The sequence below is a fragment of the Balearica regulorum genome, chromosome Z (assembly GCF_011004875.1).
Source record: "Balearica regulorum gibbericeps isolate bBalReg1 chromosome Z, bBalReg1.pri, whole genome shotgun sequence".
Lineage (NCBI taxonomy): Eukaryota > Metazoa > Chordata > Aves > Gruiformes > Gruidae > Balearica > Balearica regulorum.
This window is the reverse complement of record NC_046220.1, coordinates 80,951,825-81,096,003: the sequence shown is the minus strand read 5'-3', so window position 1 is coordinate 81,096,003 and position 144,179 is coordinate 80,951,825. Positions and strand designations below refer to the sequence as shown.

The following is a 144,179-nucleotide window of genomic DNA, read 5'->3' as shown; positions in this document are numbered from 1 at the left end:
AACATGCTGTGACTTATGAGACAGGGGAGAGCCTCACAGGTAACTTTTGTTGTCCTTCATGTAGTGAAATCTCGGCTCACTTAGGATACTTGATTTATTTTAGAGCTGTTTTGAGCTGCAGTTGCAGGCTGAGAATGCTTCAGAAGATGACGAGGTTGCTAATGCTCAAAACCTGAGCGTGGCATGTGGGAGACACATGCCTTTATACATACAAAGATGCAACGAGTTATGATATGGACTTGTCAAGGGATCAAAGCGCCCATCAAGTCAAGAGTATGAAGTTTCTACAAAATCCCCATAGACCTACTTGCTACTTAACCGGCTAAAAGCCCTTAACCTTTTGTCTCACACTCTCCTAGAGTTTCCTTCACATTTGAAGGTCTACAACTACTGCTCTTACTCCAAGGAGGTTTTTCAGTGAAATCTTCTCTCACTCTCTTAGCTTAATTCCACCTTCCTCTTGTGAAAACTCCTGGACATACTAGTGGTAGTAGACCACCTCCTGCCTACTGGGCAACCACCTACATTCTCCTGGTGATTGTAGCAGCAAATCTCTGGCAATAGCCATTCCTCCTGAATTTATCAAGCCTACAAAAAAATGATGTAGCGTGCATCCCATTAAACCTGTAAGACTTCAGCCACTGACACTTGAGAAATCATTAGCTCCTGTTCTACAGAGAAAGTCAAAGGATGCTGGATGGTTAATCAGCTATCTCTTTAAACACGTTGAAGATATTTAAACAGCAGTTACTGGAGAGCCAGCTCTCCTGACAGTCAGATGGTGAGCTTAATATCACTGGCGTGTCTGAAATGTGTTTTACTTTGTCAGTGAAAGAATAGTATTATATTGACTTTTTAAACATTGAAAATCATTACTCCCGTTAATACCAGTTTCCATGCTGACTTTTAACAGGGGAATGTAACCTTAGTGATTTCAAATCTATCACAATATTCTCATATTCTGATATACAGAATGCAGAAAAATAACAATTATCAAAATCATCATTTTCTTGACAAAATCTGTTTTACTGTTGAGACTTGTTAACATAAATCTTTATATTCCTTACATTAAAATTTTCCATCGGTAGCTGGCGTGTTCAATATTGTAATAACATGAATGTGTGTTTTTGCCATTCTTTCATTACTCTAAAAGAAATACTGTCTTTAACACCTATCAGTTAAAATCATGAGCTATTGTGTAAGTTTGTAGAATAAAAAGTTATTATGGTTGAGCTTTTTTAGATTCCTTTCTTAAGAATATCTTTGGTATACTTGCCTATACCATTTTCCTTCCAGGTCAGCTGTATCCCAATTCAATCATAGTGTTTTATTATTCATTATTTACTTTCTCAGATCTTCACAGACACATTGTTACCCCAGAGTACATTAACTCTCAAATCATTCAGTATGAACAACACTTAGTCCTTGTATATCAAGCATTTTCCCTCTTCTTTTTTATTATTGAATTTGTAGCAAATGTATTCCTTCTTTCTCTGCAAATACTCACATGCACGCTTGAAAGCCCATTACTGGAATCAGCAGTACTATCAGTGCAAACTGCTTCTTTTCATATTTAAATCCCTTAGAGGTTCAGCCTGCAAAATAAACCAGAGACCCACCATGGCATTAACTTATTTTATTTTTGATTCGTAAAGTTTGACTCTTGTGAGAAAAATATCTGCATGATCCATCACTGCTCTGGGGTTTTTTCCTAACGACTTGCAGATGCATTGAACTTGAATTCATGTAAAATAAACTGATAATTGTGAGACAAAGGAAATAATACACAGAATAAAATCTCTCCCAGAGAGCTGAAAATCATATTGACATCAGAACACATAGGTAAGGTTTATGATTACAGTACTTTTATAAGTAATTTCTCTCTAAATAATTGAAAGACTCAGGCTAAATTGTTAACAAGTATCAATGATAATCTGCACTTCCTTGTACATTCTAGCACAGAAATGCACAATTAACCTTCATAATATCTTGAAAAGAGAAGTGTTTGGATTAATGACAAAAATTACTATCTCCTCAAAGAGTAAACAACTTCTGGTTTTAATTTTGAAGAGTGAGATATCATCCTTAATTTAAGATGGATTCTTTCCTACCTGCTGTCTTGAGCTTATGCCTACTTCAATTCTCTGCTAGAAGTCCTAAACCAGAGAAATTTTTACTTGGGCTTCTTACAGCAATGTTATTTTATTATTCTTTTTAAAGGACAAGCTTGGAACTAGAATTAGAAAATTCTTCAAGGAAAGTATTGGAAACACACAGACCCTTTGCTTATCAATTCCCCTAAATTAAGGAGAATTTTATTACTGATTGCAATGAAAACACCCTGTCATTAGAGACCTATTTTGAAGTTATTGAATTTAAGAAAAGTATTTCACAACTATGGTATGCAGTAAATCAGAAAAGGCACACCCTGGAGCTGAATATCAATAAAAATTCTAAGCAATTAACAAAATAAATATTATAAATCTTTTCAGCTCTGATTTCTCTTTTTAAAAAAATGAACAAAAACTGATTAAGGACAAGTAACATGACTGGTGTTTATCACATTTAGAGTATGTTGCCTTAGGTTACCTTCCAGTCAAGCTGGCAGCTTGCAGTTTCCCAAATTGTTAGTGCAATTCTTAGGCAAGTTGCTCTGGGGGCTTCTGAAAAAGCTGCCTAACTCTTTGGGAGCTTGACACTCCAGTACCCCTGGACCCGGTGCTGGGCACTTTTCCCAGCGGCGGGGCTGTCCCTCAGTGTAGCAGATACAGCTTCCTAGTCTGATGGAGCGGTCGATGCCCCGGCGTTAGCCTGGCAACGAGCCGCCGTTCCTTCTGACATCCCCAGGAGATCAACCACCACGACATGGCAGTGCCACTCTGGAAAGCCCTAAGAACTGTGATCCAGTTCACTCTCATTTGAGGATTAATGAGCTGTTACTACAGCTTGCTGTTGTAATTCCTCTGTCCTAATTAATTTTTGTAACTGTTTTGGAAAACTACTGGAGTCATCCAGGGAACTTGCAGGGGAGAGATGAGTGTCCATCTTTTATGGGTTGGTTTGCTTGGGTTCTTTTGGTTTTGACTCTTATCAGATCTTTCTATCTACCTGAGCCCCTCAGGTTTTGCAGTGGGTAAAAAAAGCAAAATAAATAATGTAATTAATAATTAAGAATTATACTATGTTTTGATTAATATTTCTTGAGGGTTTGTTTTGGTTTTTTTGGTCATGTTTCTTTTTCTTTTAACTGAATAAATTTTCATTTTACAGCATATGCCTTGCAAAATAACTGATGTTTCCTTGCAAATGATTATTAATATTCATATTTGTGAACACAGTACTTAGCTCCATCTTCAGACATGTTGATTATTGCTCTAACTATTGCTTCATTTTTCTGCTCTCTTCATAGCTAATAGCCTTTTAGATGAAGATAAGTTTCACTAAGGAAACTTCCTCCTAAAGGACTCACAAGTGCGTTAATCTGCAAGCAACGCTGCATCTGCAATGTGGTGCAGTATACACATATATTCACACAAAAGATACTGAGAATCACTGATGCACCGGAAGGTGCGAGCCCAAATCCCTGACCAGCTTGGGAGGGAGGAGGAAGCCAGGCAGCAATGAGAACAACGCGGGGCTCAGGAGAGTCTTTGCTATCCCTTGGTAAATCCAGGCCTGCAAAAGTCTGTGGCAGTGAGAACAGCAGGTCAGGAAGTAGTTTTACGATTCGTGTTCAGTCAGGTCAGGCTGACAACGGGAGCTGCTCTGTCATCAAAGTGGGATGTGGCGAGAGAGTGCGTGTGAGTATCAGCAGTTTTTGGTCAACAGCTGCATTTTCTGAACTGGTTGTAATAGGCATTCAGTAAGAAAATGAAAATGAACATTTTTAAAGCCTTGACTTTTTACCATTAAGAATAAGGTTTCAGAGAAGGTTACCCCATTGTCCTGTCCTCCATGTGTGTACAGCTTAAGGCTTAGCACCCTGTGCTACAGGAGTACGGGTAGACTGTGTGTGGCTCAAGCAACTCATATCCAGCTAGCTGAAATACATCTAGGCTACACTGGAAACAATATGATTTTTTTTGCCTAGCTCTTGTCCACCTTAAAGCACAAAGTGTTGAAGGTGGTCACTACTTGTGAGGTATTTCGATGTTATATTATAGAGTATATACATACTCTAATCAAGGTTTTGTGTGATGAAATGAGAGGAAATGAACTAGAGGAAAATGAACTGAGGAAAATTAAAAGTGCTTCCAAGATTTTTAAACAAAGCCAACCCATCAAATTCAGTAACTGCAAAATGGGGCATGATTGACTTCTTTCACAGGACTGTGCCACATAAGATTACTTTGGCAGAAGTAATAAACTGTCATCTTTTTAGATATACCCACATGAAAAGGACATTTTTTTTCTGACAGCAGATGACAAGACTCAGGAATTTGATTTCACCTTCAAGGCTCTGGAAATCAGCATCGTCTGGAGGACACTCCTGATTCTGGTTGGGTTTTTTTGCCAAGCTGATGTTTCCTCTAGCCATCTTTTTCCCTGACACTCCTCTCAGGCAGCTGATCTGAGATAACTAATCTGAGATGCACCAAGATAGCAGTGCATCAGTTTTCATCCCATCTCTGTACCTTCATACAATTTATTCCAGTTCCCCTCAGCTGCACTCTCAACAGACATGTCTCCCATCAAATTTCTCATCCACATCTCCTACTTCCCATTCTCCAAATGCAAGTGACCCAGTAAAGGAACAAACCTTGCAACATTTCAGTCCAACATTGTGCTGTTAAGCTGCCCTGTGCTCAGTTTGGAGCAGATGTGAGTCCAGATTTTTGTATCTACAAGCACAGACACAAAGCTGAAAGCACTAACTTAATTAACTATTTCACCAGGCTGTGGCTGAGAAGTGGAGAATAAACTCTTCTTTCACCAAGAAAAATTATATGAGGTGGCATGGAGAAAGGGAGGGATAAAGAGCTGTGATGGAGAGGGAAGCTGTGCCCAGTCTTCCAGAAAGACAGTTGACCACATAGATGTTAAATTACTGAAGGATGCTCAGTTTCCAGGATGCTTAGCCTTGTTCCTGCCACTCTTGACTGAATTTAATAAATAACTCCCTCTCCATATTTCTTAAAGAACAAAACAAGATCTGAATAGCGGAGTCCATTAGCACTCCATATGGTGAAGCAAGCAAGATGGACGGGATCCAAAACACAGAGCAGCCACTTTGCTTTGTTCTTCTTCCACCAGCTGCAACAAAGAAAGTGTGAGGGGAAAAAAAAACCAACAAAACAAACCCTGTGCAGAAGAGAAAGACTGTTTCTCAGGAGACAGACAAAAGAGTTGTTAGCAAAGCCTATATTATGACCTGAATTTTTGATACTGAAGGCCTGGTTTTATTGTGTCCTAGCTTTTGTCTGGGATAGAGTTCAGACAAAAATCCGGGAAGGGCCACAGCCAGGACAGCTGACCCAAACTAGCCAAAGGGATATGCTATACCATATAACATCGTGCTCAGGGGGAGCGCTGGCTGGGGAGGAGGAGTCGCTGCTCAGGGACCAGCTGGGCATCGGTTTTCAGGCAGTGAGCAAATTGCATTGTGTATCACCCACTTTGTATATTCTTTTTATTAGTACTGTTGTTATTTTCTTCTCCATTTGCTGTCGTAGTAAACTGTCCTTACCCCAATCCAAGAGTTTTACTTTTTCTTCTGATTCTCCTCCCCATGCCATTGTGGGAGAGGGTGGGGAAGGGGTGAGTGAGCGGCCACGTGGTGCTCAGCTGCTGGCTGGGGGTAAACCATGACATACTGCAACTTTCACTTCACAACTACACTACCCTAGCTCTGCTGCTTGGCCAAAGCAAGTCATGGCAATAGGACAATTTCTGTCTGTCCTGCTACGATGAGTCTTTTGATGGCAACTGGACTGTCATGTCTGCCAACATGCAAGTTCAGAGATTCTTAATGCTTCTTGCATAAAGATTTTCCCCGACATCCATCACCCTCAAGTTTTATTTCTCAGGAGTAATGGGTTTGCATAATGAGTTTTCCAAAGAAAACCTTATAAAGCTCTAAACAGTGGAAGACATTTCAACTCCTAGACAAGATCAAAAAGAAGATATCATTCTAGAGAAGCAGTCTGTCCCACTGGACAAAGAATTTTCTTTGGAACTGTTTGTTTTTCCTCTTTTAACCAATAAGTAGAAGTTGATGTTTTCTATTGCACTGATATATGAAAAAAAAAAAAAATCCTTATTGAAGAATGGGAAATTGCACAAGCAGCCAGAAGCCAACAAGATGTTGCATGGAAAGTTAGAACAGCATTTTCTGTCTGTCAGGTGGAGTACTGCACTCCAGGGCAGAGAAGACAGAGGGCTGCACGTGCCACCAGAAGTGACTGATAGGCTCAGAGACACTGAAGAAGTCATTTTTTTCCAGATGTACAATTCATGGAACAGAAATATTACCCAACATGTTCTTCAATGTCACTGGAAATGCATATTGACCCTGTATCAACCCTCTTCCAGTGTTGTTTTGTTGTTGGTTTGGTTTTTTGGTTGTTGGTTTGGGGTTTTTTTAAATTAAAATACTAGGGGAAAAAAAGTAAAATGAGGTGAATGGGAAGGTTTTACAAATTTGACTCCTACAAACAATAAAATCTCTGCTTCTTGGACCAGATTGCCATACAGTTGAAGCAACAGACAACAAGGCCATGATGACAGTTTTGTCCTCTTATTTCAATGTGTGAAGAAAGGAGCAGTTTTCTACCATCATTCTAGTTAATTAACTTTTTCTAAGGCGATATCCAAACATTTTATAAGTCTTTATATGCTCTATTATTCTCATGCCACAGATGCATGGAGAGACAGGTCACATGTGTCTCTCAAGTCATGTCATAGATTCTATAGAAACACATCCAACACAGCCCAGCATCATAGACTCATAGAATCATAGAAGTGTAGAATCATAGAATATCTCAGCATGAGTGTACAGATTTAATTGCATGATTGGATCTAAATTAATCTCTCTAATCTCCTTACTAAGCTCCCCCAGCATCCTCTGCTGTACGCACCATGGAGTCCAGACTCATCCAGACCTGTAATGCAGCATGCTGCCATTGACCGAAGCTTTCACGTACTCACCGAGTCTTACCTGTTGAACCTCGGTTTAAAGAGGGGTAAAGAAAAAGTAAATAAGCCATGAATAACATTCCCAGTGCTGCGGGAAATGCTTCCCCTTTAATGATCCAGCAGCTGGAACAAATGATTGCTCACTCATAACATACACATTGCAGTTGTCATAGAAACGCACTTAGCAACAAAGAATCCTTGACCTTTTCCCCATCTGTTTTGAATCTTCACAAAGGCACATTAATTTCTATTTATTGATTTTTCCTCCCCCCGCCCCCAAGAGAGAAATGCCACATTTTACGTGGTTCCCGGACACCAGCAGACATCTTCTGTACCTTCGGGGGGGTACTGCAGAGACACTGCCTGTCCTTATCCCTGCTCAGAGTGGGGCATCAGCTAGTTCCTGATAATTGCAAAATAGGCTGTGCCACTGAGAACTCCCCCTGAACCTGTAAACTTGAAAAACAATCTGTTTCAGTTTGGGAGGGAAGCTCAGAGCTCTGTGGTTTTGGACATAATCATGCAGGGTATGTACCATCACAGTCTGTAATTAAATCAGAATGTTCACTTCAAATGGACGCAGACCATCCAGGAAACAAGTCTGTATTATCAAAGGCCAATATGTATATAACAACACCACTGAGATGAAAACAGCCTTGCTACAAAGGGCATTGCTAAATTCCCAGAAGAATCAGAAATGGATGAAATTAATCCAGACTCTGAGTAACGGTGAAATCACTGCATGTTCTGAAAGGCACAGAGTTTTTAGATAAAGCTTTGCCGACCTAATCGGATTAGCCTTCAGATTGGATCCCTGGGGTCTGGGTATTTTTCGACAGGTATGACACCATGTTTACCATTTTGGATAAATAGAACAAACTTAATCACAAATTACCTTAAACTAAAGATAATAAAAAGGAAAATAAACATTTTAGAAACTATTTTGAAAGATTCTGGCTTTTGTTGTACATTTTATTTTACACCTTCTCTCAAATCAATGGTGTTTACAGTAGGATATTTTCTTTCTTTTTCTCTCCCAAAAAATTACATAACGAGGAAAAGAAAAAAATAATTCATTCATACATAAACACTCATACACACAACCTGAATATCTGCAAAGAAAAAAATTTACAACTTTGAAACACCTAGTGCTTCTTGTGGAAAATTATTAAATACATCATTTTCACATGAAATGGGGAAATGCTTTTCAGAATAATTTCAAATAATACTTGTCACCCATCTGAAATGTTTTCTGAATTATACAACAGAGAAGGCATTGTGTAACAGCACATGGGATGCAACAAGGTACTGGCAGCTTTACCAAAGCTCCCAAATTGGTAGATCACTGTTAAAGGCTCAGAATTTTTCCTGCAACATCACACTTTCTTAATATCAGAATTTTTAACTGGAAAACATATACAAGCAATAGTATGTCTTATGATTTTGAAGATCAATTAGAAACCACTTCCTGGCTCATTTGTTGTCTGCACACCACAGCTTAGGTACCACTAGTGGAGGAAAATTTTGCCTTGTTGGAGAGACAACATGGTTACAAGTCATGTTCCGTTCCGCTCTGACTATACTAAAAAGGAAGTAAAGGAGGCACACAGCTGTGAAGGCTTGGAATGTGATCAAGGAACAAAAACTTGCATTTTGAGAACTGAGTAGTCCTGAATTACAAGTTTTTTCGTCTGCAGTTCAGCTAAAAACAGATGATGATGTGTGTCTGAGTCTAATGATCCTCAATACTTGTTATTTAATTGTCAATAGGAAAAATTAGTAAAGAGGACAGCCAAAGATGGCAAGACAAAGTGCAAGATGACGAGAAGCTAGACAAGCAGACATGAAACACAAACTCAACCATGGCTGCATTCAATAGTAACAACAACACGATGCTTGGGTTTTCTCAGCAAGATATAGCCATGTAGATGCAAGTCTGTACTTTGTCAGTCACCCCAAAACAACAAATACTTTTTTTCCAGCATTCCCACTGACATCAGAAATTTGATAGGTGTAGGGAGGAGCATGAGGGGCTGGCCATGTTAGGTCAACATCTTGCTTATGTGCAAACAAGAAACACGCCTTATATATTAAGCCAAGAGTTTGTTGTTAGTATAACTGAAGTCATAAAGGTCTAACCTTAGAATCATTATTAGTCCAGATCTAACTATTACAGAGAGAAATAATATTCTGCACAGAAAAAGTGTTTTAAATAATAGTAATAGTAATAATAATAAATACTACTAATAAAATAGTTATATGTACGCTTCTTTGTTTTTTACCCTTTTTCCTGCTGTTACTTTCTCCTGCTGCTTTGAGTCCCAAGGCTCGTGGTTTCTCTCTGGTGTTGGTGGAAGTGGTGAGTGTTATGGTGAGTCATCAGGGTCTGGAGTCCTTTGCTGGCAGAAATATAATGTTCATGTAGATGTTTTCTTCTTCCTCACTCTAGGGTCCACTTGCGGTCATTTTATGTTTCCTAGCACGCTTTTACAACCTTTTCTTTCTTCATTGCTTTGCAGCTCCACATTACATCTGATTTTACTATATATGCTACCTTTTGCATATGTTAAATATTATTTCTTTGTTAGCCCTGAAATGATCTGCAGATCTGCATCTCTTTAACCACTGGTGAGTTAGGCGTGGGATCTCCAGTGCCAGCCCATCCAATGCCACACCCTGTGTCTCCATCTCTATTTCCTAACACGTTAGAGTCATGGTGACACCATGGTGACACCATGGTGACACCACATAAAGATAAACAAAAGTAAAACAACATGTTATGATGTTTAGCCATAAACACCAGATAGAAACATTGCAGTTACAGCTAAATCAAATCATATGAAGCTGCAGGCAGGTCAAGAAAAGCTCAGACAGAGCAAGCTGCACAAGCCTCCATCCTGGGACAGTGCAAACTCAACACAAAGCCCACAACCTGTCCCTAGAAATGGCAGTACTGTATTACAAAGCTGCAGGGTTATGGGCACTCGTGATGTTCAGAACTTTCTGCTGACTGTTTGGTGTCTCTTCTTCACGCTGAACCAGGCATCAGACTTGCAGCAGAAAAATTCACTGTGATAAAACTGGTAGAAACTCCTTCCTTCCATCGTTCCCTCTTTCCTTCCTTCCTAGCTGGCGATATGACCCACTCCCTATTTCCAGCTCAGGTTCTAAACTGGCAAACTCCATATGTTGTTCCAAAACTGGGGATTCGTTTACCCGGTGTGCGATATGCCAATATACACACAGAGCAGAGGTATTTTATTGCATATTTGAGCAGATATAGGTGTCTGTCCCAAGACAGCACACAAGAGCTCCAAATCAGTGCTTATTTATATATGAAACATTAACATATTCATCTTTCTAATACATATGCATTGTTATTCTATTAAAGGATTGGTTTAGATTTCTTCACCTACGATGCAAACTAGAACGCATGCTCAGTTCTTTTCTCCACCTTTATCCTCTGAGTAGGTGGTATAATTGGGGTGGGTGGTCCGTGAGTCGGTGGTCGCATTCCCCCCCTGCCAGAATTACCCTTCCCCTAGTTTCCCGGTACTTTTGGGAGGTCCAAATGGTTCTTCGTGGTTTACTGACTGAACTAGTAATATATCAGTTAAACTTCAGCTTTTAACAATCACAACCTACTTATCGAAGTTACATTACTTAAATATTTCTTGTCTGGCGTTAGACGAGCAAGGGCAGGGCTACACAATGGACTTTCGCAGGACGAAACTCGATTCATATCATATTTTACATTTGGTTTTAGTTTAACACATAGTGTTACAGGCTCCTGACATACCCACTTCTCCTTCCATCTTATCTAATATCTGGAATAAAATTTTTGAGATTATTTTACAAATCCCAGCTGTGCTGGAGCACGCTGTACATTACGTGTATGCATGTGAGTGAGGTATGTGAGACAGCGTGGTCAGTCGACTATTCTGGACTATGTTTCTATTGCATAATTGCTTGAAATGTCCTGTTCCCTTTATGTGCTACTATAGTTTATATTTGTAGGCTTTCATGAGGTACATATGTGACGCTGTCCTAATAAAAGCAATTTACTTTTCCTGTCTGAAAAATAAGCAGAGCGGGGGAAAGAATAGCATGGCAGTGTAGAGAGAAAAGTGATGGATTTTCAGCTTATTGCTGATTTTTATACGAGCTGGTTTGTGTTCAGCATCTTTCAAATGTTTGGGTTTGTGTCTAAATGGGGACGTCAAAATCATGACTTTTAGGTTACCATTTACAATTAATCATAGCTATGTATCTACAAATCAGTACTTAGGTGTTGACTTTGGGCAGCTCTTTCTGAAGAACTCTGAATGCACAATCAGAACTTCAAAAAAAACATCAAAACTGCTTGTTTTTGTAGAGCTGCTTCAGATCTAGTACCCTTTGTTAATACAGGTCAGAATCCTCTAAAATAGTTAATTTCCCAAAGACTGCCAAAAGAGACTATAAACAAGGTATTTTGTAAATGTGCATCCTTGCTAGAGAGTTATGAGTCATTTTTTAGAAATATTAATAAAAAACCCCAGAACAAACAAAAAATCCTTTTCATCTAGGGGTCCCATAGACATTCCTGAATTTCAGAAAAAAATGTCATTATGGAAACATTTCATCCAAACCCTGAAATACTCATTTTGGGAAATCAAATTTTTCTGTAACACCACAATGCCCACTGTCAGGTTAGGTCATGTCAATGAGTTCAAGCCCATTCTCCAAATGCTATTTATGAGCCTAGGATAATACCTGGTATCCTGAGATATACAGGAAAGGATGAAAACAACAAACGTCGCAGGCTGTGCTGGTGGAGGAACACCACCGGTGACTCCCAACACAGCTCAGACACCATGTCACTCACTCCTGAACAGGGCCAGAAGAAAAACCTTCAGGCATTGGGGAACTGGCAAAAGCTTAGTTCCCATGCAGATAAGGCTTCTCCAAAGTTAAGTGTCTGCTATTCATGACAGTCCAGTGTTAAAAGTTTTCTGTGCAACTAGCATGTATGAACTCGTCCAACTTTATATCAATTTTCCAAGTACTTTTGTGGAACTTGGACCAGCTCTCTGCCCAGACAACTAAATGAGCCGACATGCATTTTTTTTTCACTTCTTCAGTTCTACAGCGTCTTAATCTTGCTGGTATTTAAGCTGATGACATGAAAGACAGCTACAGCTATTGCAGATACTTCTGTTTATAGGGATTTAATAGAAACCCTCAGCATAAAATTCACTAAGCAGCATCTTGCTGTTGGAACAGTTATATTTTAAACACCATTAAACTTGACAGAAATCACAGCACACATCCTCACATAAACCTTTCAGTAAACTTCAAATATGAAGGCAAATTCCTCTCCAGGATGGGTGGGACATAGCGGCATGGTTTCAGAGAGGCTGTCTCACAGTTAATAAAGCCATTCAGCCTGAAAGACATCATTTTTCCAGAAGTGTCTCTCCTCTGTAATTTTTCTTCCTTAAGAAAGCAGGGAGGGAACTACTACCGAGAAATTAAGAGTCTTATTTGCTGAGACGTTGCTGACTTGGTGGGCTATGGGACACAGGGGAGCTTCTGCCACCCCAGCCCCAGAGAGATGGGCTGCTGCAGTCCCCCATCCCCAGCCAACTGCTGACACTTGGACCCTCAAGCCCCTGAAACTTGTAATCCTGCACCAGGGTCTGTATCCAGACCTCTTACTCTGCTGCTGGCTAGTCCAGCTTGAAGTTGGCTAGTGTCACACATGCATCCTCTGAGAGCACGCCCATACAAAACACAGTCAGAAATAGCATTTGATAAAGACAGGACAAGCACAGAGCAAGAGTGCTGGTCAGTGATCTGTCTGCACTTGGCTGGCCCCTTCTACCCTCTTTTCATAGAATCACAGAATGGTTTGGGTTGGAAGGGACCTCAAAGCCCATCTAGTTCCAACCCCCCTGCCATGGGCAGGGACACCCTCCACTAGACCACGTTGCCCAAAGCCCCATCCAACCTGGCCTTGAACACTGCCAGGCATGGGGCATCCACAGCTTCTCTGGGAAACCTGTGCCAGTGTCTCACCACCCTCACAGGGAAGAATTTCTTCCTAATATCTAATCTAAATCTCCCCTCCTTCAGCTTAAACTCATTCCCCTTGTCCTGTCACTCCACGCCCTTGTAAACAGTCCTTCTCCAGCTTTTCTGTAGCCCCTTTAGGTACTGGAAGGTGCTATAAGGTCTCCCCAGAGCCTTCTCTTCTCCAGGCTGAACAAGCCCAACTCTCAGCCTGTCTTCTCAGGAGAGGTTCTCCAGCCCTTTGATCATCTTCATGGCCTCCTCTGGACTTGTTCCAACATGTTTTCTTCCTTCCAGTTTCACTTGAACCTGTTTCTCCTCCTTTGGCCCTTCCCCTACACATCCCATTAGTAAATCATGCCTATAATTCCCTTAAAACGTGTCACCATAAATTTTACTCAGTCCTCAAATTCTCTTTGCACACTCTATAATAGGTCCTACACGCTTGCAGGCAATACAAAGCAACACAGGGTCCTGTACCTTTCAGCCTGAAAGGTTTTTGGGGATAATTTATTTGGTGGAGTTAACAGGATGGACAATGAGCTAATCCTCCTTTGATGGTCCAGGAGTAACCTATTCGGTGTGCTTCATTTTTGACAATTATGGGGACTTCTTAGGTTCCTTCACCTGACCCTCTGCAGATCTCTGTTTACTATTACACCTTTTATCAAGAAACCTACAAATTTCCTTCCCACTGCAAATAATACATGGGAAGTCTGTCATGGAAAGAGAACGTTTGCAGCATGGGCAGTGAGTTCACTCTGTGCAAATACAAGAGGCCAGTCTAGTCCTCAGATGGGAGTGAGTCACATCTACTGCCTCCTGCCCCCAGGCACTATTGGACTGTTCAATCTCACAGCCCCAGAGCCCAGCGCTCCCGATGGGGTCCACAGAGCCACCTTGGAACAAAGGTCTTTGTTCCCTTCATCAAGATTTGGTCTGGACTTGAATAGGGAAAGGTAATTTATTCATTTGAAATCGCAGTATCAAATAATTGCATTTAAAATGCTTGCCATAATCCTCAGGGCATGAAACATGGGCCTTGGAGGAACGGTCCTAGAGCTCTTGTGTGTTTCTAAGGGCTAGTGAGGGATTAGGGAAAAGTAATATCTGCTACAGATGGAGAAATAGTCAAGCTGTCTGACACACAAGCTCTTCTTTTGGTCTGAAAGAGAAGCAGCAACTGTCAGTGTTAAATTCAGGTTGAAAACAATTGCTTTGAGTTGAACTTGATATGGTAATTAGTTAAATCATCCGAGAGAAAATGTTGCTGGTATCTGTAAAGTGAAAATAAGTGTTCATAGGGAAAAAGGTGATGAGGTGATTATCTCCTATGGGGAGAGCAGAGCTGGGTGTTTTATCACCTTTGGGAAAGGTAGGAGTTGGCAAGGGGAGGGAGTAGGAAACTGAAACACACCTTAAGCCAGCATCTCTCCTGAGTCCAGGATTTTTAGTATCCAGTGCAGTTTTGAATTCCAGTTCACAGATTCATTTTTTGAAGGATTTTGGGTGGGGTTTTTTTGAGGAAGTGGGGTGCAGAATAGCTTCCCCTTGAGATTCAGGACTGAGAGGCCAGAGCTAGAATAGTTATTCATTGAGAAATCCACTCTCCCTGATAACCTGATGTTTCTGTCCCTTATTGATTATTCTTAGAAGCCTGTGCTGGTGCATAATGGTTGTCTATTTCTGCACACACAGTTTCCAGGAGAACACATTTTGCATGGGAGGATGTACATTACATTCAAGTATTATCCAAGTGTCATACAAGTAAAACTTACAAGTTTCAAAGGCTGTATTATAAATTTAATTTATCATGACGGCTGTGAAAATATGTTTTCAAACTTTACTTCCACTCTTCAGGAACAGCCTGGCTTCATCCAGAGTGTGTGATGACTGATGAGGAATTGGCTTTGGGTGAAGAGCTTTGAGAAGTTGGTGAGTGCTTTGTAAAGGCTACAGAAATCTAGGAAAATACACGGAAAATCATTGTGAAAATCCAGTTATCACACTAAGCACAATGAAGCAGAGAATAGACTGTTGTTGATCCTAAGAAATTATTTCTACTATGTATGTATATTATAAACACATGCAAACACATATGTGTGTAATGCAATTTTGTTACACTAATGACTGCCATCAAGTGGCTCGGAGAGGCAAAACAATCAAGCCAAAAAAACCTGCAAGCACTTTTCTTGCCCAAACAGGTGAGGTAATCAAGCATCTTTATAAACTACATACAGATAGCGGTGCAACTGCCTGGGGCAAAGAAACCCAGAGCTGGAGTCCCCCTGCCTGCTTGGAAAGATGGAGGGAAGATCATTAGTTTCCAAATACGTATTCATGACCCCCTCCATCATTCAGACTATGCTTCTTCCTATTTACACTTCCAGAAATTATTGGAGTGATGCCCCTCTCGTGCTAGAATACGCTCCTCCTGACCAAATACAGCAACATATGATAAACTAATGATGTAAGACATTGTAGTCCATCTTAGGCGTGCCCAGTCTAACTCGTGCAAGATGGAAACAGCCTTGCTAGGTCCGTCCCACTCTCCTGATTACAGCTGCACCCTGACCTATGTTACAGGTGATGAAAACCGAAACAAAACCATAAAAGAAGATCAACGTGAGTGGTTTCCTGTCCTGTAATACTTTGAAGAGTGAAAGTTCAGTATAAAAACTGATTTACTAGATGTGGAAAAGGGAGGGAAGCTTTTTTAAAATTGAAACTTTAAACCAACAGGTTTTTATGAAAGAGCTAGAAAACCACAGGGTTTGAATTTCCCCAGAGTTTTTCTAGGCTCTCTTTTTCAGTCCTCATGCAAGAAAATAAAAAATACATTGGTCATAATTCTGATTTCACCTTATCAGCTCCAATGACTGTTAGAATTACTCCCATTGACACTAGTACAAAGAGATATCCTGACAGATCCAAGCAAACTCAGACTTATTAAAAACAATAAATAAGTGTTATGATCCCAGAGAAGCAACATCTACTACTCTATTTGTTTTGACTATGACTTCAGAGATTAGGGGACCCTGCTACTTAATTGCTCAGAGGGACACTAATCTTGTAAAGCTCTTTTCCTAGCAGAAGCTATCAAATAGAAGTAGGACTCCTTAATAAAATTACAGTTGTTAAATTCTCCATTTTGCTGGGAAGTTACCAGGTCCAGAAGCAATCACCAAAAACACTCTTAGAAGAATAATCAGGCTGCAATATCAAGATCTGAAAAATTTAGATAAACCTGAACTGAGGGTATAATTCAAGTCTTTTCTGTATGTTTATGTTATCCGGTTATATATGCTTTTTCTTTCCCACAAACTAAATTTTCATATTAAACAATACTCATGGCAGGGAAAATTACTACTCAGCCTTTGCCATCCTGGGAAGCAGCAGGCACCTTCCCTCTGAAGGACAGCCCCAAAGGGAGAGCCAGCCATGGGGCATGGTCTAACCAGATAGGGGGGTTCAGAATGTGGTTACCAAAAATCTCTTTTGCACATGTCATAGTTTTCAGACCCAACATGTACAATTTCTGATACCACAGTTACTTGCCCTCCAGCACTTCTGCCTCTCCTGGAGAAAAGCTGAGTAACTATGAATTTTCAGTAAAACAGTGGTAAGAACGTTTTTTGTCTGTGTAAAAAGGAAATATTTAAAAAATAGTTCTCCCTGAGTTTGTTCTGAGACACAGCTGTCGACATCTGGCCTGGAAAATGTGATGTTGAATAAACTTTGTGGAAGTCATAGGTAGCTTGAAACATGGTGTTATAATATGTACAGGAGTTCATATCACACTCTCGACTCCAGGACTGTCCATTTGCAGACGACTATAGGCAAATAACGGGACATCATTGATGATACACACCCCATATGGTCTTGGTTTGCCTTCAGTTAAATGGCAGTAAAGGCACCTTTAACTGCTGGGGAGCCCATTTGTGCTGCTAAATGAAGGAAGGTAGCTCCGTGATTGGGCTGTGGGTTGTGTTTTGTAGGGAATTTCCTTTCAACCTATTTGTGTAGTACCCAGAACTGGTGCTCTTGGTGCTACCACATTGTATGGGACATAGTTGCTACAGACACCTGCCCAGGCTCCGCTCAGTCCAATGCAGCTCATACCACATTTGATTCATCTTCCAAACCTAGACCAAAATGAACCGTATGACTGCTCAATCAAATGGGATTTGCCATGGAAAATGGGGCTCCTGGAGGCTCCTCATTATTAATAATTATAGCATAATAAAAAGCACACAGATAATTGCTGATCCTCTGCTATAACCTGTTAGATTAATAGAAACAGTTCTTTCTTCTCAGGAGAGTAGGCTCACTTTCACACCACAAAAATAATTAAAATGTAATCAAGTGCTGAGAAGTCACCCAGGAGGTCTGTGTATAATAGCCCATGCATATGTTTTGCCTTTTGTGCCAAAGCTGCTCACAAAGGACCAAATCTGTTCTGCCATCGAGCCCCGATTCCTCCCTTGCATACGAAGAAGCAGCAGACCGACCATGATAGGACAGCTCTACACATTCAGAAGGGGTCTAGCCCTCCTGCTGGTCCTCCAGCTGTGGCACAGTCCCTGATTAGACCTAATACTTAAGCAGAAAAATCTTCCCGTGTTAACCTATATCCTGTAACTGCACATCACTACATTTTGCTTTCAGATTTGAAGCACAAGAAGGGGTTGCAATAGGATGGTGTTGGTCTATCTGTCTTTCTGATGCTAAATACTGCTATTCTTACCCTTACTGAGGAAGCCCAGGCATGGAAGGGACAGAGAGGACACGTCCCTCCTTCATTAAGGGAACGCTAGGGATGCTGTTTGGGTCCTGCAAAGGAAAACTCGCCCCACTGAGCCCAGAGACATGGTGCTGGGAAGGCAATCACAGGAGCTCACACGTTCCCTTGCACGTTTCTCCCTCTCCTGGGTTACTTCAGCGCTACCTTCTGTTTATAGTGCAGTTGCTAAAGATGCCTGCCCAGCATCTGAAATAAACCAAAAGATCGCCGCAGCTCCAACGAAAGCAGCACAAACCTGAAGCTCTGCACTCACTGACCAATAAATCTTCCTGTGCTTTTTTTTTTTTTTTTCCTAATTACTCTTTTAATCTCAGAAGTAATTTGCAGAGGGAAGATCAGAGGAAAATTTCTACTCACACACGCTTACTTCTCTCTCTACAATCAATTTGCAGCTTCCTTTCACTCTGGGGTGAAAATGTACTGCAGTTCTCATCGTTTCTCTTCTCTGCGCTTGTGCATGGCGTCTAAACTCCTCTGCAATCACCACAACGTATTCACAGAGTTTCAGACTGGAGATCTTAATTATCTAAAGCATGAGGCATCAAACACTTCTTCACGTATAGGTCTTCTTCAAGAAAAAGGAAAAAAAAAAAAAAAGAAAAAAAAACAAAACAGAATTCATATCTAAAAGTTAATTATGGTCAATACAATCAGAAAGAGAAAAGAATTTTCATATCCCTCATTTTGGATGTTCCATTCTGATTTTGGGACAAAGAGGAAAATATTATAAAAATATTAACTCATCAAAATCCAAAGTACAAAGGTTGAATTTCACAGAATTTAAAGGGGGAAAAAAAAGACCCATTACTTTATCCTATCTGACTTTTCATATTCTACATGTGTCTTCCGCATGTTATCCTGATCTCACACCTCAGTTAGAGGTCAAAAATCTGAACTCCTATCTCAGTGATTCCCAGAAACAAAGCCTACGGAAAACCGCTTTCCAGAGCTGAATCCAGCAGGGGTTTCGTTCTGGGTGTGTGGACAATGAACAACCCAAGAATCTGAAGAAAGAGGATTCACATTTCCATTCTTCAGTACTAACCCAGCTTGAAAAATGCCTTTGGTCTCCTGCTATGCTAAGGTGGTCTTCACACTCGAATCATCTTCTGTATTTGGTGTTGAGACTTGCAATTTTACCTGGCTGCTTTGCTTTTGTGTCTTTACAAATCCTTTATCTTAGGCATTTTTAAAATGTATTAATGCTATGCACTCAGTATCTTACTTCCCAAGTTAGAAAATTGGCTTCACTATATCAGGCATCTTGTCCCTACTATAACTTGCCCCAAGGATGTATTTTCGGTGAGCATGAACACACCTGCTGGGTCAGGCAAAAGGAGCTAAAAAGTGGCCCCATGTATGAGAATCCCATTTTGATGCCATCAGGAATTTCTTATCAGGCAGAGCTCTGAGGAGGCCATTGATTCTGGCTTGGGTCAACACTCAAATAATTTCTTCCATTCCTATGAATGGGAACTAATGCACCCAGGGAAGTTCCCTCAGAAGTCTCCACATGAAGAATGCAATTCCCACGTTTCTGAGATTATCAGTGGGGTCTAAAGGGGTGGGCATAGAGGACAGAAGAGGCAGCGGTGCACTCGAATACTTTTCAAAAATTCGTGCCTACTTGACTTCAGTTTCACAAATATTATATATAATTTTGACCTCTTACATCTGGAGTAGAACAGTATTGCCACATAGCTGTAAAACTAATAGAATAAGAATTGTGGACAATGTGGGATTTTTCTGTAATCTTTTTTGACGTGCATAACATGCTGACTTTCACATCTATTTTTTTTGTAATTACTGTCTGGTTGGTGATTATTTACACGAGATAAAGAATGTTTGAAGGCTTCTACAGTAATTAAGTTTCATCTTTTTAGACTGTTCTTTACATGTAAAGGTAATTGCTTTTAGTTGTTATAAATCTTGTGTAAAATTCCTCAAGCAATAAACAGAAGCTGTATCTCAGTAATTGTCTATTGACTACACTTTCCAGTATGAATTAATTTTCAATTACAAACTTCCTTTCTTACTGTATCAGGTTGAAAGTCTGCATTTTGAACACGTAGGTATTCTCATCTTGTGTAGATTTGTCTCACATTATACTGGAAAAAAGAGAGAGAGATTCATTGAGCAACCATCAGTCTGAATATCAATGCAGCATGACAATAACAGTGTATGTCAGATTTCCTTTGCAAATTCTCAGACAGCAGCAAAGCAACAAAGACCCATTTCCAGCCCTAATTATTTTTATTGCTGTTACATTGTACTCTATTGCTTCTTTAAAAGTTAATGGCTTGATTAAGAAGGGGACCTAAACTCAATGAAACTTTTACAGCAACCACAAATGAAATCTAACCCTACTAACTTAATTAGGAGTATTTTAGGGGGTGAGTACCCAAGTTACCTCAGAGGGGTAAGTAGGTTGTCCTGCTCTGAGCTATCACATCTCTCTCTGAGCAAGAAGTTGGAGACTATAGCAAGATTTTCACAAGTGTTCATCTGAAGTTAGGTGCCCAGTTTGCTGTTGCCTTCAGAAATGCCCCAAGGTACCTACTTGCATTTTTAAGTGTGGGATGCTTTTCTCTTAATAGCAGCTAAATCCCATCTTCAAAAGCTGCCTGGCTCATCCAGCACCACAAAGTTAGGTGCATAGCTCTGCAGGGGGTATACGCCATGCTGAGGGAGGTGCCAAATATCGTCCCACATCAAATCTGGGGTAGAGCTGATGGCTTGGGGCCTGACAACAGCCAGCTGGCCTCGTGGAGAGAGTGTCAAAGATCTCCAAGGGGAGGTCTGATTCAAATGCAGTAAAATGCTGTAATGGACTTCTGCTGCCAGAAGAGGAGATCTCCACCCTTCTTCCTTGTCCCTCTCTCACAGCCATGAGATCCCACCCTCCCTTGAGCTGATTCTGGACCCTGTGCTGAACCAATTTAATTAATAAATTGCAGAAAACTACCCACTCTTCCCCAAGACATCTTCTGCCATTTTAGTGAGGTAAATTAGCCTGTGCAAAGGTCCTGAGAATGCCAAAGCCAGCACCAAAAAAGTGACAGAAGTCACCCAGGAAGAGAAGGTGGAAGGAGCTCCTCGCCCAGTGTCACATGTAGACAGTGATCTGAGCAGCCTTTGCATTTGTTCCATAGGGGGCTGAGGTGTCCTGAATTTACAAAGGTTTTGTAAATTCTTAGAGAGAATTACTTAGAGAGAGAGAGAATCCCATGTGGTTTCCCACCCAGTGCCCATACACTCTCAACGGGACGTGGGTGCCTCAGATTTCTTCTTGCTTATCTGCAGCAGAGCAGAGGTACCTTGGATAATCTATGGCATCTAAAATGGCCCCGGACATAGAGGTTTAGGCATCTGAATCTCTCCACCAGTGACTCCAAGTCATGCCACTAAATATTCGGTAATCTCAATTACTTTAAAGGGGTGTATTTAGTCCAAGAAAAGGCGATACATTAACTCTTCATTAATGCATAAAATGCGAAAGAGCAAGGGTGTTTTTACAAGCAGTTCCAAGTAGGAGCATACTGAGTGCTTTTTAAGGTGTAAAATAAGAACTAATAAATAAAAGATTTCCTCCGTACATGTATATGTTCAGCACATCTGCATTTCAAATGTCTGAATTCCTGTTTAGGATTGTTAATAAGTTTACAAGGCTCAGCGTTACCGAATTTGTGACACTAAGGAAAAAAGTAGACATGCACACACACACGTGTATCTGTAGATGGCCACATACTTGGGCATTTATTTAAGAAAGGACATTTTCCTATTCTCCGGTATTTGCTGTAACCGAAAAAAAAGAAAAGGATAAAAAATCAGATACTCCCACCTGTGGAAATCCTGAGAATGTGACTGAAGAGAATGTGATGGTACAGGCACATAAAATGACACTTGACCATGTCACTTGATCACCGCAACATGAATAGCTCCATTAGTAAGAATTTTCCTTTTTCTTCTCTTTTTCTTCTGTAAGATTTGTCCTTCTCTTTGTGAAAGAAAGACTTCAGCTAACAGTGCCACCAGATGGGCCCTTGGTGGTACTGTATTCCCTGAGTGATATCCTAGCGGAAAAGAGAGGAAAAAGAAAAAAACAAACTTCAGCATTTCTGTTCATTTCATCCTATCTTTTCATCTCTGCTCTGGAATTCTCTCTCCAGCAAGAAATTGAAGGCTTTATGGTGTCTTACATAATAAGGTGAAAAGACCTTGGTTTTACTTTTCAACGCAATAACTTAGTGGCTTGCAAATTTCCCACTTGAGGTTAATTGTATCCTCAGAACGTGTGACCCACATTGCAGGCAGACAGAATAAAACAATTCTGTATACTTTTAATGGATTTATTTAAAAGGATGAGCAAGCAAATGTTCACTTAAGAGTGTCTATTAGTGAGCTAATATACTACATTTTTACTAGGATAATTAAAGGCCGAACAATGCGATGGTCAAATTGAGGTCACAATTAAAATTAAATCAGTAAATCAATAGACCCAGAATGATCAAATCACTGCATTAATACAATACATAATGAAATCGAATTATGAGGTTGATAGCAGATTAAATTACTAGATGATAGCTTTGGTTCAATTTAACAGAGGCAGCTTCCCTCCCGTTAAGACCCAACTGGTGCTGTACCATCATGATGTTGACCCAACAAGTAAAGGAAGCAAACATCAATATATGTGGCTCTGCTAGTCTCTTGTTAGTTTTTCCTGGGAGAAATCTAACAGATAACAATGGAGTCTAGCCTCAGACTTAAAAAAGCTCCTTGTGTGTGACTTTAACAGTCCCTCCTCAACTCTCACCACTATCAGCCCTGGGCTGTGGTTGTTATTAATTACCACCCTCTGCTTTTGCAACGTAACATAGAATCTCCCTAAGGACTCAGACCAGAAGAACTGATTTAGACATATATAACTGTGGCTTTGGGGTAGCAGTCTTTCTCCAATGAAGGAGAATTCACTCACTAAATCACTAAAAGTTTTGTGTTTATTTTAGGGAATTATTGAGGTGTTATCAATGCTACTCTCATAATACTATTATTCCTTCCTTAAATGAGGGAAAAATAAGGAATCCAGTTTCAGTCATTGGCAATATGAAACTATATGAAAACCATGCTTCTTATGTAAAATACTAGATTTCACAAGTGTTATTTTTGTTTGCTCTGCTGTTGGAGTCAACAGGTACATGAACTCAAGTACTCTGAATATTCAACATGGTCCAGTACTTCAGTCAATACATGTTAATTTTTACGGTTTTGTGTCATGAAAGAAAACTCAAGGATCAATTTATCCATTTCTGTTTGCCACACCAGCTGCAGTAGAGATAATGCTCCAGAAGAAATGAAAGGTCTTTGGTAGAAAGGTATGGTGCCAATATTTCAGCCAATAAAACAGACATGAGATCCTGAAAATTAAGTAAATAAATATACATCAAGGAGACCAATACATTATTTCCAACTCAGCTTTCTTTTCATGGCTGTTCTCTCAGAGGTTTTTAGCTATTCCTATTTTTTTCTGGATTTTTTTTTTTAGATAAAAATTCAGTAGCAAAAATTAATCACTAATTCTAATGACTTTTGATCTCAAAACACGTCTAAAAGCTTTTATATTTTTATCAGCATATGCTCTATATGATTCCAGCATCTGAGGTGTTTTCACTTGTTCCCCAGTTCAACTTAGACTCTCTACAATGTTACCAAAAAAGAGACAGGGAGTTCCAAAAGCAGCATTAGTGACCCCACTCTTCCTTTGAAGGCATCTGTCTCCACTGACTACAGGAGGATGACTACAGCCTGACTTGGCTGTCTCCATTAGGTAAGCCTAAATTATCTACCCAAAAGGACACAGTCAATCTGAATCAAAGGTAAGAAACTCGATTCTTGAAATACTATCTTTGTTCTCTTAAAACCTATATGTCCTTTGTTCCATCTTTCATCATTTCAGAGCTGGTCCTAACTACCACAGCTCCTTGACCAGTAGTCTTCTCTCTTTAACCAGTGACAAAGCACTCACAAAGAATTAGATAGTGCCAAACTGCCATTCCATCAACTGACTGAAGAGATTTACCCTATTTTAAGAGAACTTATGGGAATATTTTGATAAAAACACTTATAAGTATTTTAAATGTTATTTTTCCCAGTCACTGATCCCATTAATAACACACTTTATCTGTTCTAATAAGCATTTACTATTAAATACTTTCAGAAAAAAAGATAAATGTAATTTACCTTTATAATAATAAAATAATAGGTATAAACAATATAAATATAAAAATAAAATAATAAAACTGATTTGTTTCTTAGTACCATAGGATTAATGCTCAGATATTATTTAAATTGTTAAGCAACAGGTTTGGGAAGCCATTTGCTAAAGAGAGGAAACACAAATACTTCTTTGCATCATGGTATTGTTGGATGGAGCAAATGGTAGATTATGGTCTTGAAATGGGAGCACTGACAATCACACATTACAGAGCCCTGATTTGGTTTTTGTTCTGGGCCAGTCTGTGGTAGCAACATGGACTTTTGCTATATTCCTGCAAGAAAAGAAAGCAAGATTATAAAATTTTGTTTGACAGTGGCTGCAGTGATTTGTTTTGGAGCTGTAGCACAATTTTGAGACAAATCCCCAGATGCTCTCCATTTACTGTTTGCTAGTTCAGTTATCAGAGTATTTTAAAATCCCACTGATTTCTGTGGGTCAGGGAAGGAGATGGTGACCTTCTTGGTCATGAACTGGCAAGGATCTTCAGGTTTCTCCAACAAGACATGCATTTGCTGTGTGAATTTGGGTAGATCTGCAAGTTGCAATTCATCTCACCTAGCTTTGGTGCGTGAGTATTTGGTCCAAGCCAGTCAAATGGGCTCCTTGTGCTCTGACATCTGTCTCAAGACCACATGCTTGTTTCTCCAGTGAATGACTAACTTTTTGACTAAATTCCTGTCTTTCAAGGCTATTAACATGCACCTCAGTTTCCTGACTATTGCCCTAAAAATCTGCCCTGTCTTTCCGCGGAAAGTTATACTCCAAACTTGTTTTTGTTTCAGAGAGATCACAGCCTAACAAACGTGCAGAAGAGAGAACTATTCCCAGATCAAAACGTGCGTTGCATGACAGAATTGCTATGGTCTTCTGTGTCTCACAGGTTCTGTGCAAAGCTGTCAAAGATATTCTCCTTTATCTCTGGGAGGAGGTAAGAAGGCAGTAACCTGCGCTTAAGCAGCAGGACAAGCTCAGTTTAATACCAACAGCCACAAGCACTTCAGATGGCCACCGTGGCTGCGGACTGACAACCAGCAATTCCTAAGCTCTACGTGGCTTGAGCAGGTGTGGGGAGGGAGATAATAACTCATGAACTCCCTGAACAAACATCAAAACAGGTTTGAATGCAAGAAGGTTTTGTATTATTATATTAAATAAAATCCATGATAGATAGCTAAGTCATGGGAGGCCAGTAGCAAGCCTTTGCTGCTGTCAAGTGATTAATTTCAGTAAGAACATCAAAGAGAGGAAACAAGGAAAATGGATGAGACGCGTGCTGCTTAGGAAGAGACAGCAGTGGGGGATTTTACCCACATTAGAACCGCAGCCCTATGCCCAGACCTGCCATAATACATTGCAATTTCCATTGCATTGGATTCACATAATCACGACAAGTAGTAAAAATCACTTTTCTCCAAAGCAGCAGTAAGCAGCAGGAGGTATAGACATTTGAGAGAGGCAGGTTAACAATACTGGTCTGCCCTTCCCCACCCAAAAATTGTGAGATCAAGTTTAAGAATCACAATATTCAAAAAGAAAACAAAATCCTTGTGTGGTGATTTGCAGCCTTCAGCTTCCTCTCAGATGGAGATCGTAAACTCTTTTCCTGCATCTGAGACAGAGATATTTTCACCTTTAAAAATAAATCAAAGATTCTTACATGAATAAGCTGAATCCAGCTGCCAGGCCTTTATATACAAAGGGGCAGAAGGGCATGGGAGCCCATAACACTTCTGTCACATTTCTGTGGGCAATACACTGTCTAGAAGACCCTCTGATGTTACTAACCGTCATAGGAAGCTATCAGCATGGTCTTGAGAGAGAGAAAGAAGAATGTACTCACTGGGTTAGTACTTCTTTCTATGGACCAGTGAAACCTGGGGACAATTGTAGCAGACCAGCTTAGCAGATGGAAGAATTTTTGAACCCTGATTCTTCAGGGGTGGCTTTAGGAAAAGCATAGACTTCAGTGAAGACTGAAGATAGTGGAGATGTTGATTTTATAATACAGGAGATCATGGATGGATTGTTTATTTTGTTTTGTTTGTTGGGGTTTTGTTTGGCTTTTTTCTCTGTGGCCAAGATCTTCATCAGAAAGGATGGATGTTATCTGATGCTTGAAAGCCCGGTGCTTCAGACAAACTCCACCAACCGAGACAGGTGGAGTTTGAACTTCCATTCCTAAATGAGTAATGTGGCGCAGAGTATCAGCCAAAAGGGTGGTAACTGCCAGTTTTTGGGGACAAATAGAAAAAAAAGTGCCTGCTCTCTAGTAAGGATTCCAGAGTTGGAGTTTCCATGGACATACATGCCCACTGCTGTCAGACGCATCTCACCTACTGTGAGTTCTTCTCCACTCCACTTAGAGGAGTTGGACCCATCTTTTTCAGTCATTGGATTCTCCCAGATGGGAATCTAGGCTCCCAAATACTGAGGCTGTAGAGACCATTTGGGTGATGGGAGACAAAAGCCTACATTTGAAAGAGTCCGTGTCCAATTTCCACTGCCTTCTTGGAAACAAGATTTAACCCACAAATACCATAATAGAAATTCTAGGGCTCTAGCAGCTTGGGAGAGCCTAGATGACACTGCAGTTTGTTAGTGTTTGTATTGAGGCATATGTGTTCAAAGACTAGAAAACTTTTGAGAGATTAATACAACTGCAACCAATTTCACCTATGGGAGGTCTGGGACTTCCCTTCACATATTCAGTAAAACACATAGCAAATGGCAACCTTAAAACACCTACCAGCAGAGATTCATAGATCTCGAAAGAGAATTGATCATAGCCCTCTGCAAGTATGACCTTCTGTTTAACACAGGCCACAGGATTTCACCCACCGTAGCGGAGGGAATTATTCTTTCTTTCTTCCTAACTGAACACTATCAAGCCCAATAACTTGCTGGTGGCTGAACTATAGCTTATCATTAAGTAAGACATCCAGTCTCAGAGTAAAAGCTCCACTGTGAATTTACCACCTTCTTTGGTAAGCTTACAATGTGCTTAAACACCTTGACAGAATTCATTCTTTTCCATTTGAATTTATTTGACCTAAACTTCCTGCTATCCAATTCTATTATGCTTTAGTGCACTGGATTGAATATCCCTTAATATAATTTCTGTGGTTAAGATCGTTACACAAACCACCACATGCCAGACACCAGGGACTGAAATGGGCACTTTCAGTGCTAAAATCTTCCATGTCAAGAGTCTGAGAGAGGTCAAAGGTGCTGCTCCATGGCAGGATAACCTAAACTGGGGCTGCCACAAACAGACACCCTGCCCCACTTTCACCAGCTCTTGTGCTCCTGAGCTCGCTGAGTAATCAGTTCAGCGAGTTCAGCTCTAAGAAATCCAACACGATAGAAGAGATGGATCATGTTTTTGTTGGCTTGCTCCCCAAACTGGGTAGTCACACAATTTACCCAGCGCTGGGATGGGGAAAGACAGCTCTGACAGACTGTTAGGCTGTGATGAACTCGCACTTTGGGAGAACCACAGTAGATTTCCACCATCTGTGGAGCACGGTCACACAACACACAGTGATCGGTAGGTTACAGCTGATGTCAAGGAGATCTGAAGATGCAATCCTGAACTTAACACAAGGCTTCAAAAAAACCAACCCAATCCAACCCTCATTGTTCCGACTGATGATTTCTAAATTAATCTCCAGTACATTCACCACCATGTGCAGGGCTTCTGGTGCCATAAGAGTATGGAAGGAGTGACACTTTATAGAAGGAGTTTGAAAACCAAGATGGAAAACCAAACCCAGAATCCATCTCGCAGACAGTATATCCTGAAGAACCAACAAAAAGGGCTCCTGTGTCCAAAGTGAACTAATGCAAGACAGATTGATGGACTGGCCTGAATAAAGGCGACCCATTTTTCATAATCTTTTAAAATATTATCTTTTTCCCCTTCCTAAATAAAAGGCTGGAATGTTAAATCAGCTAAGTGCATCACTTTGATAAAAACTATGCAAATCTTTATATATAAAGGCACCATCTATAACACTGACAGTTCAGATAAAGGCTTTAGTTTTAGTTTAAAATATAAGTTCCCAGTATGGAATGTAAATGCAAACATTTGCTTTATTTTATTTTTTTAAAGTACTTTGTATTTTGTACCCTGGCAGTTACAAATTGCATGGATAATTTATTGAACGTTTCCCTCCCCACAAACTCAGTCCTCCCTTCTCGAAAAGACCCCCTAATATTATAGGAGCCTGCCTAGAAATACATAACATGAGGGGCAGTGGGAAGGAAGATGAAAAACACAGAGAAATGACACAGATTAAAGTAAAATAAATAGCAGGCAGCCTTTCAAATTACAAAGTGCTGGGGGTATTAAAAAGGAATCCATCATGTGTGCCAGGAAAATTCATGCACTATACCACATTCCTGTGCTGATCCTTCCTTTCTAACTTGGGGTCACAGTCCATTTTTTGTCCCTTTCAAAGGGAACTGGCTATTACTGATGTGATCAGCTCAAACCCTTGTCTATCAAGAAAGCAAAGAGCACAGAAAGCAAGTATGAAACTACACACATTTCTTCAGTTTCATTCTGTAAAAACTTTCACATTCCCCCTTCCCTTCCCTTCCCTTCCCTTCCCTTCCCTTCCCTTCCCTTCCCTTCCCTTCCCTTCCCTTCCCTTCCCTTCCCTTCCCTTCCCTTCCCTTCCCTTCCCTTCCCTTCCCTTCCCTTCCCTTCCCTTCCCTTCCCTTCCCGACTTCCCTTTCCCACTTCTGCTTACCTTTCCCTTCCCCTTTCCCCTCCCCCTCTCCTTCCCCTCTTCCCCTTCCTCCCTTCCCATTCCTCTTTTCCCCCTCCCCTTTCCCCCTCTCCCTTTCTCTTTCTCTTTCCCTTTCCCTTTCCCTTTCCCTTTCCCTTTCCCTTTCCCTTTCCCTTTCCCTTCCCAGCCGTTCAATCCTGCCTGCACTCCTCCCCGCACCTCTGCTGTACCATCACAATAGAGTCTTACGGTGCTGCTGGGCAAGGCAAAAATGTACAAAAAATGGTAAAACACATTAGCGAATGAAATTGCATTGCTTGTTTTAACCCAGATAATTTCAGAGACCTGGTTTAAACTGCAATGCCACACACAGTTGTACCAACACAGCTGAAGGGACGGCAGGGAACTTTGCGTGCTGCAGAAAAATGTAGCATGTAACTACTCCCGGCCGAGCCATTCAGTCAAATGGTTTGCCGTGCCCATTCTGCCTGGGGAGCACAAACTTTAGGACAGATTCACTTTGATGTGATTGCATGGCAGTTAAGACCTTGCTCAATGCCAAAGTGTTGTGTGGTGGGTTTTTTTGTTCCCTGAGTTAATGTACATAAATGATGTTCTAAAACTGGAGTCTCTAACAGAATTTTGACTTTACAGAATCTAAATGAGGATAAGAGGAAATTATATGAGAGAAATGGAAATCCAAGGACTCATCTGAAGACTTAAGACACTGTGTCATGAAAATTGCTGGGAATTAGATAAATGCTCAATTTATTACACACGGGAAACAACAGAAACAATTTTGTGTCTCCCTGAACAACAAAGTAGAAGGTAGGTTAGAAATCCTACCCTCTAAAAACCACTTGTGTATAAAACAGCACAAAACTCACCTTTGCCAGGGTCCTCTGTAAACTAAAAATACCGAGCCCAGAGCACTTCACAGGCCTGCAGTCAGTCATTCCAGCACCATCAATGAATGAGAAGCCCAATGTATCTCTTGGTATTTAGGTGTCAGAAATCACTTAAAGATTCAATTCAAAAAGAAGGTCCCACCATACCCTCTACAGACCTGGTGTTTTTAAAACAAACCACCGTCCAGAGAAATAAAGCACTCCTCCCCTTGCCTTTTTAAAAAAAAAAATAAAAAAAATCCTCTTCTTTGCAGAAGATAGCCATACAAGAATCAGCACATAGCGGTTTAAAACACTTCATTAACTTTCGCTAGGACATCACAGAATAGTTTTTACTTGATTACTTTAGGGCTTACTCTCTGCCTCTAAGATGTAACTAGGATTCAACACATGTGTTTTCATCAGTTTGCCTGGAAAAAGCTAAACACCAGAGAGGTGGCTTGACAAAACTATCAGTCTTTATCTCACAGTTTACAGTTTTCGAAGTCAGTAATACAGACAGATGGTGGCAAAACAAGCCAAATTCCACAGGAAACTCAGAGCCGACACCATTTTCATGTCATTGTTATGTTACATCAGTAAGAACAAGCAGTAAAATAGCTTAATATGCACAAAGCGAACACTCAGCCTGCAAACAGCTGAAAATTATGGTGGGTAACCCCATGGACTGCAAACAAATTCTCCAGACAGATGTTACACCATCCTACAGCAGTGGTACCCTGATGCAGTGAAGCTTTCAGGTTGCTAAACTTATCTGATTAGAAACAAGTACTACTCCTGCGTCAGGAGGCATCTCACCTTAAGCTGGCAAGTCTAAAATTGAGACATCTTACCCACGTTACGGGTTCTGGTCCCCCTTTGCCATCAAGGGAGAAAGAGAGGCGCAGACTGCTGCTCCACGTGTCTCAGGTTGGCACTGGAGATGGGAAGAGCCCAGCCCTTGGTGTGCCCAGCTCTCCACTTTCCCCATGGACAAAGGTCTGTACTCCAGCAGCACCGCAGAGCAGCCTTCAGACTAGTTTTTACGCAGAGGAGAGTAACCTCAAATCGGGGGCGTAAGGAATGTTTTAGAAACCTGTCTCTGTCAGAAAGGCTATTACTGTCTTCTCATGAAAGATTTCAGCTGGGGTGATGGGGACTGTAGAGCACCCATCGCTGGGCCTCCCTGGTGCTTCCCTCGCTCTCCTCCCAGACTGCATTCCCAGGCTCTGCTGGAAGGAACTTGCTGGCAAAATCTGCCACTGAGCCCCTGTGGTAGCAGGACCACTGGCATCGGGGACCCTCAGCGTGGAACAGCCTTCCCGGCACTCATTTCGTCAAAGTCTACCAATTGCCCCAAAGCCCTGCACTGAGCCACACGCTGTGAATCTTTTTTCAGCACTATTCCCCCTCCTTGCTGTACCAAACTCCTTAATTTAATTATTCCTTTCTTTTGCTTTTTCTCCCTCCCAAGCCTCCTGCCTCCCCTGTCAAAGCCTCGTCTCGCCTTCGCTCCCTGATCTAATTTGTTCCCACAGAACACCTGGGTTCTGCGTGCCGGACTGACATCTTTTGCGATGCACCAATCTTTTGCTCGATTGCCTCAATTAGCTTCCATTGTACACCTGGGTACGGCATTAATGTGACATCTGTACAGTTCAGGGAACGTCTGCTCCATTATGGAGCTTTTCCATCACTTCTCGGAAGAAAGAGATTATTGTGCCCTTAACAGTATCCCTGCCTTAGCTGGAGGGATCATTCTCTGCCTCCTTGTCTCACATACAGCCACTCCGCCTCCTGCAGATGTTGAAGCTTGGAAAAAATGGGTCCTCTGCGAGAGATGTGAAATCACAAACCATCAAGGCTTTGGAAATAGTAACTTATTGGAACGCTTAGAGCCAGAATTGCAAAGCTAGGTAGAGCTGTTACAACTGTTACACCTTGATTGAACTCTGCGTAATTCCAGCAAAGTGTAGCTCTTTTCCCTGTTTGGGCTGGCTGTAAGGTCGAGGGGCTCCTCGAGCTGCATGGTAGGACTTTAAAACCTTCACTAGGCTCAGACTGCTCAAGTTGTTTGCAATAAATTGCAGACCAGGATGTTCAGGGGACAGGTCCAGACTTTATCACACATATTTTATGTTTGCATCCATGGAACTGCTGGCCAAATTTGCCCCATGCTCTTCAATAGGATACTGAAAGGCAGTGGAAAGGGCATCCTCAGGAGGCAAAACTGCAGCCAGTGTTTATTATTTTAACATTTACAGTAATAAAAGGTGTAACAAAATAGTTTGTTCAGTGCAGGTGAGGAGAAGTGAGGTCTAATGCTTCCTAGCAAAGATAGCAGCTTTCTCCCTGGATCCAAAATGATAAAATAGCACTTTCAAGTCATCGTGTTGGGTTCATTAAATTGTTATGAAATCCAAGCACCTAATAGGCCTTATTTTGGGGATTAGTAGGGAAGAAATTAGCTAGTATAATTCTATTTGACAGACATCAAAGCTAAGAACAACATTTTTAGTGATGTTATGCTGAAGCTGGCAGGTTTCTGTCATCACTTTTCATCCATCGATCCACTCTTTGCAGTATAACTGCTGAAGCTGTTGGCCAGTTTCAACTATATCTGGCAGACCAGGGAGGTCTCAAAGATATTATATGAATGCATGTTTCATGGAAATGAATCTTTAATCAAGAAGGGACACCTTATTAATTTCTCTGCTGATTAAAACAGCTGTAGTGTGAGAGCAAGAATCATTAAACAGAGAAGCTGCACGAAAAATTTTTATGAACTCCCCAGATTTAGGAAAAAAAAAAACCCTACAACAAAATCAAAATGAATAACACTGTCACTATTTGCACTTTAGCAAGCACAAGAAAATTCAGCTGAGCCACTACTCCATAACAGACCAGTGTCTTCAGTTCTTCAACCCTTCCACTGGTCAAAGAACACATTGTTCCAGTGCACTATTTGCCCCCTAGGATTGCACTTAGAAGAAAGCAAAGTTAATGCTGTAAGGAACCAAAGGAGTGATGGGTGATCACTGTGTTGCATTAAACACATCTGTCCCAGTCTGTCCATCTACCCAGTCTACCATGTGACATCATAGAAACTGCCATGAATTATGTATCTCAGGACCTCAGCAATAGATTCACCAAGAATCAGCATTATACACCCTGTAACCTCATTCTAAAAGGTGACCCCTTTTAGATGTGGCCAAACTTTGAGGTCATGGGAAGTGTCCTATGCATATTTTCTACTATTCTTAGGTGAAAAAAGATAATGATGCTAGAGTAAGACTTCAGGTTTACTGTTGTTGAATAATTTTTGTTGTTGTTGCCATTTTCTTCTACCATGGCTTTTTCTTGCCTCAAATTCACAAAAAAATATATCAACACCATTCCCCACAGAATTCTCCTGGAGAAACTGGCTGCTCACAGCTCGGACCGGTGTACTCTTCGCTGGGTAAAAACCAGGCTAGATGTCTGGGCCCAAAGAGTGGCGGTGAATGGAGTTAAATCCAGTTGGTGGCTGGTCACATGTGGGCTCAGTGCTGGGGTGTCGTGGTTTAACCCCAGCCAACAACTAAGCACCACGTGCCTGCTCGTTCACTCCTCAGCCCTCCTTCCCCCCCAGCGGGATGGGGAAGACAATCAGGGAAAAAAAAGGTAAAACATCTAGGTTGAGATAAATACAGTTTAATAGAATAGCAAAGGAAGAGAAAATAAAAATAACGATAATGATAAAAGAATATACAAAATAAGCGATGCACAATGCAATTACTCACCACCCACTGACCAATGCCCAGCCCATCCCTGAACAGTGATTGCCGCCATCCTCCTCCCCATCCCCGCCAGCCAACTTCCCCTCCTTTATATGCTGAATATGATGTCATATGATATGGACTATCCCTTTGGACAATCTGGTCAGCTCTCCTGGCTGTGCCCCCTCCCAGCTTCTTGTGCAACTCCAGCCTTCTTGCTGGCAGGTCATGAGAAGCTGGAAGTCCTTGACTGTAAGCACTACTTAGCAACAATTAAAACATCAACGGTTATCAACATTACTCTCATACTAAACCTAAAACACAGCACTATACTGGCTACTAGGAAGCAAATTAACTCTATCTATCTCAGCTGAAACCAGGACATGGCGTCAGTTCTCCTTAATATCTTTATCAATGATCTGGATGAGGGGATCGAGTGCACCCTCAGTAAGTTTCCAGATGACATCAAGTTGGGTGGGAGTGTTGACTTTCTTGAGGGTAGGAAGGCTCTGCAGAGGGATCTGGACAGGCTGGATCGATGGGCCAAGACCAACTGTATGAGGTTCAACAAAGCCAAGTGCTGGGTCTTGCACTTGGGTCACCACAACCCCAGGCAAAGCTACAGGCTTGGTGGACAGTAGCTGGAAAGCTGCCCAGTGGAAAAGGACCTGGGGTGTTGGTGAACAGCCAGCTGAATATGAGCCAGCAGTGTGCCCAGGTGGCCAAGAAGGACAACAGCATCTTGGCTGGTATCAGACATAGTGTGGCCAGCAGGACCAGGGCAGTGATCGTCCCCCTGTACTCGACACTGGTGAGGCCGCACGTCAAGTGCTGGGTTCAGTTTTGGGCCCCTCACTACCAGAAGGCCATTGAGGTGCTGGAGTGTGTCCAGAGAAGGGCAAAGGAGTGGTGAAGGGTCTGGAGCACAAGTCTGATGAGGAGCGTCTGAGGGAACTGGGGTTGTTTAGCCTGGAGAAGAGGAGGCTGAGGGGAGACCTGATCGTTCTCTTCAACTACCTGAAAGAGGTTGTAGCCAGGTGGGGGTTGGTCTCTTCTCCCAAGCAACAAGTGACAGGACAAGAGGAAACAGCCTCTAGTTGCAGCAGGGGAGGTTTAGATTGGATATTAGGAAAAATTTTTTCACCGAAAGGGTTGTCAGGCACTGGAACAGGGTGCCCAGGGAAGTGGTGGAGTCACCATCCCTGGAGGTATTTGAAAGATGTGTAGATGTGGTGCTTAGGGACATGGGTTACTGGTGGGCTTGGTGATCTTAAGGGTCTTTTCCCACCTAAATCATTCTATGATTTTTAAATCTGCTCTTCCACAAAACAGAAACTGAGCAGTAGCATGGCTGCTTCTGAAGAACAGGCCTCTTGAGGCCAGAATTCAACCCAAGAAGTCTCTTTGGGTTCTTTGGGTTGCTCTTTTTCTGTGGTTTTTTTCTCCTTTTGTAACGTATTCTGTGGTATTTTGTTTACCTTTCCTCACATGAACGTGTCCCCTAGAAAACAGCTTTAGTTCACCCAATTTGAACTCCAGAGCACTCTCCTATAACTTTGCTGGCATGCCTGAGGCACATAAAGAAACCTAATAGCTTTTAACGGCTATTAAACCCTGTGTTTCTGAGAAGTTTAATCCATCTTATCAAAGGACTCTATGCCTTTGAGTTGCCCCACTGGATTATTTGATTATTAAAATTAAATGTCTAAGCATGAGGCTGAATGGGTACCAATCTTCTAAACCACTTTCAGCCCACGACAAAATTTCTGCAAAGCACTTCAGCGACTGCCAGAAAGCCCTTAAAAGGCAGCAGGATAATGGAGAAAGAACTGGACTTGTTTGGAAAGGGAGAGCTCAGCTGCCTGTAGAGGAGGGAAACACCACAGTGCAGCACTCAACTACGTTTGCACTAGCAGGGAGAGCTCCAGCAATGGTGCTCTTCAGGGACTGGGCAAAACGGATGGCAAATGCTTGCAGGCTGCTCTGTAGCAAGAGCAGGCGCCTCCTTATTTTTGTTAAGAAGCAGTATGTGACCAGGAATAGCTACACAGTTCCAAAGCGGAGAGACATTCCCAAGGGCTGAGGAAGGAGGAGCTCTGGGCTCCTCCTTTCCTCTCATAGCACTGTTCAGTGGGTACCTGCATTCCTTGTCATGTGGGGAGCCTTTTCCACTTGTAACAGAGCTTTTTTGGGGCTTCAAGGAATGCACAGGAATTGACTTATGTGCGTTTAAATGCTAACAAGGCATATCTTCCTTCTCACTATAAGTACTGTAACTATGTTCCTCTGAGTTAAATTCTTCTCTCATCCCATTTCTTCCACTCAGAAGAGTCTTGGATTTTTTTGCTGTGTTTTGTGTTAATTCAGATGATTACATCACACACAATCTTACAGTATCACACAGAGGAAAGAATGAGCCCGTGGGACAATGAAAAGAAAAAGCTATCCTAAGCTGGTTTTGCTGCTAGAGGAAATCTCATGTGGAAAGTCACTACGAGTAAGATCTGAAATAGATATTCTGAGCCACAGCACACGTGTCCTCTCCTCATCCTTTAGGAAGAAACAAAATTAAATAAGCCTTTTTTTGTTGGTCCCTGTTCTGAGCCAGTAAATCATTCCCCCTGGAAGTAGCACATCATTTTTCATGTCTCTCAGATCATGTGGTCTGCAGACAGTAATTTCCTTTTTTTTACCAGGGGTCTCTTCTACATACTGAGAGACCACAGCACACAGTTATAGTGGAATCACAGAATGAGCTCTAGTGCCTTCAGGGGGAAACTATTCCTTCCAGGGCAGCCTCTCATATACTACTGTGTCACTCCAAGTTTTTTTCCTGTAGCATATATTATTTCCATATACTATAGTTAATCTGCTGAACAGGACAGCTCCACCAGTTGAAAACACTGTTCTGAAAACAAACCTGAATGAAATATACATGTTTTGACTTCTTTCAGGAAAGGGAGTGTTGGGAAACCCCAACACTCCCAATTCCATTTGTCGGCATGGCCAGGGTTTGCCTTCCTAAATCCCTGCACGGAAGAATGATTAAAAAGAACAAAATCACTATATGCTGAGTCTTAGGAAAGTCTGTCCAAACTGTGTAAGAGGTGATTGACTCCCTGGAGTGTGGGCTTGACTTGACTGTTATGGACTAAAAGTAGTTTTTCAAAGCTCTTTGTGTTCATAAACACAATCTGTAAAATCTTTCATGGTGCCTTTTCTGCAATGTACAGTAATGTGAGTTCATGCATAAACAGTGAATAATTAGCAGCCAATGGGCTAAGAATAACAGATATGGAAACAGTTTGCAAGAAGGGATTTTTCCTCTTTTTCTTCTTGACTTTTCATGTGAGTATTTGAATAGTCAGAGACAGGAGGGATTATAACCCAAAGGTAACCGATACCAATCAGTCATCAAAACTAGCTGTTTCCTCTAATTACCGAGGAGTCCAACAGCTTGGTGGATCGCACCATACAGGGGAGTTCTGGCCATCTCTGTGCTCTAGGCTCTGGAGTAACACTGGACTTTCACATAGTCATCCAGCAGAGACTTCTCCAAGGGAAAATGACAGCACCATCTACAGAAACAAGCAGTGCTCAGGCAAAGGACTTCAGCCCCTGGTTTGCAGCCTGGAACCCAGAAAGGGCACAGACTTTGGCCCTCCTTCTTCTGGAGAAGTTTTATCAGTAGCAGACAACCACTGAGACGTGGCAGGTGTGAATCTGCATGATGTCCAAGTTTCCTGAATGGCACTTTTTTGTATTTCCACGGAGAAAACCCATCAGATTGAGCCTGTCACAAACTGAGCAGGCCACCTGCTCTCAGAGTCCTGATCTAAGTTTCAGTGGTGTTTCAACCTAGCAAAACAGGCATAATATTGTGCTTATCCTGAGGCACAAACTTTAAGGTCAAAGAAAGCAATTGAGAGATTTGTCAAAGTCCTGCCTGACTCAGTGGGTGGTCTCAGCACCACAGGTACTCAAATTCTGCTTAAAAGCTACTTTAAGCACTCAGGTTCCTCCTCTTTCTTTCCCTAAGATTTCACTGGTTAAATTAAAGCATTCTTCCCCCCCCTGCATCCAGCACTGCTCCTTCATGTTTCTTTTGTGCCTGATGCTTTAAATGTTCTTTAATTGTCATCACACATGACACCAGCATATTATCAAAGCAATCAAACTACAGACAAAGGGACTTAGAACATTTACAGCTGCGTTCAGCCCTCCAGATGAAGCTCATGACAGCCTCAAGGCACAGCAAACACCAGGCTCAGCTGCTGGCCACAGCAGGTCAGCACTCAGGGCAGATGTGGGGGGGAAAAAAATGTTAAAAAAAATAAAATAAATAAATTTGAACTACCCTAAATGAACTTGGAGGAAGAAATAGATGTAATATTCCACAGGGCTTTTCCTACCCAAACAAAACTAATAGCGTTTCCAGGTTAGTAACCTGAAGTTCCTCCTTTTCACCATCTCATTCCAAAGGCTTGCAAAGTATGCAACAGCAGGAAAAAAAGCAGTCTTAAAACAATACCAACATATAATTGATCTGGGTTCCTAATCACTGCTCCACAGGGACTGGCAACGCTTTAAAAACAAGATGTATTTAATCACAGTGTCCCACTGACATCAGTTCAAAGGCAGCTTCAGCTGCTCTCATCTTCAAGAGAGAACTTTCTTGCCCAGACTTCAATTAGTCCCCATGCTGTCTAATTTTTCAACATTTTCAACCTTGTACAGATTCTTTGCACAAAATCCTGTCGCTTCCACTTGTTCTTTCTTCTCAGTTTGAATATACAGGTCTTCAGCCAAAAAGGAAATAAGAAAACTCTCTTATCCAGACTTTTCTTTCCCTGCACTGTAAGTCAAAACTGTGGTTGCTTTTTGATTTGCTTGATTTGTCATAATCAAAACAGAAAATAACCCCCAGGGCACAGTCTCCTCAGTTTAGTCCTTTACCGAGATTGTCAGTTTTCTGTCTTGTGCAAATCAAGTTCTTCACTATTTTCCCTAAGAATTAATTATGATGAACCACTTCTTCAGCATATGCTCCAGATTTTCCTGAAACTGTACTATTTGCTTTTTAAAATGGGAAACTCTTCAGTCACCCAATATACAGCTATACTCCTGTGTTTTGCAAAAAGGAACAGATTTCCTAATTCCTATTTGACTCTAAGTCATTTAAGTAATTTTATTTATACTTACATTCCTCAGAATCACACCAAGCCTCTGAAAAGCACATTAAATTCTCACTTGTGCTTGAATAGTTTTCAGTATGGATTTTCCTTGATTGATTAAGTATCAATTAGGAAAAAAAGTCTCAAAATACAGCATTCATCAAAAGCAGACATGAGAATGGAACTTTCTTGCTCAACAAATCTGCCCTCTGCAAATAATTTCTTTGTTGAAGGCTTATTTTCTTTTTCTAAGATAGTTACCCATTTATCTATGAACTTTTCACAGAGCATTTGCAATGAAATGGATTACAAAGTGCACATGTATTATAATTCTAAACATATGACCAACTATGCCAGGTCAGCTGTATTGTGTCATGTCTTCAACTGCGACCAATAACAAAAGTCAAAAGAAGAATGAGGAGAAGGGTAAGAATATATTAATGTCTCTGTTGTATGTATATTCTCAGTTTCCAATGATTTACAGTTTCAGGAAATTCAAGAATTGTGGGTAATACTGTGTTTAACTGATCTTGATGAATGTTTCTTCCATGCATTTATCGAATTGCTATTTAGCATCCACAAAACACTATGATAAGGAGCTCCATAGTTCAATTACGCACTGTATAAAAACCACTTCCTTTTATTTGTTTCAAACCTTTCTCTTGCTAATTTCCTTTTGATACCATCTGATCATTAAGAAAGAGAAAAAACAATCCTTTCTTGCTCACCTTTTTCCATATTAGTCAGGATTTTCCACAGAATACCTTAGGATAGAAGGGCCTCTTGAGACTACCTAGTCCAACCCTCCTGCTCAAGCAGGGTCACCTAGAGCAGGTGTTCTCCAGGACTGTGCCCAGCTGGGTTTTCTGCATCTGCACTTAGGAAGACTTCAAAGCTTCTCTAACCAACCTGTCCTCAAGTTTGACCACCCCCCCCCCCCCAAAAAAAAAAAAAAAAAAAGTTTTATTGTGCTCAGATTGAATTTCCTGTGTTTTAATTTGTGTCCATTGCCTCCTGTCATGTCACTGGGCACTACTGAGAAGAGTCTGACACCCTCTTCTTCATTCCCCGCCCCCAGGTATTTATACATATTGATAAGATTTCCCCCCCGAGCCTTCTCTTTTCCAGGCTGAACAGTCCCAGCTCTCCCAGTCTCTCCTTGTAGGAAAGATGTCCCAATTCATTCATGGTCTTTGTGGCCCCTTCCTGGACTTGCTTCAGTAATTCTGTATCTTTCTTGCACTGGGGAACCCAGAACTGGACACAGTACTGCAGATGTTAAACACCTCTGTCACATCCTTCTTCAGCCATCTCTTTTCTGGACTGAAGCTTCCTGGTGCAGCTATTGATCCTGCGTTGGGAGTAATTTTCTTCCTTTGCTTATCCTTTTTACTGATCTTCATATTCTCTAGATTGAATATACCCATTTTGGGATGGGATAAACATAGCTTAGCTTACATTCAGCGTGTGGATGCATGTGCACACACACAGTGGCATAAGAATATTTTCTGGACATTCTCTATTCCTTTTCTAACAAATCCTAATGTTCAATTGCCCTGACTGCTACTGAGCATGACAAGATATTTTCCTAAACCTGTGTACTAGAACTCTGAGATCTCTTTCCTGAAAAAGACTTTTAACAGATACGGTTGTATAATGCCAGTTTTTCCTTATGATGATATTATTATTATTATTATTATAACTTTCACATGCTTCCCCCTAATCTTCCTTCAGTTTTTGCTTTGCTTTCAGAAACAAAAACTGAAAAAGGAATTTATTTTGTATTAGCATTTTTGTGCCCTTTCAATTATTTTCCTATGGCAAAGCAGAAAGTGAAAGAAGGAGGGAAGGGAAGGATGAAAATGCTAGACATGTATGGGCAAAGATGGAACATTGAAGTAATGTATTGATCCAACAGGATTTTCTTTTTGCTTTGGTTACAGCATAGCTTACAGGAATGCCTTCTATACTCCCATGCTGGTGTATGCAATGACAGAGAAATTCAGACACCTCTATCAACACTGTGGGCACAATTTTAAATAAAGTAAGCAGTCCAAGGGCTGAAAACTTCTGGCTTGTGAAACTGAGAAGGAAGCAGAACAGCCATGCTTTCACTACTACTTCTGCTATGTAACTTGATTTTGAAAGCCAGATTGTCTACCATGACCTAAGACAACATGATTGGAGGGGTCCGAAGTAGCTGGATCTTCTTATACAAGACTGATATGCATAGAGACTGCTTTATTGTAAATCTTTTGTTTTCTTTTCACATTTCCAATAAAGTTACTGTTTAACTTCTGACATGCAGATTAAGGAATGCAAAATCCCATGGGATTTGATCAGAAATGGCTGCCTGTTAAGAAGTAGAAGAGGTGTGTCACCCTGTGAATGAGGTAAAATTTGGAGTATTTTAGGATTTTTCTCATCCAAAAGGATGAAAAGGTCTTAAAACACACTCAGGGCCAAAGGCACAACTATTTTGTGATCAGGGGGCTGGAGCACCTCTTCTATGAATATAGGCTGAGAGAGTTGGGCTTGTTCAGCCTGGAGAAGAGAAGGCTCTGGGGAGACCTTAGAGCACCTTCCAGTACCTGAAGGGGCTACAGGAAAGCTGGAGAGGGACTGTTTATCAGGGAGTGTAGTGACAGGACAAGGGGTAATGGGTTCAAGCTGAAGGAGGGGAGATTTAAGTCAGATATAAGGAAAAATTCTTCCCTGTGAGGGTGGTGAGACACTGGAACACGGTGCCCAGAGAAGCTGTGGATGCCCCCTCCCTGGAAATGTTCAAGGCCAGGTTGGATGGGGCTTTGGGCAACGTGGTCTAGCGGAGGGTGTCCTTGCCAATGGCAGTGTGGTTGGAACTAGATGGGCTTTGAGGTCCCTTCCAACCCAAACCGTTCTATCATTCTATGATCTGCTTTTGCAATCCAGTACATGGCTTCATGGTGTGGAGTCAGAAATTCACAGGGTTGCATTACTGTCACCTTAACAATAACATTTTTCTGTCTGAAGTTTTAGATAAGACATTTCTTTCCAGCTCTGTCCTACATAATAGTCAGCCATCTGAATATATTAACTGTTTTATCCTCCACGAGAAGTTATTTGGTGCAGTCCTAGCAGACTGACTTGAAGGATTTTGCTGGATGCTTATACAATTTGGTTTAACAATAGTTGACAGTTCTTCTCACTTCGATTTAGAAAACAAAGCCCTCGTTTTTTTTTCAGATATTTGCAGGTTGACCAAAGTGAAAATGTGTGAGTTGAATTATCTCTAGCAGAAGGTATACATTTTCTTCAGAGGGCCTCACCTGTCTTCTAGGCAGCTATCTAGTGTTCCTTCTCATTATACAGTTAATTAAACTATAATGATCTGGCTATATTACTTACATGTGACTTTTCATTTGCACTTTGATGGCTGGTTTCTTCCATAATTATTTGTATTATAGGAATGCTCAGAGATTCTAGTCCAATGGTGAGACTCACTATGCAAACATAATGATATGATCCTTGCTCAGAAGAAGCTTACAAATGCAAAAGGTCAAGAGAAGACAACACAGATGAATGCAACAGATGAAATAAGAACCACTTGGATCCCTGATGCCAGATATATAGGATTTGAAGGAGACTGGATAAATTGTTCACACATAGGAAATGGCAAACATCTAGCATGGTATCTATGGTGCACAAGTCCTTTATTATGCCAGCAGAAATTCACTGTAATGATTTCAAATTCAAGTAAAGCTCCTTTCTTATTTAGATTGAAAAATTAAAAAAAAAAAAAGGAAAATACAAGTAGCCTCCTTCCCACGCTCAATCACGCTGAGTTTTATGGAACTACACAAAATAGGAGGAGAATAATCAATAAAATCCTCAAGAGACATTTGAAAACTGCAGTATCAGTACAAATTCATGTTTAACTTCAGGTAATTCATGCAAATCTCTACCTTACAAAAGTTAGTAATTTATGCCTCATCTGGCATCTTTCCACTACCAGGACCTGAACACATTTGTTATTTTAAGCTTCACAAAACACCAGAAAGCAGGTAAAGAACAGAGATCAGAGCAAGCACATCTGAAGCCTAGATACCATGGCAATTGTATGCTACATGAAGATTTAAAGCCCAAAGCTGGGCATAACAGAACAGCTAGTTGATTTCCTAGGGCAATGTAATTATCTACTCTGTGATTTAAGCTTGGTTAATGTGCCTACTTGTGTGAAATACATTTGACTCTGCTCCAGTTTCTGAGAAGACAGCATTTCCAGAAAGCTGGTACTCTCTGCTGCAACATCATCCACTGATAAATTTAGGTAAAAGCAGGCTGTCTTCTTGGGACACCACTACCTCCTGTGCTTCTGGGGGGGCAGAGCTCTCATTCACATCATTCTAGTTATGTTCATGGGCATGCGAATGTGGGAAGAGTATCTCATTGCTCAGTGATGGGGCTGTACTTCTAATACTTTACTATATATGAAGCTCTGAACTTCTGCAGAAGTCAGGCTCATGGGAACAATGATCTTTTCCAGGTAACCAGCTGGATGAAAACATAATGGGATTAGCCCTTTCTTTGAACATTCTTGTACCTATGACTCCTCTCAGAAAACAAGTGTGTGACCATACAGTCAAACCAATTAAAGCCTAAATGTGATTTGGATGCACACTTAATCCACATCTCACAATGAATTCCACCACTCAGAGTGAAACATAATGTCTACTGATGACTGTGACCTCCTCTTAGAGAAGGAGATGGCCTAGTGCCTTGAACTTCTCCTCCGCCAACTAGTATGACCTCAGACAACCTTAAAATTATCCAAGCCTCCCATGACTGGGAGATGCAGTTAGCAATGCCCTCTATTTGGTCCTTGCAAGGAACATGCCAGTACTGGAAAACAGAACTGCCATGTGTGGGTTTTTCAGCTTTATAAATAACTGCATTTAAGTTGCCAGCATGGTAACTTATCTACTCAGTCCCATCAGTGAAATCGAGCAATTTCAGAGTCAGGTCATCCTGAAGTAGGCACATAAGCCTTGATTCAATTTAGCTAAAAGTAAGCACACAGTAGCATTTGAAATGGCTTGGGTAGCCAAGACCTCCATGGCAGGCTAGGAAGTATAACATGGAAAATATGGATAACCCATGCTTTTCTGGAGCAATAGCTACAGTTCAGGAGGGATACTGGTTAGATCTGGGACCTACCTTAAACAAACTTCCTTTAGAAATCCTAATCTGTGATCCAAGTATCACAATATAAAAGGCTGATGATGCTCACCTGCTTGCCTGGCAAGGCAAATGGGAAGGAAGAGATTAACCAAGTTACCTAAGAGCAGCAAAGAACTGAAGAGGATCCTGTAGATACTGTTAATCTACAGGATTAGAACATGCATACACCTGGCAGCTTTAATCTAGTAGGATTAATTGCCCCAAATCTGTGTCTGTATAGCATCAACGGCAATGGTCCCAGATTCCCTTTTTATGCTCCTGTATTACAGTACGGTACATTGTGTAAACTGTAGTCCAGTATTTGAGCAGTGGCTACATCTTCAGAGATATTCTAGTCCAAGGCCAACACTCTGCAGTTACAAAAGAGTAGGATAGCTGGTAACCCTACCACCACACCTGTGCCTGCCTTTGCACTAGTACCAACACCATGGTTGAAAAGTTGTAAGCTGTGATAGTAACACACTAGAACTCAATATGCAAAACCTGAGTAACAAAGAGAACAATCTTTGTGATTGCACAGAAGGCTCAACACTAAAACTGCCATGGAGAAGCATTAATAGGTACAACCAGGGATATTAACATGGGCAATGAAGTAATGAAATAGTGGAAAAGCATATGCTAAGTAAGCCTTTTGTATACATACATAATGACAATGGAAGACTGAACTGCGGGTGTCCTGATTTATGCTGATTTACAAGTCTTAAATGAGTTGGTCTTCTTGCTTATTATATAACTCTAACTGTAAATGAAAAAATAATCCTTGGAACTTGTAATTCGCAGTTGTTCTGGTACATACTCATTTACAATCCATATGGTGTTAAACTAGAAAAAATGTACAGCTATCCTACTGGCTATATCTCTTTAATGAATAGAATTTATCAGTTGCAGCACATCAAATCAGGATCAGGTAACTATTAAGCTGGATGATGCGGATGCAGAAAACCTGGACTCTGATTGAAAGGCCTGACCACATGTCTTGTGTCTATTGCTTGTTTAAGCTGAAAATCTGATCATCTTATTTTGCTGCATTCCAGTTAAGCTTTCTTTTCGCATGTACTGAACTTTAGGATTAGTTAATGAAAGCAAAGAAACATTTTCATTCTATTTTTACTACAGCTTTCTAAGACAGAAGGATGGAGAGAACTGGCAGAACACTGTTTGACAGGAACAGGAGTTCCAGCAAGTACATTTCTTCAGGCATCTTTCAACTCTAATGTATGGAACAAATACAAGCCAACAAACCAAGGCTGAATGCAAAATGCAATCAAGATGCATTGCTATTTGGCAGATTATAATGGCACTTCTCAGATCCATCTGAAATTAAAGCCCCAAGCTACGGCACTTCTTGTGTGAGACAAGTTAAAAATGGGTGCTGCACCAGTGAGTTTACAGAGCTGGGAGCGAAATGGAAGTTCAAAAAGTGAAAAATCTTCAAGGCCAACAGACAACAAAAGAGGACTGTAAAGCCTGGCTGTAAAGCCAGGACTGTACCATGGCGTCTCTCAGCTATTATTTCAAAGGTAGTGTCTGTCAAGTTAGAAGCAGAATGGGAGCTAAGACCTGTCATCTCCTTGTTTGCAGAATAAGATGCCACTTGGCACCTTGTTATTTGCATGTTGTTTGCAACTTGGAAAAGATAAATGCAATATGGCCCAATATCCTTGAAAAGATACCACCTACAGGTTTTAGTAAACTGTGTGAACAAAACACCTTCAAACTACATGACCACATTTTTTTTCCCATTCAGGATTTCAACAAGTACAGCTCTTGCGGTAGCCTGCTCTCTACCATGTATTTCATTTTTAAAATGACCTCATTTCTTATCCCAAGTTCTGTCGCTGTGCTTTCCCTTGGAAAAAGAAACTGAATTAACTTCCAGTGTAATGCTGCCTTGGCAGAATCTGGTCAGAAATCTCAGCTGAATCACTCCTTAAAAAGCTTGCTGCCATGCATGCTGCTGTCCCCATCCTTGAGGTTGGTGAATGAATCAGATAATCATTACAGCATCAACCACCTCCCCTTCACCTCTGCTGGGTCAGAAAACTTAGTATCCGAGTCAGTCACTGCATGATTAGACCCAAGTGTCAGAAGTGAAGCAGTTATCCACACAAGAATGGCTCCCAGCAGGGACAGCTGAATGGGAAAAAAAGCCAAAGTTTAAGCTGAAATGGAAGCTGCCTACCTCAGGGAATAAATAGTGCTACTGGACCAGCTGTGCTTGCGTCAGAAATCTCTCCCTGGTATGTCTGTTGACAATGATACAGCATTAGAAAGGTAACTGACAGTTGACTGAACTGAATGAGTACAGTTGACATCACCAGATACAGTGAAAAAAACAATCCAGTATTTACTAGAAGAGAAAAAAAAGTTCTGTCCCTGTCTGGGGACACAGTGCCCTTGTCACAGGCTGCTACACAGCTAGACAAGATAAGCAGGCACCTCTCTATACCTCTACGCAGACACAGCTTGTTATTCCATCCAAAGTTCAAAGAGAAGTAGTTTGTGAGCGGTTTGTTGAAAGCAGAGATTTTCCCTAATTAATTCCCATCTTCTCAGCTAGAAAGCTGTTTATATATGACTGCCAGAAAAGAAACCTATTTAAAAAAAAAAAGCCATTTTCCTTTCGCAATATGGGTTCTTCAGTCTCTAATCAGCAAGAGATGTTATATTAAACAGACATGGGAGAGAAAAGCCTTTGGTTACAATTAACTTCACAATCTGATTCCCAGTGAAAAAAGACACACTGAAGAAAGGACTGTGCAAAACGTCTTCCTATTTTATAGATCAAGGACAGACGAAGCCATTTCACACTGCAGAATGTACATCTGCACAATTTATCCATTACATATTCCAATTAATGTCTAAACAACCGGCGAGATGGGGAAAGTGCCATTATCCGACTGTCACTGTGAGGACTAAAGGCTGGAGCAAACTGCATGGCTCGCCCACGCAAGAACTGATCCCTGAGCTCCCCAGAGTCCCCACACTGGCTCAGCCCTCCCTTCACATCACTTTACTTTCCATGCACTGTAGTTTATGAATTGAACATCCTCCCCCAGAGAAAGTCTGCAAAATCGCCATCTTCTGATCCCTCACCACTGATGAGGGGGATGGGGAAAAAATCAGGACAAACACATTTCTGTCAAGGGAAGGAATTCAAAGTAGCTCTTTTAAATTCTGCAAAACATCTAATTGTGGAGAGGTTTTATTTGGAATTTAAGTATCTCCCTGTGGTATAGCTTAATCCACTTTAGAAAGGCCCACCCCACACACAGCTTAACTGATTAATGTCTGTGTGTACATGAGATATTAATTCCTCACCAAGCAACATTCCTACTGTTTCAGGTTTGAACCCATGCAGAGGAACCACGTCACTGCTTGATACACTAAAAGTAACGGGGGTTAGGTATCTTCCCCTCTAAAGTGCAATTTTTTCCCCTCCCTGGCAAAGTCCCTACTAAATCATGGATGCCTGGAAGGACATGAGGACACCAATATTGCATTTCAAGTAGCTTCACTATTACAAAGAATCATCACATCAGCTGAAGAGGTTACAAAAATCTATTTTAACACAATCCACCTGCAATTGGTTTTCAATGACTCCCTCAAGACCCCTTAAATGTGCGCACTTCAGATACTTCATAACAACCATGGTACTTTACCATCCACTGATGATACTGGCCTGTGAGTAAAACCTCTGCTGACTACAAAAGGCAGCAACAGTACCTCTCTTTGCTGCTACCCCCGCTCTGCAAGGAGGTGTTAAGATTTCCTTTTCCAAAACCATTATTCTCCCAAAGCCTTGCAGAAGTGCTTTTTATTTTAGATTGCACAAAGGAAGAACAAAGCTAGGTAACTGTCTGTAAGAACAGGGACATTTCTTGACAAAAGGATATATGCCTTTTATATTAAAGCAAAGAGCCCATCCCTTTCTTTCCCACTCCACTTCCTGCCTCAAAACTCTTTTGGCAATTCCTGCTTCTTCCCCCCAAAAAGTAAAAAAAGGTAACTGTGCCACTTTCTGCTCCTGAAGCAGTGGCAGTTGAAAACAACCAATGACAGTATATAGGTTGGGGAGAAAAAAAAAAGATGGAACAATTTCTTTTGCTTCCCTCACCCTCAATCCCAACAGAAAGACCAATACCGATTCTAGAAGAAATGAAAATCAGGATGAAACCAAGATGGATGTTGAAAGGCAAATAAAGCACTCACAAGCTAGCTTCATAATACTTTTTATCTCTAGTTATACAAAGTACAATTGCTGGGTAAAACAAGCCCATAGTTAAATTATTTTTTCACTGTTCTGTTTCTTTTTCTCTGTAATGCTTCCTAGAGAGACTTAACAGGATGACTTCTGACAAGTTATTCTGTGACACAACCGGTACAATCTGGTTTCCTACCAACTACTGCATCATGTTCTAATACATGTGATGGAGCTCACAGCCTCATTCTATGCATATGCACCCCCTGTATATGCACAAATACATGTGTAGGGTGAAACTGCTGCCTGACACTCCCTGGGGACCTTCCTCTGACTGGGGATCTACTTTGTGAAATACATAGGAATTTTACCTTTAAAATTTGTACCAGTCAAGTTAAAATTGGTAGTAGTTATTCACGGGATTCAGAAGAGACAGACACATAATATACTCACAGCATTGAGTACACAGAGATATCGAGTTGTGATAGATAACCTATTAAACATTCTTACTCTGGTTAGTCAAACCTTTAGACTAATATACCAAAAAAGAAAACCCTTCATTCAAAACAAAACAGTTTATTCCCCCCCCCAGTGATTTTGTTTGCTTGTTTTTTGTTTTCTTTTTTTTACTTTAAATAGGTGATGCTGCATGAAATGCTAAGAGCCATTATATTTTACAAAATAAAGTCAGAACTTTTTTTTTCTATCAAGCTTTTAAAAAAATAAAATACATGGAGTTCTAAGAACAACTTTCAACAGTATTTGTTTAGAAGACAAGACTTAGAGCAATGAATTTACTTACATCTAGCATGTTCTAGCAGTCCTGGGGCTCTCCTGTTCTTCATGCTGTAATGGTTCGCAGGAGTTGGGAACAGAATACGCAGATCATCCTGAAAAAAGTCACTAGTTGGATCAGAAACATCCAGACAGTTTTTCGGCACTCAGCTGGTATGTGTTCTACAAAATTATTTGGAAAATACACTGAAAAAATACGCAGGGTCACTCGACAAGCAGAAATACAGATGAAATACTGGTTAGATTATATTCCACTGACTCAGGCAAGGTTTTCCACCTCTGTGCCCGAGGTTCTCAGTTTATGAAGTGGTCAGTGATTTACAGTGAAGTCATGGTATTCCTAAGCCTTATGTATCATAGTCAGATTCCATTTGGGTTCACAGGCTAACATTTATAACTGACTTAGTGTATAGCTTTAATAGGCTGTTGCACAGTCCAGCACATGAACAGGTTATTACATTCATTTTAAACCACAAGACATAGTGAACAATAATGTATTAGTTAATAATCTGTTTATAAAAGTTACGTTCAACACTGTATAAACTTCTTTGGAAAGTGGAATCTGCTGCAGGATCAGGTTGATAACATCTTTTGGGTTTATAACAAGGAGTCATCCTTGGTCTATCTGGTCAACCAGTGCAGAGTAGCTCATGCCCATTTTCTTCATAATTAGTCTTGGTCAGGGGAAAAAGGAAGATTTATTCAAAAGGACTGGAGGAAAAATCCTAGAACATAAACAATGGAAAGGGCTAGGGATCAGGAGTCAAGAACTCATCCAAATAAAGTGTGGCTACATCATACAAATCAAAGAAGTTGTATGTGCATGCAGGATGACTCTTTAAAACAATTTTTTTTTTAAAAAAAGACATTTTTTTTCTTCAGAATTTTCTCTGAATGTCTGAAAAGTCCATGCTCTCAGAAATACCCTTAGAAGATACCACAGATTACTGTATAGAGAATGAGTTCGTGGGAAATGGAGACAGCAGAGAAATATCGAGAAGTATTTCTGCCAGATGAAGCAAGACCAAAAGCACCGCATCAGAAAATGATAACGACTACTTCTCTAAAGAAGGGTCAGCTGAATATAAGAGGTACTACCGTGGCTCTTCTCTGGCACTGTGTTTAGCCAGCTAACACAAGCACTAAGCAGCTGGTGCAATACAGTTCCTCTAGTTTGCATAGATGGGGAAAAGAGGGCTGAACCAATGTTGTTCTTAACTAGCCGATTTGGGTAATATGCTGAAATAGCTAAGGGCCCATGACAGCCCTAGTGGATTTTCCTCCATCAAAACTCTTCTGGTGTTTGCTAGCAAAAGAAGCACAAAGCAAGACTGACTCACAAATATCAGCCATTCAGATTAAAATCAGTCCTTCTTATCTTTATAACTGGGGGGGATTTCTTCCTGACTTAATTTATTATTAAAAAAAATACAGGAGTATAAGAGCACCCTTTGAAGAGATCCACACATTTATAAAGGGCTAATTACATTGTTGATCATTCAAAACAGATTCATTACGAACTCAACATGTGGTACAAAAGTCATTTCATGAGTAGCCTTATTCCCGTGTCAAGTGAAGTGAGGAGTGAAAATCCTTGCAAAGAGCCAAGAGCTATGAACGTAATCCTCTAGTATGCCATGTCTCAGCAGGTAAGATTAAAAAGAAAAAACAGAACACCTCAAGACTGCAACAACAAAGAGTTTATTAGAGTCAAGAATATATAATCACTGTACAGAAAACATTCAGAGTTAAAGTGTGAAATACTGAACCACTCACTGTGTATTCCGGTTGCTGAGCCTGTTAGTGATGATTTAATTGGCTGCCTACAGCTGGCTAACTTATCAGCACTTAAAAACATTTTTGTAAGCAGGGGAGAAATGATTGTCCTTTCTAAATGATAACATTGCCCAAGGTGGGAAAAAAGGATCATACAAACTGTATTTTAAACTTACTCAAGGAACAAAGTTGGTGGGAATGGAGGAGAGGAGATTGCCATAGTTTTGTGTTTTTTCTGCACCGAGGGACTGTAGCCTCACTGCTGTACCTTTGTACATACTCATGTTCAGTACAGCAATGCTTTCTATTTTTAAATAAGAAAAATATATTAACAGGTTCAAGAATTTACCATCAAATCCAGCCTCTTCCAGTTATCTTTGGCTTGGGAGGAAGTTGCTTACTTCAACCTTTGTGGGTCAAATGTTTTGACTAGAAAGAAAAGCCATAGTATCTGAGTCTGAAGGACGGTATAAATAACCTTTTTTTTTTAAAAAAAAAAAAAGGGGGGGGTTTTCTTAAACCTTCAAAGAACGGAGACTCAAAAAGCTTCTCTACCTCCTGAGGTCTCAATTCTCCATGCTACCAAACCTGAAGCTTTTGCCTTCCAAAACTGTTTGATGAACTCCAGAAGGGCTTGAGAAAGTCTCTTTCTTGAGCATTTACTTGTTTCCACCACAGGTAGGCAAAAGGCTTATTTTCTCCAGTACTAAAACAAAAAAAAACACATAGCACAGCATTTATTCAACCTGGTTTACTCTCAGAGGAGAGAAGTTACACGTAAATTGAACTCTGGGTTTAAAAACATGGTAAAATGCCTAAAGGCAAGCAATTTTCACAACCCTTCAGGAAAATAAACCGCTTGGAAACCAACTCTCTCTGCTCCTTGACAAATGGTTTCATCCAATCTGCACAATCCAAACTAGCAGGTTTTCTCTACTTTATTTTGGCATCTGACAGGAGGAAAAGAGAAGCCCTGTCCTGAGGGAAAGGAACTACAGCTGCATTCTGGGATGGAACAGCAATGGGACCATAGCTTGGAGATACTCGAAAGCCACGTAGCATTTACAGCTTAAACTGAATTTGCTCCTAAACAAAGTGCAGCCAACCATTAGTACAATCCCAAATTCTACAGTTACATTTTAGGTGGGATAACCCTTATCTTTCAAGCTTTCACTTTTTTAATCACCACTTAACATGAGTCCAGAATGCAACTGACTTGTAAATTTACAAGGGAAATCAAATGTGAAATTAGTCACTGCAACTGCAGATTATTTCCTTCCTCCACAGAAATAAATAATGTTGCTAAAATGAAAATGACTGTCCAGGGAGAAATGGCTATCTAGTCTTCATTAGTATCAACTCATATTAGTATGCACTTTTTCTCCTCTTAAGCACTATTGTACAACACTATTAACTTATTCTAAATGTTAAATTTATTTACTTTTGAGACAGCAGGTTTTTTATAACCATGAAGAAGGAGACAAGTACTGCATAAAAAGGTCTGTAAAAGAGCTGATAACATAATAGATTAGAGATGCGTTAGAAACTAAAATAAAAGCTTTGTAACACAGCTCTGAACTGAACTCAATTTACAATATTGTTACAAAAGAATAATACCAAACTGATGCCAAAATATCTAGATTGCTTTATCTATGAGTTATACTTACTACGGAGTGACATGTAGAACGCTGATACACAACAGCTACTATAATAACCAACCTTATTAAAAAGCTCTTAACTGCTGCAGTAGACAGCACAGATTCCTTGTAGGCCTATTCTGGAGGCAGTAATGGAATAAATATCTAATGATAAACAACAAAAACATGTAGAAGGGCACTTCAAATGAAAAATTGTGTGGCCTTAGGCCAAAATCTGCTGTTTAAGCATGTGTTGTAATACCTGTGTAGTGGTATTTTTTTGCGGTTTTTTTTCTTCAGATACCTGCTATTACTATTAAAAGCAAGGCCATTGGCAATTCAGTGTAGTGTTATACATGAACAAATTGAAAGCTTCAACTGGTCACGGTTTAAGATGACCCCTTTACAGCAAATTCAATGACGCATTAATTGTTCACTTGTTCAGCGATTTACAGACTGAAGGCTCCAGCACCAAATTCTTAAGATCGCCTCAGACAAAAAAGGAAAGATAATGATTTTGACTAACGAAGTGCTAAGTATCACTAAAAAGCATCCCTATCTCACTTGCAATATAAAAAGAATAGATATTAATTACATTTTATTTTGATAGATTTTTGTAAGTTTTTTTAAAAGTATAAATAGAGTTTAGATTCTTAAGACTTGTCAACTGCTAATTAATGTCTTTTTGTACTGTCCTCACGTCTATAAGCATACAGTACTCTTGCAGGGGGAAGCCTGCAAGTGTAATTGTTTACAGCACACTAATGAAGGCAATAATCTGAACTCCAGAACTAGCAGAAGAATCTGATATTACATGGAGCCAAGAGATGCATTAAGCACTTAAAAAGTAACACACTGTTGTTTACATTTTAGGCACCGGATCCCAAAAGCAGAAAGACAAGCTAAGAGTACATAGGTAGCAAACTGCAGCAGCACATGAGGAAAGTTCAGGGCCTCAAGAAAAACAGCCCAAACGTCTCCACGCTGGAACCCACTGTTTGTCAGCTGGAGAGGTAAAAACCCCTAAATGAGATGACTGGATCAGGCCTGCATTAGTGGCTGTCACATCTGCTTATCTGGTATCCAAAGTGCAATACACACTGTGGGCTTGCTTTTTAACTCTCAAAATATTAACGCAAGATTCAATCAGTGCCCGCTGCTGTACATATCAGCCTGTCACTTAGAACGCCATTCCTGGGAGCAAAAAGCCTGGGGTTCAAATTCCTGGGAACTTTTAAATATCCTGAACTAATCTGTCCTGTGATTGCAAGTGCTGAAGAAAGGTCAAGCAAGAACAAGTCTGAATGGAAAAAAGAAAAGGTCACCTAAATCAAACCTGTAAACTCTGACTTACTAATACAACTTCACAAATGCAGTAACAATTATCTAGGAGAGTCTGGCAGCCACCTAAAACTAATGAAGTAAAAAGATAGGTCTTAAAAAAAATGACTGTCACTATGTGATTAAAAAAAAAGCTCTACACACATATTGGAGGCACTTAAAATTTTAATCTTGAATCTTTGTAATGGCTTTTTTTTTTGAACCCAGATGCAGATGGTAGGCATTTTTCACTTTGTTTTATGAAATTACCGTCCTCCATCCTATGATCAAAGTAATCCATAATGAATGACAAGAAATTTTGCAACATTTTTATATAATTACACTCCTTTTCTCACATCACATAAGAGATCACCTTTATTAAATATACACACAGATGGAAATGACATTTTTTGCTTTTTACACTGCACTATAGTACAATTCTTCAAAATAAAAATTAAGTTCGCAGGAAACAACAGATTAGTTGGGAGAATCTGTAGCAAAATGGATAGCCATAAAAATAGTTCTCCTCAGTTTCTAGCAGAATTTGATCAGTCATTTGAAGAAAGAATCAATAAAAACAACCTGGGATAATGACTGGCTTTTCAGATCGTTTTCATTTCTCCTCTCAATTCCCTTTCTTGTCATGAGTCTAATACTTAAGGCAAACAGCGTAGTATCTTAAATCCTTGATAAACACAAATTAAGTATGTCAGATGGCTTTAAGGGAAAAAATATTGTAAATTCAAAGAAATGCTTTTGTAAATATAGTTTTATTCAACATGAGAACTAAAGATTTTATTGTCCTACTGTGGGTTGCTGCATATGTGTAGTTAAACATTTCATTCTCCATACTAGAGCAAGGATAAATTTTACTAATAAAAATAGTGGTGACAATAATAATTCTGGATCCTTCCTCCGAACTCCAGCTTTCCAATTTGCAGTTCTTACCCTTGGTAATACAACCAGCTACATCCCATTTAACATGTTTGATAAAGTGGTTTAAAGATTTTTTTAGGACCACTAAGAGCTTTCTCTTCAGTCCTGGCAGCAAGAACACACTTTTAACTTGTTGGACAATGACCTAAACCATCATAAACAATGAAGCTAAGTCTTGAACTTATCACTCGCAACCTCTCATCTTACTCAGCTTTCACTGAGACCACCAACTGAGAAGATATCTCACCTGTGCAAACTTGTGTATCTGCTCCACCACAGCTGCAAAGAGGGCATGGACACTTTCATCAATTAGACTCTGCATATAATGGACGGCTTCTTCATCAGACAGGTCCAAACGAAACTTGTCTTGCACCTGGAATGGAGGTGGAGATGACAAAAATAAATTCAATTCAACAGTTAAAACATACACTATTCTTTCAGACCTACACAGTAGCAGACATAAAGATTTCAGTTATGGAAGTTTAGTAGAGAATCTCTCCTTTACTTCTAAGTTACAGCAGATAATTGGATATTTACAGCAATACATAAAATGTTTATTTCTAACTATTTCATAAAAATGAGTATTTAAATAACCTAGAAACAGCCCCTACACCTCATCTCCCCAACTAGTAATTTCAAAGCTTGAGGCCAGAAAGTCAAGAGAAGTACTTGGACATAAAAGTTTAAACAGAACTAAAATGCTATGAGAAAAAGAGAAAATACTCAACATTCACTGAACAAGAATTATAGAATCATAGAATGACATGCCCCATAAAAAACCCACTCAATTTTGCATATTAAATGCAAAGTTCAAAGAGTCTGGATGATCCTAACCATTTCTGAAAGTATCTAACACTTCCTTATTCTAAGTTTATTTTCAGATAAAATAGTCTTTCAGAAACTATAAGGCAATTAAGTAATGAATAGGGGAAGGGGCAAGCAAATCAACTCTGCCAAAACTGATCTTTACATGGCAGGTGAGAATGTCTTTAACTATGACTATATCCACCATCCATTGACAGTTGGTTGGAGACACTGCTACCTCTCTTACATTATTTTTCCCTTTGGTAGCAAAATATTTTAACTATGGTCCCAATAATGCTATTTGCTTAATACTTACAATGTGTATATGAATTAAAAGCTGAAGGCACTATAATTAACAACACTGCAACAAGATCTATACTTTCCTATTTAAGCCTTGGCAAAGCCTTGATCCATGCAAATTTACAAAAGTGCAGTTGATGGCGTCCTATGAATTGTAACTAATTCCATGGCAACTGTTCCAGACGGAAACATCTCATAAGCACCATTACCACAGACACACCTTTGGTAGTACTCAAAAAATCTCTGTACATAGAAGAGAGCTTAAACACATCTTTAGGGAGAAAATAAATAAATAAATAAAAAATTTTGCTTTGCAGGAGCCAAGTAAGTTTTGCAGACATGCCTTATCCGTCAGAACATTTGAGCGGCAGAGGCATGATATGTGTTTTGGATGAGTTCAAATAATCTGATGCATGGATCTTAGGAAGAGCTACAGATACCAAAACATCTTTTTCTAAGTTTTCTGAAGTGCTGGCTGTGCAGCAAGGTCTGCACTGAGATCATTTGTAAAAAAAAAAAAAAAAAAACCAAAAAAAAAACCAAACAACCAAAAACTCCCAAACCAACCAGCACATTTCTGGATAACAATAGTAACTTTGGGTGCTCAACCTGGGAAATCATTTTTGCTGTTTAAGATCGCCTAGCAAGCCCATGATCTCTCAGAATTAAGGAGTCTAAGATCCTAGCATTCTCTAATGAAGCCTGTCCCCAAAGTTTAAAATTACTAGTCACCTTGCAAAGTAGTGCTGATCACAATATGAAAATTGCCCAGCAAATTCACATTACTTGCAGAAAATTAATTGCTACCATCTAATCATGTGCTTTATTCTCATAAAGATAAATTTCAAATGATGTGAGCTCTTGTGGAGACCATCATATTCATCTACTTCAGTCTCTTGCATAAAGAGCTAGGTAAAATCGTATCAATCAATTTTTGCATCAAGCATGTAATTTCTAGTTTATCTATGAGAATCTCTTCTGCAGCCTTTATACTGAGACAGAATTCTACACATCCTAGGTAAATTGTTTCAATGATTAATTGCCCTATTTAACAATTGTGACTTATTCCCTATCTGAATTTGTCCAATCTCCATCTCAAACAGCTGAGCTCATTAAAACTTTCCACATTAAAGAACTGTCCATCAGAAATCTCTCTCATGTAGGCAAATATCAAATGATTTAAGTTGCTTCTTAACCTTCTTCTGGACATGACTAAGGAGACTGACTATAAGACAGAATCAAGTCTTTCCTGAACATTTTCCATGCATTCACTTTTTTTTAAGCATTGACAAAAATGCCAGCCAAATTATTTCAACAAGGTTATTGATAAGGTCATATTTATGAGAAGATACTACCTTCTCTTCCCATTTTGTATTCTTTCTATATTTAACCACGCTCTTTATGATAGCAAAATACTCCAAGATTTCAGTTTAGTATTACTCTGCATTCTTTTCAAAGGCAATGAGTTCCAGAATAGTACCCTTCAGCGGTTACAATAAAAAGCATGTTAGTCTGCCAAGTATGGAAAGATAATGCTGCTTCACTCAAAATACTGTTATAACTCTGTTGCTGATATATTTGAAGTAAGCATAAATCGAGTTTTTCCTCAACTTTCCCAGAAAAAGAAGTTTGATCAATATGAAAGAACAGATTAAGCCAAAAAAAGTTCAGACTCTCAAGGAATCAAGTACCAGGGAGAGGTTTAGAGGAGACTTGAGGCTAATGTTATAGAACTTCTATCTTCATAACAAACATGATGAGAAGTAAATTTATTATCTCCCATAGACATATTACTAGTTTGACAGCCAGTGAAGCACACAATAGAATCTAACTGAATTTAATGGACTATTCACACACTTATAATTATAGATGAGCTTAAATACCTCCCCAAATAAAGGCACAGACTTCTATCAGATGTATTTTCACACTTACAAAAAAAGGTGATGTAATGAGAATTCAGAAAAATTGCTAACTGCAATTAAAAAAAAAAGTCACTGTAATGCTCTTCTACACAACTCTAGTAATCAAGTACTTCAGCGATCTTCTAATTTGTTTACAGAAGAACTTCTCAGAAAGTGTTGCAGTTAGTGACGTTAAGATGCAGCTTCATTCTATGGAGTTAATGACCATTTGAACCCACTTCCCACCTTCCCCAGGAACTGACTGGCACACTGATACATGTGGAAAGAAATTTACCCACACTTAGACCTTAAAATGAGTTTGGAATTAACAGTAGGACCAAATGTTGCCAAGTACTAGATCTTTGCATGAAAGTTTTTCAGCACTGCAATTAAAACTGACTGCTCCAACCCAGCTGAGAAGAAACATGGCATGGCAAATTACCTCTTGAGCTGCAACAGCCGCAACAAGATTAATATACATTGACTTATGGTTCTTGTAACAAAACCATCGGTAATTCTTATTTGAAACCTCTGAGTTACAGAGTAAACCATGCAGTCTGAAAGCCTATGGTTTCTCACAGAGGAGATGCAATTAGGAAAGGATTTCTGCATCATGTTAAAAAAAAAAAAAAAGTGGATTTGGGGGGGTGCCACTTTCTGACGAACACACTCATTCTACATACTTAAGAAGAATGGCCACCATGAAGGCATCAAAAGCAAGTGAATCTTGTTAGTTTAAGTCATTAGTATTTGTCAACGAGAAAAGAACTATACTTCATAAATCTGGCTAAACTTTTGCTTTGTTTCCAGAAAGGACTGATTTTAAACATTAGGTTTCAACATTAGAATTTGAATGTTTCTAAGGATGAAAAGGTTGGATAAAGCACTACAGTCCACAAAGATACTGACATTCAACTTTAAGGTTTCAAGTTGTCCATTTCCCATCCCCCTGCACAGTAGTTTAGTAATAAAGCATAAAAGAACAGGATTGCATAGTTACATGAATCTGCATGACCAGAAATTTTATCATACTCCAGTTAAATATCCACAGTCTGTAGATATATTTTTATGCTTTCTCGAACAGTTTAAACATAAGGATTAAGGTGTTAAGATACAGGGGCAGGTGGAGAGTGAAAGAAAAAAACCAGCTAGTTTTAACTACACTTCTTCTGAAACAAACAAAACAACCAAAACCCAAAAAACCCCAAAACCCAAACCACAAACATCCTGTGAGACCCCAGTCAAAATCAGAATTAATTTCCTCTCTTCCTCTACCTGTCAAAACCAAACAAAACACCTCAACCCACAATCAAATGGTCATTTCATCTATCTGTTGTTAAAAACCCCAGGACCCTATGATGAAACAGTCTGATCAGAGCAAACACTAACTAGAATCCCACATCCTAAATTCTGCAGTAAGTAAAGAAAGTCCCACACCACACGCATTGTTATGGCAAAGCAGAACACCATGAGATGTAAGACTGCAGAGGAAATTAAACTATTTCATAGAAAACACATATTTCCCACCAAAAAACACTAAACACCAACACTAAACACTAAACACCAACACCAAACACTAAAAAAACTGTTTTAAAGATACGAAATTTCAAAATCTGTAAACTTTATGCGTATTTACATTTCTAGTGATATTTCACTAGAAAAAGAGAAGTTGTAAAGTTAACTGAGAGGAAGAGTGTAACATCTATGACAATAATGAGCAGTGTTAATTGCTGGTAAACTCACACTTCATTTTTGCTTAAAGTGTCTTCAAGGAGAACAAAAAAAGACAATGTATGCATGAAGCCGATTTCATAGAAGACTCCCAGTCAGGCCCATAGAGGTGTGTACAGTATAAAAGTCACGATGGCAATAAAGAGGAAATTAAATACTCACAAAAACCTTAATCATAAACTGCAGTTAAAGAGCTCAGGTGAATGGCAGACCTGTGTATTCATTCAGTTGAATGAATCTCCAGGTTTACCCTTCTCCCTTTCAGTATTTTGCATTTTTTAAAGCATGACAGCGTTTGGATAGAGAGACGAGAGACAAACCCAGTTACGAATAGTGCTAATGCAGGTAAGTGCACCTTCTTGCAAAGTTTCAAGATTTTCACTTCTACTTTTTGCTCCTCAACCACAAGATTGCACCTTCCCTTGCCCCAAACAGCAGACTTGTACAGACTTTTTTTTTTTTTGTCCTCAAGTTTGACCTAACATACATAGTATAGGCCATAGTTATCCTTGTGTTAAACTCAGAATTTTTTCTTTTTTTACTAGCAAGCATCTTCTCACTGCTAAAACGTTACCTAAAATAGATTAGGTACTTAAGGCTCAAGGTTAAGACAGACTTTTTAGAAATTCTTAGGAAGCTTTTATAAACTTCAAGGCAGAATTGGAATCCATTCTTCATGAACATTTGTAGCTATGTTCTTCATAATTACTAAAGAAGGTAGTAATACATTTTGAGCTAACATATCACGTGCACATAAGAGAACCCCTTCTCAATTCTATTTAGTTTTCAGACTAATTGCAAGTCAGCCATTCTGAAGACTGCTGGCTGCTCTAGTATTTATTATTCCAGTAACATTAAGCAGTACTGCTGGTGTTTTCTATGACTACTAGCTACCTAATTTTATCACTCCAATATGGGACTGCTCATTGCAAAGTCAGCTTCTTAAATTTAAGTGAAACTTCAGTGTCCTCCTTTTTCATTGGGTTCTAATATGCATTGGATGTAAGCACCAAGACTACTACTAAAACCTCAGATAAAAATCAATTGATAGCCAAAAAACCAATAGTATTTAGTGGGGTTTTCATTAGTATTTTTATTGTTTTGCCTTACAATTGTTACCAACATTCAGTACCCAACATTCATGTAGCAGAAATTGGCATTATTGCTTTAACCCTTACCACATTTCATCTTTTTCAGCAAAAGACTTTTTTGCTTTCCATGTTGCAAACTCATTGTACAAACTATTCAGATGCTCTATATGCATGAACAATTTTATTTGAAAGACTATTCTAACAATAGCTTTTGTTTTCAAGGCTTTGATTTGAACAAACTGCAGTTTCTAAACAAGTCTGTGTAGGCTTCTGTAATTTTTTTTTTTTTTAATAGAAGTCAGTGAAGATGTTAGTGAACATCTCTAAATTGAACTTCCATGAAAATAAGGGTTTCAGCTGCTGCAGTATGCCATGATGATACTGTTCCAGCTCAGAATTTCATCATATTGGCCAAAATCTTATAATCAAGTAGACAGCATGCTATAAAGCAACAGGAGCACAGGAGTGTTCTCATACTTCGTTCATATCATAATGTTTATTCCATCTTTTTTTTTTTTTAATTAGAAATGAATTAATATACATGCAAAATCAGCAGCCTAGAATCAGAAGAGCTGGGTGTGCAGCTGCAGCATCATTACCCAAATGGAGAGAAAGATGAAGCTCTGCCGAGGCAAAATAAGCTCCATGTCAATGTGATACTTTTACAAAGAATAAACCTCCCCAGAGCAGCAAGCAAATATAAATCCTGAAACAGACAGACTCTGACCAAGGAAAACTGAATTTATTTCTCCTATGAAATTAAATTTCCTCTCAATATTAATAAATTTCAGAAATGTTTCCTAACTCCACCTTCTAACAAATACTTGTATTTTCAGCTAGGTGAAAAGGGACAGATATCCACTGTCTAAAAAGTCATGTCAAGCAACAAATTAGCAGTCTTTTCCATTTCACTAGCTTGTGAACTCAACTCTCAATTATCTGTTGACTGACTCCTGGGGACGACAGAGAAGGAGGAAAGAGCACAGGGAGTTTTTCTGCAACCCAGATGAAGAAACAGGCAAAATTAGCTCAGGCTAAGACAAAAAGATAGCTCAGAAACTCTTTCAGTACCTTGAGTCACATCGTATCTCTGCTTCAGCTTTTATACTTGTAGAACAAGAATTATTTTACTTTGCTATACTTAATATAAAAGGAACAAAACATGCCTGCTCTCCCTTCTTGCTAGTTTCCAAACATTTACACCACTCATTTCTCATCAAAGTGGATGAGTCCTAGTCAATGTTTGCATAAACTTGGAAACCCAGAGGGTGCTCTCAGTGTTACACTACATAGGAAGAAAATTCTTCACTATGCTGAATAGTTTGAATTTAGCCTTTTCCTGTGTATACCCAAAGGCGTTACCAAAACTGAATGGGGCTACTGTCACAAACAGCAGTTACCTGCTGCTTGCTGGAAACCAGGTATTTGTGCCGTCTATGTTCACAATAACCTCCCATGTAAATGAAACAGTTGCAGCATCTTTGCAGCACCTTCTTTAATCAATGGGCATCTGAAACACAGCTCAGTCAATTAGGACACTGTCCTTTAACGCTTGCCGAGTTCTTTGTGCGTCAATGACTCACTGGTCCCTGATGTTTTCTAATTTAAAGGCCAAATTTGCTATGAAGGACAGATAGAAGCCATCTGGCTTTCCTGTAGAAAAATCAAAAAGTTTTTTTTGTTAGGAGGTGACAATGCTGAATACATTAGCTACATCTGAAGAGTGATAGTCTATCTCTTCCTTACGTAAAACTGGCTGTATAATTGACTCCAGATTTTAGTCATTACTACTTAAATTTATAGCACTGGCTAATTTAAAAAAAGCCCAACAGTTAGCAATTAGTGTTGCAGCTGTACTGGATATAAAAAAAAGGCAAGTAGCACTGGCAGACAAAAAAGGTGTGTGCGGGGAAAATCTTCATTATATTATCAGCTATGCATTGAGGAGTCAACATAAAGAGATTTCAGTCCAGTGCTTTTCCTGAAAACTGAGAACTGGAAAAGAATAAGTGAAGAGTGGAAAATTTAAAGGCCATCTTAGAGACCACAGAAGGGGAAAGGCAAAGTGGACAGACTCTTCTGCTACGTTTCAGTTTAATTTCATTTTGTGAGCCAAAGCAGCTTAGAAAAGCCTAAATCACAGGGTTGCAGTAGGAGATGGTGCCATGAACCATGAGGTGAAGCACATTAGATGGACAGTTTTCTTTATAAATAGTATGGAGAGGACAAATGGAGATGAAAGGATCAAAAAGACAACTAATTTCAAGCTCTGCAGCTACTTTTTTCTTGGTCAAAAATTGACAAATGTTTTACTGTTAAAAAAAACCACCAAGAATTTGAAAAGGGTTCCTATGATTTTGAGGATGGGGACAATTTTGTGTAGTTGGTAATCACCATTCTCTGGGGGTTTCTATGGGGAAAAATTGTGATCAAAACTGGAGTGAGGGAAGTGAGTCATTGAAACAAGCTTTTCTTGCAACTGAAAGGAACTAGCTAATCCATCTAGTGATACTGGGTATACACACTGAAAGGGGACAGCTGGTTGAAAAATGTTTTTCCATATAAACTCAAGGAATTATTGTGAAACTTGAAAAAGAGGTTTTGGGGTTTTTTGCCAGGCCAATGCTGACTCATTTTCAGTCCAATTTTAAGTGTGCGAATGCATCATTAAGGTCAGCACTGATTTACTTTCTGAACACAAATGTTACGTAAAGCAGGTAAAAAGTGTCAAATTTTGGTATGCTCTAAATCTGTGTCTCCAGTTGAAGTCATTGGGAATTTCTGATACTTTTAAGACTAACAGGAAGAAACTATCCACATTCTCATTTTTCCTTCATAAATAAAATCAGTTTGTGTAGACCTTGTTCGCTTTTGAAGAAGAATAATGTGGAAGTACCTTCACAGATGACAGAAACAGAGTGCCCAGCTCCGCTTACACCATCCTGTGCCATAAACTATGTCAAACAGTTGTAATCTACACTTATTTTTAAAGAAAGTTGTACATGACACAAGCTGTTGTTTCAATTTTGCCTTGACTTGATACATATTTCTCTCAAGAAACTTCACAACTATCGGACAGAAATGACACCCAGAAAATATGCTTTCAGTTAGATTTTTAAGCTTGATAATACAATTACATTCTGCCAGTTAGGTCCTTGGGATCTCACGTTGTTTCCGGAAAGCAGATGATATTTTGGCAAAACTAGTCTCCAACTATAAAGATCTTGCTTTCACTTTCATTCCTCCTAATAATAATCCTTAAGAATTCCCAAAAAAGTCTCATTTAATATATTAGTCTGAAATGCTTTAAAAAAAAAATAAAATCACAATTCAAATCATCCGATGCCTCACTGAAGAGGATATGCTCCACATAATACTTTCAGGACCTTACTTTCTCTCCCCAATTTATCTAAACATTGGAAAGTCCCAGGATTGCTGACTTCCAACGACCTTTTCAGTCTTACTAGTGAGCATCCTATTATAACACATGTATGTATCACAGGAAGTGACAAAAGAGAGCACAAGAAATCAAGCCATACAAAATGACGGAGGTCTGTATTCTAGTTCAACTTATTTTACTCCAGCCATCATTATCATATGATACATGCAAATTTTATTTTTATTTAGAATATGTGTATGATTACAAAAATTAAAGCCTCAATCTGGCTATAAAAACTTGGTAGATTACTTTCTGGAAGTTTAGAAAAAGGGAACACCAAAATTATTTCCAAAGGCAGCTTTACTTGCTAGCATGTTTTTACATCTTACCATTTTTCACCAGCAGGCAGATATTTCCTGTAACATAACGTGCCTCCTTACCTATAAGAAGTTAGGAGGATGCATTATGTCACTTTGTGAAGCTGAAGATTAGACTGGAACCTGAGCTACCATCCAACATCATAATGCTTTCACTTTGAGGAATTAAAACTGTGGCCATTCCAGGGGAAAAAAAAAAAATCTTTCCTTAGAAGTAATCTTTAGAATAATTCATGCCTACTTAGTAACAGCAGTATAGCTGCACCTACTGAAAAATTCCAATATCAAGGATTTCTATGCCAAATGAATTGTTCGCCAAAATAACTGAAGCATAATACTCCTTTCAGTAAGCATTCCTTTTAATGCATTTTTTTTTTTCTACTATGCAAATTTCCTTGTAGTTTAATCATAAACTAGTACTCTGATTTATCACCAAATTTAGATAAGGCTACCTTTATCTTGTTACCTCAGTGACCTGACTTCAGCTGACTGAGACCACAGAGCCTCACTGGCTCACCAGCCCCTTAAAGCAAAAATGACGGCTCTACAAAACAGAGAATGAGTATTACTACTACAGCACCGATAAGGAAAATGCTGCCTATGAACTTCCACGTATGCTATTAAGCAGGATACCTTCTTAGATACAAAAACATGTGTAAATCTCCAACTTTGTCTTCCATGAAAGTGGTATCACGGTTGAAATGGCTATTGACTTGACTCACACATCAAAGGTAATTTAATTTTACAGGTCAGTCCAAAATAGATCTTTAGCTAATTTGAGTCTGTTGAAATATATATGGATTTTTTGTTCAAAGCTTTAAGAAAAAAAAATAAAAATCAATTGAGATGCTGAAAGCATTTATTCAATTTTCCTACAAGGTACAGTATTATCCTGTTAAATGATTGAACAAACTTGCCACTCAGCCCAAGAGATGCAAGACAACTTGTTCCTTTTTTCATTAGTACTAACAAAGCTCATAACCAATTTGAGACAGGCTAATAGGCATTTAGTATCATGCCTGTAACAAGTTTTCTAACACATTACTTAAAAAAAAAAAACAAAAACAAACATAAGCTATTCACCATTCTATAATAGCTTAAGATTATTTTGATCCTAGTCCATTTACAGCTGATTTGCTAACTCTTTTTAAAGCAAAAAAGTAAAACCAAAAATTGAGAACTAAAGAAAATAATTACTGTCATAGGAGCTTTGAAGGTACTTGTATGCATCCAGCTGATCATATTGTCAAAAACTGCTTTATGGAAGGGTCCTCTGTTGACCTACTCTTTAGAGATATCATTATGATATTTTGCACAAATTCCACGAGTATATTCAAAGCATAATTTTCAAAGTAAACGGACCAAACCTGAACAGTGAACAGGAATTAAAAACAGCTGATCTGTCAGAAAAAAAACAAGAGTTTATATAAAATAACAATACTTGTGGGAGAGCTGAAAAGTCTAAAAAAACCCAAAACAAAAAAGTACTTCTCCCTATTTTTCCAACAGGTAGCCAGAAGCAAACATGTCAACTTCATAAAGATGAAATTCATAGGTATGTGTTGCAAGCATATATTAAAATCATAGAATCATTTAGGTTAGAAAAGACCTTTAAGATCATCAAGGCCAACCCTTAACCTAGCACTGCTAAGTCCACCACTAAACCATGTCCCTAAGCATCATGTCTACCCATCTTTTAAATACTTCCAGGGATGGTGACTCCACCACTTCCCTGGGCAGCCTGTTCCAGTCCTTGACAACTCTTTCAGTGAAGAAATTTTTCCTAATATCCAATCTAAACCTCCCCTGCTGCAACTTGAGGACACCTCTTGTCCTGTCACTTGTTACCTGGGAGAAGAGACTGACACCCACTTGGCTACAACCTCCTTTCAGGTAGTTGAAGAGAACGATCAGGTCTCCCCTCAGCCATCTCTTCTCCAGGCTCAACAACCCCAGTTCCCTCAGACGCTCCTCATCAGACTTGTGCTCCAGACCATTCACCAGCTTCGTTGCCCTTCTCTGGACACGCTCCAGCACCTCAATGGCCTTCTGGTAGTGAGGGGCCCAAAACTGAACCCAGCACTCGACGTGCGGCCTCACCAGTGCCCAGTACAGGGGGATGATCACTGCCCTGGTCCTGCTGGCCACACTATCTCAGATACAAGCCAGGATGCTGTTGGCCTTCTTGGCCACCTGGGCATGCTGCTGGCTCATAGCAGGACCCCCGGGTCCTTTTCCACTGGGCAGCTTTCCAGCTACTGTCCACCAAGCCTGTAGCATTGCCTGGGGTTGTGGTGACCCAAGTGCAGGACCCACCACTCTGCCTTGTTGAACCTCATACAGTTGGTCTTGGCCCATCGATCCACCCAGTCCAGATCCCTCTGTAGAGCCTTCCTACCCTCCAGCAGATCAACACTCCTGCCTAACTTGGTGTTGTCTGCAATCTTACTGAGAATACACTCGATCCCCTCATCCAGATCACTGATAAAGATATTAAAGAGAACTCTCCCCAAGACTGAGCCCTGGGGAACACCACTTGTGACCAGCCACCAACTGGATTTAACTCCATCACCACTCTTTGGACCCAGTCAGGCAGCCAATTTTTTGCCCAGTGAAGCATACACTTGTCCAGGCCACGAGCAGCCAGTTTCTCCAGGAGAATGCTATGGGACATGGTGTCAAAGGCTTTACTGAAGTCCAGGCAGACAACATCCACAGCATTTCCCTTATCCGCTAAGTGGGTCACCTTGTCACAGGAGAAGATCAAGTTAGTGAAGCAGGACCTGCCTTTCATAAACCCATGCTCACTGGACCTGATCACCTTCTTGTGCTGTACATGCCACGTGATGGCACTCAAGATGATCTGCTCCATAATCTTCCCTGGCACTAAGGTCAGGCTGACAGGCTTGAAGTTCCCTGGATCCTCCTTCCAGCCCTTCTTGTAGATTGGCTAACCTCTAGTCAACTGGGACCTCCCCAGTTAGCCAGGACTGCTGATAAATGATGCAAAAGTGCCTTCGTGAGCACTTCAACCAGCTCCCTCAGTACCCTTCAGTGGATCCCATCCGGCATGATAACCTGTGTGTGTCTAAGTGGTGTAGCAGGTGACAAACCATTTCCCCTTGGATTATGGGGGCTTCATTCTGCTCCCAGTCCCTGTCTTACAGCCCAGGGGGCTGGGTACCCAGAGAACAACCGGTCTTACCGCTAAAGACTGAAGCAAAGGCGGCATTAAATACCTCGGCCTTTTCCTCAGCCTGTCAGTATGTTTCCCCCTGCATCCAATAAAGGATGGTGTGTTGGGTTTGCATTGCAAAGTTTTGGTACCAGGGGGGGCTACAGGGGTGGCTTCTGTGAGAAGCTGCTAGAAGCTTCCCCTGTGTCTGACAGAGCCAATGCCAGCCGGCTACAAGACGGACCCACCGCTGGCCAAGGCCAAGTCAATCAGCGCCTCTGTGATAACATATTTAATAAGGAAAAAATCAGTTAGAGAGAGCTTTTGCAGCCAGAGGGAGGAGTGAGAAGATGTAAGAAACTCTGCAGACACCAAGGTCAGTGCAGAAGGAGGGGGAGGAGGTGCTCCAGGCACCAGAGCAGAGATCCCCCTGCAGCCCGTGGTGAAGACCATGGTGAAGCAGGCTGTCCCCCTGCAGCCCATGGAGGGAGGATGAGGGGGTGTAGAGATTCCACCTGCAGCCTGTGGAGGACCCCACGCTGGAGCAGGTGGAGGCACCTGAAGGAGGCTGTGACCCCGTGGGAAGCCCACGCTGGAGCAAGCTCCTGGCAGGACCTGTGGCCCCATGGAGAGAGGAGCCCATGGTGGAGCAGGTTTGCTGGCAGGACTTGTGACCCCGTGGGGGACCCATGCTGGAGCAGTCTGCTCCTGAAGGTCTGCACCCCGTCGGAGAGACTCACGTTGGAGAAGTTCGTGAAGGACTGTCTCCTGTAAGAGGGACTTTATGTTGGAGCAGAGGCAGAGTGTGACAAGTCCTCACTCTGAGGAGGAAGGAGCGGCAGAGACACCGTGTGATGAACTGACCACAACCCCCATTCCCCGTCCCCCTGTGCCGCTGGGGGGGAGGAGGGAGAGAAATGGGGAGTGAAGTTGAGCCTGGGAAGAAGGGAGGGGTCGGGGGAGGTCTTTTAAGATTTGGTTTTATTTCTCATTGCTCTACTCTGTTTTGCTTGGTAATAAATTAGATGAATTTCTCTCTAAGCTCACTCTGTTTTGCTCGTGATGACAATTAGTGAGTGATCTCTCCCTGTCCTTATCTCGACCCATAAGCTTTTTGTTACACTTTTTCTGCCCTGTCTAGTGAATGAGGGGAGTGATAGAGTGGCTCTGGTGAGCACCTGGCCCCCAGCCATGGTCAACCCACTACAGATAGAGATTCTCCTTAGTCCTCTTTTTGTTGCTAATGTATTTATAGAAACATTATTTATTGTCTTTTACAGTAGTAACCAGATTAAGTTCTAGTTGTGCTTTGGCCCTTCTCTTTTTCTCCCTGCATGACCTCATGACATCCTTGTAGTCCTCCTGAGTTGCCTGTCCCTTCTTCCAAAGGCTCTCTTTTTTTTTTTTTTTCCCCCTCAAGTTCCAGCCAAAGCTCTCTGTTCAGCCAGGCCAGTCTTCTTCCCCAACAGCCTGTCTTTTAGCACGTGGGGAGGGCCTGCTCCTCTGCCTTTAAGACTTCCTTCCTCAAAAATGTCCAGCCTTCCTGGAGTCTTCTGCCCCTCGGGACTACCTCCCAAGGGACTCAGGCCAAAGTCTGCCCTCTGGCAGTCCAAGGTGACAGTTCTGCTGTCCCCCTTCCTTACTTCTCTGAGAATCAAAAATTCCATCATTTCATGATCACTATGCCCAAAACTGTCTCCAACCATCACATCACCTGCAAGTCTTTCTCTGTTCACAAAGAACCTTCTGTTAGGAAGGTCTCTTCCTTCAAAAGAAGGTCTCTTTCTTGTCCTGGTTGTGGCTAGGATAGAATTCATTTTCACAAGGAGCCAGGACAGGTGAGCCAAGCTGGCCAAGGGGCTATTCCATACCACGAGACATCATGCCCACCATAAAAGGGGGGCTAGTCAGAGAAGATCGGGTCAGTGTGGCTCTGGAACGGTCTGAGTGTGGGCTGAGTGTCCAGCTGGTTGTGGGATCAGGAAATTGCTTTCTGTTATCCCCTGTTGTGTATATTCCATTATAAATACTACTGTTGTTGTTTCCCTCTCCCTTTGCTGTCCCAGTAATCTGTCCCTTATCCCAACCCACAAGGTTTTGCCTTTGTCTGCCCATTCTCCTCCCCATCCCGCCGGGGAGGGGTGAGCGAGTGGCCATATGGTGCTCAGCTGCCGGCTGGGGCTAAACCACAACATCTCTCTATGAAAATGCAGTTACTCCCATCATCTGCAACTTAGAACCATAGAACTATATTATCATAGAATCGTTTGAGTTCGAAGGGACATTAATGGTCACCTAGTCCAATCCCCCTGCCATGGGAGGGGACATCTTCAACTGGATCAGGTTGCTCAAAGCCCTGTCCAACCTGACCTTGAATGTTGCCAGGGATGGGGCACCTATCACGTCACTGGGCAACCTGTTCCAGTGTTTTACCACCCTCATCATAAAACATTTCTTCCTAATATCTAATCTAAATCTCCCCTCCATCAACTTAAAGCTCTTACCCCTTGTCCTGTCACTCCATGCCCTTGAAAACAGTCCAGCTTTCTTGTGAGCCTCTTCAGGTACTGGAAGGCTGCTATAAGGTCTCCCCGGAGCCTTCTCTTCTCCAGGCTCAACAACCCCAACTCTTCTCAGCCTGTCTTCATAGGAGAGGTGCTCCAGCCCTCTGATCATCTTCACAGCCTCCTCTGGACTTGCTCTAATAGCTCCATGTCTTTCTTGTACTGGGGACCCCAGAGCTGGACACAGTACTCAGATGGGGTCTCACGAGAGCGAAGTAGAGGGGCAGAATCACCCCCCTCAACCTGCTGGTAATATTTCTTTTCATGCGTACCAGGATACGGTTGGCTTTCAGCACACATTGCTGGCTCACATCCAGCTTTTCATTCACCAGTATCCTCACGTCCTTCTCCTCAGGGCTGCTCTCAATCCATTCATCCCCCAGCCTATGTTGATACCAGGGGTACCCCGACCCATGTGCAGGACCTTGCACTTGGCCTTGTTGAACCTCATGAGGTTCACATGGGTCCACTTCTCAAGCTTGTTCAGGTCTCTCTGAATGGCATCCCGCCCCTCCAGTGTGTCAACCACTCAGCTTGATGTCATCAGCAAACTTGCTGAGGGCACAGTTGATCTCACTGTCTATGTCACTGATGAAGATATTAAACAGTACTGGTTCCAATACGGACCCCTGAGGGACACCACTTGTCACCGATCTCCATCTGCACATTGAGCCATTGACTACTACCCTCTGGATGCACTCATCCAACCGATTCCTCATTCACCATACAGTCCACCCATGAAATCTGTCTCTCAAATTTAGAGACAAGGATGTTTGGGGGACATGAGCCAGCAATGTGACTTCTTCACTCTGAGGCTGACCGAGCACTGGAACAGGCTGCCCAGAGAGGTTGTGGAATCTCCCTCTCTGGAGATATTAAAAACCCGCCCAGAGACGATCCTGTGCAACATGGTCTAGGTGGGTTGGACTTAGCAGGGGGGGTTGGACTAGATCTCCAGAGGTCTCTTCCAACCCCTACCATTCTGTGATTGTTTCAAAGGCATTACAGAAGTCCAGATAGACAGCATCCGTAGCTCTTCCCTTGTTCACTGATGTAGTCTCTCCATCAAAACTTGTCAGGTATTGAGCTGTTTTGGTTTTCTACTTTAAGCCTCTATCCTCCCATGTTCTATATGAGTAACCTACTGTCCTGGTTTCAGCTGAGAGGGTAAATTTTCTTCATAGTAGCTACTATGTTTTGGATTTGTGCTATGTTTTGGATTTGTGCTGGAAACAGTGTTGACAATACAGAGATGTTTTTGTTCTACGGAGCTATTGTTGAGCAGTGCTTACACTGAGCCAAGGCCTTTTCTGCTTCTTGCACTGCCCCGCCAGCGGGATGGCTGGGGGTGGACAAGAAGTTGGGAGGAGACACAGACAGGACAGCTGACCCCAACTGACCAAAGGGATATTCCATACCATATGATGTCATGCTCAATTTATAAGGAGCTTGGGGGAAGTGGGAGAGGGGGGGCGGCGGCGTTCAGAGTGATGACGTTTGTCTTCCCAAGTCACCGTTACGAGTGACAGAGCCCTGCTGTCCTGGAGATGGCTGAACACCTGCCTGACATGGGAAGTGGGGAATGAATTCCTTGCTTTTCTTGTGCGCGCGGGTTTTGCTTTACCTATTAAACTGTCTTTATCTCAACTCACGAGTTTTTTCACTTTAACTTTTCCAATTCTCTCCCCCATCCCAACGGGGGGCAGTGAACAAGTGGCTGCGTGGTGCTTAGCTGCCAGCTGGGGTAAAACCACGACACCTACTCAGTCTCTACATGGCATTTACGGACAGAGGTCAGGTTCAACTATTGATATGGAAAAAGAACTAGCTGTCAGCTTCTCAGGAAAACAACCAAAGGGAGGGAGGGCTGTCATCTTTACTACAAATACACAGCACTTTTGGCTAGCCCAGCCTTCTGGGAAATGAAATTGAATAGCCACATGAACACTTTGTATCAATTTGAAACCAAGAAACTCTGAACAGAAATGCTCAAATTCTTGCAGGCAAAAGGAAAGATTTGTTTGGAGTCAATTTAGTTTTCTTCAAGGGAATTGTATTAGAAGATGAAATACTCAAGATTCTGAACCTTCGCTTTCATAGCTTATTGAAAACACTGAACAACAGCCTATTTTAGAAAAAATCCACTGCTCGAATAAAAATTACACTGAACTGATTTCCATTGGATACACAGGCTCCACAAAGTCTTTTGTGGAATGAAAACAGATAGCCCTTTTATAAATCAAATTATTAAAAGCCAACATTTGCCTAAAATGTAAGTGTAATAAAGTCTAGATGAACATTTATCCAGTATTCTTAATGTCAACTGTTGCTGAAACATCAAATGGAGAAGAATGATTCAGGCTGGTGCAAAGGGACAAAGTTAGAATTATGGGACACAAGTTTGTTTTCACAATAAACAAAAATTTCTTGGTGATGAAGATATACCAGTCTACTGGTTTTCAATCTTCAGCAGACTGGTTTTATAAAACCATCCATGATTCTAGACTAGATGGAACAATCTTTCATGATATAGTCACTTACCAAAAAATTTCCTAAGGTGGGATCACTGGTCTTAGCAGAATGCTAAAACACCTCTTGGGAAAGAGAGCTAGAGCAGAGTGTGCACTACTGCATGGACCATAAGGAGCAATTCTGTATTTACTGGCACATGTGCTAAGTGATCTCAAAAGCATGTTCTCCTATCTTCAACTTCAATGATTCTAGAAATTGCTCAAAACTTACAAAATAGCAGCAAATATTTTCAAGTCAGTTACAAGTAAGTCACCACCAGTGACCGAATTTCTTGACATGATGACAGGTTACTGAAAGACAAGGAAAGCTCTCCAGTTACCTTTTTTACAGTCTTGTCAGGTTCAAGAGCAATATCTGGAATGTTGGCATCCACCATGAGGGAAAATAAGTTCAAGATCAAGTTCGAATACCTAAGAAGAGGAGCAAATTAGGTAAAACACTTTGTAAACAACTTCATTTAAGAACAATCATCATCTTAGTGTGAATTGGTAATGCTTCAGAGGAGATGCATTCATAATGCTTCATTTGAACATACTTATGTTAAAAACATAAGATACCTGATATTAGCAGTGAAAGTTTAACCCTCAAGCTATCTCAAACTGGCAAAACTGAAGAGACTGTTCTGGTTTTGTTATAATTTTCTAAAAATTGTCAGAACATTTATTCAGAGACACATCAAATATAAACTCCGATTTCATATATTGTAAGATTCAATGCCTTTTTCTACCTCTAGCAGGACATAAATACTGATATACTGACAGAATACTGATTCAAAGGTTATTTTTTATTAAAAAGTCTATCAGTGATACAGCAGTATTATATAAATTAGCATTCAAACAGCTGAAGTCTTCACAATTACGAGTAATGATTTTTCAAGTTGCTGCAAGAGCTTTTGCCATAACAAGTTGAATGTAAGTGATTTAACCAGATCCAAGTCTGCAGCTGCTCAGTTAAGCTGCAATAACATTGGTAGGCATTCTACACTTATGAAGTACAATGTCATTTATAACCATTAAAAAAGACAAGACAGGGTATAGTTTCCCATTTTAACACGGTGTTGGAAGTACTTGTGAATCTTTTACAGAATACCATTTTGCCCTTGCAGGAAATTAGCTGTAAGTTGCTTTCTGAAAGGATAATTTTCAAGCTGTGCAACATAAAATGAGACTTCCCTTCCTCTGTAAAGAGATCTAGTCCCCTTTCAGAGACAAAGTATGTAACTGACTTTAAAGTCTGAAATACTGCTCTGCTAAAAGCACTAGGAGCTTCATAGATGAAAGAAAATGAATTCTTAACAGCAAAACTTGTTTATTAGCAAGCTGCTGAATATATATATAAGCTGACAATTGCAAGAAGTACAAAGTATTTTAACTACACAAAAGAACTGCTTCACAGCTATATTTTGCAGAGTAAATACTGCTAAAAAAAAATCTCTAGAAAACCATAATTCCATCAAAAATTTTGACACTTCATTATTACCTGGAGCTAGCACTACCTAACACATTCCATTATAAGTTTTAACTCTTTATAAACACAAACATTTAAATTAACTGGGCAGAAATCTTCAGTGTCTCATTTGTTTCAGCTGTTCTCCTTCACCTTGCCAGGTGCAAGTGGCTAGAGTCAGGAAAATTACTTTTATCATAGATGAAAGAAAGCAAGCTACACTTCCATTTTGTTTCAGATCTGGCAAAGAAATCTGGCAGTTGCTTTGGTGCCAGGAACAGACACCACAGGTTTTAATGAAAATTTTTTCTACTTGCCTGAAACAAGCAAATCTCACTGTAAACACGCTTAAACCTTGCAGCTACATTGTCTCAAGTCTCTTCCTAGGTCATTGGTAGCTTCCATTGACAGTTCTCCGTTTGAACTGACCCAGGAGTCCAGAGTCTCAGAGCTCCTTCTGCTCTTGAGCCACACAGAGGATAAGAGGTTATGAGCACTACAGGTAGCTGGGGTTATTTAAGTGATGGAGGTTCGTAAAAGTGATTTCAAAGATCTAGGCATCATTGCTAGATGCCAGTTAAGAGCTGGTTCTGTTCCACACAATGAAGTCTTTTGGTTCTTTGTGATTAAGGAAGGTAAAAGCACTGGAAGTATAAGATCATCTGAAGAACCTCATTTAAAAAAAAAAAAAAATCAAGAAAAGGTAATTTGGGGCAGAGTATGGAGTTGTATGAGAAAAATTAGAAAAGAACTGATCACTATACTCTGCAGGTCTCACCTCTGCCCCTTACCCCAACATTTCTTTAACTCAGTAAGCAATTAGATGTGCGTCTAAGGATGAAAGAGGGCTTATTAAGTAAATTTGCTAACTGCCTCTAGGATCCTTATCATGTTTCACAGATTTTTAGAAAATTTATTAAAAAATCTGGGACTTGACAAGAGAGGTAACAACTTCCTACATTAGACAGTTGGCTGTCATCCTTCCCACAGGCAACATCCTTGGCAAATATGCCAAGATGTTCACAACTGGTCAACTGACAGCCCAAATCCATCCCAGCACTAGACACTTTACTGAAACATATGAGTTAGAAATCCCACCTGTAAAAAACAAACACCTTTGTCAGGCAAGTAACATCAATCGTCTTTGACATCTACATTACAAAGGCCTCCGGAATGGGTGACCTCCATTCACAGCCAGAACAAAGTAGGAGCTCAATTTTTCTAAGTTTAAGTAGCTTCAATTAAGCACCTAAACCTGACTTTAAATCCTTCTCAAGTGAACGCATTCTTTTTTTCGTCAAAGCTCAGTAAAAATTAATTTGTGAAATAAACAAGCACTCAGCTGCAGTGGCAGTTGATTAAACTTATGGTTTGAACATCAAATGCTAAAACCAAGGAGGTTCTGTAAAAAATTAAGAAATCCCAACAAAATAACTCCGTTCTTACATAGAAAAGGCCTCATATACCAAAAAAGAAACCTGCATTAGAAAAAAGTTCAAATTCTCAGTGCCATCTTTTCTGAGAAGAGCAACTCTTAGTTTTAGGTGCTTAATATCTCATCAAATATATTTCTGATCCTAGGCACTCCTTTATGTATTTTGTCAACATTTACCGACCCCTTTGAATATAGACGTCCTAAACCAACTGAACATTTAGGCTGTTGACAGCGCAATACTCTATCAAATCCAAAGCCACAAACTTCTACTACAAAGACAACACAGGAAAGTATACAGTTATCTGTGGTCCCAAATTAAAGCCCTGCTTACCTGGTCTACCTCAAAAATTCTTTGTTTAAAACACAATCACCTTTTCTGCAGCATAGCTTGGGACTCCCCAGGACTTACTTATTCTCTTCTCAAGACTACGTATACTCCACCAATTCTTTACTGTGAGGGTGGTGAGGCACTGAAACAGGTTGCCCAGAGAAGCTGTGGATGCCCCATCCCTGGAAGTGTTCAAGGCCAGGTTGGATGGGGTTTTGGGCAACCTGGTCTAGTGGAGGGTGTCCCTGCCCGCAGCAGGGAGGCTGGAACTAGATGATCTTTGAGGTCCCTTCCAATCCAAACCATTCTATGATTCTATGTCCCGGTTAGCTATAATAAACTATGGCATTTATTCTTCCAGAAGTATTTCCTTGCATTCCAGACACAAGCAAAACTGACCTGATCCTACCCAGTTTCACCTTTGCTCTTCCCTCCTGACCATCTGCCCCCAGGTTTTTAGAAGACTACCTAGCCTTGCCTAGCTACTACCTTTCGAAAGAATGGGCACATCCCAATGACCATCACAGCTTTCCACTCACTGCCTGTATTTACTTTTTTTTATTTTTTTTTTTCATTCAGAGCTATATGATCTCTGCTGTCCACATTGTGAACAGACTTGGGAAAAACACTGTGGCCCAGCCAGTTGGATATCCCCATCCATACTGCGTAAGTACCTCAGCCCAAACTACAGCTTCTGTCTCCTGTTACTTCCCAATCCTTTGTCAACTAACTCAAACTGATCATTGAACTTCTCACATGTCTAACACATGGGAAATCCTTACAATCTAGAACCTCACTCTGGGAAAAAACTTTTAAATGTTGATGCTGGATTCTTTTCTGTTGGATGCTGCTAGGCATGTGTAAACTCTCAGAGGAAGGGAAACGCTGACAGGTAACAGGACTTGAACATCTTTAAATAGGCTCCACATGTATAATGAAGGTGTAAAAGGCTGCTAAAGCCCACAAGGATGCAAGTTCTGCTGCCAGTCACCATTTGGCCTGCAAGACGTTCAGAATGCAGAGGCTGCTCCTTCATTACAGCACTGCTGACAAACACAAACGGCCAATTATTGCTCAAAAAAAGTGGAAAGCATTTCCCTCACCCCCCCCAAAACCAAACACAAAACCAACCAAAAAAACCAACTGCACGTTAATGATCATATGTCAAACTCTTCCAACCTAAAACAATGACCAAAACTATTTTTCCACTTGCAAGTTTTAAATTGTTTTTATTTGTTTCCACTATGCAACACCCATTCCACCAGGAATCCTGAGACACTGAGATACAGCACTTCAAATACGTAGAGAACTGTCTATACCCCAGGGAAATAAAGAAAAATAAACCACAAATTGATAGAAATGACAAACCAAGTTTGTATTTTGTCTTAGCAATCAGAGGTTAAGATTTCACACTACGTAGCCAGAAGTTATCTGTGAACACATTTGTGTCAACATGCAGAACCGTTAGAACTAAGCCACTGTAACTCTAATTATTCTTTTGTTAATAAGTAATCTTAATAATTTTTAGTTCTAGCTGCTTAAGGTAAGTTATAGTAATACCAATATTATCCTATGCTATCTTTGTTGAAAGCCTTAAAGATATTTATCCAGAACCATTAAAAAATACTTTCCTATTAAACTGAACAAATATTGGAGAGACTATAATTACAACTACAATCCCAGATATTAAAAATGAAACCAACTTGATTTACAGTTTAGTTTTATACGTAAATTACTGCTATACTCCACACTTAATGATGATCTTTGTAGCAAATTATTACATATATTAATGCAATGGGTAATCCTTCACTGACACAACAGACCTTTACATTGAAACAGCAAAGTTTAAACAATAAAAACAACTCAAGTATTTCGCAAGTAAGTAATAAAGTATCACAAGAGTTTTAAGCAAAATTTAGAACATGGAATATGTTAGCCTTCATGATTGTTCTCTGAAATCATGAATTGCTTGCTGGTAACATGCTGCTGTTTTTCCATGCTGCTGAAATGCTTTTAACCCATTAACAATGTCAGTTCATAAATCAACTCCTTACTCCTTCTCCTTTTAACAAGGACAAAACTACATGTAGCATTTTTATTTCGAATCATTGACTGCCTATTTTTCATACTACATTTACTTTTCACATATGCTCTTCCCATTAATTTTTTTCCACATATTTGGAGGTTTACATTATGAGATCTTGATATCAAAGTGAAATTCTTTCATCTCCATGGAAGATGTACTAAATCCATCACTCAGCAGCCCAAGAATGCTCACCTGTGTTCTGTTCAAACAGAATATAGCTGAGCTACTTGGCTCAGTAGGTTGATGGTAAGCGATATGGTCACTGCAAAAGAAGGAAGCTGATGCCACCTCTACAGGAAAGATCTGCTGGTCCATAAATAGAGTCTAAAGAGGTTTTAGCTGTCACACTTCTGAGTATCTTCCGCTAACACAATTAGCTGCTTGTAGTGACAATTTCTCTCCTGCAGGACCTGAACCCAACTAAGCTTACTTATGGCATCTTCAAGCCAAAGAATGTGACCATCGCTAATGTAAACTGGAGGAGGATAAAGCAGCAAATAAGTAATGACTTACAAGTTAAAAGGACAGCTAACTGATCATCAATAATCAGAGAAAAAGTTGCTTAAGGACAAAAACATATCCAAAAAAGCAAGATATGTGATATGTATCAACACCCTATAGGAGTTATGAAAAAAGCTATTTAGGTTATGAAACAAGCAAAACTGAGGACCTTAACCCAAAGGACTATTAACAATCAAGTGCCACATTACACCAATGCTGTGATGTTTTCATTCCTCTGTTGTGTATAAATTCTTGTGTCTACGTTCAGACTTCAAAAAAGTTTTGAATTTTCAACACAAATATTTTCTATGATTTATTTACTCCTCTCCTGCTTTATGGTGGCTCTAAGAAATTTTAGCATCAAAATAGTATTGTTACCTGCGGAGATGGAGAAAGGCTGTGTAGCACTGCTTACGGAATTCCTGGTACTGTTCGCTCTGCGTGCCTCCCATACCTTCCACCATCTCTTTATTCAGCTTCATTGGGGGAGGTAGAGGCTTAGGGTCTCGACCCAAAATATAGCCAAAGTCAATGTGAAATAGTTTACCTGTAGAAGAAGGAAAGGCAAACATTAATTACTATTTCAACACTTCACATAGTATCAAATCTTGATGTAAAACTCAGAAAAAAAAAAGATCTTTAAGTGCAATCTCTAGAAAATGATAAGTGGCGCTCAAAAAATACAATTCACTGTTTTCTGTAAGGCTTATAACCATATATTTTATATCTTCAGCTGCTCATTTGAAATTCTAGGTTTAAAAAATTAAAGCTGGTTTCAAATTCATTTAGAGTATTAACAAGATGAGTTTTTTGCCCCTTTTTTTAAAAAAGAACCCAAAACCCACCTGGAGTATATTCACAAAGACAATCAATGTTGAAACTGGTCAGTAGGTATTAAATGCACAGTTGTAACAGATACTACTAATTCTTTGAACCTTCTTTTGAATTTATTAGCAAATTAAGATATTAATCCACACACTGCATTGCTTTTAGTATCCCATTTGATTGCTGTGGTATCAAATACGTTATTTTAGTTGTACGTTCAATTTACTAAAGGGAAAACAAAACTACGATCCCAAGAAAGACCTTCTGAAGCCACAAAATACCGAAGATTTCAAAGCTGGTTTAAAATTATTCAAAAGTTGTTTGAGTAAGGTTAAAATTTATCAACAGTTTTCAAACACACTGAAGAAACATCATTACAGTTCCCTATCTGAATTGTATTTCAAATGTGCCAAAGTCTTACACTTTTTCAGTACTAAAATGTGAGAATTATATCAGTTGATGGTAAGAACTCAGATATGCCAAGAAACATTTATATAAAAAAAATAAAAATGAACATACAAATGAAATCTGTTAAGTGATTTCCTTAGGACAGAGAGAAACCATCTTCCTGAAGTCTGCAGTAATACTGAGTCAGAAAGTAAATTAAGTAGTACAAAAAGGTGATGTGTGTTTGAACTGTTAGCTAAGTTAAGTTTTGCATCCAAAGCAAAACTACCCACAGACAGCAATAAATTTCTTATATGACTAATTTATACAAGACAATAAAATGTATATTAGAAGATGAAATATCTTCTAAACTAGAAGACAGAAAATATATATTCCTTATAGTGGCCTTCCAGTACTTGAAGGAGGTCTACGGAAAAGCTGGAGAGGGACTCTTTACAAGGGCACGGAGTGACAGGACAAGGGGGAATGGCCTTAAGCTGAAGGAGGGTCAATTTAGATTAGATGTTAGAAAGAAATTCTCCCCTGTGAGGGTGGTGGGACACTGGCACAGGTTGCCCAGAGAAGCTGTGGATGTCTCCTCCCTGGAAATGCTCAAGGCCAGGTTGGATGGGGCTTTCGGCAATCTGGTCTAGTGGAGGGTGTCCCTGCCCATGGCAGGGGAGTTCTAACTAGATGATCTTTGAGGTCCCTTCCAACCCAACCCACTCTATGATTCTAGGAAAATTATTAGCATGATTGTTATCTAGACAGTCACAGGTAGCACAGAATATACAGAAAGTCTTGCTTCACAATTAAGAAACTGAACAGCATTATGGACAGAGATCTGTTTGCCAAGAAGTATTTTAATCTGCAGTATCTGTATTCATTTTCGTATTTTCATAAGCTTAGGTGCTCACTCTTAAAAAAAAATGGAGCAGACAGTATTTTTCAATTAGTCACTCCTCTTTGACCATTTCATTGAATAATAATGTTCCACCATCAGATAAGGCTGCTTGAGATCTGTCATAAACACTCTTCAAACCAAGAAACAGATTCTATCACAGTCTATTTTCCAAGGGAGTTCACAAGGATGCTTAATAAGCAGACAAAGTATTTGTTAGTTGATAAATGCCACAACCATTATATTTTGCATACTTAATTTTGCTTTAAAAAAAAAAAATCAAAACCAAAAAACCCCACCTCCCTTCCTTCAATAGTTTATTCAAGCTGTTACAGGAGTTACTTTCGGAGCTCATTTTTGCACACTAAGTTTTTGAAGTAAACACTTTGATATATACACCTACACACCCCATGAAGTTACAAAAAATGTTTGAGGGTTCTGGTTTTTGTTCACTTTTTCAAACCTGTCACCTTGAAGAGTCAAGAGACAACATTTTTAATAAAACACTAACTCTTCTGGCAGTAATTAAATCTTTCCTTTTTAGTTTGCTCTGGAGATAGGGAATAAGAGGCAAGAATTAATAACTTAAATTCGTAACAAAGATGCATCTAAAACATTTGAATACCTGACTAATATATGTTCATATAAATTAGATATCAAATAGTTTATTTACTAACTTTTAGAATTAAGTATGAAAGAAAGTACAAGATGAGGCCATCCTGCATTAACATAGCTTCCCTAGCTGTATTTCAAAATTCAGCAGATTTTTATGCTGACCCAAAATATATGTCAAAAGCTTTAATTTAAATACATTAAATATATTTCATATTCTTCAAATCCATGTATTAAACACAGACTTCACTCATTTTCATTCGTGATAGCTCCTCCAAGATCAATTAAGCCAGCATACCATATTACAGAATATGGGCAGAAGGCTCCCCTTGGTGCTTCTCTGAAGCCGCTACAGCAGTAAAGACGAACCAAGCCAGTTCGAGGGAGTACTGAAGTTTTAGAGCTTTCTACAGAGAAGCCTGACTTGTGTTCTCCTCGAGGACTTATCTACTATTGGAACAGGTGAAGAATAAGCCTGGTTTGGACAAATTAAATTGGTTGTGTATTTAATACGATGGTTTGAGAGAATCTCCAAGGAAGGAGACTCCATGACCTCTCTGGGCAACTTGGGGCAGTGCTCTGGCACCCTCACTATGAGTAATAATTCATAGTCATAGCATGGCATTTATAGACAATTATAATCTATCCTCCCGGTAAATTAGACTGCTTGTGAACTTTGTGTAACACTACTTTTTCTAAAGGCTTTGAACTTCCATGTTTTATAAAACAATTACATTTCCTTTCTTCAATATACAGTGTCAGTTCCATAACACATACACTTCCATCTCTCATACCATCATGTTTTTAACCTCAGCTTCTAATCCAACTCCTTCAGATTTATTACATCCTAATTTAACGGGCTCTTAATTATTAGATGTGCTTATAAATTAAAAGACAAGACGGGATTTCTTATTTTGGTTTATTACTGTTCCTGAATGCTAAATCATATGGGTAAGAGTGTTTTGCTTGAGTTGTGTTTCAAACTAAAAGCGAAGTTACTTAAGACAACAGGTGAAATACATTTCATCCTCTGAGACTATTACATTCTTGTAAGGCTAGATATAAAGGCCTTGAATTTCTAATACTTAGACACTGAAACCTTTAGACCGCTACTTAGAAATCTGAGTTCCTTACAAAAATGGGAGATTTTAGGTATCTGAGAAATGAAAACATAATTCGGGAAACATCTTGAGACCATAAACAAGTATGCACGAACCTCCTGCCCTGCTTCAAGGCTAGGAGCAGGTCTACATGTAGGCACTCACTTATAGTGCAAGATCCACAGCTTTAGACAAGTATTTCTGATGTTGAAAGTGGCTCACTCCTCAAAATCTAAAATACGACACTAGCACCTTCTCAGGAAACAGGAAAAATCTCTGCTGGGAAGACTTCAAATTGAGTCTCTCACCTTAAAAAACAGTGGCCTAATAAGCACTCTCCATTCCCTATTCCAGCTATTTTACTGTAGGAAAAGCAAGACACAAGACATTTACTGACAGGAAGAGGATGAGACATTTCCAGGCATATGCAACAATGCAGCATGCACACCCAAAATTGTTTAGTTCAAAACCTAAAAGCTGATATTGTTGTGTACTTTTAAGCTTTTTTAAAAAATAAATAAATAAATAATGAGGTTGACTACATTTTTCTACTGAACACCTGGTTTTCTAACACATGCAATGAAGACCAGGCCCTTGGGGAGCTCAAGGAAATGGCATCAAATGTGGAAAGTCTCCTTGACTAGGAGTCAGGGCATGAGGGATTTGAAAGTCCATCTGAGTTCCTTTCAGCCTTGAGAGTGAAGTGATCTTTGATTAAGTGAAGCATGGACCTATGGAGACTAAAAATTGGTATCTGGTGCTTGCAATAGCCAATAATATCTGACTGAAGCCGGACAGGCTGTTTTGCCCATCACTTTTACTGTTAATGCCTAGATTCTAGTACAGGAGAAAGTTCCCATATAGCAGCACAGAAATTGTTTTATTTCACCAGAGGACTGTTAGGAAAAGCTTTGGAAAACCTGCACAGAACTCTGAAATCCTTAAACAAAATGTGGAAGGCAAAGCAAATTAAATGCAGTTATTAAAATAAAGTCTGGTGGCAAATGTCTTCTAACAGGCAAGAAGAAAACTTTACAAATCACTCTGAACTTACTTGTTCCCACTTTTGGGAAGAGTGGAAAAAACCACCCAAACAAAATACAAAATCCCCTAGGGTCTGAATTTCAATATATTTTCTGTAAACTGCAACTGCCACTATTATTTTAACTTGACTTGTACAAAAAAAGTACAATTCAGTGACTATTTTAACTGAATCCCTATTTTAATTTTGAAGTAATAGGATAAAAAAAATCCTCTGATGAAAGTGTGTGGATGGACAGGGTGGTTTCCCGGCTTTCTCAGCAAGTTCTGATCTTACCATCAAAATTTCTCCTTTGCTATCAGACCACTGCCATGACAAAAAGAAAATAATAATCAGAATGCTTGATTTATTGTCATCATTTTAATCAGCTACATGTTATAACTTTTCCAAGACTGCACAGAAATGGAAGAAATTAGTATGAATTGTTAAGTACTTAACCAGGATACAGCTTTTAAACTCAGTGTGCAGCAACAGCTGGAGGTAAAGTTTATCACTGTCATCCACACAACAGATAAGGGCCCAGCTTGTGCTAAGCATTGTAATTTCCCCACACCCCCACACCTCAAGCTGTCCATTCTCAAAATACACTCTATGCAGGCATATTATAGGAAAAAAAGTCAGATATGTATTGTTACATGAGAAATACCGTTCAAGACACCTAAAAAAGAAAGTATTTTAGGAGACTAACAGCTAAAAGTTTACGTGCTCCTTGGTAGGCATGATAGCAATTGGAGTTGCAAAGAGAAATCTAAACAGTGTATGTTAGGTTTGGTGGTGGGTTTTTTGGTTTGTTTTTTCAAAAAGGACGTTCCGCTATCAAGACTAGTAACACTTAAAATGTATTTAAAAATTCCACTGTATTTCACATACTACAGTAGTTTACAACATTAATAAACATATTCATCAATGTATTTTTTTAAGCACTGACACAGAAGAAGGTTTGAATCCTATAGTTATTCCATTTTTGTCATCTTAAAACCATCTATCCCAAAGCAGGTTTGAACTGAAAAGCACTGAACGTACAAACACATGGTGTCATCTCATATATGGAACTGTTCAGATCTTTTCTGTCTTGCCTGGATGTCAACTGGTGCACTTTACACTGAAGACAGACCACAGCCCTACCCGTAAGCATTAAATAAGACAACAATCCAGTTCTTTCATCTACTTACACATGACGCTAAAAGTAAATGTGGTTTTCAAGTTCTAAGCCCTCAGTCTTTGACCTACCCTCAGATATTAATAAACTTAATTTTATCCACCTAGCAAGTCATTTTACTGCTACAGACCAATTTCAGGTGTAGAGGTCAGATAAGTGCCTGTATTTAGAGAACCTATAATGGGAACTTGGTTTTACACATGAGTCTGTAAAGGTTATTGAAAGATTAAGCTGGGTGAGAACTAGTTGCACTGACACGCACATGCAGTGCTACTCAAGAATGCCATCTGAATGTCTCAGGATATCCTAAAATACCTACATATAGCCTGCAAATACAACAGAACCTTTGTGAAATCCCTGCCTGTCTATAAAACAAGTTAAAACTATTAAGGTATCTCACGTGGGACTGCAGACTTCAATTGTCTATCATAGCTGAAACACTATCAAAGCTCTAATGATGACCGTACTGACTGTCTTAAGACTTTAAAAGGCTTAGCAAACATGAAGACATGCCTATCTGGATGTTACATTGGTAGCTAGATCCCAACTCCACAATCAAAAACAGTGGAACAAATTCAGAATAAAGTGTTTTCAAGGGAAGGCATGACATAATTGAAACATACATGCATATTACATGAAAGTTAACTGAACGTTCTACATTTGGTATATCACAATCCAGCTTCACAACCTGCTCTTCCTTCCAAGGCAACAAAGGGCACATTCGCTGGTAAGTCAGATACTGGCATTAATATATAAATCAGTCTGTAATCCTACAAGGCACTGATGTTACTTACAGCTGAGTATTCAGCTGCAAAACAGTGTCTTGTTATTTACAAGTCACCGTAGTATCTGTTGTTAGAGATCTGGAAACAAGAAATTAAAACATACAATAATTGATAACAGATTCCAACTCCAGAAGTATGAAACCTAAAGTTCTCAAAGAAAACAGGTATTCCTGTAACACAATACTGACTATGTAACGTGACATTCAGGTTGCAAGCTAAGGCACATTAGTGAAACTGATGCAAGTATTCTTGTAATTTGTAACATTACTGATAGATGAGGATATTTTAACTGATTGTTTCCTGTATCTCTTTCCAAACGAACATCTACAGCTGCCCTTGAAATATGATACAGCATTTAAACATCTGAAAATCTAGATTCATTGTTTAAAACTACTTTAAAAAGTCATCCTATTTCTACAATTAGAGGAATAAAACAGTTGTGAAATACAGCAGAAATTATTTCACCAGACATTCTCATCCTATAGCACATTTCTAACACTGAGTGGGAAACAATTTATTTTTATGAACTTCAGTATCTATTGCTTAATATTTAAATTATACTATGTCTATTACAAGCATAGACGTATATATGTTAGCAGATGATGCAATGATTCTATTGGAAGGTCTCCAACACAGATGTGGCTGCATCTACCAAATTAACGGGTAGAGCTGAAAAAGGCAATGATATATACTGCCATATAAATTCAAAAATAGTATGAGAACCCACAGCTGGTACTCTGCATTCTTAACCCTATTGGAAAACTTCAATTCATTAAATAAATATCATCAAGACAGGATGCATATACGGTCATATAATTTTGAAGAAAGGTACTTACAGCTTCCATTCTCAAGAGAAGAATGAAGTTAACTTTTTCCAACTTAAGTCTAAGGGATACTTGATAGCAAGAAACAAACCTTTGCTGTTTTTGGAACATAAGAACTTTCTCTTGGAAAAAAACCCCTCTCAGTACGTGACAAATCATAGGTAGCAGAAGAAAACAATTTCAGACTCAGAATGCATCATGGATGTGCGCTGCCCTCTGCTGTACTGCTTAAATTCTTCCACTAAACCAAACTGCCATTGTGCTGTTACTTTTTAACACAGACAGGTAAGATGCACTTTACCCCAAATCAAAACACTAAAATATCACTATTCTGAGCATGTAAGCAGTACCTGCTATGTAAAGATTTATACCCATCACCTTAGACAAATGATAGAGACCTCTCAAGACAGATTTTTAAATGCCTATGTGTTCTTTTCCGGGCAGATAAGGAAAAATACACTTGCATTAGTTGTTCCTTCATGTGCTTAGACCAAGACCTTTTACCTTAGTCAAGGCCCAATGGTTAATTTCCTACTCTTTCACACAGAGTATACTGATTCAAAGTAATATATGCTTCAGCTTTATCTCTAAACTAACAAGCCTTCCGCGTGGATGTGTCTCTTTTCCCCAAATATGTTTTTTTTATTTACATGCTTCTCAATTCAATAAACATTTCACTTTATAATAAATACTTCACCACCACTCCTAACTCTTCATCACTATATAATGAAGGTATTCAAGGCATGAGAACTCATATGGGAAGCTGCTGTTCAAAAGTAAGCAAGCAAAACCTAAACAAACCCACAATAAACAAACAAAAAACTCAAAAAAATTTTCCCCTACAATAAATGTTTTTGTTTGTTAAAACTTTGTGCAACTTATTTTCAACTAAAACACTTGAATTTCCCTTCACCCCAAGGCAGAGATTGTAATAGATGAAGTAACTTAATTTTCAAATCTTTCATTTCCTCTAGTAGAGAAATCTTCTATTTATTTCGAATCACTAGAATTATTCACTACTCCTGGTCTGTTATTAATCTATACAGATGGCAACAAAAAATAACATTAAAAAAGTTAAAACAAATTAGGGAAAATCTACATGTGCATCTGCTATTTTGAACTTTCAAGATATACAGGTTTTGCTGCAAACTAAATTATGTACTTGATTAAACAGTAATTTCTACTATTTTCTCTTCCCCAGCTGTAAATTTGTAATCAGCAGTACACTAAAAAAGTCTATTTCCTTCTTTGTTTTTAAAGAAGGCTTAAAAGAAATACATATAATCTCAACTGGAGCTGAATGATCCAGCCAGCTCAGGCATTTGGATTTTTGCTATACAGTGGTTTGGTTTCATAAAGACCACAAGATTCATAGGGAACAGAAAAATGCTGAATTGAATCCTGCTCTGTCAGGTCACGTGTGACATTGTCACTTCTAAAACATATGTAAATTTCTTAGAAAAGCATACAGACCTGGAAAGCTCACAGAACTTCTCTGTTTAAAAGAACGGCAAATTTGAGACAAGGATTCACATGGACTTCTCAGTGAAGTCATCAAGATTTTACCTAATTCCATATGACTACTGAAAATACTAAACATCTACTGTATTTGGAATAGCATAAAAGCAGAATTATTTGATAACTATTAAAATAGAACTGGTATCCACTTAGTAGATCTTGAATTTGCTTTCTGATAGCAGGTTTAAAAAAGCTACTAAACAGGAATACTGCAATTTAATGCAAAATTAAATGGTTTGTCAATAAACAATTAGGATACTTGAAATTGGAGTCACTTTACAAATCATTTCAAATGGATCCTTTTTTTCATCTGGGGACCAAGAGTTTTGAAAAAGGTGATTATGATTTTAGCCAAGTTTAAGATAACAGTGAAAAGTTTCTTGGCTCTAGGTAAAGGCAGTCAAATTTTACCTTATACTATGTGCACACTATTTTCAAAAAAAATTCTTGAGTTTAACAAAAAACAATGTACCAGTCCAGTTTTCAGTGTAAAAAAAATGGCAGTAGAACACAGGACTGTAAAATAAACCAAATGAAAACCCTACAAAAACTCCAGTGTTTATAAACATGTCTGTGTTTAGGTGAAGTTAGACTTCCATTACCTACAGATTATAAATTGCTCGTAAACTGACATCAAAATCACATATCAGATACGCATTATATCTTGCCTACTAATGTGTTCAGAGAGCAATTAATCTACTTGCTTTCTCACTGTTGAACTGCCACTTCACACTACTAATAGTTTAAAAATGAACTTGATTCACTGGATCAAATATTACCTTAGATAAGACAATATAACTTTACATTTAAAAATATATTCTTACCTATGATCTTCAGTGGGTTATACTGAAAAGCAAAATGAAGCAAAACAGTACCAACACATTAGAAATTAAACAACTGTTGTTATAAAATTATACTGCTAAAAAGAATTACCTGTTTTTGTTAGCAAAAGATTATCCAGATGTCTATCTCCAACTCCAAGGATGTATGTAATTACACAATAACCAGCTGTAAGAAGTAAATTGTAAACATCAATATAAGTACCTTTCCTGGAGAGCAACAAGTTCCACACAATTAACAACAGCATATGACATGATCTCAGCTCTTGTTCACAAGTAATAAATATACCATAGACTGTGGGTGGGGGTGGTGCTGGGGAAGAAAAATCAAGATTATCAGGAGTATGAAGAACATTTGAAGTAATAAATTAAAACTCTGATGCTTATTCGGTACTGGCTAGATTTTCATTTCTTACTGCACAATTATATGCCTAATACTAAAAGCCTAAATTCTTTCAGTATTCAGATTAAGAGACTTCAAAGGAAAATGAAGTATTTTGAGCAAAATGAATGCACAAATTTTGAACTTAAGATTTTTGGACAACTGTAAACAAGCATAGACGTTGACATGAATCTGCAAGTATACATCAGCAGTATTTACAAGCTAAGCAGTAAGCCAGGCAGTGATAAATAAATTAGAACTAATGCAAACTGTCTTAATTCTTTTACCCCCCAACCAGTTTGAAGCGGTTCTAAAGACTGTACTATCAGAAAAAGAAGGGGAAAGAAGATACAGTGGAGCAACAACTAAATTACGGGGTTTTTTTGAATGAAGTTGCTTTTAATTTAATAGACAGCAAATATGATATTTTAATGCTGCCATCAGTTTACTGAAACAAGAACTACACTACCACTTTTTCTTGTCATCCAAATGGAACAGGAAGTTGAATGTAGTCTCAGACCCCAAATCCCCCAATGTTTTAAAAACATTAAAATTTTCTACCTCAAATACAGATGATTTATTATTATATAAATGCTTGATATCCCCCTGAATTATAAAGACCCCAATTGAAGATGCAGCCGGGGCAGAGGTAAGATTATTGCTAAAAAGCAAAAAGTATTTATCTTCCAGTCTCCTTTAAGGAGAACAAAAAGAGGGCTGAGGAGAAGAATTGTGTGACATGCCAGGCTCAAAACTATTCTTTTCACAAAGATTCTAACATCAAGTATGTGCATAGTGCCCTACCTACAGTCATCTAAACTGAAATGTCTTAATACTTTATCTACCTTGTTCTTTATACTCCAGATATGAAATTACCAACTGTAAGAGTGTAACCTACCACAGCTCTTAACATACGTGTCCATCACCTCTGCACTTATGCCATGAGGGCCATTCTCACTAGGTGCATGTTTTCTGAAGAAGTTCTGGAGGGGAAGTCATCAACATGTTTAGTTATTCACATGATCTGAAACAGGATCTTTAGAACTAGTAGAAAAAAGGATTTAAAATTAACACCACAAATGGCTGTTATTATAATCTATTAAACTAACAACCACTTCCAAAGAACCTAATAAGATCTAATTTAATTTTATATCGCTTTATTTATTTTGTCTTACTCATCACATTCTTAAGAGAAACAGATGAAGTTCAACCTGAAAAGCAGTTTTATTAACAGCTTCAGAAAATTAACAATGCATTGAAAAGTTATTAATTAATAACTAGAGAGATCTACTTTCAGTACTCCAAAAATTTTACATGCTGCATGCAACAACAAAACAACGAAACCCAAAACCAACCAAACCAAAAACCTAAACAAAAAGCCCAGACTTCAGACCAAATGCTCAACTGTAGAGCGTGAAACGAAATTACATTTCACGTTTTGGAGGCATTTCTAAGATTGTTGATAGAGGGTAAGCAACATTTAAACATCAAAACATCTTTTCTTTCCTGAAGATCTACATTGCCACCTAGTATTAGATTACTTGCTTTAAATCTTTTCAGAAATTAAACATTTTTTAATGTTTACATGCAGTGCTCACCTTTATTAAAACAGCTGTGACATCCAAAATGAACATTACAGAAAGAATAAACCGAGCATTCACAGCCCCTAAAAATGTTCATTTCATTTTTATTTCCTTGGCCCACAATGCCCAGCTATTTTATCATGCTTTGGCACAGGAAATCTGGGCTATATAATGTATTTTGCCATTGATCTGTGAAGTAATCTTAGATCACATTCTTTTGGCATCTTGTCTGTTTAGATTAGCAATTCTTCACAGGAAAGAATTGCTCCTTACATCTAACACAACAACTAAAATGGTGGGGCACCTATTTTAGATTGGAATATGTTATAAGTAATCGCAAAATGACAATTTCACAAGCATTTCTAAATATATTATTTTAAAAAACATGTCATGAACTAGAAAATGAATACAACATTTCAAGATTACAAAGGATTGCCAAAAAAACCACATTATAAACTGTGCGATTATTGAATGTGTAGATGTAGGTTATCACAACCTTTATGGAACAGAAAAAACCTTATGCAACTTGATACTGGTCATTGTCTAATTAATGATAAGCTTTTTTTTAAAAAGTGATAAGCATTTGATATGCTTTTTTGTTAAGTAAATGATAATGACAAGTGATAACCATTTTTTAATCTCTGTATTTTTAATATATGTAGTTTATAGTAGCTGGGAGCTATTTGCTTTGGGTCCCAGTTACTGAGCTATGAACAAATGCAAACTTCAGTATCACAACTACAAAAAAGGGAAAAAAGGTACTGTGACAGATCAAATCCAACATAAACATGCTGTGCTTCCATTAAAAACCTTACTAGCTATATATCTTACATGGCAATTTGGTATGTTTTTATCTAACTTTATTTATCTCAACCAGCTGAGCTCTGCTACCTATTTTGTGTACTGTGCTTGAAACTAGCATGAATTTTCTGTGTCACTATTGAATTACGTGTCCCTGCTCAATTCCATGACAGTTACATAAAGTTTGCTAAAAGAAAAGGTAAAAAATAAAAAAATAAAATCACACAGTATCTATACATCCACTACTGCAGGGAAAGAGGCTTCAGAAATCATATGAACAAACTATTTAGTTGTTCCATTTTAAAAAAATAAATAAATAAAAACATACTTTGACAAGATATCAAGCAAAACGTACTTAGTGAACAACAGAAACTTTAAAACAAAGCAATACAGAAAAGTATCATGCATCTTCCATTCATCATTAAAGCAATGCCAGAATTTCAGTATCACAACTAAATTACACTTTATTTAAATGGTATTACTTTTAGGACATGAGCTATTCATGTGGTGATTAAAGTGTACTTTTTTAAAGCAAAACATCTGCTGTAAATATCCTTACGTTTCAAGCTATCATTTGTCCTCTAACAGCAGATGCAAAAATCAGTTGAGACACAAATGACTTTTGAATGAGATCTAAGCCTGCAATTTACAGTTTGTTCAGAAGATGACTTAAAAATTCCCATCACATACCTGTATACTTTCCTCAGTAGCAAGAACTTCTGCAACTGGTACCGACTGAATAAACTGCATGAAACCTATGACAGGAAATAACAAAAAAAAAAAGTCAGCAATGCATAGAATTCTCAAGCTACTGTGTAACACATGTTTATTAAGAGGCAACACTAAAACATACTTTCATTCAAGTGCTTCTCATTGGCAAAACAGGCCCATATTTTGTCCCAAGTTTCTGCCTCCAATAGTTTTAAGCCAACTTGACATTAATACCACATCAGCTTGCAAAAGATCCATTGTTCCCAGTTTTCATGAGAAGAGAAAGATAAATCAGTGGGTTTCTAAATATTTATCCAGAATGTATCTAAAAGCATAGCCAAATTTGATTTTGTTTTGACTTCTTTTTTTTTGCCTCCATTTCATGCAAAGTTCTGTAAATAGGAGTGTTAAATTTTTTTTGTCTGAGATCACACAGCAAGCTAGCACCAAAGGTAACACTATTGATTGTCACATACTCCAAAATACAGATCAAGCTGCTTTTATGAAGACATCTGAGTCAGCTATGGAGCAAAGTAGTCACTCAGTACTTGTTTATAAGTCCTCTTTACTTCCATGACTTACATTGCAACTAGATTTTCTCACACATTTGAGCTGCTTTTGAGAATGCTGTACTAAGCAAAACATCTCATGAAAATAGTATGTCACAACAGTCCATGAACAGAAGAAGACTCCTCCCAATAGTGTATTTTTACAAAATACAAGTATTCATACCATGTTTTGTACTAGTTGCTAGCACTTTATAGGGTGTCAGCTTCAAATCCAGATTCTCTTTTCTTAACAGCTGGAAAAAAGCAACACACAAAAGCAAAGATGAATGCAATTAGAAAGGCAGTTTCTGTTTCTAAAAGGAGTGTGTATTGGACATTGACCTCCACTGTTCTTCACTGAAATCAGTAATGAGTGAAAGCCTACTTGCCATTTTATTTATTTATTTAATAAATGAGGGTAGGAAGGCTCTGCAGAGGGATCTGGACAGGCTGGATCGATGGGCCAAGACCAACCGTATGAGGTTCAACAAAGCCAAGTGCTGGGTCCTGCACTTGCGTCACAGCCACCCCAGGGAATGCTACAGGCTTGGGGAAGAGTAGAAAGCTGTCCAGCAGAAAAGGACCTGGGGGTGCTGGTTGACAGCCAGCTGAACAGGAGCCAGCAGCATGCCCAGGTGGCCAACAGTATCCTGGCTTGTATCAGAAATAGTGTGGCCAGCAGGACCAGGGCAGTGATCGTCACCCTATGCTCAGCACTGGTGAGGCCACACCTCAAGTGCTGGGCTCAGTTTTGGGCCCCTCACTACCAGAAGGACATTGAGGTGCTGGAGCGTGTCCAGAGAAGGGCAATGAAGCTGGTGAATGGTCTGGAGCACAAGTCTGATGAGGAGCAGCTGAGGGAACTGGGGTTGTTGAGCCTAGAGAAGAGGAGGCAGAGGGGAGACCTTATTTCTCTCTACAACCACCTGAAAAGAGGCTGTAGCCAAGTGGGTGTCAGTCTCTTCTCCCAGGTAACAAGGGATAGGACAAGAGGAAATGTCCTCAAGTTGCAGCAGGGGAGGTTTAGATTGGGTATTAGGAAAAATTTCTTCACTAAAAGAGTGGTCAGGCATTGGAACAGGCTGCCAGAGAGGTGGTGGAACATCCCTGGAGGTGTTCACAAAACATGTAGACGTGGCACTTCAGGACACGGTTTAGTAGACATGGTGGTGTTGGGTCAACGGTTGGACTTGATCTTAGAGGTCTTTTCCAACCTTAAAGATTCTATGATTCTATTTAAGTCTATACAGGATCACTGCATGTCTATAAAGGAAACCAAAAAGCCACATAAGATCTGGTAACCACGGTATGTATCAGCAACATAAGCTGCATTAAGTTTTTAATGGTCTTGCTCTTGACAAGGAAAATCACGAACACAGAAGGCTAAGGATGCGGATTAATAATTCTCACCTTATCCATGAGTGAAATAATCTGAAGAATAAGTTGATCTTGACGTAAGTCATCGCCATGCTTAAAAATTACAGGATATTTGCCTCCATCTTCTGTCTTGAAGAATAACTGAGCAGGCATTAAAGCACTCTGGAAAAGGAAACTTACTCTACTAAGCTGGTTCACAGCAATGCTCATATTAACATGTTGCTACAGTGGAGCTCTAAAATGTAAGTCTTGGTTCACTGCATTGTAGATCAGAGGTGAATTAAGTAAGTATGAGGTCACAGGATTCAAGTATCAAATTCACTTACAAAAAGGTTTAGAATAGTCCCATTTGAATACCAGCAGTGCGGAGGTGAGCACCCAGAGCTCTTTTTATGTTCCTCAAGTTCGGTAGAAAAGAAGCAATTCTAAAGCTTCTAAAAGCAGTTACTCACTGTCTAGGACTAAACAATTAGAACATACCATTTTCAGTTATCAAAAGTGTGATCCAGGCATGCTTTGGGGACATTTTTTGGGTTTTTTGGTTTTTTTTTTTAAATACGTTAAGGCTTTTCTTTTTACAGCAAGGACTGTGAAGAATACATTCTCCCTGTACCCCTCCCTCCAGCAGCAGAGGAGGAAAGGACAAAAAGATTCAAGTTTTGTTTGTATGCATGTAATTCCAGTCAACATAATTCTTTTTGCACTATGCAAAAGGTCACAACAAAACAAATTTAAACTGACCAGATCAAAGAGAGACACAATTATAGGATAAACATCAAAGAAATGCTAGGGGCAAGACATCTTAAACAATTAATTGCTTCCTTAATCTATTTAGTAAAAGCAAAAATGCCTTTTTACATTGTTGTTTGCAAAAGACAATTTAATTGTTTGCAATTTCTCTGCATAAAATAGGTTGAAGGGCATCAATTACCTACATGAATGATTTCATCTGTTGCAACTGACCAAGTCACTTCCCTCAAAACCAAAACAAAAAAATAATCAAGGATACAGAGTTTAATATTTGAGCAGTTACATTAGATTTTTCACATGCAATGAATGTTTTCAAATTAAGTTCCATAAATAAAGGAAAAATTATTCTTTTAGTAGTCCTACTAAAGCTGCCATGTAATGTTCAAGAACACCAAAAATTAGCATTCTTCCCTCTTTCGGTTTGTTTAGTTTTTATCCCACAGTACAGAATGAGATTTTAAATGGAGATCTGTAACCTTTCAGAATCATGAGAATTCAAACCATATCTGCTTCTGAAACAAGTTACATCTCATATTTTTTGTCCTAAATTTTCTACATTGCTACAGAACACCAATATGTAAAAGACCATCTGACTTGAGTTTGTCCTAATCAAGTTAAGTTACTATTCTGGCTAGGAAATATCAGTCTTTTTGTCAACATTCTTCCTCTGTCCCTTAAATCCTATTCATGTTAAAAAGTTGACTCAAGCTTACAAAACTTTGTTTTCAGGACAAGATCTTTGCAACACTGCCTCCAACGTGAGGTGCAAAAGCATGCAATTGAAGAAGTGTACTCTTCAAAGAGAGTAACTGGTATACAAAGAATAAAGCCAAAGCTGGGAAACTAGGAGATGGTATGGTAGAAAACTGTGCAAAAATATTCATCTCTGATTTTAAGTAAACACAAATTATAACACAGTCAACAAGCAGCCTGTCAAAGTATGAAACTACTAGCCATAATAAATTTATGGCCTAGTATAGATGATGAATTAACACTGGTTTTCACAGCAGCTTGTACATTTTTTAACTGGCAGAGAATGTCTTCTGGGCGTAGGTCTGACTTTTAAGGCACATTTTGGTCATCTTAAAATTAGATAACCATCATCTATATGAGTTGAAAGTAAATTTATAAAGAGGTCCATGACTGGACACAGATAACTTACGTTCCAAGTAGCACAGGAAGCAAAATAACCCTGGCCCCTTCAACAGTATACGATGTCCATATGATTACAAGCAACTGCTACAGATTGGTTTAAGGACTTACATACCATAGGGACACAGGATCCACCTGTCAGCCAACTGCAGCTGCATGAAATGGACCACTTTATTGCCTTCCAGTCTCTACCACTTTAACAGTTTTCTTTTGCAATGGAATAGATGCATACATCTAGAGATGCAGCACACCTGTCTTGATTTGTATGATTTTGATCAGAAGGGGTATTCCTGTTGAACATAGTCTAACTAAAGTTCAGAGAAATTCTGAACTAGGAAGCATGCCTTCAGCTTGGGCACTCCATAAACTTTATAAACTGTCAGTCTTATAAAAGTTGCTTTAAAGTTTGCACATTAACTTGAAAAAAAAAAAGAGTTCCACAAAGAAAATAAAGAATTGTTTAACCACTTCAAGAGCAACTATTTTGCCTCAACTATATCAGCCCCTTTAAAAATTTCAACTGATGTTTCTAAGCTTAGTGCTCATAAGATTTGTTTGTATTTCAGCTATTCAAAATACCTCATTTACCTTGAAAAGTGTGGCTTTTTCAGGGATTATCCCCTTAATTTTCACCTGAGGTTCCAGAGGAAGTGGAATAAGTTCCATATCTGCTAAATTCATCTTTTCGTTATCTGCTAACAACGCTTGAAGCCTCTCATTCTAAAAGAACAAAAGAATAAAACATTGTTTTTTTAAAAAAAATAATCATAAAACCCATACTAGGCATATATGAACAGATAAAAAGTCTTTTTATAAGGGATATATTAGTAGTAAATAACCAATCCTCCAAGCTTAGGAGCAATGCATCCCAACAAAGAGGAAGTCAAGTAAAAAGTCCAACAGGCCTGCTTGGATGAACGAGGAGCTCCTGGGCAAACTCAAACATAAGAAGGAAGCCTACAGAGGGTGGAAGCAAGGGCAGGCAGCCTGGGAGGAATACAGAGAAACTGTCTGAGCAGCCAGGGATCAGGTTAGGAAAGCCAAAGCCCTGATAGAATTAAATCTGGCCAGGGACATCAAAGGCAACAAGCAAAGCTTCTGTAAGTACATCCGTATTAAAAGGAAGATTAGGGAAAATGTGAGCCCTCTCCGGAAGGAAATAGGAGACCCGATTACCTAGGATATGGCAAAGGCTGAGGTACTCAAGGACTTTTGCCTCGGTCTTCATCAGCCAGTGCTCTAACCACACTGCCTAAGTGGCAGAAGGCAAAGGCAGGGACTGGGAGAATGCAGAACCGCCCACTGCAAGAGAAGATCAGGTTTGAGAATATCTAAGAAACATCAGGGTGCACAAGTCCATGAGACCTGATGAGGTGCATCTCTGTGTCCTGAGGGAACTGGTGGATGAAGTTGCTAAGCTACTCTCCATCATATTTGAGAAGTTGTGGCACTCTAGTGCAGTCCCCCCTGACTAGAAAAAGGAAATACAATCCCCATTTTTAAGAAGGGAGAAAAAGGAAGACCCAGGGAACTACAGGCCGGTCAGTCTCACCTCTGTGCCTGACAAGATTATGGACGCTATGCTAAAGCACATTGAAAACAAGGAGATGATTGGTGACATTGGCTTCACTAAGGGCAAATTGTGCCCGACAATTTGGTGGCCTTCTACAGTGGGGTTACAGCGTTGGTAGGTAAGGAAAGAGCAACTACCTGGACTTGTGCAAAGCATGTGGCACAGTCCTGCATGACATCCTTCTCTCTAAACTGGAGAGACATGGATTTGATGGATGGACCACTCGGTGGATAAGGAATTGGCTGGGTGGTTGCACTCAGATTGAGAGTTCTGGTCAATGGCTCGATGTCCAAGTGGAGATCAGTGTCGAGTGGCATTCCTCAGGAGTCGGTATTGGGACCAGTGCTGTTCAACATCTTTGTCAGAGACGTGGACAGCGGGATCGAGTGCACCCTCAGGAAGTTTATCAACGACACCAAGCTGTGCAGTGCAGTAGACACAGTGGAGGGAAGGGATGCCATCCAGAGGGACCTTAACAGGCTGGAGAAGTGGGCCCGTGAGAACCGCACGAAGTTCAACAAAGCCAAGTGCCAGGTCCTGCATGTGGGTCAGTGCAATCCCAAACACAGCCTGGGCAGAGAATGGATTGAAAGCAGCCCTGAGGAGAAGGACTTGGGAGTACTGATTGATGAGAAGCTCAACATGAGCCGGCAGTGTGTGCTTACAGCCCAGAAAGCCAACCGTGTCCTGGGCTGCATCAAAAGCAGCTTGACCAGCAGGTCAAGGGAGGTGATCCTGCCCCTCTGCTCTCATGAGACCCTCCCCAGTGTACTGCATCCAGCTCTGGGGTTCTCAACATAAGAAGGACATCGAGCTGTTGGAGCGAGTCCGGAGGAGGCCATGAAGTCGGTCAGAGGGCTGGAGCACCTCTCCCATGAAGACAGGCTGAGACAGTTGTGGTTGTTAAGCCTGGAGAAGAGAAGGCTCCAGAGACACCTTATTGCAGCCTTCCAGTACCTAAAGGTACTGAAAGCTGGAGAGGGACTGTTTACAAGGGCATAGAGTGATAGGACAAGGGGTAATGACCTTATGCTGAAAGAGGGGAGATTTAGATTAGATATTAGGAAGAAATTCTCCACTGTGAGGGTGGTGAGACATTGGAACAGGTTGCCCAGAGAAGCTGTGGATGCCCCATCCTTGGAAATGTTCAAGGCCAGGTTGGATGGGGCTTTGGGCAACCTGTTCTAGCAGAGGGTGTCCCTGCCCATGGCAAGGAGGTTGGAACTAGATGGGCTTTAAGGTCCTTTCCAACCTAATCCGTTCTATGATTCTATTAAATTATTTACTCCTCCAAAGAACCAATGATTCACTCTCAAAATCTAGTGAAATAAAAATTCTCCATCTGTAGTAATTTGAATAAGAAAGGAGATATTTCATCTAATCTGTGTACAGTCAAGCAATTTTTTAAGTGCCAGGTGTAACAGCCTTACAAAAAATTTATTTCTAAACTGCCTGCACAACTAGCAGGATGATTCATTTTCTATACCAGTAACAAATATAAGTTCTGGTTTCTGAAATTTGATTCAAGTCTTCAGCTCTGATCCTTTAAAGCCCTGAACTCAAGGAGATTCCCTACCACCAATGAACTAAAGAGCCAATAGCTTGCATAGATCTGATTTCAGAGCTTGCTCTACATTCCTACATCTGTAGTTACCAGAAATATAATATTAGTCAGTTTTCGAGTTTTCTTTATGCTTGGTGTCCTACATAACAAGCATCAAATACATAAAAGATCCCTACCGAATATAACAGACATAAATACAGACAAACAGCAAGGTAGCCCACTACTGTTAAGAATGCTTCCATTGGTTAATTGCTGCTAGCTAGATTTTAATCCGAAAATCAAAGCCATGTGTTTCTTAGTTTTACAGAAATATCGTGGCAATTATAAAAATAACATTTGACGAAACACCCCCAATGTATTGCACAAGTAGAAAATATATCCTTATGAATTGAAAAACCCTCGTCCTTGTTTAGTGATTACATCTTCATTACTGATAGATAGCACATTCACTCAATTTCATAAAAACAATGCAGCGCTTAAGTGTTTCATTTTCCCACACAAATATACCCCACAGACTTAAAGAAGGTGAAAAGAAATTATTACGCTAAAAAATCCATACTTAAAAATACTGATGTGTGTCAGGAAAAGAAAATATATGTATAAAAATTCCTTTGGCATTCCTGCTTCCTCATCCTGCCTGTCAAGTTGACTTGAAATATTTTAACTAAGGACAAAGCTTCTCAAAATACACCTATGATAGAAATCCTTTTCCTCAAGATGCAACAGAAGTTTCAGATAACACAAAGTTTTGCTAAACACACGCTTTATATAAGAATAGTTTTGTTGCTCTTGGAATGAACGAAACCTTGCTGCTAATCAAATTTCATTCTCTACCCCAGCATAATTCTCACACCACAATAACCTCTGCTCCCTCCCATGTCCCCCACAACTTGTTCACTGTTATATCGTCAACTATTCAATTATTCTCATATCTTCCTTTTGCCAAAATATCCCAAGATTTTTCTCAAGGGCCTCTTCTCTTTTTCATCTACAAACTCTCAGAACACTTTTGAACTCTGACTCATCCAAACCTCTCCTAGTTTTGTTTAAAGTTTGCCAAAATTATTACAGGACAGGCAGACATCTGTTGTAAATCTCAAGTACTAAGAATTCTTAGTGAAAAACTAATATTACTATTGTCAAATTCTAGCCAGAGATAAGCTTCCAATCCTTTAGTTACCTTTTTCTTACGATTCCCACTTTCACGCTGCACTGCTTTCATTACGTGAACCAGCCGATCTACAAACGTCTGCTGGGCTGCCAACAACGAACGCATAACTCTGACAGACTTATCACCCTAAGTGAATTAAAAGAAACAAAATTAGTTCTTTGTTCTGTAATTACTTTATCTAGAAATTATTCTTTTATTCTTAGACCTTTGGGCTTCTAAGAGGTAAGTGAATAATTATCAATTTCCTGTCAACGTGAAAGGTATTTTCCGTAAAACATAATCAGAATCACAGAAGCTGGCAATCAATTACCGACCTACTAGTGGACTTCAATTTGCACCAACAGTTTCAGTGGTGAATTGAGGACAAACCTATTCACATAGCTAAAATAAGTTAATAAGTATAAGCACATGGAATATTTTCACAAAGCAAGTCAGATTTGAATAACATCCCTAATTAATAGGAAGTATGACATACACTAAAATGAGGAAAGACTGCAAATCTGCTCTAAATTATACATTGTAATTTCCAAAAGTTTTGGTTTTGCTTTTTTTCCCTGCTGCTCCAGCACCCTCTGCTGCTGATACACAGAACAACACTGTGAATTCAAAAGAGGTCTCGTCTCAATTTGCACTGCAAGGTTAAGTGCTTTCAATAAAGAAATAGTAAATAAAATAGGGAAAGGATTTTAGAGCCAGCAAGTTACGAACAGAAACAAGCAATAAAACAGAGGAAAAATTCTCAATACTTGTTCTTTTCTTTTTCAGCAGTTTCTTTGGTTTACCATGAACTCAAAAATCAAGCAAAAGTAGGTGAAACCAGGACGCTTCAAAAATTTCAACATATATGACATGAAAAACTGTCCTCCTCCTAGACACCCATGTTGTTAAAGAATGACTATTTCAAAACACTACGCACTTCCTGACAGAGGCATTACCTTCAGCAAAGCCTGACTAAATCTTCTCATCACGTTTAAGTACATTTCATGAGTCTTTGGGTCCCTCTGCTGAGTGTCTTGGTCTTCACACTCCACTATTACATACCTGCAGCATAAAACCAACACAAGTTATGCTGTACTTTGGTGCTACACAATTTGAGTGAAATACAACAGCCCCCTATTACAGGCTTGAAACTAAAAATAAAGTCAATCTTTGAACGAGATATGAACCAACAGGCGAACTCTTCAAAACTGCATAGTGAAATTCCAAGTTGCATCAGGAAAGTCTATCAGAGTTTCTGAGGTCTTTCATTTACAGTGAAGTGGCATCACTCAAACAGGACAAGTCAGAAGTCCAAATCACATGAACACTCCAACCAAGCAGTACACATTGGAGTAGGCATTCCACTATGCTACTACCCTTTACATAACGCAGTGGCTGCAAACTTGCTATAGACCTGCAAAACCAGTCTCACCCTACCTGTTCCATTTTAGCCTTAGCAACAGTGGAAGAGATGTTATTGGTCCTGGAGCAGCTCTGCAAAGTCTACGTACTAAAATGAGTTTTTATTTCTAAAATTATGAGTTGCATACAAAATTTAAACAGTACAATTAAAATTTAAAAAATTTAAACAGTACAATTTGGGACAGCTATACTGAAAATTTATTTTGATATCTTAAGCAGTTGTTTGGAATGCTTTTGTGTTTATTTCTATTTGCACAAGCAAAAAGTAGCTATATGCACAGGTCTTTCTGTTGATCAGTATATCCCTTAGTACTACTCAGCAAAAACATATAACCCCACTATTAAAAAAAGGAAGAAATTAGTAAGTCAGTCGATGTTCAAACACGGCATTTGGATTCAAAAGTGACTCTGCACATTCAACAAGCACACTTAGACTTTACGCTGACAGCTAGAATTACCCTTTCCTTACGCATTTGTGCAGAATCTTTGCAACTGAATGATTATGGGACAAGATTAGAGCTGTCATTTGCAGCTGATCAGATTTGACTAGTCTCATCTATCAATACACAATATATTATATATATATTAAAATAACGTATAGGTAACTTATTCCATGACTATTACCTCAGTGGAATTTGTAACTAAAGATTACTTCTACGACTTTGGTAATATATTGTTCTACACCATTCCCTCACTAAAATGACAAAATTAGATTGCAGTAATATGTGCATAAAAATAGTCCATATTCACAAAGTCTGCACACCAAAACTTCAAGGAAAACAGGAAGTAATGAACTGAAACATGTCATCTTCATTTGTTAAAAAGCTCTAGATAGTTTCTCAAAGCTATCTTGAAACAAGAAGTAAGAGTACTGCTTCATACTTGGATAGGTGTCTCATACATCCACAGAAGAGACGGAATAAAGCAGGAGCCCTGACTTCTGTAGTCACTGTTAAAGTATAAGGATAGGACAGCTTTACAATGACAAGTGACTGAGCATGAGGTTTGATTTTCAAGGGTTATTGTACTTTTTCCATTGATTATTTCAGGTGCACACTGTGTCTGGATAGTTGAAACAAGCAATTGATCAACAGCCAAGAGGATTTATGGCTACGTCAGCTCAAACAGTGGCTGCAACATTTGTATTTTGTCACAGAGAAATTGAGATGTCTGGAAAGAAAACAAAGACAAAATTCACTGGGCTCTTTGGTTTGGTGCGGGTGTTTTTGGGGTGGGTTTTTTTGCCCTTTTTTATTATCTTTGGGTTATAAGACAAAAACTTCAGAGTTTGGGATGTTTGAACTTTATGTAGACTGAATGTCTGAGATGTTGCCGAAATGCAAGTGCAGTTTCTAGCAATGATAGAAATAAGCTAACCTATTAATGCTTATCTTAATGAAGAATATTTTATTAAGTCAGGCATTTGGCTTCTACCTGCATCAATTCAGCCTGAATTATTTTTAATCATTTAAACTCAATAGCACCTTTTTCTGAAGCCAAACATTATCTTTGACCACTGTAAAAGAAGTATTTACACTAAGGAACTCTAGTTAAGTCATGCACTTACTTCAAAATTAAGCTACTGAAAAAGCAATTAAATAATAAAACTTAAGAAGGCATTTACAAATGGAGTCTCTCTCAGGGTAGGCTAGGATTCTTGTAGGAATTTCAGAAGAACAGTTTAGTAAGTTTACATCACATGTCATACTCTGTTGCTAATTCACAGCTTATATGTGGTTAATATTCATAGACATTAACATATGATAATGTCTATTAGTATTTTTAGTTATTAGATACATCTACAGGATGATACAAATGAGAATCATTTGACTTAAATTTAGCAATGTAAAAGACATCTATGCTCTTTATTTTAAAATACATGTATATATACAAGTAAATAGCTGTGTGTTGTGTACAGGCATACACATACATAAACATATACACATACATACACGCTTTCAGAATACAGCTCTCTTCACATGAGGTATCTGCAAATGCTTACGCAGAAGGCATGCAGATAACTAGTTTAGGGATCTAATTTAATTCTTAAACCACTGCAGTAAGACAAGATCTTTAAATGAGTAATCTCACCTCTCCACTATCTAGATGAACTATTCACAACTAAAGTTCCCCCTTAAGAAAGCACATCTGCAATGACATTTTGTTTGTGCTCATAGAATGGAATCTAAAAAATAATCAGGTTAGCACCAAAAAATTAGTGCTTTATGAACCTTCATAAAGTACACTTCTGCTTAATACTAAAGTTGATAACCTTAATATTCTAGCCAACACTGTCAAAAGCTATAAACACAAACCAAACAGAAAAACAGAGCAGAAGATGAACTTCATCTCCTTCCCACCCCCATAAACAAACTGAATGACAACTTATAAACTATAGCTAGGCTTTTTTTTTTTTTTTTTTAAAGACTGTACTTAATGCCCTACAAATCACCTTCATCTAACAGTAAAGCATTTGGGCATTTTAAAACCCAGCACCTTCCTTTTAGTAATTATCTGTTCAAATGCATATTGTTTTAAATTTACTACTTCATCCTGACAGAAATTGAGATTCTCAAGATCTCAAGACAGGTCATCTTTTGCTGTGCATCCTTCTGCGCATTATATAAACATTGATACAATATGAATAAATAGTTTCTAACATACCAGTATAAGTAGTTTGCCAACGTGGAATTTTTGCACGCTCGTGAAATCAAGAAAGTGCAAAGGTCTTGCTGGAAGAGATTTAAGAAAAGTAAAATTAAATTACAAAGAAGTCTATGAACTTGAGAGAGAGATGAAGTTAAGGAAAACCCTCAAACAATTGCAGGGAGCTTTGAGAGATATATTCCCTTCTAAAATCTGAATCCAATCCAACCTAATATTTAAATCATCTTAGTTTTAATAATACTCCAAATCCAGCAAAACACTACAAGTAAAAAAAGTTCTTCTACTACAATAATGTATTTACCAACACGTCAAAAGTAGGCGATGTTCTCAAACAATAAAACTTTACATTAAAGCTTCTATTTACCATATATTACATTTTCCTCCTATGCAATTATTCCTTGCTGTAAGACCCAACCCAAAAGGGATTTGCTACCCTGTTTTGCATCCAGAAGATCTAAAACTCATTAAGATGTTCTACATCTTAACATAAAGGAAAAAAATCTGTAGAGAATACACACCATTCAGCTGCTTTTTCAAGGTTTAATATTCCAATTAACAAGAAATCTCTGTATGATCAATTTGAGGCTTATTATCTATGCAGTACTGAGACCCAAAAAGGAAGATTTGCAACAGGGAATGGATCTTTAGCTCAAAAACCAAATAACTGCACATCAGGTTCCTTCAAACAGTCCGTACCTTTTATCTTCCCCCCTCCCCAGTCCCATTTTTATTACTCTTCTATTTGTGGTATAAATTGAGTATAAACCTTGGCAGATGTAAATCAACATACAGTGTCTCACTTAGGTCCAAAAAAAGGTGACATTCCCTCCAAAGAATATGGTTACAGAAAGAACAGACTGCAGAGATTAAAATATTTGGATAACTGTTTTCCATTAGAAAAACTGCTTTAAAACACCTCAAACACATGCAATTGTCAGTATCTAATCACCATGAAATAGCCTTTGCAGTAATTTTCTCCTTTAAACCAGAGTACTTTCATTTTATGAAGAATTCAGTGCCCAGTCCCCTAGTTTTGGATAGTTTTGACCATGCACACAAATAAATGGCCTGTAAAAAAAAAAAACATTTAAGCTACAGCTATTTTCTTAGCACTTAGGTTTTTCGAGCACTTCAGTATTCAGCAACATACAGTAGAAAGATTCAAATATTCACAAACAAAAACAGTACTATGTCTCTAAAAAGCCTTGAGTATAAAAAAAATACAAGGTAAAGCATTTATCTTACATCAAAGTTTTCGTTGTCTGGAAACTCCTTTGTCTTAGAAGAAAGGGGTGGTGAGGAAACAGGTGCAACAGGATTCATGATCTGGGAACTACATAAAGGAAAGCATGTAATTGGCATAAGTCAAAGTTCTTGTTGGGGGGCATGATGCATGGATAGAAATAGCAACACTTTCACTTCCACAGCATAATAAATTCAGAAAACTGGAAGAGAAGTATCTTTTAAGATAGTATCTCAACTTTATTTCAGAACAAACTGCATGAACAGCAACTTTGACAGCTGCAGTTCCTGAAAACAGCAAAAATCTGTGCCTGGATAGCTACACAGTTTATGGCTGTGAAGGCCGTTCACTTACCGCAAACTTAGCATTTTATTTCACCTTCCATAAAAAATAAGCAGACATAGATGGTAATTTAGCAAATCCACATTTTCAGGATAAGGTTTTTTTTAAATGTTCTTAAGATGAAATTGCTAATACACAACACCTGCAAGCACTCGTCTCTGGAATGCAATTACACATAACAGAGTAGACAAACCCAATGCTTGCAAGGCAAAATTATCAAGACAGTAAATTTACCTGAAAGGAAGTAATCAAAACAGCTCTACTAATGTCTAAGTGTCACTGCAGCCTCAAAATACACCATACATCCCAGGGCACCCACTCTACAGCTCAGTGGCAAGATCAATGAAAAGCAGTATACTTATAATATGAAAAGTATACCCTAGTGAAACGAGTGATTAGATACTGAAGCTTAAGACTAAAAAGCTTGGAAATTTGTATTAAATATTCACCGCAGACTTTGGCTAACAACGTTTGTTTGCACCTTGCTAAATATCATATTAATTAGATATTTCAGCCTTTCTTTGGATTCGTGCAAGAATAAAAAGTGTGCTCCCTCAGCTCCTTTACATTCACAGGTCTCTCCCTACACTTTCTTTTGCAGGAGCAGGAAGAAATTTCTTTCCATTTCAGACTGATTGGACTTTTAGATCCACACTCTTTCATCAAACTGGCAAGTGGAGCCTCATACAACAACTTCACTGAATACATCCTAACTTTTGCAAGGACAGAAAGAAGCAATGCCAGCCAGTGTTCTTCCAACTCTCCAGAGCTTGTCTTCCTTTCATGCAGTAAGGTCAAAGGCCATAACCTCAGGATTAAGATTGTTTGCTCTGTAAACTATCTGTAGTAAGGAAATACATTCTGTGAAAGTTCAGGAGGTTTTTCTTGATTTTTTTTATGTCACTGCTTCAGATTATAAAACTGGATGTTGAATATGCAACGGTCCCTAAAAAGTACAAATAATTTGAGGACTGAATGTTACACGTTTCTGCTTTTCTACTGGAAATCTAAGCTTCTTACCTGTCTATTTCTGCACCATTAGTTCCGGATGTTGTCACATTTTCTGACATTGAACTTTGACTGTCCCTCTTGTTAGGCTCCAGTCCATTCTTTATGTCATCAAAGTTTTCATATTTCAATGCCTGGACTAACTGTAGCAGGTACATCAGCAAATCCTCATGGAGGAAAAGAAAAATAATTGAAGGGGTCATTCAAAGCTGACTAGGACTCCATATATTTTCAAACTTCTAATTTATAGAAAAACTTAGCCAGGATGCAGTGACCTATAAAGAAATGGAAATTGAGGTCTCCCTAGCAAGCAATACGCAATAGAAAAAATAGTGTAGGATGGAGTTCGATTCCCAAAAGATACTGAGTTCTCACACTACTACTTTTTTGTAACTGAAAGGCAGTAAGTACTAATTAAGTAAATATTCAAGTGCAATTACTATTTTAAAGTTCTCTTTAGGTAAGCTGCCTTACTTGCTTCCAGCATCAACAAAATACACCTTTCAGTATGTGGCTCCCAAGAAGAAAATTCAAGCATAAAATTTGGACTGTGGTACCAGGAAATCAGATTCTCTCCTCTCTTACACACTTTTTTTTTTTTAATCCCTTGTAGAGCTGGGGATCCAAATAAAAACCACGTATCTGATGTATTTTAGATTGAAGAATAGAATTTTAATCACTCACTATTTATAATGTATTTGTTGCCTCTACTATTCAACTTTCTCTATTTAGTTGCCTTCAAATGTTTCATAAAAGGTACATTTTTAAAGTCAAAGCAGTATGACCTTCGCTATTGAAGTAAGCGTGCAAAAAACTGATATATTTATGCTCCCTATTTTAAACTCTATTGATTGCCAAGGATTCAAGAGTTATGGTAATACATTCAAAGTCCTTTTTTTTTTTTTAACTGTCAAAAGAGAATAAAATACATAATAATTAAAATTTAACAGATTAGCATCTATTAAGTGGGCTCTGCTCACAAATCACAGCTCATCATCTTCTAATCAGTACACAATTACTAACACTTTATTTCTACAGATGCTTTTCTACTCACTTTCTTTAGCAAAAGAATATGATGATATATTGCTTCAGTTTACTAGGTGGATTTGCTGGAAATCTTTTAGTAGACTATTTAAGTTCAGAGCAATTCTATGCAGGTTAACATTCAAAATTTATCACTGGTTTCTGTGGAGAACATAGTTGTTTCACCTTGTTTGACAAAACCAGTTATCACTGGCTGTTCCCACTAAGACAATTATCAGTAAGTGCCACTTAATAATGTGAAGACTTTGCTCCATAAAGAGCTTATAATGAACAGTATTACAGTGAAATTCATTATATTTTTTTAGTTTTCCATCACTATTATTCACTTAAATGCCTTAAAAAGTAGCAAATATTTCAAGTACTCAATGACACCAAAAATCCTGAGAGCAGCAGACTTTCACATGTACCTACAGCCCAATGAATACCTCATCATCAGCCTGCTGAAGCCTGGCGACGGCATAGCGCCGAACCGTTGGGTTGGTGAAGTGAGATGACAGAAGTTCCAGAGAGTCTTCCACATCCATGGGCTTCCACTTGCCCAGGAGCTCCAGTGCTTGCTTTGCCTCTTGTGGTAGGTCCCAGTTGACACATTTTAAGAATTTTGTCAAGGCCTAAATAGAAAGAAATTGGACAATTAAATCAGTGAAAAGCCAGCCTAAACAAATGATTTCAGAAATGAATGTTTCACATTAAAGTAGAAGTAGATTCAGACTATATTTACATAAGCCCAGACCTGAGGAACCTTACTGATGTAAAGGACAATATGATATTGGATTGCTTTAATACATCCTAGAAAAATGCAGCTGGGTTATCTTCTAAGTAAAATGTAAAGACAATGGTACTGCTCTACCACAATTACCACTACATAAAAAATACCCACTCCTGGGGGAATATGTAGTTATTTAATTTACTTTGGGCTGTTGGTGTGCTACTACTTATTCTGGTAACGCTAACCCTTGTCTAAAAGGGATGAAGAAGCGCCTCTTTAATATTGGCAACATTGGTATTTTAAGCCAATAGTGTATGTAGAAACACTGCTGTAGTAATAGCTAGCTCATATGACTTAAGAGGGAAAATTACAGTTGCCAATTTTTAAATCAGTAACATTGTAGAAAAAGTAAAAATAATCCTGACTAGCTTCTAAAACAATGAAGCTCTGTATCTCTGCAATAACAAAACATTGTAGAATGACTGCCCGATGAAGCACCTCTTGCAATAATAAGGCCTCTCCAATCATTCAACTTACCTTCTCCTGATTAGTAAGGTAATATCTGAATTTCCAAACTAGATCCTGTTCCTCATAAGTTAGCTGCTTTGTCGGTGGATAACTCACTATGATCTATTAGATACATAGTCAGAAAGTGAGGTTAAAAACAAGAACAGGCATAATCAACAAGTTAACAGACTACACTGTGACAACACACAACACTGACAACACACAAAAATAGCTAGGGGAAAAAAAAAGCTTTCCAACAACACAAAGTTCTCATGCTATCATGGTGATGGCTCCTCAGTTATGCAGCTGATAGATAGTGGCAGTGTAGGCAAACATACAGTTACTTTAAGACTACCATCAACATCTACATGATAGGTGCACGATATGCATTCTTACCCCCAAAAAACTTTTACAAAAAAACGAGCAAGTACTTTCTGCTCCTTTCTGAGTTGGACCCATCTAACTAAGCACCTGTAAGAAACACTTAATGACATTTCTTCATTAATGACTTTCTTTAAACTGAAATGAACTGTATTTTCCTTAAACTGCCACCACATATTAATACCAATCTACCTAATAAAATTCAATTTTGCCATCATATGACTGACTTACATTAAGCTGATCTCGTGTAGCTGCATTAGGCTTCAGATCATGATCAGAAGGTCCACTTCTTAAACTTCGAGCAAGCTTGTGGTGTTTGCTTTCTACTAAGTTCTCCTAAATGTAGGGAGTAAGTCAGTATTTATAAATATTTAAAGTCCAGAGAAAATTACTATTGAAACGAAACCATCTAGCAAAGACTCACCAGTATCTTGAATAATGCATGACAATTAAAATTGACATTAAAACTACAGTGTCTTCTGGAATTTTTTTGTTGTTTTAGAAGAAATTCCTACAATGATGTGTGGAGGGTTGTTGGGGATTTTGCATTTTGTTCTGGGGTTTTTTTTGTGGATTTTGTTTTTACTTCACACAATTTACAAACCATATCTTGCCTTTCAGTGAATTGCTGCAAAATGCAAGCGTTTCAGTCAACACATCTGTGATTTAGACAGCACTCAAACGTGCTAGCCGCTTTATAAACATTTTTAGGATGTTTGCAATATAAAGCTTTGTATGCAAGAAAAACTTGTAAAAAGTTTTCCCCACTGTTAATGCCATGTTAGCAACAGTAGGAGCCACAATAGGAGCCACAGTGCCAATGAGATTTCAGCAGCCAAGGCAGTTTTCAGCATTGTCAGACTTGCTCTTGCAGTGTTAGAGTACACAGTGCTCAAACAGTGTTGCCAGTAGAAGCCCACTTACATTAAGGTTCCCAAAGCTGCCAATACCAGTCCCACTGAATTGGCATCCACAATAATGGAAATCTTTTCTAGAACTGTACTTAGGCACTGTCTATATGAAAGACAACATACAAGAGAGTGTTGGGAGAAAATATTTTAACAAATGAAGTGACCAAGAGTTACTGCACCTTCCTCGGAATTTCTTTTCTTCAGCTCCCTCTTACTTTATATTCCCACCCTCTGACCTCTTTTGCCAACAATCCCCCTTCTCTGCTTTCCTATACCTCAGAAGCAAGCACATTAGGTATGGAAAGGAGTTGAACATAAGCATTACATCAATTCTTGTATTTTAATCTAACAGAAGCAGGAGAAAAAAAAAAAAAAATTAAAAGTCAAACTCATTGATATTTCTCAACTGGTTAAATACATCTTTCCAATGGAATTTTAAAATATTACAGACAATAATACAGGCAAGTTTTATCTCCCCTTTATGAAAACTTCAGTAAAAATAGTGTAATATAGATTGCACTACATGGAGCATTGCTTACCATAGACATCTGCGGATCTGGAATCTTAACAATTTCAGAACTTGTTAAAATTGGAGATGACTCATCACCATCCTGAATGGCAAAAAGTTAAAGGCATATTAAACATCTCAAGTTTTAGGGGGGAAAAAAAAATCCACGTTATATCAATGTACTGTGAATTATACTACAGCGAAAGAATGATGCAACTGCACCTTGCTGACTTTTGATAGTTATAAAAGGGGAAAACAGAAAATAAGAAATGGATTTTTTTTCTTGTTAGTTTTTGACAGATGATAAACAAGGTGACAAGACACATGAAAGTTCGTCTGAGGAGATTCAGCTTGGCAACTCACTACCATGCTGGCACACAGGCTACTGAGTGGAGAAATTTCCCATTATTATTACACGTGTCATCTATAAGCAGAAAGAGAAACCCAGTCAGGGTCCTTATTTCCACCAAAACCAAATCATTTCCTACAAATGATAGGAAACATATCATTTGTATGAACATTGTATCTGTATGTATCATTTGTATGAACATAACAACCATACTGCAGAAAATATCTCCTAACAGTTCAACATACAAGCCATGTGAAACACAGATGAATTTATGAAGATACAAGTGTGCCTGTCTATCACGGGTTCCACACGGAGCGTGACAGTCTCTCCCAGAAGTTCAGGCTGTGCTGCTCTGGAACAGTACAACAGGAGCCTCTTAGTGTCCTTAGGGGACATTAACCTGCTCATGCATAAATAAGGCAGAAATGAAAAGTTTCCAGTTTGAACAAGGCAGAAGGAAAAAAAATACAAAGCCTGACACCACATGACAGAAACAGCAACTCTATTTCCCTGCTCCAGTCCCACTCAGCTGTGTTTTGTGTACCTTAGAAGTGTATCTAAGCATTGACACAATCTACAGAAGAACGTTTCATTTAAAAGACAGTATAAAACCGTAAAACAGAAAAAAAACGAAGACAACACTAGCATAATATGTGCTATGCTATATGTATATTTAGGCTGTTCTCATTTATTTTGGAGTACTTTTCAGCTCAGAATCAAATTTTGGTTTTTGACATATCAACATTTCCTTCAATAATATAAGTTTTGAGATAACTTGCTCAGGCTTGTTTCTACCCCCACTCTATTTTATTTTTTTCCTCCTGCTTTTCCAATTGCATATGCCTCTTGGAATGGCTTTACTTTCATACTTTTCAGATGTAACTTTCAAAGAATTGAAGGGTTTGTATGAAGGGGAAGATAAAAGAATCATTTGTCGCCAAGATGACACGAGTTAAAATTGCCATTAAACTTTCAGGAGAAACACTTTTTTCCAGCTACATAAATTTTGTATAGCTGACTACAGCAAAAGATCTCTTATAATTAAAATGCACATTCAGGAAGACACTTTTATTACATTTATTAGCTTCCTGTGCCTTTCTAAAGTAAGAATTTTACAGTCAAAACAAAGACAGTAACTACACACACATCCATCCCAGTTAAGGGAAACATATATACAATCTGTCTGTGGCTGTTGATGGTCCCAGAATATGAGATTTGCTTCTCCCATTAGTCTTTAAAAAAGTATGCGTGCAAACACAGAGGAGGACAAAGAGTCCATTTGCTTACAGTTTCTGTTTTAAAACCGTACTGCCTAAATAACGAACTTAGCTTTAACCTAACTGTATGGAAATGCTATTAATTCTAAAGTATTTCAATTATAACAAAACACTACTGTGTCAATGTAACAGTAGACTGAACTAAGTAAGAGCCAGACTGACAGATTAGCACTCGCACATTAAAACCTTTGCCATCCCATTGGACAGAATTTTCAGATCACGTTACACTAGTTTTACAAAGTCAAATTACATAAAAAACAGTGAAACATTGCAGGGGGGTTCCTTCTGAAAAGAAACACATGCAACTACAAGAGATGACAGACTGATTTCTATCTACTAACTGGTTATCTTCCTCATCAAAATCATGAGGCTGCAATTCGAATTGACCTTTCTAAAACAACAAAGGATTACCAATGTCCCAGTGACAAACAAGTTTCCACCCCATTTATACCCTTCACATAAAAGCGCTGCAGGAAAAAACTGACCCAGGAGTGGATTCACTAGCAATTAACAAATGTTCAAACTCCTACTGAGGCATTTCTAACATCCATATCCTATGTGGAATATCCACTGTAAGTAGTAATAACACCCATAGTACTACATCATTCTCTCAGTGAAAACATTCCGATAAAATAGCTGTAAAAGGAAAGCGTCTGACAAAGCTTTCACGCTTGTAAAAATGGAGGACCTATCCCACAATCAAAAACCTATGACACCTATTACCAACTCAAAACTTACTAGGATGAGAATGACAAAAGCACAATTGCCTAAAATTTGCTTACTTACAAAACTAAAATAAAAACACATGAAGCCTTCCAGTGACTAATGTTGAAGCATTTGTAACACCCTTTAAAACCCAGACTGGGGATTTTTTCCAAGACTAGCATTAAAAGAATGATTTCTAAACTCATTGCTGACATGTGTCTTTTTTTAACCTTTCAAAATATTTTAATGACTGTTCGTCAAATTCCCCCTCTCAAATGCAGCTAGATCATGCTGAGGAGACAAGCTGAAAAGCTCTAGTTATTCAGCTGAAGCAGTAGGAAAACTTTGCTCCCATTGCGTTTTAGAACAAAACCTTAAGCTTCAATCAAAACTTGCTGTGAAACCAAGCTTTTCCAAAGCCACCATGGGACAAATTACTGCGTCAGGAGTTAACATTTTAAGAAGTATTTTGTGAAATCTTCAAGAAGGCACAAAGCCATTAGCTTCCCCATGAAGGACATCAGTTGTTTAACTTCCCTTCCAATTAGATTAACACACAGCTCTAACTCTCTCATATTTGGAAAGCATCACATGGATCACTGACCATGACCATACAAACTTACTAAATCATATCAATGCCTGAGGCTCAACTCTAATGTAAGATTTTAATTTGGTCAGGTGCATGCTTTTAAGTGTCTCTCCTGATCATCCCCATGCAGCTGTGGGACGCCAGACTTGTCCAGGCTTGTTGGTGCAGAATACAGGGCCATTATAAGCCAGCAGAAGGGGCCCTGGGGGAGTCCAGCTTGGGCAAGAACAGGGATTGAGCAACTTTCTTATCTTGCACTGATAAGCACTGGACCTGAACAGGGGCAGGAGATGAGCAATTTGTTCATCTTAACAAGATGCAGCGCCTGACGGGTCTACTCCTCAATCAACTAAGTGATGCCTGGGGTGAGGGGGAGCCTTCACAGCTGGACCTTATTTTGGTAAAACTAAACAGACCACCGCCCCTCTACACTGAATGCCTTTGTTCTCTGCCACTTCCCCCTCCCCAGCCCCAATCAACTGCACAACAAGCCTTGTTAAGGGCCAATCGGCACACAATACCTGACTTAGTCCCACCTCGCCAAAAGTATAAATCTGGCATTTAGAATCCTCTTTTTTGAGGACAAGAACTCCAACTAACCAGACGGGTCAATGGGCCTGGACCTCTCTCCTCCCCAAGCTGGGATGCCTCTTTGGTAAGACTTGCACCTCCAATTATGGCTGATGTTACCTCGGGAAAACTATCAGTAACAAAAGCACTAACTACTAACTAGAGCTCAAAATTGTTGTGGTAAGTGCATTTATCAACGGCAATTCTGAGCTTTTTATATCTGTTGCCTCAATAAATTACCCGTTTTTCTTTTCAACTTTGTGAAACTGTTTCAGTGAAAGTCCTTAGTGGGGCTCTGACAGGCAAATGTTGACTCTGATAAGTGGCTACACACATTATCCTTTAGACATAAACCGTTGACCAAGTCTGGGACTAAGACTGGACCTAGCTGCACCTAGGCTCCTCTCTGAGAAGGAGTTTAGAAACCAAGGGGGTCCTTTCTAAACCTCATGACTCAACAGAAGGGCCTCCCTTAGCCACACATCAGACTTGTACCCTTTTACGCAACAGTAGCAAGCTTTGGTTTAGATCATGGAAGTTTTAGAAACACCTAATACTCTCCAAGTGCCAATAGTCATTCAGCCCACAGGACCTGACTAAAGCTAGTCTCAAGCGTAAGAATGCAGTGCAGACACTGGGCCTTTAGAAACATCTTCACTCTGCACATCTGTTCCTCTTGGCTGCTTTACTTGCTAGCACAGACAGAACCTGAGATCACCTCCTATTTTGCCACTGGAAAACAAAAGCAACATCAATACATAGCATTAACTTGCTTTAAACTACTATGTCACAGAGCTTTAGAGGTATTTCACTACATTCAGGTCAGAGTGTGTGACTTTGGTATAAATATCAGTATCCATTTAAGAAAGTCAACAAAATCTGAAGGATTTTCTGAACCAGCAAGGTGGTTCTGCCCTTTCCTGAAAATTAGTTTCACACTAATAAACAAGGAAGTTCTATTTATCTTATTTAGTCAAAATATCATTTCACGTAACACCAATAGGATCCAACCTCTCCCATACAAAAAGTAAATGGACACCCAATGCAATAGACTACTTCTTTCTTTCAAGCCATGAAAAAGGCTCTGATAATCAGACTACCTTTGTTTTTAATAAGCTGGATCCAGCAGTGCAATATATTTATTTATTCAAACAAAAATTTCACTTGAAACCTGCACAAAAACACATTAATGATAAATGCTGGTGTTAACTGCACTTGGAAAGTCACACTGAATTTTTGCCTAAATGGAGAATCAGTAGCTAGCAGACTGCTATCCTTCATGTCTTGAATGCTGTATTAAGTTAACAGAGAACATGGAAAGAGTCACTGCCACTTCACTTGTTCATAATTGAATGTTGAGTCAAAGAACCTCAAATTCTATCAACCACTGTTTAACAGGCTAGTTCTTCGTGAACACTTGAAAACAAATTTATCAACAAACCCGTGACAAGTAATCTCCACTTTGACTATCGGTCACAGACAGGTGACAACAGAACCTACTTTCATTAGACTCAATATACTGGATTGGTGACGCCAGATATGTATGCCATACACTGTAATGGGAAGTATGACAAAACTAAGACGACAGGCACTAAATTACGTACTAATTTACGCTGCCAGAAAAAGGGTCAAGAACTTGTTGAAAAGCTACTTCATGACAACAAATCCCTCAAACTGCAGTTACAGCTTTAATATGTACTATTACCCATTCAATTACTTTATTTCCACAAGAACAGCCAATTCATAGTTATTTTGCTCCATGCACTTTTAATATGCTTCAGAAACACCTGTTAAAAGAAACAGATGCATGCTTGAAGTCGGAATCTTCTTTCTCTCACCTTGCATATCTGCAAAATCATAATGATGACAAAAAAATGTGTAAATCAGGAATAATTCGCCTATAACAGTAGGTTTCTGGAGGTGAGGGAGAGAAGTAATTTTTAGGAATGTCATACTGAACTATGAAAATAAAAGAGACAAGAGGACACAAAGCTGTACAGTAGCCATGCTCATCAGTTTGCACCTGTGGAAAGTACAGCACGTTCTAATGCAAAAAAACCTAATGTTAGTAAAGTGTTTCAATATTTTGATCATATTCCATTATGCTCTCCAGAAAAATATTTTCTTGATTTTCACACAAGTAAATAAAGTTATTTTGTTTCATGGAGGAGTCTGACACATTGCGGATTTCATTCCGATTTGTAACACAAGGGAGTTTTGTAACAGCAAGATCTTCTATGATAGCTGGTTCTAGGAAAAGCCTGTAGAAGCACTACAAAACAAGCTATTCTAAAGGTAAAGAGATTTGTAAAGGTAGGGGGAGGTCCCACTGTCAACTACAGTCCACCAAAAGAAATGCTAAAACCTGCTTGTACACTCAGGCAGGAAGCTAAGTTTTTAACCTAGACACCTGCCTAAGGCATAGAGTTTCACCAAAATTTTATCTTTTTCAACTGTACTCTCACAAGCCTTACATTTTTCTGTAATGGTTTACCGAGACACAGTCAGTAAAACTAAGCAACTAACATGTCACTACAATAAATGGTAGGGGACAAAAAAAAAAAAACCCACAATTAAAAAAAAAAAAATCAAAAAAACACCACCAAGAAACAACCCCCCCCCCAAAAAAAACCCCAACGACAAACACCAAAAAAAATCCCCCACCCAAATACACTGAAAAACCCCAGACATCACTCCCCCATCCTCAATTTTGTGAAATCCTGCTTTTTGCAATTCATTATTGTATTTTTTACTAACTTCTAGATTCTTTAGACCACAGTTCTGTTGCCCAATCAACTAGTAATGTTATCACATACATAGAAATACTTGTAATCTATTTTCCATTGTATTCACATTTTCTGTACTGAATTACAGGAGTTTTTAAATTCTCAAAATAGATACTGCCTGAAGTTAGTGCCTCTATTCTCAACAGGACTCCAGCCTCATTTTCCACCTTCTTTCCCATAAAGCTGCATTATTCTTCAGTAACTTTCTGAATTCTTATTGAGTCTAAACATGTTGAAAATTTTAAGAATTACTGACAGGTGAGGTTTTTTAGTGGGTCTTTCTATAATGTACAGGTCCATAAAAGAACTGATAACGCTTTCCAAAGCCACACTGATGTCTGTTAAGCTCACTGTTAGTCCTTCATTTCATTAAATTTGAACTCAAAAAAGCACTGCTTTGGAGAACTGTTTGTAAAGAGAAAGAAAAGATGCAAGGCATTCCCATCCAAAGTCTTTTCCTTAATTGGCTTCCAAAGCATTTTCAGCATAAATGACTACATATTTGTTCATTTTAGAGAAAGTGTTCATCAGCAGAGCTCCTGTGCAAAGTGTTAATAACTTATCTTTTATAAAGTTACCAATCAATACAGGTGCATTTTTTCCTGATATAAGATATAATTTTACATACAGCTACTCTGAAAGTAGTCCTGGATGACTGAAGGATCATAAATCAAAAAGTTTTTAATCACTCACACTTGCTAAATTCTGTAATCTTGAACTGTATTACACGAATGACTGACTTCTGCAATCTTGTTGCATCTGTACTATTTGATTTGTATGTACATAAACAGTTGCCACTGACAGCTGTCTGCCGCTATCCTGCGGCAGAATATTTCACCTCAGCAGAAAAAACTATCCATTTTAGGTGCATATGTTGCTTTTTAAAGACGACCATAAAGCCTGTAAGGCACTTACCTTTTCGTAGTAAACTATTCCATATTCTTTATCATCACACTTGACGCAACGGAATTCAATCATCAGGTACATAAAATTAGAACTTCGTTTTTCCCTCTGAGAAGAGAACCACCACAGATGTGTATCATATCTTGAAGTGCATCAATCTTCAACATTCTCAATACAGCAATTACCCTACTTCCTTTGTGCTGTAACTGATTAATTAGATTATCAGTTGTTGTACCAATTATTCAGTTAATCATTTAATAGCACTACTTGAGACCATATCACCTTCTTCCTGACATTCTTACTTCCTCACATTCCCACTTTGTTTTTGTAAGTGGCTTGCAACTGTGGACTAAAGGTCTGCAAAAAGGCAATGAGGAATAACCAGCTGACAGACAGGATTTTTTGTGTTTTGGTTTTTTTTTAAACACAATTACATACACAAATTACATATGTGAGAGTCAAAAACCAGAAGACATGAAAAATATCACTGTTTTAGATAGAAACGTAAAAGAGACAAATTAAACTTGGACTACAAGATTAGATTTGCAGCTCATTCACTTACAGAGGAAGATTTGTTCACGTATGAATTTTTGAAATGTTCTACCTAGAAAAAGTGTGTAGAATTTTAAAATCTGGGTGGGAAACAAGAATGAACTTACACATAATCACCATCAGGAACATGTAATACAAAAAATAAGCATCCCCCATCTCCTTTAATAACAAGCAACTCAAGCTTGTTTCATGCATTAATAGTGGACTGACTTTCCACTACAGGCAAAGTGGTTCTGCATTTAAGGCACGGCCCTAGGAATCACATTTTTAGTGTTCTGTATTTTTAGAGAAAGTGAAGAGAAGAAAAAAAAAAAGGACTGGTAGAAGTCTAAAAAAAAAAAAAGTTTAAAAAATATTCATAAGGGTTTATAAGAACACAAATTTTAAGTTAAAAAAGAATCTGATTCCCAGAGGTCTAATTATAAGTAAGACAATCAAAATCAAAGGGCAAAGAGCAGAAACCAACAGTGTTCTTTGTGCAAGATAAGTATAACCCGTTAACAGTTTGGGGGTAATTTTGCTCAATGAGGGTTAACATCTCATTTACTATTTAACTACCAGATTTTCAACATTTTTTTTTTCATATTCATTCAAATCTTATAAGTGTTTTTCCTCAGCACCCAAAATCAAAACTAATAAAGCTGAATGGGTCTAAAACCAAGGAACAGTCTGTATGTCCAAAATGCTTCCCATCACAATCTAAATCCTAGAGTTAGTCATACATAACAGAATTTGTTCCAAGCTGTCCCAAATTACTAATAAATTACATCTTCCATGGTAAAGTTCACTTGAAGCTGAAAACTTAGAAGACAGCTGTCTATTCCGGTTGATGAGAAGTTCAACATCAGCCGGCAGTGTACACTTGCAGCCCAGAAAGCCAAACATATCCTGGGCTGCTTCAAAAGAAGCGTTACCAGCAGGTCAAGGGAGCTGATTCTGCCCCTCTACTCTGCTCTCCTGAGACATTCCCGTAAAGCTGCATGCAGCTCTGGGATTCCCAACATAAAAAGGACTTGGAGCTGTTGGAGCAAGTCCAGAGGAGGGTCACAATGATGATCAGAGGGCTGGAGCACCTCACCTATGAAGACAGGCTGAGACAGCTGGGGTTGTTAAGCCTGGAGAAGAGAAGGCTCCAGAGACACCTTACTGCAGCCTTCCAGTACCTGAAGGGGCTAGAGGAAAGCTGGAGAAGGACTGTTTACCAGGGCAGGGAGTGATAGGACAAGGGGCAATGGCCTTAAGCTCAGGGAGTGGAGATTTAGATTAGATATTAGGAAGAAATTCTCCACTGTGAGGGTGGTGAGACACTGGCACAGGTTGCCCAGAGAACCTGTGGATGCCCCCTCCCTGGAAATGTTCAAGGCCAAGTTGGATGGGGCTTTGGGCAACGTGGTCTAGTGGAGGGTGTCCCTGCCCATGGCAGGGGGGTTGGAACTAGATGGGCTTTGAGATCCCTTCCAACCCAAACCATTCTATGATTCTATGTGTCATGGGTTTGTCCCAGTCAGGACAAATTGTCCAAGAAAGCTGGAGAGGGATTGTTTACAAGGGCATGTAGTGATAGGACAAAGGGTAATGGTTCTAAACTAAAAGAAGGTAGATTCACACTAGATAGGAGGAAGAAAGGTTTTACAGTGAGGGTGGTGAAACACTGGTACAGGTTGCCCAGAGAGGCAGTAGCTGTCCCATCCCTGGAAACATTCAAGGTCAGGTTGGACAGGGCTCTCAACAACCTGATCTAGTTGAAGATGTCCCCAAGTATTGCAGGGGGATTGGATTAGGTGACCTTGAAAGATCCCTTCCAACTCAATCCATTCTATTGTTCTCATTATTGCCAAAATACAATCAACTCTGGAAGCTTAAAGAATTATTTTTCTGTTTATCACGTACACTAGCAGTTGAAGAAGAATAGGACTAGTGCTTAGAGTTAGTCTCCTAAGCAAGCAAGGTTCCGTATTAGCAAGATCTCCCCAACAAATTACAAATCTGATGTACAGTGGCCTACCTCATTGATCATTTCTATTTCTCTAAAGGTTAGTCTGTCCAGCCAGTCCACTTTCACCATGTGACCTTGTCGATGAGACTTGGTGAGCTGCATGAAAAAACACAATGATAACTTTTAAATTGCTCAGAGCAAGAAAAAGAATATCAAAGTTATAATTTAACAGAAACACTACAATCAAATCAGGGGAAAAATAAAGGAACCAGAAAAAACATTTGTACAGTACACACACAGTAGGTCCTTGTAAACAGCTAAGCCATGCCATAAAAATAATTCTATCTAAAACACCAATCACAGCAAAGATCAAAACCATGTTCCAAGCACATCACTTTTGCATTTTTAACACCTTAAAAACAGGAACCTATTTTTTAAGCACATAATAAACATAATTAATCGTTTTTGTTACTAAGTTTCATACAGAAAAACTTACCAAGCCAAAAAAAAAAAAGATATTTCAAAAACTACCCAAATTGAATAATTCTGCCCTTGTTAGCCTTACCTAAACAAGTTTTCAGATCGCGACTTACACATAATCAGCTGAAAACTCATAGCAAGTCATGGAGAGCTTGTTCTCCCTTTCCTTTTAGTCATCTGCAAAGCAGTAGTTTTACTCATACATCTACATACTGCTGTAAAAACAGCAAGGAAGTTGAGTTGTTTAAAGGACTACCTAACAGCACAAGAGTGGAAGAGAAGATAAGATACGAGCCATACTACTTGTAGTTTCAGATGCACTAACACACAATAGCTTATGAAAAATTCAGCAGACGACCACATAAGTACGAACAAGAATCATCTCTTTGGCTCCTAAGAAATCACAAGTGTTCCTCAAAAAATTAGTAATTCTTGCAGTACGCAAGAAGAGATGCAAAGTGACTAGAAGACACCAAGTTCTTTCATGTTTCAAAGAAATCAGTATCTGTCTGCAAAAAAGGCTAGTGAAGAGACACTCCGATCTTTTCATATGAAGGGAAGGGTTACAACCATTACTTCACCAACTTTGCTCTGTAGCCAGCCTGTGGTTTTCTGTGGTTTTGGCTGGCGTAGAGTTAATTTTCTTCACAGCAGCTAGTATGGGGCTATGTTTTAGATTTATGCTGAAAACAGTGCTGATAACAGACAGATGTTTTTGTTACTGCTGAGCAGTGCTCACACAGAGCCAAGGCCTTTTCTGCTTCTCACACCACCCCACCAGGGAGTAGGCTGGGGTGAGGGGGGGGGGGGGTGAGGGGAGGGGCACAAGGAGTTGGGAGGAGACACAGCCAGAACAGCTGACCCCAACTGACCAAAGGGATATTCCATGCCATATGACATCATGGTCAGCATATACAGCTGGGGGGAGAAGGAGGGAGGGGAGATGTTCAAAGCGATGGCGTTTGTCTTCCCAACTCACTGTTACTCACAATGGAGCCCTGCTTTCCTAGAGGTGGCTTAATATCTTCCTGCCAATGGGACGCAGGGAATGAATTGCTTGGTTCGCTTTGCTTGCATGCAAGACTTTTGCTTTACCTATTAAACAGTCTTTATCTCAAGCCATGAGTTTTCTCTCTTTTTACCTCTTCTGATTCTCTCCCCCATCCCACTGGTGGGGAGTAAGCAAGCGGCTGCATGGTGCTTAGCTACTAGCTGGGACAAAACCATGACACATACAATAATAAAATAGTTTGGGTTGGAAGGGACATCAGAGATCATCCATTCTCCACCCAGCCTGTAGCTGTGTTTGGGACTGCCCCCACCCATGTGCACTTGGCATTGCTGAACTTCATGCAGTTCACACGGTCCCACTTCTCAAGCCTGTCAAGGTCCCTCTGGATGGCATCCCTTCCCTCCAGCATGTCGACCACACCACACAGCTTTTTGTTGTCAGCAAACTTGCTGAGGGTGCACTTGATCCTGCTGTCCATGTCTCTGACAAAGATGTTGAACAGTGCCAGTCCCAGTATCGACCCCTGAGGAACACCACTAGTCACTGATCTCCACTTGGACATCAAGCCCTTGACCACAACTCTTTGAGTGCAACCATCCAGCTAATTCCTTATCCACTGAGTCATCCATTCATCAAATCCATGTCTCTGCAATTTAGAGACAAGGATGTCATGCGGGACAGTGTCAAATGCTTGGCACAAGTCCACATAGATAATATCAGTCACTCTCTCTTCATCCACCTAAGCCCGTCATAGGAGGCCACCAAATCTGTCAGGCACAATTTGCCCTTAGAGAAGCCATGTTGGCCGTCACCAATCACCTCCTTATTTTCCATGTGCCCGAGCACAGCTACCAGGAGGATCTGCTTCATGATCTTGCCCAGCAAAGAGGTGAGACTGACCCGCCTGTAGTTCCCTGGGTCTTCCTTTTTCTCCCTTCTTAAAAATGGGGGTTATATTTCCTCTTTTCCAGTCAGTGGGGACTGCACTAGAGTGCCACAACTTCTCAAATATGATGGAGAGTAGCTTAGCAACTTCATCCACCAGTTCCCTCAGGACACACAGATGCATCACATCAGGTCTCATGGACTTGTGCACCCTGATGTTTCTTAGATATTCTCAAACCTGATCTTCTCTTGCAGTGGGCGGTTCTGCATTCTCCCAGTCCCTGCCTTTGCCTTCTGCCACTTAGGCAGTGTGGTTAGAGCACTGGCTGATGAAGACCGAGGCAAAAGTCCTTGAGTACCTCAGCCTTTGCCATATCCTAGGTAATCAGGTCTCCTATTTCCTTCCGGAGAGGGCTCACATTTTCCCTAATCTTCCTTTTATTACAGATGCACTTACAGAAGCTTTGCTTGTTGCCTTTGATGTCCCTGGCCAGATTTAATTCTATCAGGGCTTTGGCTTTCCTAACCTGATCCCTGGCTGCTCAGACAGTTTCTCTGTATTCCTCCCAGGCTGCCTGCCCTTGCTTCCACCCTCTGTAGGCTTCCTTCTTGTGTTTGAGTTTGCCCAGGAGCTCCTTTACTCTCACTCAAATCCCCAGTAAACTGACGTTTTAGCAGTAGGGGCACATGTATTATTGCGCAGACAGCCTACTGAAGTTTCTGTCTAACACGGATGACCTGGGCTAAACACAAACCTTGTCAAGGTATAGTCTCAGACAAGCGTCAACTTCATGTCCAGGTAGAGATCCTAACAGATCTGTGGAGTACGTACATGACAAATTCACAAAAATTCAGAAATTAGCTGTGGAACCAGATAGTTTTTTACAACTTCTGAGGAAGAAATGCTGACATAATGGGCAAAAAATGGTCTAGTTTACAAAAGACTGTAAAACGTCATTAACGCCATTCAGGCAATTTCAATGTTCTGCAGTCTACCTGCAGATGTTCTTGTATCAGTGGAACTGATCTGTCAAAAATAAGACGGGAAACATTTATCCTCACCTTTTAACACCTTGATCAACTGCCCCTTCATATCCAACAACAGATCACCTTGCTTGTTCACTTTCCACAAAGTGATGTCTTGCTGTTCAAGACAATTTGTATTTTTTCTCTTATTCAACTCTCCAGAGTTTAATCTGGTGTTATTGTCTAACAACACTTTGAATACTGGTTCCTACCTCCAAGCAGGAAACAAAACTCCCAATTCATTTAGTTTATTTGGAAACACGTCAGAAAGAGTTGGAATACACTACAGCCCACACCATGGCCTCTGTGACCTCTCAAGATCTGAATTAAATTTTAAGGCAGATTACTTATGAAAGCAAGCATAACATTTAGCTCTGAATGCCAATACCTGCTCATTTCACAAATATGTTATCTAATTCAGCTTTTCTAATTCTTAGTTCCCACTAAATCTACTAGAGACAAGGTTTTAAATTTTCCACTGAATATTAATCCTCAGCTATAGTTATTGGCTCTACCAAAGTAAAGGACTAAGCAAAAGCAGTCACAATTTAAAAAGCAGTCAAAAAGCTATTCAGTTTGAAAGAAAATCCTGCCTCTTTTGGTTTATTTTAAACTTATTTCCAGATTTGCTAGGAACTGTTAATTTCAAGAAGCGCTAAATAGTAAATTAGCCATGAGCATCTGATGTCCTTTGTTCTGAACTCATTCCATCGAACACAAAAACATAATCCTGTAACAACTATGAGATTGTTTGCTTAAAGCAGCTGATTCACCTAAGACTTCTTTAGGTCCTAGACCACAGTATGTAGTTTCACAGAAGTAATAAGATTTTGACACAGACTTTGGAAGACCACTGCAACTACTAAGAATTAACTCCATTCAGTATGTAGTAAGGGCTTTTTTTTCTTTTTTTTTTTCCCCTTCATTTCTTTTGTCTCCAGTAAACTCTGGGACAGCTAATCTTCAGATTAGCATCAGTAAACTTCAGAAACTTAACAGTACAAAAGGAAAAGGAAGGGCGGGGAGGCAAAGTATAATCCTTAATGACATTTCAGGATGCTGGATGTAACTAAAGCACAGAAAACCCAGTCTCTGGGTTCTTTCAATTTATCAGCAAGATTGTAAATGGGAGCACAATATAATAATAATTTTTTGCTATCTTATGTTATATTCTGTGGTCAGTTCATCAAATTCTATCTCAGTAATACTACAGAGACAGAGTGTGCCAGGACTGTACCAAAAGGACAAGACTCGGCCCTTGCCTCATATATGACTTTATAATATATTTCTAAGGTAGAGAAGCAGCAGCATGCAGACCAGTTACAACCCCAAATGCTGCTTCAGGCAGGTTGGACATCATCACTTGACACATTCACAATCATCCTACCTAGTTCACAGAAAAAGCGTTCTCATACTCAGCAATGAAGAAATTACTTACTCTTACATGTCCACCATTTTATCCACTTCTGAATTACTCCCTACTTTTTTATTTAATCTAACAAAAATATTTTTTCACTCAAGGTAGCCCTCTTATTTCCACTACCTTAAACCAATGCATCAAAATTTTCAGAATACCATATATTGACATGCAGTATTGATACACAGATTTAGGATAGCATTTATCAAAGCCCTGGCAAAAAACCCGTTATTTAGATGCCTTGCTCAAGAATTCTCAATTCAATTTCTTGTTCATTGCACTAAAGAATAAAGAAAAAAGTCGTTCTGTGTGTTTTAAGGGAAAATTATTAATCTCTTAAACCTACACACCTCTCTTATAGAGGAGAAAAAAGGCATAATACAGCAACTAGTTAGGCCTGCATACAAGACCCAGAAGATCTGTAGGCATATGTATACACACATGAAGAACCATTCTCTTGGATTAATATGTAAAGCTTAAGAAAGAAGCTAGCATATTCCCTTCAGAGAAAGCAGCATTCATCATCTGCTACTAAATAAGAGGCATCCCTTTAGATACTATCTCAGCATTGTTATGATCTAATTTCATTCAGCCACCAGAAGGTGTGAGGGAAGTGAACGGATCAGAAAAAACTTTTTGTTTAAGTAGAATAAATTAACACACCACTCATGGGAGAAACATCTTAATGTCATTAATATTTGAGCACGCTAAGGTATTCTACACTCTTCCCATTAATATTCCTTAGTGCAGGGCAAATCTGCATTCACAATGACCCCCAGGATGCAAAGCCACAGCTTTCTTATCAGTAGCAATTTTACAAGCAACATTCATGTGTTTTGTACCAGCACAACCATACAGCACCTCAACATGAAATGAGAAACCTGCCATTGTATCAATTATTTAAGGTAAAAGGATGCAACTCCTCCAGCAGCCGGTCATTGATTTTATACGAATTCCCTATAAACTCATCTTGTATTTAATTGGTCCTACTCCTCTTACCTATATTTAAATATACCCTCACATACAGCAGCATCAGGAGGCATTCAGCAGCTGATGAGTAAGTCACAGAAAAAAATGAAGCTGTTTGTACTCAAACAATGGCTACTGAGGAATGACAAATCACAAGAACCTCATCTGCTGTGTAAACAGCTGTGCAAATGAAAGCTCTCATAGACACACTATGCAGAAACCCTATTCACTTCTCTAGCATCTGATGATAAAATGCTTTTTTTTAAATGAATACAACAAAATATCAGTGAAAACACTCTCATCTTTCAGAAATTACTATCTCCCAAAAGAACACTGAGAAGAGAAGATGATGGCAGTGATGTTATTAGGTTTTTGTTAATCAACAACTAGAACTCTCAATTGGGATGTGAAAGGAGAATTTCCTCCTCTTCCTCAGAGGCTTTCAGCCCTCACCTCCCACATGCCAAAAGAACAGGCTAGAACAGACCCAGGTATTAAATACTCTATTTGTATTTCTTGAGCTAGGGAGCATAAGGGAGTGAAGGGAGGAGGAGAAAAACACACTAGTAGGATATGGTCATGTTTGTATAACAGAACTAACATGAAATGGGAGGCCTGTGCTCTAAAACCCTACCTCAGGAGGCCCACTGCCTACATCATGTGACCATTTGATGAACTATAAACAAGCCTTGATATTTAGCGTCCATCTACAGAGCTTCCTAGGCTGGCAGGGATTTATTCTACCATGATCAAGAAATGGGTCAACACCACTGGCAGAAAGATTTAATGAGTTTGCCATTATAAATTCAAGGTGAACTAGACTAATAAAAGAGAGACCCTAAATGAAAGTTAGTTTACTGCAGCGATAAATCTCTAGATGAGAAAATGAACATATTTATGGCACTGGACCTATCTTTCACTGGGAGTTGCACAAACGTGAAGACGAAAACTAGCAGACCAAGATTAAGAAGAAAGTACGCCGAGTAAGCGGGTTAAATGATTTGGCAAGCTTGGGGTAAGCTCATCTGAAGAGAGAGAGATCAGCTATTAAAGCAGTTCAAGAGCTAACATTTACTGATCAATTCCAGAAGTAGTTCTGATGGCAAGAAAATACTCTGCTATCAAGCTGGGAGAAGAAAATACTAATATACACACATATTCATTAGCTTAAATGAATTAAAATTTGGTTATTTTTTGCAGTTCTACTCAAATTCTTTCTAATGCAGAGGTATGTCACACACATCTGAACACCAGACAGCCTTAAATCTAAAGGATGGCTACTGAAAGAAACTAGACTGTCCTTACAAGTTACTGCTAGAACCTGCTCTTACTGAACCTGATGGAATTTTGGCTTCAAGCATCTTCAAGGCATGTTCACGTCTTCATTCTTTACAAAGAATTAGGATGTTAAGTTGTTACAACAGAATGCTATGTATATTAAAAGATATTTATATGTCCCCCTTTAAAATACCTCAGAAGCAAGTGAGTATGATCTAGTTTACTCACTTATGTAAATCCTGTGAAATACCTAAACAATTGGAGGAAGATAGCTTTCACATAAGAAACCAACATGAGAAGCCTATCTTCGTTAAAGCCTGTCTTCATTTCACTCCAGTGAAGTGCAAGCTTTTCACATACATCTTAAAGCTAACTTGCAATTCTATCACCTTTGCCAAGCGGCTCATTTGATCTTCAGAGACTGTGCTGCTGGTTCTTCCAGGAGTTTTGGTGGGCTCCGAGCCATCAGCTTCTACATTGGGCCAGACTTTCAAATCATGCATTCCTTGACGAAACATACTGCAGGGAAAAAAATGCAGAATCGCTTCAGTAAATTCAAAATAATACAGCTGTCAGGAATCAAAGTACAGCAGCAGCTGCAAGAAAATGAAGTAGCTTCCTTTGCCAAACCTACAAACATACGCTGCCATGGATAATTTAACTGAACCACAAAAGCGCCTTGTACCTTGCGCCCTCTATGGCCTTCATTTTTATTGGCATGTGGAGTTTAGAAGAAAATTACTAAGTCTGAGGTAACTTTTTTGGCAAGTGGAAGAAAAATGGGTAATTCCCAAAGTCAGTGGGGTGCTACAAACGCAAAGTGAGGACAGAGCTTGACCTTCATATTTTTATTATTTGTAATGAAGCAGAAAGTATTCCTCTTGACTTGCAAATTATAATACTGACTTTAGGTCTGCCAGTCTGAAAAAAATTCAACTAAAAACTACCTAAGTTTCATTTGAAGGTCAACTGATAAAAAGCAGCCTTCTGAGCTGTCAAATAATAAAAAAAAAACCCTCAAAACACTATTTTCTCCATCTGTGCTTGAAATTGAATTGGTAATTGAAACTGTGCAGTGAACAGAACTTTGCAGGGTAACTGACCACACCTTTTCTCTGCAAAACCCTGCTTCCCTTGCATATTTGTGCTGATCCACTTATGAAAGATGCCCCAAGAAATCAAGTGCATCAGTTTTGCCAATAAGAGGTGATCACTTAACTCTAACAACTTCCAGTAAATACAACTGGGAGAAATACTTTAAAACGTCAAACATTAAAAATGAGAAATACTGACTAGAAGGACCATCTGACCTTGACTTTACACATCACTTTGTGGAATACTACTACAAGGGTTTCCATTTACAAGTAAACACAAAATTTTGAAATTATTTCTTGCTTTCTGTCCATCTACATCCCCCAGGCCCCACATGCTGGAAAGAAAAGTAAATTTATAATTTTATTTTTTTTTCCAGGAACTATGCTCTAATACCTTAAAAACCTAGCAGCAGTCTTTGGGGCACAGTACAATTGATCCAGTTCAATTTTCTGCCCTAAAACAATGTTGCTATTTTTGTCAAAGCAGTATCTTCAATGACAGAGATACAACCTCTCCCTACACTCATTTTCTGCATTCAAGTGTCACTACAACAGGTTTCCTAATGCTAACCTAAACTTTCCCTGCACTTCAGTTTAGCCTTATTACTTCTTATCCACTGACAGGACAAAAAAGGCTATTTCTCCCCATTTTCCAAAGCTACCCACATACTAGAAAAGTGTTCCTATAGTCTTCCTTTGGCCTTACTAGTCTTTACTCTTCCTCCACCACACCTATTTCCTAGACATTCAATGATACGGACTCCCTTAGACTCCCAGTAGTCAGCAACTTGCTTAAAGTCATATAGAACTGAATGTATCCCAGCTAGAGAAGGAGGATACAACATTGTCCCTGATGCACATACTTCTAGATTTTTCATGCATTCAATGTTGTTTGCACATTTCACAAGAGCATCACAATGTTGAATCATGTAAAACATAAGATTCACTCTAAAATTCAAATCTTTTCCTCTTGTTTTCCTGGGCAGCTGCTCCTCATTCTGTATTTGAATACAATCAATTGCAAAAAGTACCAATGCCTCATACTTTTCCTTAAACTGAATCCTATTTTTTTTAAGTCCCCTTTGCACTTAGTCAAGATCCTTTTGATGTTTTGTCCCCTTCCAGCACACTTGTAATCCCTTCTATCTTAGTGTTATCATCCACAAATTTACTAAACCTGGCTTCTGCTCGATCACAGATTACTAATTTTGAAAATTCTCGATTTACTGAGTTATACTTAATTACTTATAAATAATACTGCATTAACAGACCAACTAACTAAATCAATTATCTTAAGTAATCAGTACTGGTATCCATGCATTACAAAAGTATAAATATGAAGTGATTTCAGCACTTGCTACCTTAAAATTCAAGCTTACAGATCTCAAAAAAAAAAAAAAAAGCCTAAATATTGTTGTTATGCAAGAATTTTTTTTTTCTTCTCTCTTTACAACACTGTAGTATGTATGAAGTTACACTCAGGAAGAAATAGAGTAAATCATGTACACATCTGAAGGTGTTCAAAAATCATGTAGACGTGGCACTTTGGGACATGGTTTAGTAGACACGGTGGTGTTGGGTCAGCAGTTGGACTTGATGATCTTAGAGGCCTTTTCCAACCTTAAGATTCTGTGATTCTATGCACATATCTGATTTTTCCAACATGGAACTGTTAACCTGGTTTATAAAATAAATAAATAAAAAATCTCTTGGAACAACTGCTACCATACTTTTCACAAGTGAAATTCAAATCTGTACCATAGAAGAAAAAGCAGTATACCCGTATTTCCCAAAAAGCGAGACTGTTGTTCCTCCCACAGGAACCGCTTTACCAGGTCCATACACATCCCAGATGGTCAGAGCTACCTGTGCGTTGCGAGGCAAGTCTGGATACTTCACAGGCAGTTTTAGCCATTCATTCCAGCTGCAGAGAAACACTTTTTATTAGTCATAAAGCTTCAGAATTCAAGTTACTCTGTATTAGTTTATACAACCCAGATCCTCCTTAGAATATGAATTTCTAAGGGTGGATGGATTGTTTTCTTGTGAGCTTTAAGCATTCAAATGGTCGTCTTGAGCATGATTAAAAGGCTAGAGACTAAAGCAGACTTGAAATGTAAGTTATTTGAAGACGACACCAGAAAACAAACCTTTCTGACAGAAATAAAAAACATACAGATTTGTTTATATAACTTGATGCCTGGGCAACTAAGAGGAATATGAAATAAAAGGCAGTCACTTACTTCCATCTAGTGCTAAAAGCTTTGTAGGAAGTTCTAACTGGAAGAGCAAGAGGCTTCCCTTCTGCAAACACCTGACAAGTTACATACAAGTCAGAGCAAGTTTCTTGATACAGTCCTGAGAACTTCAGCATTGGATCTTCTAAGAGAGCTTTGTAACTCTTCTGTTCTCTTTTCCCTTCCAGACTTCCTCTGCGGGGGGGGAAGGAGGGATGGGGAAGAGAAAAAAATAGATAAACCAAATTTGATTTTATCCACAATTAAAATCCTATTCTAGCTCCATATCTTATATTTAGATTACCCAGTATTGAGGCTATCCTCACTTTGCATTACTAGCCAGTAGTGAAATGCGAGTATTGGAGAGGAACTCGAAATGTGAAGTGATGAATGAATACTGAATTTATTGCTATTCTGATTGGGGGGCAGGTGGGGGGAAGAGCTGGGAAGGGAAGAATTACTTGTTTGCCCTTTCAATTGAGATAACTTCTTCTAGTACAACCTGTAGATTCTCAGATAGCATCAAATGAAGTACCCTAAGCAGGGCAACAATGAGGTCACATGTGCTGCTATTATTAAAAAAACAAAACAAACATCAGCATACATGTGCTCCAAATACTATTTGGAAAAAAAAAAAAAAACCACAAAAACCAAAACCAACATGATTAGAAAAGTCTTATTTTTAAGATGTATGAAATGTGAAACATATGACTGTCTTTGCATGCCAGTCACCCCTGAAATCAACAAGTCAGAGCTCAACTAAGCAGGCTATTCAAATCAAACTTGATTCAAGCCCTGCAACAATTTGCAGAATGCTCGTGCTGAATGGATGGAATTTGTCAGGCCTCAGCTATACCACAATGAAAACAATCACACATATTAAATATCTAACTGTGAATGCACACGTGAACATAAAAAAGGAATTGTGGTCGTGATGGGAAAACATGCAAGATCAATATTGCAGCAAACAAAAGTCTATTAGTACCACAAAAACCACTTCAGAGTAGATGGACAAGTTTCTTGCAAGAAAGTAGCACAGCACATTCCAGGACAACATACACTCTAATGTACAAAAAAAATCCTAGTTATATTTTTGTTAGGCAGAATGAATTAGCAAAGGGGACACATGCATCTGACTGTGTGTATCATCTTCCATTCAGAAGTTAAACAACCCCCGATAAGCCTTCCCAAGTTAGTTTTCAAAAAAAAGTGCAATATACCTTAATGTAGCAACACTAGGCATACTATTTTTTAAAGCCAGCTACTCAATTCAAACATCCTGCTGCTGCGATGCAGAAAAATCTCAAAAAATAAAAAATGAACCAGCAAATATGTCAGCACGTGATAATACCAGCTTCAATAAGAGTGCCTGCATGCACCCTGTCAGGAACACACTTAAGTGTTGCACACCTGGATCTGCCTACAACAAAAAGCCCGACTCGGAGCAACTTGCTTTCCAAGGAGCATGCGAACAAGTAGGAAAAAGGACTATCGCCTTCCCCTAACAGCGTGCTGTGACACCAGCAGGTGAAAGGTCATCAGAGACGTCAGCGCGGAGCTGACAATCTCTTTTTGCGTTAAAGCAGCGTCCTGCGCTGCGGGACCCAAGGCCACGAACGTATGTAAGGCGTTTAGAGCGAAGCTTACAACCCTGGCCCCGCTGCCGCCGCGGCCCCTTGCCCGTCCCCTCTCCAGGGCACCGCTCGGCGGCGGGGGACGCTGACAGGGAGGCAGCCGGCGGCATCCAGGAGCTCCCGGAGTTGCTGAGGGGAGACAGAGCCAGCACCGCCCCGTAACCGGACTCCCGCGAGGAAGCCAGGCTTCGGGACCCAGCGCAGCCCCGCTAAGCGGGCGGCCCACCCTCCCCCGAGCCGGCAGGGACCGGGCCGCTTCCCACGTAGCCCCGGCCGCTCGCAGCGGAGCAGGGGGCGCGCTGCAAGCCCCCGTCCCCCTGACTCACATCTTCAGCTGCACGTTGATGTCCAGGTCGCAGCTATAAACATAATAAAGCTTCTCGGTCTCGCCCATGGCTGCTGCTGTCGCCGCTCCCCACCCGCCGCCTCAGCAGCGCCCGAGCCCTCCACAACGGCCCGCGGGCATAAGCCTGTCCGGCCTGCCGCCTGGGCCCCTGCGTCGGCAGGCCCTGCGCATGCGCGGCCGCCATCTTCTGTAAGGGAGGAAAGAGCGGCGACGCTAGTGCTCCATGCTGTAACGGCCCTTTACCAAAATGTCCGCCAGACTCCGTCAGCCGAGCGGGCGGTCCTACGTGTGTCTCACTACCCTGGCTGCCGCCGGCTGTACGGCACGCAAGATGGCCGCTTTCATGCAGGCACGGCAAGATGGCCGCTGCAGCAGGGGGGTGCGAGATGGTTGCGGGTCGCACCTGGGGGTGGAGAGGGCTGGGCTGCGCGCTAGCAGCCTCCAGGGTGATGTGTCTGAAGGTGTCAAGGCTCGGACTACTGCTCCGCTCCCCAGAGGTTCACCTAGATTTCCCATTCTCTCTTCACGCTGCAATTCTCTGTGCTGCAGCCAAATCCCGCATCTCCAAATCCCTTCTGTGACTTGGAAGGCAGGTGCTGAGTGTGGAAGGCTAACGGACAGCGCACCTTATGTCTGTGCAGGAGAAGTCGCACAGCGGGTAGTTTTAGAGTTAACGATTCGTTGCTTTTGTTACTGACACCTTTGAAGGAGGCCGAGCAGAAATGGCAGTTGCCTTCTGCCACCGAGCAGCAAAAGCTGTGCGGGATGTGGACATTGCAGGTTGGTGCCTGAATTCATAGTGGTGATGTTATCATGAGTCTCCCCAGGCTTAATTTGGGGGTATTTTTGACTGACTTACTATGTTTTTCCTGAAGCCTCAGCTGTCAGCAGCAGTGGGTGATTGGTGATCATCACCTAACAGAAAAGAAAATTGTAAAAGATGTGTCCAGAATGACTCTACATCAGACACAGGCAACCAAAAATCACCTGCAGCTTACATCCTGTAAGTGATCATGTGATTTTAAGCAATCTTTAGTGTTTTGAGTGTTAATAAGGATTGCAGGCCCTTTTAAGTAGCAAAACTGATCACTGCTGAACTAAAGTATAAAAAGTGGTGTTTTGGTGTAACTCGCTGTATGTACAGCAGAGGTAGTCTTGAGGAAGCATCAAGACAGAGGTGCTCTCTCCCAGAATGCACTGCACGTATTTAAAAAAAAAAAAAACACAAAAAACATAATTGTGATTTGGAACCAGCACGTTCTCCTCCATTTTCATAGCAAGCAGCATTAAAAGACGGGTGTGGAAGGACGTGGTAGTCCTCTCCTTTTGCAGGTTAGCAGCAATAGAGGAAGAGGTCGAAGCAGGAGGGGGACACTTCTTTAAGGAAAGAAGGACCATTTCACTGAAACGCCTTTTTTTTTTTCCTCTCGGATGCTGTGACAAGGAGGTCTTTTTTTTTTTTTTTTTATTTTTCTCCAAAACAACTAATAAATTAGAGAAGGTCCTGACCCAGAACTACTAAAATGAAGCCTTTGCTTTCCTGCACTGCCAAGCTGGCATGCGTCATGAGTGCAGTATGTGATTTAACCATAATTAAATTAACAAATTCCTTTGCACAGATGATGTTAAAATAACTTTAAAACAAAACAAAAAAAAAAAAAGTGATCTTTTATCCAGCTTTCTCTATCTTAAATTTGTCACTTTTTGATCACATTTACAATTTCTACGGCTCTGGCAGCTGCCATTCATTTATTGCCTGCCTCGTAATTTTTGATGGCTTCTGTTTGTTTGTTAGTTTGGTTCCAGCCCAGTTTTTTACATAAAAGCTCTGCTTTCCATAACAAAGATAAACAAACATATTGCTCTTCTTGGCTGTGGAGAAAAAGTAAAACATAAAACTGTAAAAATTTAAAAGACAAATAAATCTCACAATCGTAAAGCTAAGCAACGTATATCTGTGTGCATACAAATGGTAAGTACATTCATATGTGTGCACCTGGTTTAGTATTATCTCAGGAAAAATTGGATCCTTTTTCAATTAATGGAATTAGTAGTATCAGTTAAATATTTTCACCATTGATTTCACTATTACAGAGACATTTTTAGGTTATTATTCAAATCTAATCTAGAGAAGAAAAGACTGAGAGGGGATCTGATCAACACTTATAAATACCTGAAGGGTGGGTGTCAAGAGGATGGGGCCAGACTCCTCTCAGTGGTGCCCGGGGACAGGACAAGGGGCAATGGGCACAAACTGGAACACAGGAAGTTCATCTGTACATAAGAAAAAGCTTCTTCACTCTGAGGGTGACCAAGCACTGGGACAGGCTGCCCAGAGAGGTTGTGGAGTCTCCTTCTCTGGAGAGATTCAAAACCCACCTGGACACGATCCTGTGCAACCTGCTCTAGGTGATCCTGCTTTAGCAGGGGAGTTGGACTAGATGATCTCCAGAGGTCCCTTCCAACCCCTACCATTCTGGGATTCTGCAATTTTGTTCATTTATCAGAGAAAAAAAAAAAAAAATTAGAGAAGATCTCTGAAGTTGGCATTAAAAAAAGTTTCTGAAGTAGTGCATTTCCCAACTTTCAGATTCTAGTGTGTCTAGCAAAATAAGTAAATTAAGTCTGTAGGAGGCAAAAGAGGTGAAAAATGTTTAGGAAAGACATTTTTGACAATAAAATTGTAGAAAGATGCCATTTCAATCAAAACTGTCGCTTTATACTGCTTTCTTATATGAGTAACCCTGCATCTATACATTCTCAAGTACTGCCATAGGGGCAGATGGAAAGAGTATTTTTCACCTTGAAGGATCCTAACGTACTTGGAAGAATCAGTGATGAACATAGCATAAGAGTATGGGAATCACTGTCCACACCACTGACGCAGATTCTCGCTGGAGGTGACAGATGTCTGAGGCGGTGCAGTGTCTGTATGACGTGCCACACTGCTACAACTGCGGTAGCACGCTGAAGCTGCATGGGGCCATTTGGTATGGAGCAGATGCAGAGCTAGATAAGGGCATTATCCCATTTACTCTCTGCTGCCATTTCTGTGGATCCTTTAGGGCACTCGGCATTCACGGTAACATCTCTACTGCTAAAAAGAGTCGCTGTAGGCTGTTACCCCTTAATCGTCTGTACGTGTGGTTTGCATCTACCCTATCTTGACTTGGCCCCTGCAGCCTGGTCCATCTGTATCCCAACTGCAATAATATTTGGTCCGTCTCTTCTCTAAGCTTCAGTGACCACTCTTGTGGCCAAAAGACAGGATTATTTCTCTGTGTATTTTCCAGCTCAAAGTGCCTGATATAATGTAAGAGTTGTTTTGCAGCCTGCAGAAAGGTTTTTATAGCATGGCATCTAGGTCATGGCATGAAGGCACATTGTGGGCAGGATTAATCCAAGCGCTGGGTGTCAAACAAGGCACATCTGTTCTCCTATTGCCAATCTGTGGCACCTGTATAAGCAAACTATCCTGGCAACTCTACCTGGGTTTCTTCTTGAAGACGACTAATAAGTATATTCCAGAAGGGCATCCGGGAGTGAACTAGCACGCACACTGGACAGGCAGCTGCATATATGTGATAACAGGAACAGGTTCTGGAAGTGAACCAGAGTGTCAAGACTGCTGATGCTCCAAGGATGTTGTGAAGTAAACCCTGACCTTCATCGTGCCAACAGAAAAGGGGTAACTGTCCCTTCTCTTGGGAAACTGAGAGGGACCTGAGAGACTAATAGGCCTTAATGCTCACCAGTCTCCCCTGCTCATGGCTCGGGACCCCATATTGGGGTGTCCCAGCAACACCACAGGTATCAGTCTCCTGTTCCACCACAGGTCCAGCCCAGCAATGGGCTCTACTCAGCCAGCTCCCACTCTTGGGCTGATGTCCTGGCCTGGCATCAGCCCATCCCCATGAGGCTGCTTGATGCCCAGGGCTGGGGCTACCCCGGCTGCCCCCCAGCCTGCCCTGCCTTCTGCCTGGGGCAGTGGGACAGGGCCTGGCTTTCTGCCACAGTGCTGGCAAACACACACTCATCCAGTGCCCAACGTTTACCTGAGTGTTTGGTCTTGAAACACCGATTTAACCCAATGCAGGGAGGCATTTACAAAGTTTGTGGATAAATGTACACAAAGAGAAATATATTTTTTTTCTCATGGAGAGCATAAGAAACTGGCTACCTACATCTTGATTTCATTAGTCGCTAATATTTTCCCTTTCTTGTAACTGGAAAACCTATAGCAAGCATGGGATTGACACTTTTCATTTCTTTGCTCATGCGTTAAAATCTCCCCTATCCCTTTTCTCTTTTTCAGTGTGATAGCTTGTCAGGTCCCAGAAGCCTGATGAGGTGAAATATCGAGACAGTGGGACCAGTAGAGAGCTCTGCTGCTGACACAGTTCTCTTTGGAGGGAATGGAGCTATTTCTCTTGCTCTGAAGCAAAAGTGTCACTTGCAGTCTATATTCGATTGATAGCCACAGAGAAATAAGTAACCTCTCCATCCTACTAAGAAATATATACTGTCTTCCAGAGGATGGCGTTGCTTCCTCATGTACGGTCTATTTTCTGCTAGTGGGACTACCACAATAAGCAAGAGGACTGATCAGATGTTCAGCCAGGTCCCACATTCTTGGCAAAGACTTACAGCAAAGTTGCTGAAGGTAGCTGTGTTGTCAGGCTTACTTTGTTTCATCTTTTCTGAATGTGGACATCTGTCCACTAGAAACCGGACTGAGACAACTAAAAACGATACATAACTCTTAGTACATCTGTCAGATGGTAATGACTTTCAGTCACTAATGAACTGGAACAAAACTGAATTGGCAACCACCATTTTCCCTCTAGTAATATCCCGAGAAAGACTTTACATGCTGAATGTACAAGAGAGAGAGTTTCTGCTGTTTGGATACCACAATGATGGGAGCAGGTCTTCAGAACCACAATAGAGAGGTGGTTAACACATTGGTTATCTTATTTCCTTTAAAAATGGATATGAAGAGGGTTTAAGAAATGTTTACAACTTTCCTTTCCTCAAATGTATGTTTTACCTTTGTTTATAGATGCATTAAAAGGTTACTGATTGATATACTTTAGATACTGAGTATTTTGATGTATCTATGTGGCATAATAGTTACATATGAAAGAATGCATTAATTTGGAGTTAAATTCAAACCTAAGAATATCACTTGGGTTAAAAAATTGACCTTTTTTCACACTTCTAGCCTTGGAACAAAACTCCCCCTGTAACGTACTCAGAAGATTTTCAGACCATCTAGAGCAGGGAGCAAACGTCCAAAGACTAAGAGTGTTCGGCCAGCAGCATATACCCCTGTAGCAAGCTGAGGCTTTCACAAGGGGGACCCTGTGGATTCTTACCCAAGTAACACAAAGCCATGCATAAAGCTCTATTTGAAAACTCAGGGCACCAATAGCTTAGGTTTATGGAATGGTCTTTTACCTAACAAGGTTCATTTGTCAACATGACCCAGCAATGTGCGCTTGCAGCCCAGAAAGCCAATGGTGTCCTGGGCTGCATCAAAAGCAGCGTGACCAGCAAGTCAGGCAGGAGATTCTGCCCCTCTGCTCTGGTGAGACCCCACCTGGAGTACTGCATGCCTCTCTGGAGGCCCCAGTACAAGAAAGACATGGAGCTGTTGGAGCGAGTCCAGAGAAGGGTCACTAAGATGGCTGGAGCACCTCTCCTAGGAACACAGGCTGAGAGTGTTGGACTTGTTCAGCCTGGAGAAGACTCCAGGGAGACCTTATAGCAGCCTTCCAGTACCTGAAGGGCCCTACAAGAAAGTTGGAGAGGGACTGTTTATCAGGGAGTGTAGTGACAGGACAAGGGGTAATGGGTTTAAACTAAAAGAGGGTAGATTTGGATTAGGTGTTAGGAAGAAATTCTTCACTGTGAGAGTGGTGAGGCACTGGAAGAGGTTACCCAGAGAAGCTGTGGATGCCCCATCCCTGGCAGTGTTCAAGGCCAGGTTGGATGGGGCTTTGGGCAACCTGGTCTAGTGGAGGGTGTCCCTGCCCATGGCAGGGGGATTGGAACTAGATGATCTTTGAGGTCCCTACCAACCCAAACCTTTCTATGATGCTATGATTTTCCAGCTGATTTTATATTTTTCCATAATTAATGACTGTTATCTTTTGGTTAGAGTTCTTTGAGCAAGAAGTCATCTACCTTTCTGCATTTCTACTGTTCTTTGCTACTACAGGGCTTAGGTCCTACACCCTACAGTAAAAGGTACAGTATTTACTTACTGTCTAGTGTGTTCCAGGCCTTTTCTCACTAAGTGACACTGCCACTGAACAAGTTTTCCAGGTTCTTTTTTCCCCAACCTTCTGTCCGAGCACAATAACATCTTTATTTGTGCTCAAAGAAACCCAGAAACCCAGGCATCTCCTCACACATTGAGTCCATATTTTACTGTTACCAACACCAACTGTTTCAATCTGTCTCATTGAGTTCCACTTTACAAGCAAAAAGGTTTTCAGCTCCACTAAGACCATGAGAACGTTGTCCCAAAACACTCCTGTTTAGGAACCACCTTCTTTTTTTTTTTGTCCCATCCATAAGAGTCCATTTTCACTGAGCCTGATCCAGACTGGTGCTGCGTTTCTGCTATTTGAAGGAGTCAAATCCTTACAGCATCACCTTACTCCTAGGATGGATGTTATACCGGTCACTAAGACCCTCCCTCAGTTGCCAGTGATAGAGGTATGGTGGAGAAGATGGCCATTCTGGCTGGCCACAGAACTCAGAGCACTCCAGGGAATAGGTAGACATGAGCAAGGGTATTATTAAATGCATTCTTGATAATATAAAAGGATTTGTTCTAATCCATTAAAGCGAGGTATGATTCTACTTTTTTGTGTTCAGTACCCTCAGGTTTCATCACATCAGCTGAAGCTGAAAGCACTGGGCTTCTTGCAACATTTAATTTCCATTGAAATGACAACAAAGCTGTGGACTTCCTTTTTATTATAGAATCAGCCTCTATAATAACCCTCTTTGGAAGAGTCCCTGAACTCATTCATCCCTATATAACTTGAACTCAATAAAGTTGCACTAGGGAAGAGTTTGGCCCATTAGCTTTAGTTTTCTAATGCTGTTTAGTCAATAAGCCATATAATTCCCCAAACAAAGAAGGGAAAGGAATAATAATAATAATAGGAAACATGAAATGTCAACACAGCCTGTTCAGAAGAGGAAAAAAAAAAAAAGCTGAAGCAAAACAAAACTACTGAGTCAGGTCATCAGCTAGAGAAAATCAGTGTAACTCCAGTGAAATCAATTAAATTATGTTGGATTAAACTAGATGAAGATCTGATATGTAATTTTCTTTTTTTTTTTCCAGTTCCTCCCCCCCCATCATAAAATTTGTTTAAAAAAACCTCAGTCTGCCAGATTTTGCAAGTTCAGTAGTCTGTTAACTGAGTAAGTAAAGATATAATGAAAGCAATAAGTGCTGAAACATCACACATGCAGTACATATCTCCAGCCAGTCCAATTTTATGCCTACGGAGACTGGCAGAGTTCCTGCTGTGATTCAAATCTTATGTCAAATTTATAAACTTGTTTTCTCCATGCTCCTCTCCTATCCCTGTGCCCCATCAATCAGAGCTTATACCTACACAAAAGGCTGATCCATCATTAAGGAGGCAGGTTGCAGCCAAATGTAAATTTACACTTTAAAAAAAAAAAAAAAAAGGAGTAATAGTCGTGCTGCAGGGCAGGGTCACCCTCTGACCTTAGGCAATCTGCCTCTCAATCTGCAGAACACAGGCTAAAATAATGTGTCCGCCGAACAAGCAGTAAACTTTTGTGCTTCTGCCTTTTTGAAGATTCTCGGAGTTGCTGCGTCTGCCGGCTGACTGTCTGTCTTTTAAAATATGAAAATCTCCTCCGTATGCATTGAGCTCAGTTTTCTACTTAGCATTTCAAGAGCCCTAAGGACCTTCAGGGGAAAAAAAAAAAAAACCCACCATATTCTGAATTTTCAATTTTGATGACAATTTGCTTTCCCTACAGGATGTGCAGAAACACCTTGAAAAACTTGTCAGCTGCACTAAAGGAAATGTTCCTTGCCATGGGAATGAGGGCATATCACTTTCAACTAACTTAGGGAAAACAAGTTTAACTCTTTTATAAGAGTGGGTCATGTTTTCATGTGCACCCTATGCTTTCCCAAAGTAGCTGAACATCTCTTTTAGGTTGTTCCAAATAAGATGCAATAATAATAGCAACTTTATAAAAACCAAAACAACAAAACCACAAACATAAGTTTTGACAATGCAAGTAAAGACAAAATTTCATCCATCCATCCATCCATCCATCCATCCGTCCACTTACAGAGGAGTCCATTTTCATAGCATCCAAATCCAAATAAGGCTTCAAGCCATAAACAGAAGATTGTTAATTTCTTTAAAATTGCACTGTTACATTGGGATACATGATTTTACTTTGTCTAGTCTAGCCTCACCTTGCTTTTGAGTGAAGGGAAGGAGACAGTAACATTTAAGAGCAATACAATCCCACTTACCTTCAATAATTGTGTGAGGCTGGGATGTATCACTGTTTGCAAACCCATTTTTCTCCAAAAATTGTAAAAGGAACCTAGATGATGTACGTGTATTAAATACAGCTTTTATAAGGTAATATTAAATGAGGTGAATCCTACCCTTAAGCTGAGACTTATGTATCTTGTGTCACCACCAGATCATTAAAGGGCACACTGCAAGTGTTAGTTCTCTTAAGCACCAGAGATGTCCAAACTGTTCAGAGCGTGCTGGGTTTTGTTGCTTCCATGCCACAGATGGGAGGTGCTGAGGTACAGGCAATATAAATTTAAATGTTTTCTTCTCCAACTGAAGTTAATGACAAAACCATAATAGACCCTAAAGGGCTCAGGAAGAAGTTGGACAGGCTGACTGCTCAGAAAACCCAAGGTTACAGAATTCTGGATGAAGTCACTGGATTTCAGTATTCTGGATGCTCAGTATTCAGCCTTCATTAGCTCCTGACAGATGAACCACGAGCTGAGTTAGGAACAGGGGAGATAAGCCTTGATTTCTGGGCTTGTGTTCCAGCCATTAGACAGCACTTATCTTTAATGTGAAACTCCTAGTTTTAGAGATTGGACTGATGACAATGGTTTGGTTTGGTTTGGTTTGTTTGTTGCTGTTTTTTTTTTTTTTTATATAACCAGTATCGTCGTGTTCTACATGGGCTAGACAGGACCGCGTGAATTCAAACATCATTTAGTATTTCTGCTGCTAATCCTGGTTTAGCCTTGACACAGACAAATCAGGTATTAAGCAAAGGAAGATGTTGCATAAACACAGCAAATCCTGCCTCTCTTCCTTTCAGTGGGCTCAGAAATTCACACCAGGCCAGTCAGAATATACAATTTACAGTACAGACTATTTAAATTTTTAAAATGCCTTCATTACAAATGCCTTTGTGAGCCTTTTGTCCAGGCTGAGATGCAAATACAGCAGTGACTGATAAAGACAGTCATGTAAATGAATATGGATGTTTGCATAAATGGTGTTTCTTTGCTGTTGTGGAACAAATTCTGCCTTTAGTTACATTTGAGCATCTGCTATCGATTTCAGTGTAGTTACGAGTATGCAGCTGAGGAGGGGATAAATCCATCCATCCACCTATTGACTGATCAAACCACATTTTTTATTATGGATCCCATTTCCATATAGAAGTGAAGCAGGCCTTGATCTGCAGCCCCATGACACGATACAGGTGTATGCCTCACTCCAGTGGGTGCTCATGTTTGGTAGAGAGGGACTGAAGTACCCCGTGCCTCTCTGCAAAGTACTGAGAGCCAGAGAGACACCAGCAATTAGAAGTCTGTTATTTTCTTTTAAAAGATATTTAATAAATAGTCTAAGCTCAATAAGCAAGTTGAAAACTCATAATCAATTTTGTCATTCTTGCTTTTCTTTCTTATTTGTAGGAAAAAATTAATCACTTTTCTCCCACCCTCTGATAAGACTAGGCTTTTGCACTCTATTAACCCCAGGGGCTAAAAGATAGACTGTTTTCTAACAGGTGAATTAGTGCTAGATAGCATTACCACAAATGCCAAGTCATTAAACATGTAATTGGAATTTTTTTTTTTTTTTGCTATCTTAACTTTTCTACATTATAAAGGATCTTTACAAATTAATGACAGAATATGAAGCTGCCCTGAGAGCTATTTGCCCATTAAAAATAGGCATGAAAAACTCCCATCCCCATCACATGAAGAACTATCCCACCAATTTCCAATTACTTCTGCCACTGACAGTTCACTGGACTGTTAAGTTACATTCTGCACCATGCTGCTTAATGTGGTTAAGTCAGGCAGGTATTTGCTAGTCTCCTTTTTTTTCTTCTTATTTATTTTTTTTCCCCTGATTGTGAAGCAATTAAGCTATGTCACTAATGAAAAAGCAGAATTCTAGTTCTATAAAGGCACAGTTAATTTAAAGATGAATCCCTGGCAGTAACTAAATAAATCCTCATAGCACCCTGGTCCAAAACTGTTTCTGGAAGTTTATTCAGGACCTCAGATAAAAGCCTTTCCTATGGCACTGACAGATATTTTGAGGCAAGAAGCCCTAGTAAAAAGAGCTAAAGAACTTACATCTGTCAGATAATGACAATGGTAGCATTAGTGATCATGGTAATGAGAAGGAAAAGGCTTCACCATGGAATTTTTTTACTTCCATTTGATGAAAACCTTCAATTGAAAACTCAAGAAAAGATTTACAAATGTGTTCACTTATTTCAAGAACTGAAACCAAAAAAATCTATGTCTTTAGAAGAGTAAGTAAAAATACCACTGAATCAGAGTGCTTTGAAGCTCTGTGATGGGGAGGTCTAAGCGGCAGTGTGTACTAGCTTTATTATTAGATGATGGAGCCCTTAAACAGTATCACTGGAAATGGAATAAGGCAATGAAGCATCCTCAGTTCAGGGATGCTCCTGAGTTAGGGCTACTGGTGTGTTGTGTTCCATGCATCTTGTGTGGTTTTACTTCTCACATACAACATCCTTGAGGTGCTTGCGATGTATCTAAGAAGGCATCTGCTCTCTGTAGGTTGGTGATTAAGTAACACACAATTCAGCAAACTGTTGTATTCAATCTCTGTGATTTAAGGGGTAATATTTATTAAATGAAAAGTAATCCATGTCAGCATAGAAAAGGGTAAGATAACCCAAGTGTAAATGGACTTTACCAGAACATTGTGTCGGACGTGGATCTATCCTTCAGGTTGCTGACAGGATCCATTTTGAACAAGTTCTGTGATATCATTCACAAGCTTTGAAGGAATTTTAACCTAGCCATTTCTGATTTGACTAGAAAGACCATCAGTTATTACTGAGAAAGGGGAAAGACCTGGGCTTTCTAGAAGTTTTGTGATGTCTGTGATTAAAGTGATGCA

At 39.5% G+C, this 144,179-nt stretch overlaps 1 protein-coding gene and 1 long non-coding RNA gene across 4 annotated transcripts; both read right to left on the bottom strand.

The window, feature by feature from the left end:
• Positions 1–18,962: 18,962 nt before the first annotated feature.
• LOC142599483 (uncharacterized) lies at positions 18,963–29,946 on the bottom strand. The gene is made up of 4 exons (XR_012833052.1): positions 29,887–29,946; positions 21,834–22,065; positions 20,029–20,100; positions 18,963–19,548 (listed from the first exon to the last, which is right to left on the bottom strand). It is a non-coding gene; the product is annotated as an uncharacterized LOC142599483 (long non-coding RNA).
• A 20,766-nt stretch (positions 29,947–50,712) lies between these two features.
• On the bottom strand, positions 50,713–132,914 carry PIK3C3 (phosphatidylinositol 3-kinase catalytic subunit type 3). 3 transcript variants are annotated; one of them, XM_075739468.1, is made up of 26 exons: positions 132,704–132,914; positions 130,750–130,938; positions 130,287–130,430; positions 127,802–127,931; positions 120,415–120,501; positions 117,870–117,965; positions 110,710–110,781; positions 110,184–110,273; positions 109,491–109,595; positions 108,909–109,001; positions 108,088–108,273; positions 106,631–106,785; positions 105,271–105,358; positions 104,023–104,090; positions 100,893–100,998; positions 99,967–100,083; positions 96,238–96,369; positions 93,781–93,909; positions 92,555–92,624; positions 91,802–91,866; positions 89,626–89,710; positions 88,440–88,514; positions 78,732–78,900; positions 72,877–72,967; positions 54,951–55,076; positions 50,713–51,516 (listed from the first exon to the last, which is right to left on the bottom strand). In XM_075739468.1, the coding sequence occupies exons 1-26, from the start codon at positions 132,769–132,771 to the stop codon at positions 51,502–51,504; spliced, it is 2,751 nt and encodes a 916-aa protein (XP_075595583.1). In that variant the 5' UTR covers positions 132,772–132,914; the 3' UTR covers positions 50,713–51,501. The 3 variants fall into 3 exon arrangements, 2 of the variants coding, with proteins under 2 accessions (XP_075595583.1, XP_075595584.1); XR_012832945.1 differs by lacking the exon at positions 72,877–72,967; XM_075739469.1 differs by lacking the exon at positions 110,184–110,273.
• Positions 132,915–144,179: the final 11,265 nt, after the last annotated feature.

What these genes read in the sequence shown, in the direction of transcription:
- PIK3C3 (XM_075739468.1), bottom strand. Translation starts at nt 132,771, where the DNA reads ATGGGCGAGACCGAGAAGCTTTATTATGTTTATAGCTGCGACCTGGAC. An exon ending in CTACACGAGATCAGCTTAAT is followed by an intron (nt 109,002 to 109,490) that starts GTAAGTCAGTCA and finishes TGTATCTAATAG; the next exon opens with ATCATAGTGAGTTATCCACC. An exon ending in TCTTTTGCTAACAAAAACAG is followed by an intron (nt 78,901 to 88,439) that starts GTAATTCTTTTT and finishes CTTCTTCTACAG; the next exon opens with GTAAACTATTTCACATTGAC.